Here is a 142955-nt window from a genome sequence, read left to right on the forward strand (position 1 = left end):
ACCTACCATGTAAATAAATAAGAATTGAGTTGTATAACTCAATCCTTGTAATCAGCTAGTTTACTTGTAAATATTTAAGCTTGGAATAAAGGATTTGGAATTCTCGCATTTAGTGTTCTTGTGATTGTTATAAGACTAGGTAGCCTAAGGGTTATAATTCTAAACTTAACCTTACATTGATCCCAGGGTCGTCAGCTTCTTGCTCCCAATGCATTATACTTAGATACACAAGAGAAGAAGCTCCTACTTAAATAAATGTAACCTCCCTCATTCAATGAGGCATGCTCAAAGATTAAAAGGGATACACAAGTTTGGATTGAGGCTATGGACGACTATTCCTCTACCGCCAAAGGGCTAGAAATCAATCCATGCTTGCCAGGTTTCGTCTCACTACAATTCTAAACTCTAGTGGAAACAATGGCGTTGAGACGAGTGGGTCACTGAAGGTTTCCAAACCTAGAGTGACAATAAGCAAGCTGTGAAGGATCGCTACCTTCCCCCATCTCATGAATCCATTATGATGAATGAGTTCTTCAGCCTCAAGCAGCTCATCATAACTCTGGAAGAATACTACTAAAAATTTATCACACTTTGCAAGTATGCTTTGCCTATAGTAACCACCCAACAAGTGGCCCATTTTTGCCAAGGGTTGAATGAGCCCCTAGACTCTCGCCTTGAAGCAATGAGACCGACCACTCTATAAGACGCTCTTACCCCAACCAAGCCATTAGTAAAAGAAGTAAAGAGTGGCCAAGTCAAGAAGAGATTCCATCCTGAGTCTAACCCAAGGGAATGTTTCCAAATAAATTTTCAGCCAAACCCTCACAATAATACTCCTGGATCAACACCCCAACAACTTTTTCCCCTGCACCTATGCTATTTCCATTGAGCTCTTTGGGAACTAAAGGTGTTTTTATTGTAATGAAGCTAGCCACTTTAGAGTTAAATGCCCCAAACTTGTAAGACCCTCTTTCAATCCTAGTGCTATTCCACAAGGTGGCTAAGCAAACCAGGGCCATGGGCCACCCAACTACCAAGTTGGACGAAGTGGTGGGGATGGACATGCCAAAGACCGTGGACATGTTGCTTGCACTTACACCATGATTGGTGAACCGACTTTAGAGATGGAAGAAGAAGAAGAGCAAGCCACTTTCCACGCATATATGTAACATCAACCCTCTTAAAAGATTACCCAGATTTTATGTCAAGATGAGGGCATCTTGATTTTTTTTAAAGGAGGGAAGGATGTAACAAACCCATGATTGTAAATATAGCACATCAAGCACCATATAGCATATTCATTGCAAGTAAAATTTAGGCAATTCATTATGGTTGCATTTAATTGTTATTTTTTATCCCTGAGAAGCTGTTATTTTGAGGTGATTGCAAATTAAGCACTTTTCACTCAGGAAATGAAAAAACTAAATTTAAAATTGAAACCTTAAGCACAACAATACCTCGAGTAAGGCTTTTTTTGAGATTGAAACGAGTAATTGAAGTGGCCATAAGTCGACTCGTAAAGTTTTGAAATTCGACGGCTTCAAACCAAAATTAACAGCATTCCAGTTGTCCAAACGATGGACGGAAAGTGCCCACGGGATCTCGAGACAATCCCAAACAATTTCCCAAAAAATCTCGACGACCTGATGTACGCCTCAGGTGCGCATGTGATGATCCCCGCCCAAGTGACATACGATGCCTATGAACGCCTTTCCCAAACACCCAAGAGCTCATTTCTCACCAAATTATACATGCACATATCCACGGACACTGTTCACTAACACCCTAAATCCATGGGCGTCACCCACCAACCTGCTCGGACAATGCCCGCCATCCTCCCCCCAGGGACACGTCTCCCTACATGTACGCCTTGCCACCTTCACCCCCCCTCTAGACCCTTCCTGGATAGATAGAACACGTATCCCTCCCCTTGCCACCTCTCCCTCTACATATACACCTTCCAGACACCTCTTAGGCAGGTGGTGTCCTCTTTTCCTGACACACCTATTGTCCATGCAGCTAGCCCAAATGGCGTCCCCACCCGAACGCACTTGGCACTCCCTCCATGCGCATGCACGCCCTCCCTGTACTTATATAAACCCCCTTCCCACCCCCTCTGGGAGGTAAGCACTCGCGTAAAGGCTAGGCTGTAGCTCTAGGGGCATGTCCTACACTCTTATATGTTTGCCCTAATTTGGCATTAAGCAAAGAATAAGAGCTCCCTTTGGGGTTGATTTCTATCCCCCATGTGAATAGACTTAAAGTCACCCTCCTAGCCTCTCCTAACCAAGGCTAGACGTACCCAAGTCTCACTTTCTCTTGTGAGCCCTCTGGCTAAGGACACCCTCTCCAAAGATCATCATTGTGTTCAATATTGTTTTCTTATTGCTCAATGAATTATTGAAAAGAAAATAATGTTTTCCTGGTTTCAATGCATATGTTTGTTAGTTTTATTGCTAATTTGCAGGTACATCTTCTCCCCTACTTAGCTAACTCTTCTCTTGCTTGCATATTCTCAGTAGGTCAAGAGTCGGCCCACGGTAGTCCCCTCCTATGCCACTGGGAATTGGATTTTCACCCCGCGAGGGTAGACATGTGATTATGGATGCTGCCTAGTTCTGTAGGCCTAGGCTAGTGCAGCGAATTAGCCCACCTCATGAGTAGATGTCCCCTTTGAGGAACGGGAGGTTTTGGTACAAGCGGCAAGACTTGAGGGGGTGACAGGCTCTGGCTTGGCCCACACGACTGGTCAAGAACAAGGGAGTATGGTCCATGAGGTATGCCTAGTTGGTTTAGGCTAGAGGACCGAATTCTAGATCATCGGTGGTTTGGTTCTGGTTTTGGTCTGGATATGTCTATAGACATGGATATGGAAGCCTAGATTTTGATGCGGTTTAAGGGTCTCTTTTGTGAACATTTGCCTGTAAGAACTGTTTGATGTAAATATTATTGTTTTCAAAGGTGTTTTAAGGAACATTTGCGGAACTTCTTTAATTAAAGAACTTTTTTTTAATATGTTTCATGACCTGATGGCTCCATCTTATGGATGGATGGATGGATCCCATGAGTCAGGTAACTTTTTAACATATTTATTTATTACGGTCCATAGTTGGAATAAGGCCCAAACAAGTTCTATTTTAGGGGAATGAGCCAGTAGCTGTGCCTCGTAAAAAAGAAGAAGAAGAAGACATTGGCTTCTATGAACCAAGTGCAAACTTGTTCCATCCTCAATCACGCACATTGAATGTCATTTGATCGGAGGAATAGATTCCTGTTAGAATGATTATGTTTCCCCTATGAGATAGAGTTAGATTCTTCTATTTACTCATATTCTCATATTTTCGAGAGATCGAGGTGTCATAGATCTCGTGTATGGAAAGGATCCATCAGTTGTGACAAGCACAACGTGGCGAGATGCAGCAAGTAAAGTGACAAGCACCAGCCACTAAGAAGAGGCGCAGAGAGGTGACGACCAGTAAGGAGACTAGCTACAACAACCAAGGCATCGAGCGCAAAGAGCCGACCACAACAAACACCCAAGACTCTGGCAATTGTACAGTTGGGACAACGATCATAAGATATCAATGCACACCAACAAGTGCACAAAAGTAATGAGCCTTGGATCCACAAGATGGTGCAAAGCAGCAAGCCAGTACGGTCTTTAGAAGGCATCTCTTGCCAACAAATAGAGAGAGCCTTCTATCACTCATGTACGCTAGCACGTGCACGGGCAACAATGGTTAGCTAGACGATAGCTACTTCATGGGTAGAAATCAAGTAAAGACGATCACCGACGACAATTGCTTCATGGGTAGAAGATTGAATCTCTCGTGTTTTATTATACTTTTGGACTCGCCTAATTCCAAGAGATAGGTACATAGAGGTGGACATGTGTGTGTGTGTGTGTGTGTGTGTGTGAGTGTGTGTGTGTGTGAGAGAGAGAGAGAGAGAGAGAGAGAGAAGCTTGTGGAACTTGCACCTATATGAGCTTCCTCTCTCCTACAAGGGCCTTTTGCCTGTGAATTGTCACTCTAGACTAGTACATGGGTTATGCCCTTCTTGACCTAGATGCTTTTTCCCTCCTTTTATATGTTGTATAATGACGACTACCTTTTGAAGTGAGTGGGCATTTGTAAAGCCTTGAAGGAGTTAAAAGACGGGATCAGTGCTCATATAACCTGGTTTGTAGTGTAATTTTCCCGATTGAAATTTAGAAATCCCAATTGAAATTCAATGTTACCTTTAATTTTAAGAGTTGAAATTTGCACATTTTAGTTATAAATCCATGTATTTGTACAATTTCTAGTGATTTTCAAGTCTAAATCCCGGTTAAGCCTATGCATTGCCTTTAATTTCAAGGGTAGAAAAAAACATTTTTTTCAAGCAGTGAACGTGATAACTCTAATGAAGGCTCATCTTTTCAATTATGAGACCCTCTTTACTACCATAAATGTTTGCATTGGTGTATTCCATATTGCTTGTCTTATTCCAAGCTAAATTTTACCAATCTAGAGGTTGAGGTTCTTGATCCTACCATCTAGGGAACTTTGAATGTGCTAAAAGCATGTATCGAGATACCAAAATTAAGAGCATAGTCATGGGGTCAACTATATATGCTAATCCTAGTAGGCCCAAAGAAACCATTCTTGATGAGACTTCTTGGAGCAAGCAAAATTCCCTTAGGGAAAACGATCAAGCAATATCGAAATATTCAAGGCAGAAAGGACTTGACTTGGTTGTTGATTTTCCGATCTTGGTTCTAGGTTTTCTATTACAGTCAGCATTTAATGCAAGTACACTTTGCTGACTTTTCACATGATTCTCTTTCCTTGTGGTTTTCAATAAATTTTTAGAATAGTTAATTGAGACCATGTTTGATATTTGACTTCCACATAGCTTGGGTAGTAAAATAATTATTGTCCCTTTACCTCAAGTTCAAATAGACTTTAAAGTATGGAATCCCAACCAGATAATGTAATTTGAAACCTTGATCATGTCTAGAGTTAGATTAATTGACTAAATAGCAATAAAGTTCCATCCCATAGTGGCTAAGACTAATTTAACTATAGCCATTGGTATAAAATGGTATAAAGTTCCATTCCATAGTGGCTAAGACTAATTTAAGTATAGCCACTAGTATAAAATGCAAAAGAAAAAAAAAACTAGGAATTGATTCTAACTATGTTATAGGATCTAAAATTATTTTATTTTGGTAAAAATATTATTAATTTTTTTTTTAATTCTCAACTTTATTGTACCTTCTTTTAAGAGAATTTTTTTTTGGTTTAATTCTCAACTTTATTGTACCTTCTTTTAATAAGAGAGAAAAAATTCTCAACTTTATTGTACCTTCTTTTAATAAGAGAGAAAAAATTCTCAACTTTATTGTACCTTCTTTTAATAAGAGAGAAAAAATTAAAAGAGCTTACTATTAAGCTTCCCATTGAGACCAAACTTATTATTGACACTTTATCCTAAAAATCTAAAAGTTTTTTATTGCAAAAAATTTATACATGAAGCACTATGGACTCGATTGATCCTTATCCACCCTCAGAACTCCTATGACTTTTGTCAGAGTGTACTTGATTAGCTTATTTATTGTCACAGGATCTTAAATACTTGATGAAGAATAGCACAAAATTCAAATAATACAAAGAATATGAGCATTCAATTAAGTACAAATTGACTAAAGTATGCATGAAACAAACTTGCAACAAGAGATAGAGTAGAAGGTACCATACAAGACAAGATTGGGTGCAATCTCCCCCCTCAATAGCTCCCACTTCCACGGCTTGAGTATTTAGAGAATTGTATTCCGTAAAAATAGGCCAAGGAGCTAATAATAGTGGTGCGTACAATTTTGGGCTTTCTTTTCCCACTCATATGGATGGTAGATTGAGCGGTGGTGCAAAGATAAAGATCATGTGCTAATCATTGATCATTTGTAGCCTATCATGTGGCTAGATTTTATGTGCGTATGTGCACAAGATTATTTCATGTGCATGTGTGCACAAGTAGTTATGTGTATAGGCCCATTAGTATTTATCATTGGGCAAAGGTTTTGTCATGTGTAAACCTTAAAAAACTTTGGACAAGGTTATTTATATGTAAAGAAAAAGACTAAACGTGGAAAAGGTGCTATTATTGGCTCTAAGGGCTAAAAATATAAATGTGACATAAACACCATATGTGGGAGGAGGCACCACACATGTCAGGGTGGAGATTGCACCCAATACTTTGTCTTGTGTGATGAAGTATTTTCCATTCGTATCCTTTCAGTTCAAGTGTTTGTGTTCACCTCTTCTATGATTTGTCTAATTTTCTATTCAATTTAACGAGGTATTTGAGAGTATATGGTTTAAGTTTGTACTCGAAGCAATATTCATGTTTCAGATCAAGCCATGGTGTGTGGGAGCATATACGTGGAAGGATGGAAGAGAGAGAGAGAGAGAGAGAGAGAGAGAGAGAGAGAGAGAGAGAGAGAGAGAGAGAGAGAGAGAGAGATGGGACATCACAAGAGAGCAAGATTGCACAACACAATGATGAATGAATTATAAGCATAAGACTTCCATCATGTACAATACTTTTATATGCATTAGGGCCCTATCTTTTGTCCCTTAATAAGAGATGGTTGACACCTAATATGTTCACACCAAAAGACCTAAATAACCTTTCACACAATTGAAACTCCAAACATTCCAACGCCCCTCGTCCCCAGCACAGAGTAAAGGCGGTGAGGCCCAAATGCAAAATAAGCAATCAACCTCTAACTCCATCGCATCGTTGTGCAAAAAAGAGACCTGGCCATGTGCACCTCATGTGCCATGCTATTCCCTCAATCAACTTATGAGACCTAAGTTGAGATTTTTTCTTAGTCACCCCCCCCCCCCCCCCCCCCGCGGGACTCCTAACTAGGATAAGAGTACAACTTTGCCTTTTTATAGCTTCAAGGCTTTACAACATATCCAAAAGACATTAAAAAATATTTTGTGGGACAACCTGAGAACGCTTGACTCATACAAAATGATCAAGGGTAAAAGAGGCTTATAAAGCCTCTTCTCCCCTTAGAGAGAGGCCTTTGACCCAGAAAGCCCAATCATCCTCGACCTTGCTTAGAGTGAGGCCTTTGACCCAGATCATTGTAGCATTAACTTCTTCTTTATCAGCACCATATTCTTCAGAAAAGTCTAGAAAATCTTCTTCAAGGAGATTGGCATGATGTTATGTGTGTTCGTGCTTTTGCTTCTAAAAGCAGTTTGCTTCTTTATGTCTAAATTGCTTACAGAATCTGCATCAAATCTTCTTATTGGTCTTCCAATTCTTGTTTGTTTTGATGAAGGCTTGATCAATACCAATGTTGGTTTGCTCCTCTTGGTTCCTCCTGTCTTTTTCAATTAAAAGTGATACCAGATCATAAAAAATAGTAGCAGAGCAAGATGTAAAGCCTCGAGTTTGTTTAAATTGAGTGATCACTGCATGTTCTTTTGATGAGCACAACTATTTTATCTACATCATTAGGCTCATAATTTAAGCTAGTAAGCTACTCCACTGATGACCCAAGCTTGGCCAAATGATCACTTAACTCTTCATTTTCATTCATCTTCAGATCATAAAACTTGAGCTTGAGTAAAACTTTAGAGTTAGTGATATGACTTACCAAAGACTACTCCTAGCTTCTCCTAGATCTCCTTAGAAAGTCAATATATTGAACGAGAGAATACATCATCACGGGAAACAGTAGGTCCCATTCTCCTTCTTGCATGAAAAGAAGTTGCACCTTGGTTTGCCAAGTTGGAAACCCAATACCAAAAAACTTTTCAATAGATGATGGTGTAGACATCGTGATGAGAAAGAAGGTCTACCCCCTTGAATGAATAGTACCTTTATGCATGCAGGGTAGTTGATACCTCATGATATAAACACTGAGATTTCATGCTGATCAAAACGGGCAACCTAGAGAGGGTGGTAGTAGTAGCAGGACAAAGGCCAAGCGGGCCTACTGAGGAGAGGTGGGCTAAAACTTGGTGCAGGAGGGGCTACCAACAGAGCAAGCAGGGGTAGCCTAAAAAATATAAAACAATTTATTAGGTGGTATCAAAAAACATAGCCCAACTTGGTGGTGGAATGGTGGCTGTTGTGAGTCACTCCAAGAGAAAATGTAGCTCTCATGAGGTGAAGGAGAAAAACATTGACTTCAAGTTTGTTACAGCATGAGCGTAGATGTGTATGTGTAGAAAAAAAAACGCAAGAAGAAAGTTCAAGTATGGCCATGGGCTGCATAGGTAGGATGTTGGTAATGAAAAGAGTGCTATCTTGGCTCTGATACCATATTGGAATTCATGGTGCTAGGCCCAAGAGGAGTGAGAAGTGGAGAGATCAAGCCATGGTGTGTGGGAGCATAGACATGGACAGATGGAAGAGAGAGAGAGAGAGAGAGAGAGAGAGAGAGAGAGAGAGAGAGAGAGAGAGAGAGAGAGAGAGAACAGAGAACACAAGAGAGCAAGATTACATAAATAATGCACAATAAAATGATGAATGAATTATAAGCATAAGACTTCCACCATATACAATGCTTTTCTAGGCACTAGGGCCCTATTTCTTGTCCATTACTAAGAGGTGGCTCACACCTCCCTAAATAACCTTTCACACCATTGAGACTCTGACTATTCCAACAAATTCTTGCTTTATAGTACTATGTTTTCAATGTTCATTAACTTGCTCCATAACATTCTTACCCTAATCTAGTTCTCTTCAACTAGTTACTTATTACATTTCATTGGCAGTGGATTCTCATAGACAACAAGCATAAACTTTTGCAATAGTATTTTCATCAATTAGTTTGTCTAGCCAAATACAAGAAGGAGATTCCATTGCATGTATTCATCATTTTGTGCAGTTTAAGGTCTTTACCACAAGGCCATGCATTTGACATTCCATGAAGAAGGAGCACAACATATTTTTAGGTAAGCTGCTTCATATTTAAAGGTGATGTTCACATTATTTGGTGTCTAGGATGATAGTATATAAATCTCACTAGTGTGTGTGTTAGTCTATTTGGTGTCTAGGATGATAGTCTATAAACCTCTCACTAGAAGAATCCATGTATTTGGTATCTAGGATGATAGTCTATAAACATCACTACTGTGTCAAACCTTTGTATGTGGTTTTTGAATGTATCAATCTTGATTTCCTTGGAAGATTTATAGTGGTCATGCAACATAATGTATCTCGAGTGGTATATATATATAAGTAGACTCCTTGAGACATGTTGATCTTCCATGATACAACTCTAGTTTGGTGCATCAAGATGTTGTGGTTTTGTAAAAGCAAGCTTTGACACAAAGTATGGGGTGATGAGTCAACCTACTCGATGGCCTCATTTCTCAGGATGATTAGGATTTACAAGCATATGAGGACAACCTCTATAGGAGATGTTGGCTTTGATAAATAGGCTTGCAGCAGATATGAGCCTTAGCTTAACAATATTGAGTCATTACAACCCTTATTAAGATGCATCCTTGGGATAAACATCCAGTATTCCCACGGGCTCTATCTTCATTCCATGCTTCAAGAGGTAATGTGATTTTGATAAGTTTGTCATTCCTTGTATGTTTATGTGAGTGGTATAAGATGACATTTCAATGCTCAAACCCTAATCACAAATAAAGCCACTTTGATTATGTATTATTAGAAAGGAATCCAAATCTGTAAAATATCCTAAGCAATGTGTTAAAAATAAAGTGATCATAAAACCCATGTTTTAGACTTAAGTGAACATAAACCTTAGGCCTAAGAGTGGTCATATTTTCCTAAGTAAAAGAACTGCCTTGGATAAGCCTAAAAGGTGTAAAATCTAGAAGGCTAGCATGTGTCATGCATAAAATAGCTAGCAAGTATGTGTCATGTATAAGCCAGTGTACAAGTGTCTATGCAAGTGTCAAAGATGTGGGAAGAGGTACTTTGTGAAAGGTCCATGCATTTTAAAGTTAAATATTGCTTTGTCTTGAAGTTTGTACATTAATCATCATTAATTTTATACATTATATTTATTTGTCTTGAATTTTGTACGTGTGCACTTTATGCTAATGGTATGAGAGCATAGGTCTCTAGGATGGTAGCTTCTACTTAATATCAATGTTGACTTTTGTTCAATTAGAGTTATTATTAGGCTTCATTAAGGATGCAAATTTGTTTCCTTTCCTCCAAATCAATATTATTTATGGAGAAAAAAACATATGCAATCTCAAGCTTGTATTTGTATCCTAGTGTAGAAGTCACAAATTAGCATAAAAGCCCAAGCATAGAATTTTCAAAGGTGTTGTTCATATCGAGGTAGTATTTGCATGTGTACTCTAACAAAGCAACAAAGTAGGAAAAGGTAGGCATAGCTGATGGGCATAACACAAACAAAAGCACATTACTCAATAAGCACAATATCGGGGTAGTATTTGCATGTGTACTCTAACAAAGCAACAAAGTAGGAAAAGGTAGGCATAGCTGATGGGCATAACACAAACAAAAGCACAATACTCAATAAGCACTTATACATCTCTTTAAGCACAACAATGTTTAGCACCATCTAAAGTAGCCAAACCATCACTTCCTTCATTTGAGTGTAGGAGAATCTGTATAGCATCATTTATTGAAGTCTTTGTACCTCAACATAGGTTAAACCTCATATCATACAAATGTTTTGTATCTACGCCTAAGCATTAAGGTTGAAACCACATATTTTTTCTACACTCTAAATCATTGTTTAGGGGCACTTCCCATGTAGCCTTGTGTTTAAGCTTCTTCACACTATTGCTTTACCTAAGGGCCTTAAGTCACTCACGAAAGATTTCTTGAAATTTTCCACATTCTTTCATGTATTAAATTATCAAGCATTGAGCTTTCTAATTTTTCACATTGTTTCATGTATTCTATTAGGAAGAGTACCATATTTAACTACAACAGTGGGATCTTATTTTTGGTGAACTTTGTGATAATAAATGGCAATGCTTATGATGCATTTGCTTATATAATTACTCATGATTTAAACCTTCTCAATCAGCTACAAAGATCACAAAGAGGAATTGCTACTTGGCCACACACAAAAGAATCTCACACAAAATCTGCTAAGAGAGTATTGTTGGTAGTTTGGATGCGCGAACTTGTTAATCTTAGCCACTACCCTTCCCAAATGCTTAAATGCTTGGGCAATGTATCAGATCACCCAGGGATTTTTTATTGCTTTCTATTGCTTAAATATAAGGGTTTTACAAATGGTTAAATCAAAACAAAAAATCAAATTACAAATGAGGCAAGGTAAATTTAACCTAAGCTATAATTAATTAAGATTAATGAAGATCCTAATTGAGGCTGATCCTTTGCTAAACAAGATGTTAAATCTAAGCTAAGATCACCTTGCTTTATACCAACTTGAAATTGGATATCTACCCACCAAGATTAAAGAACTTTGAGTTGAGCTAGACATTGTGTAAGAGATTATGCAAAATTTAACTCATCTTTGGTGCCCATCCACACAAGTTGCAAGCTCTTTATGAGCTCAAATCTCTTTCCACACACATTAATCAGGTCCATTAATCCTTAGTGTCAATGAGAGTTGCTTCCTATGTTGAAGCATGAACCTCATTGTCTCAATCGAAGAATTGAATAGAACTAAGAAAATAGAATAAGCTACAAGAGCCTATGAACCATCTAGAGTTAATCTAGTTTACGTTTTAAAGCTTCTGATGGAAATGGCAACCTAGTACAACACTTAGAAATGTGCCCTTGTTGACTCGATCAAAGCGTTGGACCAAGACTATGACAATAGCATGAGCCACAAGAGCTTATGAGCCATTTAGAGTTAAGCTAGTTCACATTTCAAAGCTTATGATGGAAATAGTAACCTGGTACAACACTTAGAAATGTTTAATCAAGGACCAAGTATATTTACTTAAGGTGTAGTCGAGATAGAGGCTTGAGGATGAGTCCCTCGCATCACAATTTCTTGAGGATGAGTCCCTCGCATCACAATTTCTTGTAAGATATAAGATATTTAATTATAAAAGACTTCATAACCATCTCTATAGGTCTAGGTATACCTCCTTCACATAGAGTAGTAGATAGTAAATTGATCTAGTAGGCAACCTACTAGATATCGATTCTAAAATGCAAACCATTCATGAACCTTCAAAAGCCTCTTTTAAAAAAGGTGCTCAAATTGAGGAGTTGTGTTAACTTGCGTGGTGATAGACTTAGATGTCAATGGTAGGGTAGGACACCTATACTTGTATCTAAAATGTGACTTAGTATAGTGGGCTAAACATTGTCAAAATAAAGCACTAGATCAACAAAGATCTTGAGACATGAACAAGTGGCTTAAGACTTGACCATAAGAAAAATCTCACGCCTTAAATTCAAAAAGAAACCCATCACCAAGTTAACTCCTAAAACAAAGTCTCGAGCCTCTACCTCCAAAGTGGCTTAAATAGAAGAGACCAATGGACCATGCGAAAGGTGGCTGAAACCCCTCCACAAAAAGAGGACACTTTTAAAAACACGTGAAGATGTAACATAAAACATGTTGCCAAGGGAGATGAGATCACACCATTGAAAGCACCTCCAAGGAGGGATCTAATATGTCTTCCTAAGGAGAATCCATTGAATAAGTCATAATTAAACTTGCACTTAATAGAGGAAAGGAGGGATCTGATATGTCTTCCTCCCAAGAAGTTGCACGACACAATTGAAAGCACTTTCAAGGAGGGATCTTACATGTCATCCCAGGAAAATCCATTGAAATCACCTCTAAGGAGGGATCTGATATGTTTTCCTGAAAGAGAATCTGTTGAATAAGTTATAATTAAACTTGCACTTAACAAAGGAAAGGCTCATATCAATCAAATCTATCACCAAATCTTAAGAGAGTACCTTGAATAACAAGTTTAAGAGAGTACCTTGATGAACAAGCATAAGAGTTAGTCTAAAGAGTCTAACTAGAATTAGAGCTAGTGCTTAAACAAGTGGCCAAATATAAACAACTAACGCTACTTGCACCAATTAATGTGCTACTTTTTTTGACATTTACTTGACATCCCTTTTCTTGGCGAGTCAAGATAGTTAGATTGTTGATGCATGGTAGTGAACCTTGCCCATAGTTATGATGGAGCTGGGTGACCTCTGCTGTGACTTAAGGGATTTGGCGTTGAGCACTGGCATTGAGGCAATGTGGATCAATTTGGTGAGGTTTAAGGAGAAGCCACGACTTTCTTCAACACTAATTTATCTCCTTTCTTTGAGTCTTATACATGATTTGGGGTAGGAGATTGAGTGATGTTGATGTGTAACGAGGTAAGGTGGTTGTGAATAAGGTTGGGTTGTCCATAAGAATGGAAGAATTTAGGACACCCAATAGGGCATGTACATTGGTAACCTGTGAGCTATGGATAGGTTGCCAAATGTGGTCAAATGGAACTAGGTGATTTTGATCCTCTTCTTGAAGTGTTGGCTCTTTTACTTGAAGCGTCGCGATGTCGACGGAATGAGTTGAGACATTATAGAACTTACGGGGCTAAGGGGTGAAGTTTTAGATTTTGAGATAAAGCGGACCTAGGGTAAGTTGCTCTACAATGACCTTATGGGCATCTTTACCTCACAAGTTTTGTGCCTTGGAGAGAGATGTGGAGCTTGGTTAAATCACTACATTGTGTGAAGATCTCTATTGTGGTACATGGATCCAAAGTCTCCATAGACTATGATTTAGATGCCCATGTGATTGGAGTAAGATGGGACATCTTTATGAGTTCTTGTATGTCATGAATGGATGGAAGGCTAGTAGCCCTTGTGAGTGAGTAGATGCTGGAATTACAATTTATAGATGGGAAGAGGGCTGGACTTACCAAGAAGAAACACTCAATGAAGAAGATAAGACGACAAGATAACTAGATTGGCAAGCATGCAAAGTGTTGGCATTGCATTGATGCAGCTTGCAAGAATGGGATCCGATGTCAAAGTGCCTAGTCAAAGTGTGGTTAAGACCATTAGGTGTGACTGGTGAGAGGTATGGATGCATGGATTGGTGTCAGATGGATCATAAGATAGAACGGACTATCTGGTTCTATGTACATAAGTGCGAGTGGTAAAATGATGTGTATAAAGAGGTATAAATGCACATTGGTGTTAACCCCATTTTGGGCTTAATAAAGGTACTCCCTCTTATACACACGAGAGTAGCCACACACGAGAGTAGCCAAAGAAGTGTTATATAATGGCACTCCAAAAAAAAATATTATGAGAAAAGCTAGAAAATGACCCAGCTTAGTAGATTAGCATTAAGTTTGGGCACCCAAGTGTAAATAAGGGCCAGTTGTAAATGAATTTCTCACAATGAAAAAAGATAATCCCCCTTTGTCCCAATTGAGTTGTGCATGCTCTACCTTGTTGAGAGAGAGAGAGAGAGAGAGAGAGAGAGAGAGAGAGAGAGAGAGAGAGAGAGAGAGAGTAGAGTGTGTGATTCCTAGTGGCATGTGCCTCTTATTATGTGAGAGTGAGAGAGGTGAGTCCTTGTAGGGAAGTGGAGTATCTCTTTGGTGGTGAGACAATAAGGAGAAAGGCATTGGAGCTTCAAGCTAACAACCACTAGTGGAGCTTAGAGAGGCTATGAATCCCGAGCAAGAAGCAAGGTAAGTCCCCTATGATGGTTGCTTGTTCCACTTTTGCTAGAATGGTAGAGTTTAAGAGAGTCTGTGAATAAGCCATAATATTTTTGGCACTGCTATAAGGGATAGTTGTCTTGCTTCTTCCAACTTCTTTGTATTCATTACTCCTCCTTAACAAGCATTACTTTTGCAATTCTATTGAAGTTTTTGTTGTATGTGGATAAGGTTCCAACAAAGTGGTAGAATGTGTGGTGAAGTAATGGTTTTTTGTTGTTTTTAGTAAAGGAAGTGTTGTATGAGGACTTAGGCAACCTAGAAGGAGACATACCCATTACCTTAATTGTTTTCAATTTTTTGATTTTTTCACTCTTCTTCTTCACATAAAAAATAGGGTGTGAAGTTTTGTTTTTTTTTCTAAAATCATTTTAAAACGTATTATTATTTGCGTTTTTCCAAGAGCATGACTGTCTTAGCCACATTAGGACTGCTTATGACAAGTAAAATTAGAGATCTAAGCATTTTCCTAGTTTTTCATGGGCATGAAAAACCAAGAGTTTTTCATAGTTATGACTGTCTTAGGTTCTTTTATGTGTGACTATCTATTGGTTGTCATAACGTGAATATTTTTTACGATATATTATTTCTTAATGATGCCTAGTCTAGCCAATTAAGGAAACAGTAGTGATGAGAAGGGTAACCTTGAGTTTAAAGGATAAGTGAAAAATTGGGTGTGAAAAACCAAAGTTATTCGTATCTGTTAATAACTCAACCTTTAAAAATCATAGGTCCATAACTCACCAAAGCTTGATATCTGGCCTATAGAAAACCCCTGTGATGCACTTGAGATCATGAAAATTTTTGGGATGCAGAGTTGCTCTAGAGGATCAATCCTTTGGATTTGGCATTGATGATAGTTTATTCAGCACACATCCGAATGTGTTTGTTTGGAGAGGTCTACATTCACACAAGACTAAGAGTGAAGCGTCCATGGATGATGCTAATATTTCTAATGATAGGCATGTGGAAGAGAGAGTTTCCAACTCCTCTATAATATCTGGTGGCTTGTTAAATATTGCTAAGGGATTATTTGAAATACAATCGAATATTGAACAAGAGGCACACTCTACCAAAATGAGGGTCGTGCAATCAGTAATTAAGAGGGTTGTTGAGGGTATTGCTACTACTAGAAAACCTTTTTTCCTAAAAGTTAACAGATAGAGAGATAAAGTTTTGGGAGGTGTGAAAATAGTTACAAATACTAGAGCCTTAAAATAGTTACAAATTTATAAGCAACAAAAACAAGAACTGGATGCTAAGATGGCCCTAGTTCCAGAAGGCCTTAAAATAGCTACAAATCTATAACCAATGGAAACAAGAACTGGATGCTAGGAGCTAGGAGGGCTCTAGTTGAACAAAAATAGAGGGGAAGAGGGTTAATCCTAAAGTTGAATGTTTTGGAGAAGGAAAGACCAGAGGTTGGGGAAAATTCCCAAGCCCTGGCAAAGGGAATGCTCCCTCTAGAGCCAATTTAGGAAGATTCAAAGGTTGAGTGGGCGACAGATGCCCCTTATGGGCTAATAGAATCCAACTCATAAAAAAAGAAAAACCCCCAAAATAGCTACATACTAAGGAAGATATTAACAGATCTTGAATCCAACTCATGGGCTAATAGAATCCAACTCATTAAAAAGGGAAATTCCCCAAAACAGCTCCATACTAAGGAAGAAATTAATGAATTCATGAATTCCTTTCTTATACATTGTGTGGTTTGGGTGATGGCCTCTACTAAACCACCAATAGGCACATAAGAAGAAGACACGATGAGATCAAAACTGGGGGGAGGGGGGCACCCAAATCCGATCTCCAAGGGCACCAACCAACTCAACTGTTGTCCCCAACCCTCCAACTGACTCAAGGGGACACCTCAACACCCTCCAGCTAACTCAAGGGGACACCTTAACACCCTCCAGCTAACTCAAGGGGACACCTTAACACCCTCCCAACCTCCCTATCTGATGCAATTGCCTCCCTTAGCTGTCCTCTCAGGTCAGCCTTCACCTCCAAAACCTCTAATATTTCACCTAGAAGCCTCTCTTGACCTCAGCTGACATCTAGCTAACCATAAAATCTCCCAGCTGACACAGAACTGCTCAATCAAAAATTGATCCTCTAGGTCTTCAAAACATCCTCCAAGGTCATTTGACCTGATTGCCACATCCTTGGGACCTCTTGTTGACCCTTAACTAACGACCTATTGATTGAATTGGCTGAGGCAGGCCTGGCTGACAGAAACAGAGTAAACTGATTCACAAGACTTCACTAAAGTAGAAGACTCCTCGCACTTGTCCTTTGACCTTCCCTGGCACTCAAGCTGCTTCAAACTCAAAGAGATATCACACTCAAGACTCGATAGCTGACTGCAATTGAGAGACTGAATTTTGACTCTTTTAACCATTCTACCTCAATTGACTCAATTGGGTTAGAATTACTCTCCTCTATGTCAGTAGACAACTCTAGACCTTCAAAACACTTTATCCACACAAAGAGCCAACTACATAGACACTAACTTGATAGTAGCTCCTGTTGTCACTCAATTGACACTGGACCACTCGACAACAAGCTCTTCCGACTGCTCATAGTAGCTGACAGTTCTCTGACTATCAGACCTAAGTCAAAAACTCTTCCCTCAAGCCCAGACAAGCTAAAACCAACCCTCTGCTCCTTCAGCTGTGCTACCTGTTTTGATGTTCAGCTGACTCACACAATCGAAGTAAAACTAGTTACACAGTTGTTTGATTGACACACACAGAGGATCTATCACCAAGATCTCAATCAAACAACACACTAGAACCTCAAAGAAAAAGACTTTGTATTCATACACAATAGATACAACCCAAACTCTCACATTCCTTCAAATATACTAAACAACATTATCCCAATAGCCCTAGGACATGGAGCTCAGTCAAGATATGGAACCACCAAGAAAACAATGAGATTCTTCAAGAACCAACGTCAAAAGTCTCTACACAGCCTGATACTACAAGTCTCCTCCTTCAAACAAAGTAAGGAACAGTTAAGCAAAATGTTAATATGGTCCAAGTCTCTAATAGAGATGCATCTCAGGGATCTTACGGAACACACCTCCTACAAGATCCTATGCTATCTGCTCTGGATGACGTCACGCTTCCTCACACTACTGTACTACCTTGCTGTCTACAAAACTTCATCACAACTGTCGTAGGAACTTTAGCTTGCTAACTGCAATCAAACAAAATTGAACTGTAGGAACTCACTTTTATGTAGTCTCCACTCTGGTGGTCTCTCCAATCCACCCCTTTGCATCTATATCCCAAAGAAACCCCAAACTACTCCCCTTCAACCTGTGTCGCCACCTTGATTTGCTTTGAGAACATGCATCACCCATCTTCTTTGTGGTCGCAATCCTCTTTCTATTTTGGTTTTGAGCACTTGTGCTTATCCACTCCCCTTCCCATGCATCGATTTTACCATCATGGCTCGACTACACACCATCACACATACCTTGCATCCATCTATACATCATGTTTGGGAGGGGCTTAGGATTCACCTCACATATAGCCCACCCCCCTAGGTGAAACACATTCATGTGTTTCTTGAATGTGTTTCACTACATTCTTTGTGCTCAAAATTGCTCTTTTTCATAAAACACTCCACGCGACTCTATTAACAGTATCAACAACAGCATCCAACTCTTCAAAACCCTCCTATATCAAAAGGATATAAAAGCACTCTCCAAAACCATGCAGCTGAATCGATTCACCCACCAGGTTCAAAAATTTACAAACAATTTACCAACCCCTTAGTACTTTGCCCCTATCAAAGGACACAATCCAGCCAAATCTCTTGTTAGCTCTCCTTTTAGTTCCTCCATCAAGGGACATCTTGGTGCCATTATATGACTAAGAACTTCTTCCCAATTTGTGCGCCTTCATCAGGCATTCATCCCGCCTCTCAAAAGCATTTGTATCACAAGAACAACATTATTTACTTTCCCAAATACATCCTTCTCATTACAAGGATGCCCACCCAGATTATCACCAAAACCATTCATCCCCCATGGTGGAGTCAGTCACAAACCTTCTTATAACACTACTTTCTTTGTAAAACAACAGTTGCATTAACACCATTATCCTGCTTACTCTCCATTGCACCCAAACCTTGGCTCTTCTTCCAAACAGTCTGCCTTATGTAAGCAACATCTCCCCTTAGACATAATGCCACAATCACCTGACTGCATATCCATATGTCCTACATTCGTAGGCTCAACAACCTCTGCAATATTTTCCTCATCATCCACTTCAAAACAGGTAATGTCAATAGCATTAATGAAAGTACTAACAAAACATAGACGAGCATCTTCTAGCGCAGCATGAAAACTCATATCATATACAATATCCACTGAACCCTCTATCACCTATCGTCAAACACACTCAGGTCCCTGCTCCTCAATGCCATCATCCTCCGTATTTGTGTCAGCTTCCTCGGAAAGCATGCCAACATTCAATTCCTCAACCCCCTGAATTCCATGGCATGGGTCTTCTCCCTCTGCTTCTAACAAGCTTTGATCCAAACCTATTTTATCACCTAAACCAACTGAAGTCCCCATCACACAAGCATCAAGGCTTATCTCCCTTTCACTAATCAAAACACCAACTTGATCCTCTTCTTCATGTACTACTGCTAGCATATTTACATCACCCGCCGACCAACCCTGGAGTTGCATTTGATCCCAATCCTCTCCAAGCATCTCCAACACAGCAAGATTCAAGCTTCCTACTTGATTAGTTAGCTTCTGAACTTCTTGATGCAAACCCTCTTGCCTTCTACATGACTCCACAAACCTGGGAGTTTCCACACAACTTTCCCTCTGTACATGCATAACCATGGGTAAGGCTGACATGCTTGCTTCCCTCTCTTTTCTTGCTAGCTCCTGCTTCCTCAGCTTCTTTCTCCATTGCTTAATTGCTACTCTCAGAGCTTTAACAGAGGTTCTTGGATCTTTCAACTCCACCTTCACTCTCATGCTTTCATGTAACACACTAATGAACCTGTCTTTTTTCAGAAAATCAGGTGGCACCTGATTTGCTTTTAGAAGCTTTCTCTAAACGACTTCAAACCTTTCAATAAAAACAAACAACTCTTCACTCTCTCCTTGATTCAGCCTATGGATCTCTCTCCACAACTCTTCTGGGCTGTCATATCTCCCTTATTTTGTCTTCAAGGCTCCCTTCAAACTATCCCAACTTTCTCTATCAGCATCTGTGGTCTCATATTCAAACCACTCTCGGGCTTCATCTTCTAACAACAAGTCTGCCATCCTCAGCTTATAGGCATCATTATCTCTATTATTTCCCAAAGCCACCAATTCGATCCTCCTAAGAAACTGGGTGACATCCTCACCCTTTGACCTCTAAACACCTCATAACCAAAATCAGCCATTCGTCTTGAGTTGATCAGCAACAAGGACTCCAACCTATTGACCAAAGCCCTTATTAAAAGCCTTCTGATCCTCAATGGGGGCACGAAAAGATGTGTGGTAACTGGGTGATGGCCTCTACTACACCACCAACAGGCACACAAGAAGAAGACACAATGGGATCAAAACTAGGAGACTCCCAACTCCAAGGGCACCAACCAACTCAACTCAGCTATGCTATCCCCAACCCTCCAGTTAACTCAACAGGGGACACCTCAACACCCTCCCAACCTCCCTGTTTAATGCAGCTGCCTCCCTCAACTATCCTCTTAGGTCAACCTTCACCTCCAAAACCTCTTATCTTTCACCTAGAAGCCTCTCCTGACATCTAGCTAACCAGAAACTCTTCCAGCTATGACACAGAACTACTCAGATTCTACCTCAAAAATCCTCCACTAGTCCCCAGTCAAAAATTGGTCCTCCAGGCATTCAAAATGTCCTCTAAGGTCAGTTGACCCAGCTACCACATCCCCGGGACCTCCCTGCACCCTTGCTAACCCTCAGCTTTGACAACCTACTCACTAAACTGGGCTGAGACAAACCCGGTGATAGCAACAGAGTATATTGATTCATAAGACTTCATTGAAGTAGAAGACTCCTCACACTTGTCCTCTAACCTTCCTTGTGGCACTCAAGCTGCGAACTCAAAGAGATATCACACTCAAGACTCACAGCTGACTGATTCATAAGACTTCATTGAAGTAGAAGACTCCTCACACTCGTCCTCTAACCTTCCTTGTGGCACTCAAGCTGCTTCAAACTTAAAGAGATATCACACTCAAGACTCACAGCAGCAGCTGACTGACTGAATTCTGACTCTTCTGACCATTCTGACTCAACTAGGGTAGAATTACTCTCCTCTATGTTAGCAAACAACTCTAGACCTTTAAAACACTCTATCCACACAAAGAGCCAACTGCATAGACACTCATCTGACAGCAGCTGCTATCACTCAACTAACACTCTGGACCACTCACACAACAAGCTCTTTTGACTACTGAGATAGCAACAGAGTATATTGATTCATAAGACTTCATTGAAGTAGAAGACTCCTCACACTTGTCCTCTAACCTTCCTTGTGGCACTCAAGCTGCTTCAAACTCAAAGAGATATCACACTCAAGACTCATAGTTGACTGACTGAATTCTGACTCTTCTGACCATTCTGACTCAACTAGGGTAGAATTACTCTCCTCTATGTTAGCAGACAACTCTAGACCTTTAAAACACTCTATCCACACAAAGAGCCAACTGCATAGACACTCATCTGACAGCAGCTGCTGTCACTCAACTAACACTATGGACCACTCACACAACAAGCTCTTTTGACTACTGAGACAGAAGCTGACAGTTCTCTGACTGTTAGACCTAAGTCAAAACTCTTTCCTCAAGCCCATACAAGCTAAAGCTAAACCCTCTGCTCCTATAGTTGACTGTTTTGATGTTTAACTAACTCACACAACTGAAGAAGAACTAGTTACACCAGTCATCCGACTGACACACACAGAGGATCTACCACCAAGATCCCAATCAAACAACACACTATCCACCAACTAGAACCTCAAAGCAAAAGACTTTATATTCATACACAATAGATACAACCCAAACTCTCAGATTTCTTTAGATATACTAAACAAGAGTGTCCTAATAGCCCTGAAACATGGAGCTCAATCAAGATATGGAACCACTAAGAAAACAGTGAGATTCTTCAAGAACCAACATCAAAAGTTTGTGCACTACAGGTCTCCTCCTTCAAACAAAGCAAGGAATGGTTAAGAAAAAGGTTAGTCTCTAACAGAGCTACATCTCAGGGATCTTAGGGAACACACCTCCTACAAGATCCTCTACTTCCCCTGCACTCTCTGCTCTGGATGACTTCATGCTTCCTCACACTATACTACCTTGCTGTCTATAAAACTTCATTAACCGCCATAGGAACTTTATCTTGCTAACTGCCAAAAAAAAAAAAGAACTGCAAAAGAACTCATTTTTCTATAGTCTCCACTCTGGTGGTCTCTCCAACCCCCACCCCTTTGTAGATTTGTATCCCAAATAAAGCCCGAATTGTTCCCCTTCAACCTGCATCACCGCCTTGATTTCTTTGAGAACTTGCATCGCCCGTCTTGTTTGTGGTTGCAATCCTCTTTCTATTTTGGTTTTACGCACTTGTGTTTATCCACTCGCCTGCCCATGCATCGATTTTACCATCACGGCTCGACTACACACCGTCACACATACCTTGCATCCATCTATACATCATGTTTGGGAGGGGCTTAGGATTCACCTCACAACGTAGACAATTCTTTTTCAAGAGCAAATTAGATTTCCCCAAAGGAAAGGAGCACTGAATATTGAAAACCCAACCTTCCCCATAAACTTGGGTAGTAGAGAGGTATCACAGAGAGATCCACTCATCAGGAAGGGGGAGGGGGAAGAGGGAGAGGGAATGTACAGTTTATTGAACTAACCTATGAGCCAGTCTTGACCTTAACTATACCTATCGCAAGCTAATATGTTAAGGATTACAACTGAAATAGGAAGGGGGTGGTAGCTAGGAAGTTGGGAAGTTCTCACAATCATGTCCCAAGACATAATCCCATGAAGCCAAATCATACAACAGCTAAATTAATGCAAAGCTAGTGGGTTGGGAAGTTCTCACAATCATGTCCCAAGACATAATCCCATGAAGCCAAATCATACAGCTAAATTACTAGTGGGTTGGGAAGTTCTCACAATCATGTCCCAAGACATAATCCCATGAAGCCAAATCATATAGCTAAATTAGTGCAAAGCTAATGGAGATGGGGACCCCATCCAACATGTGGAAGCCTTTGAATCTATTTGTGAAACATGTGGACAAATTGACGAGCTTACAAAGATCCATTCTTTTTTCCTAACGTTAGGTGGGAAAACACACCAATACTATAGGATAATGAAGCCTGAAGATAAAGTTAATTTCACTTGGCTTAAGAATGTTTTCGCCGCCAAGATTTGTGAGAAGCGATGATAAGTGGAGGGCAGTGGCACGGCTCCACAACATCAAGTAGCAAGAGAACAAGTCAATGAGGGAATGTGTCTCTTATCTTAAGCACTTGAACTCTCGGTGTAAGCTTCAAGAGAGACTCACCGATGATCAATTATTGGCATGCTTCTGTAAGAGAGTACGAGATTCTATAATGCATGACTATCTACTCTTATCTAAACTAGCTACATTGGATGCATGCTACAAATTGGCCATTAAATTTAAATACAACATGTTAGATGATCGTAACTTGAGGAAAAAAAGTTTCCATCTTCTGCACCGTCTTGAGTGTCAAGTTATTCTAACTCAAACACATCGGGGACAATAAGCAAGTAAAAAACATGACTATCGATGAACTCATATTGGTAATTCTAGAAAAGGTCAAGCTGAAAGAGATAAGGAAACCTCTTAGCAATGCTCACCTTTATCCAAGAAGGGAGTTAGTTTGGTGTTTAATATGCAAACAAAATCATATGAGCAATCAATGCCCACATCTGTGACCCAAACAAATGACTTGGAATCATGAGACATCAATGTACAGATATGGTGCTTAACCACAGCACAATTGCCAATAGCTAGACCAACTCTAGCTCTACCAGCACCCCCCCCAACAACATGGTAATACGGGATCTACACCTTTGCCAAGATAAGGGTACATATAAGGAATTTATAGAGAGCCCGATGTACCTTACCACCACCTCTTATGCCACCACAACCACCTCCACCAAAGATTACACCGATTAATCAAGTTTTGATCAAAGAACCACTGAAGGAAGTGAATATACGTGCATCTGAACTTCCTCAAGACTATTATAAGGAGCTACATGACATTGTGCTCGACTTCTATGATATGCAAGGAGCAACGCCAGTGCCCATGTTTCAAAGCTCTATCCAATGGAAGGGGAGAGACATGAACACAACAACTCAAAGGCCAACAATAAAATGTTTCCATTATGAGGGACCTCATAGGGCACCATAGTGCTTACACAAAGTGGATACTTCTACTCAATAACAAGGTTTGCCAACAACAAGCTTTCACATTTACATGTACACTGGAAATCTCTAAATCATACATTAGGGGGAGGTTGGGATGTTCTAAGGGCCCCTTAAAGGTGTCATTAGGAATTTTAAGCTTTTTGATTAAGGTATTCTTATACATGTATTTTAATTGGTATAGTAGCATATGATGTGACTTAAAAGATACATACTAATCATTACTATGTATGCACATTTTGGAGACACTTTCGTTCACTTATCCACCCAAATTCAAATTTTAAATTCTAAAGCTTTTACTTCTTAGACCTCCTTTCTTCTCCCTTCTCCTTCTCTGCCTTCTCTCCTCCCCTCCTTTTAAATTCCTCCCCTAGCTGCCCCTCCTCCTCTTCCCCTTAGCCTCCCCTCCTCCACCCCTCTCACTCATACATACTCTCACATACTACTACACCTCTACCCCTTCAGGCTTTTCCTCTCACGGTTCTTCTCTAGAGGAAGTCAAATTTACATAGATACTGACTTGGAAAGCTTTTGGCGAGTAATAGGAAGAGCATTGATCTTTAGATAGATGATAGGATTTACTAAGTGGATCCTTTATCGCCTACACCACACCCATTTTGAAATGTTACTATGTTTTTACCCTTTTTAGGTGATGGACATAATGCCTTCTTGGATAATATAAAAGAATGCTATACTTCTTAGTTCTAAGTGATGGACACAATGGTCTTCTTGGATATTATAGAAGAATGCTACACTTCTTAGCTCTAGGTGATGGACATAATGATCTTCTTGCATATTGTAGAAGAAGGTTACACTTCTTAATTTTAGTTGAAGCACAAAGAAGGTTGCAACCAAGCAGAGAACCTTGTTCTACTGAGTTAGAAAAAAAAGGATTTAAGAAGCTATTTGCTACGTTTAAGGCATTGGAAGGATATCATATTTTCATGGAGAACAACATTAAGGGATTGGAAGCTAATAAAGTTCAGCTATGTGTAACGACTCTTTCAATGCTAAGAGGACAACATGAAATCTTCAAAAACACCTTACAAACATAAAGAGCATGCTCGTTAGATTTGAGAAAGGAAAAGGAAGTGGTAATTTAGCTAAGTGCAATGGTACAAGAAAAGGAAGACTAAGGGCATAAGATCCATCCTTAATTTCTTTTTAAATAATGTCATTAAAAAGGTTACCTAAGGATGTTCTTGTGATTTTTTATAGAATTATTTCTAGTCAAATGATGGGATATGGTATTAAAGTAAAGTAAACAAGGATTGTTCTATTGAATCACGTCATTAAAAATGTAGATATTATCAAGATGTGGATGATCCTAATAACAAATGTTTGCATGACATGTTGCATAATAGGTTTGCATAGAGAGCTAAATAATATTATTAGTCCACTAGATATAATCCATGTGATAGTGTTATAATTATCCATAGGGGATATGAAGCACTATATAGAATCTTATCACAAATGCGCATAGGAAAAAGGGGTTAATAGACCCTTGTTTCCAAGTTCTTACAATTTTAGCATGGCTAGACCACGTATGAATTTTATATGAAGCACTATATAGAATCTTATCTCACAAATGCACATAAGAGAAAGGGGTTAATAAGACCCTTGTTGCCAACTTCATATAGTGTCACCATGGCGAGATAATGCATGAATTATAACCTAGATGTCATGTTGGGAGGCTTTCATTATGTTCAAGATTCCATGCACTTCCATTTATTATGATGAGTTTAACAACCTCTACTTGGACTTGGTTATAGTTTAACAAAGATCAAGTATTATTGTTTGACATGGGATGAGTGCAACAGATCAATTGTATTTTTTCATCAAATTAGACAAATGTCAAGTGGTCAAGGGTTACAAGCCTAAGAGGGTAAGGTTTACACAAGCATATCACTAATGAACCTCTTGCTACGGGGTAAGGAGATGACTACAAAAGAACTTGAGACACCATTAAAGCCAGACCAAGGCAAGTCATTTGCAAGAGACACCAAGTGAAGATGCAAGAACGCATGGTAATGTATCAAAGAAAAACAACAGCAAGACGAGCACCTAGTTATATGTCAAAGAAAAACAACATAAAGAAGAGTTAAGAAAAATGAAATAGGAAGAAGAGCACCTAGTAATGTATCACAAAGAAAAATAACATGAAGAATAGGAAAGAAAATTAATATTTCAATGTGCAATTAAAGAAAAATATTTGGTGGGTTACTGCATTTGAGGTTCCAAAAAAATCACACGACACACTCAAATGGTATGGTATTTTGAAAGAACTTTAATCCCAATTGTGATTAAACAACATTCTATAGGGATGAATATTATAGAGGAAATTGTCTCAAACACAATACCAAGGACCATAGATGATACAAAGGACAAAGTCTCAAAAGGTACCAAGGACCATAGATGATAAAAGGACACAATCTCAGACATGGAAAGGAGGTGGGAGAAGAAGAAGAGCAAAAGTGAAAGGAGGTGGAAGATGCAGAGGAGCATCAAGATCAATGGTGGAAGATGCAGAAGAGCAAAGGTGAAAGGAGGTGGAGTAGAAGAGAAAAGGCTCAAGTAGGAAGAAGTGGCTCATAAAGAAGAAGAAGAGCAAAAGTGAAAGGAGGTGGAGTAGAAGAGCAAAGGTGAAAGGAGGTGGAGTAGAAGAGAAAAGGCTCAAGTAGGAAGAAGTGGCTCGTAAAGAAGAAGAAGAGCAAAAGTGAAAGGAGGTGGAAGATGCAAAGGAGCACCAAGATCAATTGTGTAAGTTTCAAAGTGATCACCCTTTTGGGCAAATCAGCAGCCTTGGCATAAGTTGAAAGGGACCACCCCCTTGGGCTAATCAGCCTTGGCATAAGTTGAAAGGGACCACCCCCTTGGGCTAATCAACCTTGGCCACCTCATCCATCGGTTGCATTCCCGCACCGTCTTGATAAAAAGTAGATTCTAACTAGGGGTGAAAGCTTTAAGAGAGATCTGCAAAACAAGTACCAAAAGCCCATCTTTTCATTCCCAGCTTCTTTATGAGGGCTGTCAAAGAAATTTTAAAGGAGGTTTCTTTAGATTAAGGTTACCACATCCAAGCCGCCTAGTAGTGATGGCACTGCAACTAGAGGTCTCTAAGAAGATTTTAGTCGGGCTCTTCGAAGACTCCATCTTATGTCACATACATGCCAAGCTAGCCACTCTCATGCCTAAGGACTTGTAGCTACCTAGACGGCTTTGGCCATAAAAGTCTTTTGAAAAATCCATGTTTTAGAGTAAGGATGTATTAAGAATTATATTAAGAGACATGGTCTCAATGATGTACAACACTTTAAATCTAATTTAAAACTTTCTTAATTTTACAAATACTTGTCTTATTAAAAAAAGAGAGTAATTTTCTTCTTGCTTTTATCTTATGTCTTATTATAATTCCTAGGCAAACATATTATTGTATACATAAATTTGATGTCAGCAGATATTGTGTGAATGAGTACATGCAAAACAATGTGCAAATGTCAATAGTGGGGAAATTTCTTAAAAATAAAGGTTTTCTTATCCCAATTGAAAAAACATGGATTTTGGCCCCAAAATTGATCAAAATATGAACATTTGCATGTGAAGGGTGGCAAGGTCAAAATATCAAAAGTCATCGACCATAGCTAGCTAGTGCTTGTTTCGATCTCCTATGAGGGCAAACTACCAATAGTCTCACTATGGTGGGCAACTCATTTGGTGCTTGTTTTGACCTCTTATTGCAACCCCAAACATGCATAAACATGCTTGTTTTGGCCTCCTAGAGCCCCAAACATGCAATATTGATCAGTTTTGGAGCCAAAAAACCTTTTTTTATTTTAAAAAAGCTCCCCATAGTTGACGATTACACATCAATTTGCAAGTACTCATTTACATGACATCTATTGACATTAGAACTGTGCATATGCTCTAGGTCTATAGATTTCGACATAAATTGTGTTAACATCAGATGTATGTTATGTAGACACATTATTGATATTGCATGCATGATGCTCCAGCTGCCACGTGGAATTATTTATCCCATATACCTAAGATAAGGGTCCTTGACCATAGAATATAAGGGCAATTAGCCCTTGGCCCCTTCCATCCCTCCACAAACCTTTGTGGTTCACATGGGTTTGGAGCTGGGGGAGGGGGCTAGCCGACAGTGGCCATCCGTTCGCTCTATGCATGGGATCTTCTTTACGACATGGTATGAAAGCAGAAAAAGATTGCGGACTGTGTGTTATGTTTGGTGGTAGCGGCTCCTCTTGATTGTTTCGATGCGTCTGTCCTTGGCGTTTGGTGTGGTTGACTGGCCTTTGTTGTTGTTTGGTCCGCCGGTCTTGTGGTGGTTGGCTGGCCTTTGTTATTTGGTTCAGTCTTGTGTTTGGCCGTGACCAGGTTTGGTCAGTCCCACATGTTTGCCTTGGGTTTTGTCCACATGGGGGTGTTGGAGATGGTGGCCTTCACCCCTCAAATATGTGCAGAAGGTGGTCAAAAATGGCCTAATGTGAGGGAGGGTTGCACGCTACGTTGGAGGTGTTGTTGTTGTTGTTGTCCTCTCCAGCTGCCATGTGGAATTATTTATCCCATATACCTAATCTAAGGGTCCTTGACCATAGAATATAGGGACAATTAGCCCTTGGCCCCTTCCATCCCTCCACAAACCTTTGTGGTTCACATGGGATTGGAGTTGGGGGGGAGGAGGCCGGCCGGCAGTGGCCATCCATTCGCTCTATGCATGGGATCTTCTTCACGATAGTTATTGATATATACAAGAGAAAAAAGAAGTTATTGATATATACATTATAAGTTATTGATATATACAAGAGAAAAAAAGACATAAATAATCAATGATAGACTGAATGGTCTAACAAATAAATAAATTGAGTTAAAGATTATAGTTGTTGATGAAATCTCCCTTGTAGAGAGTTAAATATTTGAAGCTATAAAGCATGTTTAAAATGCACTATTTATAAATATTGATTTAATCATGTTTAGAGATTTATATAAACTATGTATATAAATTAAACTTTTGTTTAAAAAAAATAGTGAACTATAGACTATCATCATGTGACAACATGTTAAATAATTTATTTATTTGTTAAAAAAATTCAAAACTAGTTCACATAATATAAAGAAGTTAAATCAGTATTATCATTTGCAATCCATCACAACTTGACACACGTAACTTGACAACACCCTAAATATTTCTACAATAGAAACACATAATGGCTTCAGTTTTGAAATGGTAGATGGATTTATATATAAATTTCAAGATATTAATAAAAAGGAAGATTATTACCCACCAAAAGTTAATCTTCCAACAATTGATACAAATAAGAATACTGGTTTATCATAATTATTTAAGATTGTTGCTTTTTCTTTTTCGTATGGATTTCTCTTCACGTGAGATCCTCTTCCTACATTGCAAAGCTATTGTTTGTATTTATTTTTCCAGCATGGATTTAAGTGTTTAATTTTTAGAAAGGTGCATACTATATATTGTTTATTATGAAGGCCAAATTTATCTTATGATTATATTTCTCAAATGTGCTCCAAAACCTTGTAGGTTTTGATTTGGTAAAACTTTGCATGTAGGTAGAGTGCTCTAAAATCTTGTAGATATAGAATCTACTTGTTGTTAAACCATTAAGTACCAATAATATGAATTGAATTAGATTAACCATCAAGAAAACATTTTTATATTGTTAAAGAAAAGATTAGATTATTAGGAAAATGAGTGCTTTAAAGTTTTAAGTAGAAAATAATTATAAATGCAATAAATATTTATCAAATTAGATTAGCCAATAAGATAATATTTATGTAACATTAAAGAACAAAACTTGAACCAACATTATTAAACAAAAAATAATGATCCTTGAAAACTATAACTAGTGAATAACTACAAAAGCAAAAAACATAAAGTCTGATTTGTAGTTTTACATATTTAGAATTTTAGACTTCTTAGGTCAAGTATATGTATCTTGACCTCATGGTTTTGTTCAAAAGGGGTAGGAGAAGAAAGTTTGTAGGCTACAAAAAGCTTTGTATGGCCTTAAGTAGACTCTCAGAAGCATAGAATGAGAAGATTGATGCATACTTGGTTACACATGGTTTCTGCAATAGTCCAATTGAAAGTACACTCTAAGTCAAGAAGACTAAAGAGGAAATTTTAGTCATCGTTCTATATGTTGGTGATATGTTCCTCAAAGGCCCTGGTGATGAGAAGGTTTTAGTCATCAAGGTTTCAATTTTGTTAAGGCTCAATTCGTCATTTAAGGTGACACATTTGGGCCCATTAGCTACATTACTATTTGGGGATTCAGTTTCTTTCGTGTGATGATGATATATTTATATTAGAGTCAATGTATATATAGAAGCTACTGAAGAGGCCTAATCACCAGCAGAGAAAGATGCCAAGATTAATCTCCGGGTGGCCCTTTTGATGACATTATGTATCAACAAGTTGTTGGATGTCTGATTTTACTAGGATGGCAACCATTCAATTTGGGGTCTCCCAATTGGTCAGATTTATGCATATCCGAGGTACCATGCATTGGTGGAAGGCTATGCATTAATCTCCCAATTGAGGAAATTTATGCACAACCTAGATATCATGCATTGGCAGTCTAGGGGTCTCCCAGTTGAACATATTTATGCATAACCTAAGTCCCATGCATTGGTAGTTTGTTGTCTCCTAAGCAAATTTTCTACTACTTGCAGGGCACTTAGTACCTTAGATTATTCTATCTCGCAGTGGGGTGGGTCACATAGTGATTTTAATTGGGCTAGATGTTACGATACCATAGTGTCCATCAGTGGCTTTTGCTTCTATCTTGGTGATTCATTTATTTTATGGCTCACCAAGAAGTAGAATAATGTGGCCACTTTAAAAGCTATGAAGCTGAGTACATGCTAGCTTTTATAGCTACAATTGAGTGTGTTTGGCTTTGACAAAGCTAGAGTTGAGTGTGTTTGGCTTTGACAAAGCTAGAGTTGAGTGTGTTTGGCTTTGATACCTTATGGATGATTTGGGTGCTGGCGGATAGTCATCCTCCACTACCATATTCAATGATAGTCAAAGCACATTGGCAATTGCACGAGAAACCTTGTGTTCCATGCTTGCACTAATAAGCAGATTGAGGTGCATTATTATTATGTCGGGGAGAGACTATGCAGGGGAGATCAACTTGGTTTATGTGTATACATTTGACAACATGGCAGATTTGTTCACAAAGGCTCCTTCTTGTGAAAAGTTCTTGATAACATGGGCTCTTTCTTGTGAAAATTTTGAAGCTTTCCATAAAGTTTTGGGCTTATTGCCTTTTGGGGATTGATCGGCCATATTCCTGTGTGAGGGCAAAAGGATGAAAGAACCAAATGTACAAGAGATCATAACAAATCCAACACAACATGAAATGGATGAATGAGTGTATGTATGATGGTGAATGTAATCATGTATAAGAGACCTTTAGATGTGAGGAGACTCTGAGTAGTAGACCGGCGAAGAAGCAAAGACAAGGTTGGAGCTAAAGCACAGTTGGTGGTGGGATGCAGAGGCACTCCAAGGTGGTAGATATCTGTAGTAGGTAGTGAGGTGTAGTGATGAGGCTCTGGTGACAAGGGTACTCCAGTACCTGAGGAGACTCTGAGTAGTAGACCGGCGAAGAAGCAAAGACAAGGTTGGAGCTAAAGCACAGTTGGTGGTGGGATGCAGAGGCACTCCAAGGTGGTAGATATCTGTAGTAGGTAGTGAGGTGTAGTGATGAGGCTCTGGTGACAAGGGTACTCCAGTACCTGAGGGATGCAGACTCCGGTGGACGAGGGTGCTATAGTACCTAGAGGGGTGCAGGGCTGGATATCAAGGGCACACATCCATGTGAGGTGATGGCTTTGTGATGCAAACAAACGCAAACCTGCAGATGAGTGGCCTGCAAGTGAAACACATATCTGAGGAGCAGAGAGGGTTGTTGTCCTAGGTAGATGGTGTGTTGTCGTCACACGAGGTAGGTGGTGAAGAATAGAGAGGCCTACTATCCTGATGTTGTCAGGTGATGATGATGAGCAGAGAGGGCTGCTATCCCAAGTCGATGTCAAATGAGCAGAGATGGCTACAGTCCCTAGTTGATGTGATGAGCAGAGAGGGTTGTTGTCCTAAGTCAGTAGAGGTGATAATGAGTAGAGAGGGTTGTTGTCTTAAGTCAATAGAGGTGATAATGAGCAGAGAGGGTTGTTGTCCCAAGTCAATGGTTGAATGATGAGGAGAGAGGAATGTTGTCCCAAGTCAATGGAGAATGATGAGCAGAGTGGGCTGTTATCTCGAGGTGAGCTACATGAGAAAAACATAGATGTGATGGATGCTGTGAGAGGGTTGTTGTCTCAACGTGTGCTATAGAAAAAAAACACAGATGAGATAGATGCATAGAGGGCTGCTGTCCCGAGGTGTGCTACAGGAGAGAAATGTAGATGAGATAGATGAATAGAGGGCTGTTTTCCCGAGGTGTGCTATGGGAGAAAAATGTAGATGTGATGAAGACCCGCGCTCTATCCTAAGGTGTGATGCAGAGCAATGATGAGGTCCAGGCTGCTGCTGCTGTGCAGAGGTAGGCCAAATGGTGAATTTGATTTATGATGTGGTGTCATTATGCTGAATATGAAATGATGCATATATATGGTGTTGGGATGTTGGTCGGCCCAGATCAGTGGCTCTTGGCCAACAGCACAAGACTAAAATCCTAAATAAAATAAAATAAAAACCCCTTTTTCACACACACCCTCTTAGGCCAAAAGGGGACCATGAGAGAAGTTGAGAGAAGATGAAGGATACAAGGGTCCCATGCTAGCACACTGGCAAAAGGAATGTATCCCCCTCTGAAAGGGAAGTCTAGAAAGTTCCAAGAGGAAGATCATGATAGCAAAGGTGTAGAGGGTGAGTAGGTGTAGACAGGTTGATCGTCTCCCAATGTAAGACCTTGAACGGGGCTCTCCAATGAGTAAGAAGTCCCATCCCATGTGTAGTCCAGATCTGAGTAAGGAGAATCAACTTTTGGTGAGAAAGGTTGGTCCTCTGAAATCGCCGGCAGGTAGACAATCCATGCTGTGTGCTCTCGAGGTCTTCAATCGCTTTGCTCTACGATAGCTCTGATACCATGTGAGGGCAAAAGGACGAAAGAACCAAATGTATGAGAGATCATAGCAAATCAACACAGCATGAATGAGTGTATGTATGATGGTGAATGTAATCCTGTACAAGAGGCCCTCAAATGCGAGGAGACTCTGAGTAGTAGACCAGTAAAGAAGCAAAGACAAGGTCGAAGCTAAAGCACGGTCAGTGACAAAGGCTCAGGTTAATGGATGTGGAGGCACTCCGAGATGGTAGATGTCTGTAGTGGTTGGGCAGTGGAAGGTGTAGTGATGTAGGCTCTGGTGAGACAAGGGTGTTGTGGTACTTGAGGGGTGTAGATTCTAGTGACGAGGGTGCTGCAGTACCTCGAGGGGTGCACGGTCGAATGTCAAAGGCACGAGTTGATGTGAGGCAATGGCTCTCTACAGATGAGGTGATGCAGAGAAATGCAAACTTGTACATGAGTGGCCTACACGAGAAGCATAGATATGAGGAGCAAAGAGGGCTATTGTCCCGAGCAGATGGTGTGCTACTATCGAAGTAGGTATGGTGAAGAATAGAGAGGGTTGTCCCGATGTCGCTAGGTGATGATGAGTAGAGAGGGCTACTCTCCCAAGTTGATGTCAAATGCATAGAGAGGGAGTAGAGAGGTATGTTGTCCCAAGTCGAGAGGTGATGAGAGTAGAGAGGGATGTAGTCCCAAGTTGATAGGTGTTGATGAGTAGAGAGGGCTACTATCCCAAGTCGATGGGTGAATAATGAGCAAAGAGGGCTGTTGTCCCAAGTCGATTGAGAATGATAAGTAGAGAGTGGGCTACAATCCCGAGGTGAGCTACAAGAGAAAAACACAGATGTGATGGATGCAGAGAGGGCCGATGTACCAGTGAAGGGATATTCCATGAAACGGCCTAAACCTGTGAAAGTTATTCCCATGAAATGGTGTTTCCGTGAAATTGCAGGCCGTGAGATGGAATTCCATGAAAAGAAATTCCGTGAGATGGAATTCCATGAAATGGAATTCCGTGAAATGGAATTGCGTGAAATGGAATTGCGTGAGATGGAATTCCGTGAAGTTATAGGTTTTTGTCCCGTGAAGTTACAGGTTTTGACCTCGATGGTTTTTTATTTTAATTTATTTTATGGGTCAGCTAGAACATGACTTGCGAGCAACAGGTTCTTGTGTACTTATTTCTCACATCTAGAGAAGTGACAAGAGCTTTGTTACTTGTCCTTGATGTTCTCATAAGTCTCTGTAGACGTGGCTATTGATTCTTGAATTTGTTGCTTAAATGTTGTCGAGGCAGTAGGTAGGACTGCTCGTTGTTTGCTTGAACACACAAGCTCTTGTGTAGGTGCTAAATGCACGAGAGTGAATGCACGAGAGTGGTTGAGTGATTTGCTTGTTGTTGCTTGGGCCTCCATTCTTGTTAAACTTTAGGTGAAGCTGTTGGGGTTGAAGTCGATGGTGAGGCTTTCTTCATAGTGTTCGATTTTGGTAACCATATGATGGGATTACCATCATAGTATCCTTGTTGTTGAAGCAAATGCACAGGCACCCATCTTTGATGAACATTATAAATAGGTGGGTGGATGTTCTTGGTGATGAGGCTTCCTTCTTTGTGCATGCTTAGGGGACTTTGTGATGCACTTGGGGATCCAAGATTTGGTATTTTGGTAGTACCCTTGTGCTTGCAGTAATCTTTTTGGTACCCACTCTTGTTGACTTAGTGGAGTTCTTTGAGGAACTCACATAGGCTCTTGTGGACGGTTTTGTGGAGTACTTTTCTTTTTCCTTGGCCTTTGAGTAGTGCGTTAAGGAAGAGGCTTTGACTGTCGAGGCACCCAAATTTGATTGGCACCTTCATAGCAACCTTGAGCTATAAGTAGGTGCTTTGCCACCCACATCTTGATACTATTAAGATACCTTAATTGTGGTCGCTTTGGTGGAGTTTTCTTTTGGGTTAATGTGGAAGGTTTGGGGCCCTCCTGGACTTTGGTTGGCACTGAGGCTGTAGGTTTGAGACTCATGGGCATTGTTGACAATGATGAGGCTAGAGTCTCTTGTGGAGTGGCTGTCGATGAGACGAGGCTTTCGAGCATTCGGTTGTCTCCTTTGGTGAGGTTTGTCAATGAAGATGCATAGGCTCCATGTCTTTTCCTTTGAGTTCCTTGTTAGAGAGAGATGGTTGAGTTATGGGAACTTCTTTAGGATAGCTGTTGATGGCAAGGTTTTGGCATTGAACTTCATAGGCGAGGATGGGGTTGAAGGAGTAGATTCTCTAACAGAGTCGGTTGTAGCAGACGCAGATGATATGTCATTGTGTAGAGGGGCTTCTGTGGAAGAAGCTTGTAACTTTTTGCATTTTGCGCCATATAAATCCATTAAAGTTGGATCCTCTTCCTTGCAGTATGGTATTGTCAACTTTTTGTCGTTGACCACCATGATGACTCTATCACTAGAAAAGCATAGTGGTGCTTGGGCAACAATAGTCTAGTTATGTCCCAAGATCAAATCTTCTTCCAACACATACTCAACCACAAAAAACTTGCAAGTAAGGGGGTCAGTTTCAATATACATTGTATGTTCAAATATTCAAAGTACCCCAAACATGGCATGTTCAAGTTTTGTGTAAAGGGAATTCTTTCAATATGTGCCCTAAGTGTTGGTTTACCTAACAAATCCCATAGCTCGAGGGTCATGAGATTGTGTTCTCGTGTTAGATAAAGTGGTACTTGAGCCACAGTGATTTTATTTGAAATTTTTAATCCAACGAGAATCCTAGGGATCTTTTCAGTAAGATATGTTGGAAGCTCCATCTCCTTCAAAGTCTCTTCCTCCCGTAAGTAATAGCAATTGTAATTGCCTACAGGAGTGTTCAATATGACTGTTTGCATGGATTCATCTATTGAATACAATGATTCACCTATCCAAGTTCCACCAAGGAAGACATCATACTCAAGGGAATCTAGGATAACATGGAATGTAAATTCCATATCTCCACCGATTGTTTGAGTAGTGTAGCTAAAGTAACCTAGAACTTCAATGTTTTGTCCATTGGCTCTTTTTGCAAGACTATTGCTTGTAGGGATGAATTTAGGTTGTCCCAATGTCACCCAAGTGTCTATTGTAATGATGTTATGACTAGCTCGAGGGTTAATCAATGCGCGTTTACGCTTAACATCATTGCCTATAGGAAAATCCAACCATACCATGATAGAATCTTCGAAAGGAACCATGGATGTTTCAGTTTTATTTTCAACTTCAGATCCCGTTTCTATTTCATATTCCCATTCACTTTCATCCTTTGTTTGCCTCGTAGCTTTTTCAAGAGTACCCACTGGCACACTTGGCTCTCTGAAAATTCTTAATGAGGAATGTTTGGAAGCTTGTGAATCCTCACAGTCCTATTTTATGGAGTTCTTTATGTCTTGGTATAACTCATGTTGAGCCCTTAAAGGTGCAAGTGCTGATGTTATATTGGCTTCATCCATGAGAGAAGAGCATTCCTCCAAATGAGGTTTTGAGAGATTGTTTTAATATTGTAAGGAAATTATTGAATTCCTCATGTGCTTTCTCAAGCATATAGTTCGTAATACAATCTATCTCAAATGACTCTTCTGTAGTAGAGAGTATGTCTTCCTCTTGAAGGGAAAGCCATACTCCTCTGGGCTTTGTATTTTCGTTGCTTTTTTAGGATTGGCATTATGAGGCTCAATCACAACCGATGACCCTGTAAGACACTCAACCAAGCTAAGCATGCTCTCCTGAGCTTGCTTTTTACGTTCCACATATGTCAATGATCATGATTTTCAATTTGGGGTAGTAGGGAGGGTTCTAGTTTCTTGATTGGTCTATGAGGTGCATTGAGTGAAAAGTTAGAACTTTTTTCATCCTCACTAAGTGACGTACTAGAATTTGTTTCATCTTTCTGACTTTCTTTGGATCGTCAGGTTTTCTTTATGTTTGCCCATGGGACGAGATCGAATTTTCTTTTGGGATTTTGTACCCTGTGTCGCACATATGGGTTTTAAGGTTTGTGTGGTTGTCTTTGAGGTGGATGCTTCTACATCATGTATAGCTTTTGGCTCTTTTGGGTTTATGTCATCTACAGGCTCCTTTTCCTTGTCTTTTAATTCAACTTTGGTTTCATTAGTTTGTTGTCCCTTGTCTTTCTTGGTTTTAGAAGGTTTTACTTTTTCTTTTAGGTTCTGCTTTAAAGCATGTTCTTCTACCCATGTTGAGGTATTATCTTTTGCATTCTTTTTTACTGTTCCTCGTGCCTTGGCTTTTAAGCATGTGAGCACATTCAAGGGCACCGTGGACAATTGCCCGTTTTGTATGCTTAAGATGTTAAGAGTTGTATTTTGTGAGACAAGTTGCATTGAAGCAACTCATCTTGGGCAATCTTGGAACATGTGATCAATGTCACATCGTTCACACATGGGTCGCAAAGTGTAAGTGACTATGGGCATGAAAGTATTCCAAATTGTGTAATCTGCTAACCTTGTGAGGTCCATGACGACAATAGAAATATTGGTGTTCGATTAACTGCTTCCAGAGCAGTTTCTACCCACTTGGACTGTTTCTTTTTGGTGCATGGGAGACGGAGGATTTAAGTCAATTGTGGATGAAGTGGGACACTTTTTAGTATCATGGTCAAAGATTTTACAATATATGCAGTATAGAAAAACAGGTGCCTTATATGTACAATGGGGATTGGGATGGTCATAGTGATTACACTCAACACAAGGCATTTCATTCCTCAATTGTAGAGGCATTAAGGATGTCTGGTTTTGAAGGAGTTCATCCTCTCTTAGAGATGTCGATTGGAAGGTTTTAAGCAAGGCTACATAGAATTTGGGGAATGTCAATTCCGAGATCGATCTTTCTTTTGCCATTGCTTCACTTGGTTTAGATGATGAACACCTCGTAGCATGATCATCTTCCAGCATGTTGTCATCTAAACGTATTGCTTCACTTGGTTTAGATGATGAATACCTCGTAGCATGATCATCTTCCAGCATGTTGTCATCTAAACGTATTGCCTCTTTACAACATTAATCGAATGTTTCCGGATTGGATACAATGATCAAGTTGTGTAAGCTATTATTCTTCAAGCCCATCATGAAACATCTCTTCAATTGAATATCGTTTAATTTTTTCCATGACTCACATTGTGAGTCTAAGAGTTTTATCCGAAGGATAAAATCTCTAATGGATTCATTTGGTTGACACTCAATTGAATAGAGTTCCGTTGCTACACTCCACCAATCACCTTGTTTGGAAAAGCCATGTATAAAGGCTGATTTCAAGGTTTTGAAGTTGGTCTTGATCGCAAGCATCAATGTGATGAACCATCGACTAGCTTTTCCCTCTAAGCATAGGTTTAATGCATGTACCTTGGTGGGACAGTTGGGATTTCCAAAGGCTTCACATCAGTGTTTAAACAGTTGTATGTGAATTGAGCAGGATCTGTTGTTCTGTCGTATTTGCCCATAATTTTAGAAATTTTTATGGCCGTATTTCTATATGTGTCACTGAGGCCATATGTGAGTGCTCTTGTTGGGAGAGACTCACTAAGTCCTTGGGCTACCCCCCTTCCTAGACTAGTCAGTATGTCTAAGGTGTGGGCATCCAGGAAACTTGGGTTGGTACCTATAGGATTCATGCAATGTTAGGTAAGGGACCAAAGCTTGGTGGGAGCGAAGTGACAAGGGGTGTAAAACCCAATGCCACACTTGTTATAGGCATGGCCAATGGCATTGGGAGGTGCATTTGTGCATAGATCTCAATGGCTCGAAGGTGTCAGCAGCCAGTGGGTTCAGTCCTTGTGTGATCCCTGGCAATCCCTCTATCATGGCCATGTTAGAGTGCCTATATTCTCCTTAATGAGAAAACATAGTTTTTTTTTTACTTTTTATATTCTATCACAGCCCGTTACAACCTCAAGAGGCCTGGCGTTCTCTTCGTTGGGTCAAACGGGTATTCTTTCGCCCTAATTAGCTTAGGTGCTACATGGGAGATAATTTTCTGAAAAAAGCATATGCTAGTAACTTCCCAGATGGAAGAGGAGGTCCTAAAACCTATTTTCCATCATTGTCTCAAGATGAAAAAAAGTTCTGAGAATTTTTTTCCTATTTCGCAGCATGTTTTTGAGGGTGTTTCAAAAGGAATTTTGAAAAACTCTATATGAGAGAGTTGTAGTATTTTTGGTGTACTACAACTTTGTTCCCTTGAGTCATTTGTGATTTTGTTGTTTAGACTCTCAAAAAGTAGCTCGAATATGGTTCGTCATCGTTTTCGTGCTGTTTTTTTGTTATTTTTCATGGTTTTTTTGCCTCAATTTTCAGGTCGAATTTTGAGGTTGCTGGTCGGAGGCCAAAATGGTCGATTTTCACTTCAGACGACCGGGTCCAAAGTCAAAGAGCTCGATGTCAGCTTTCCAATGAGCCCTAGACCGCCTTCATCGGATATACGATTTAGGAGATATGGGTCTCCAAAACAGGGGTGTTTTCCAGAGTCATGAAACTAGGAGGGTGCAGTTTGCCATGAAATGGACCACGGATTTTATAAATTTTAAATTTTTTTTGAGTCACGTGAACGAAGGGTCTCACGCCGTGAACCCTTAACGGTTCATGCCGTGAACCGACGGACTTCACGAAAAAGTTAAATGCGATTTTTTTTTGGGTCACGTGAACGAAGGGTCTCATATCGTGTACCCTTAACGATTCACGTGGTGAATCGAACTTCACGAAAAAGTTAAATGCAATTTATTCTTTTTGGGTTGCGCGAACAAAGGGTCTCAAGCCGTGATCCCCTAACGGTTCACGCCGTGATCTCCTAACGGTTCACGCCGTGAATCGAACTTCACGAAAAAGTTAAATGTAATTTTATTTATTTATTTTTTATTTTTTTTGGTCACATGAACAAAGGGTTTCACACTGTGAACCTTATCGGTTCACGCCGTGAACCGAACTTCACGAAAAAATTAAATTTATTTTTTTAATCGCGTGAACGAAGGATCTCATGCCGTGAACCCTTATCGGTTCACACCGTGAACCCTTATCAGTTCACACCATGAACCGGACGGACTTCACGAAAAAATTAAATTTGTTTTTTTTAAAGGCGCTGGCTCCTAGGGCGTGAATCCTTAGGCCGTGAAGTTGCAGAAATGGTTCACAACGTGAACCATTTTTCGATTTTTTTTTGAGTCTAGTAGGAAATACGAATTTCCTTTTTGGGGGGAATATTTTTTAGATTTAAAATTAAGAAGATATGGGCATTTTTCCAAAAAGGTAAGTGGGAATAAAAAAAGTCAACCTTTTTATGACACCTCTTACACCTTTCAATAACCCCCAAAATGGATAATTTGACAACTCATGAGCATCTACTCATTGAATGCTCATTAGCCTTAATGAGTTATGTAAAAAGCTGATTAAGAATTAATCTAAGATTAATCCTTTCACTAATCTTTTTATCTTTTACACTAATCAAAGATTGTAATTAATAACTAATTCTTAATTAATTCACACAATTGAGCACATCATTAGATAGAGCAAGGAAATGCTAATCTTTGTGCATCAACAATTGTGTAAATTAATCTAAAATAGGAGATTAATTAGACTCTTAAATTGGTCTCCTCTTTTAAGGTAAAATTAAGCAGTATTATAGCAGGACATCCAGGTTTCATCAAAACCTACAAAATCATAACCATTTTTAAGTTTGGTTGGCCTAGTGTGAAAAAACTAGTCACTTGTATCTATGTCATACTTTACAGTAAGAAATGCAGAATCATTTTTTAATTTGGTTAGCCTAGTGTGAGAACTAGTCACTTGTATATGTGTCATACTTTAGAGTAAGTAATTCACAATCATTTTTAAGTTTGGTTGGCCTAGTGTGAAAACTAGTCACTTGTATATGTACCATACTTTACAGTCAGAAATGCACAATCATACCCTTGTAATAGAATACTTGGCCTAGTGTGAAAAAACTAGTCACTTGTATCTGTGTCATACTTTACAGTAAGAAATGCACAATCATTTTGAAGTTTGGTTAGCCTAGTGTGAGAACTAGTCACTTGTATATGTGTCATACTTTAGAGTAAGTAATGCACAATCATTTTTAAGTTTGGTTGGCCTAGTGTGAAAACTAGTCACTTGTATATGTACCATACTTTACAGTCAGAAATGCACAATCATACCCTTGTAATAGAATACTTATGAGCTCTTCTCTTCTCCTTCTTGCTTGCTTATATTCTAGATGGATGCTTTCTTGAATATGTTTTCTTGTAGGTTTTCCTCTTCCATTAGTTTCTTCTCCTCTCCTTTTTGGGAGATACAACCATCACAAAATGGCCAATACTTGGCATGCAAGCCAAAATCTTGGGATGAAGTCCATCAATGGATGAAAGAAAAGCTTATACCTATTGGAGAAAGTGAGGAGGCCGACCAAGCTGAAAAGGATAACCCATGCGAGAGACATTCACAGTATGTATTAGTCATCATTGTGGTTGGAAAGTACTATGAAGGAGATGATATGAATGCCACTACTCTAAGAAGATCGGCACATGAATGGTCTTCAAGAATCACGTCGTAATTGGTGGGCCTTCTAAAGTCAACAATATCAAATGTATGCTTGAGGTTAGGCCACACGATGTTACCTCTATGTCCGTTAGGATTCCCATAGGGGTTTCTAAATTTCTATCCGCTAGCCTGAGGACTATTTTGGCTCTTTTAAAGGGGCATACTTCCCCATATTTACCACATGTCTCTTGCTCCCCTTGTGTTAAGGATTGTAGTGGTGCTCACTCCTAATTTGATTGGAATGTGGTATTCATATTGTACACAAGGAGGCTGACCAAGATGAAAAGGATAACCCACCAGACAGACATGCAAGGATGTACCAGTCCATCATTGCAGTTGGAAAGTACTATGGAGATGATATGAATGCCACCATTCCAATCAAATTGGGACGAGTGACCACCCACTGTAATCCTGACAAGGAAGCAAGAGTGAACATTTTGTGACTAAAGACATGTGGCAAAGAAGGTGAATCATTGCAGTTGGAAAGTACTATGGAGATGTAATGAATGCCACTCGTCCCAATCAAATTGGGACGAGTGACCACACCACTATAATCCTTGACAAGGAAGCATGAGTGAGCATTTTGTGACCAAAGACATGTGGCAAAGAAGGGGAATCAGGCCCCTTAAAAGAGCCAAACTAGTCCTCAAGCTAGTAGACATAAATTTGGGAACCCCTATGGGAATCCTGAAGAACATAGAGGTAACATCATGTGGCCTCACCTATGAGCATACATTTGTTGTTTTTGACTTTGGAAGGCCCACCAATTACGATGTGATTCTTGGATGACCATTCATATGCTCACCACCCAAAAGGGGAAAACTTGAGGAACCAAGAGTGTCTTATGATGGACCTGAAGATGCAAAATAAGTGGATTTAGCACTTCTTGGGGGAAGAACCCAAATTAGTGTGGATAGCCACACCGACTTAACCCAAGAAGAGGAGATAAAACTTGTAATAGTTCTCAAGGAATATGGAGATGTGTTCGCTTGGAGCTATGTTGATTTGAAAGGAGTCCCTCTAGAGGTTTGCCATCACATAATTCCTTTAGTGGATGGTGCAAGGCTAGTCCAACAACCGTACACATACAATGAGACCTATGCCAAGGCAACAAGGATGAACTTGCCAAACTTATTAATGTAGCTTTCATTTATGGGATTGAGCACAAAAATTGGGTGTCATGAGTCGTGATTATGCCCAAGAAGAATTGTAAGATCTACGTGTGAGTTAACTTGAAAAAAGTAAATGCATCCATAATAAGAGATTACCACTGCCATACACCCAAGTATCCTTGTGCTTTTGAAAGAGTAACAGAAGAAGCCTACAACTCCTTAGATGGATTTTTCGGGTACAACCAAGTATCCATTGACCCAAAATGACTAGCACAAGATAGCATTCGCTATAGAATGGGAAATATTTACATATAAAGTAATGTTGTTTGCTTTAACCAATGTGCCAGCTACGTTTCAGAGGCATATGCATAGTGTATATGGATTTCCTAAGGAAGTTCTTAGAGATCTTCATGGATGATTTCTATGCAAACTCAAAGTTGAGATGAAAGCCTATGGGGCTAGTGTTGTTGGAAAGCTATTGCCTATACAAACTCTACCTAAACCCTGAAAAGTACAAGTTCATGGTGAGATAAGGTGTAATCCTAGGGCATGTGGTGTCTAGAAATGGAATCTCCACACATGAAGGAAAGATTTGAGTAGTCATAGAACTCAAAAGACCTGAAATACCAAAAGCAATCCAAAGATTCATAGGGTATTATAGACCCTTCATATTCATGTGTGTGGAGATCGCTAGACTACTATATGCCCTATTGGTATGTTTTGTGTGGGGACTATGGAGTGCATAGGGGAATTTTATAAGCTTAATGAGGCCTTGATAACAACTCCAATTCCCAGAGCGCCATAGTGGGATGTCATCTTCCATGTACACATAGATGCATTAGCTTATGCTATAGGATGTATATTACCTCAACCTGGCGAAAAGAACATGGACTTTCCTATTAGTTACACTAGTAGACAACTTAATAATCAATAGAAGAATTATATAACCACAGAGAGAGAGGGCTTAGTGATGGTTTATGCAGTAAAGAAGTTTCACCATTATCTTTTGTGGTGAACAAGTTTATATTTTTTATACACCATCAGGCTTTCCTTTACCTTGTGAACAACCATGCACCACAGAGCGAATTGTAAGGTAGCTATTATATCTATTGGAATTTGCCAAGAAACATCACATATCAGAGTTGATCACACCTATCGAGAATTTCCAATGTGATGGTTATTACTTCTACTAGAGTTTGATTTCACGGTGTCAGTTTGCAAAGGAACGTCACTTGTTGAGATGATCACCTATCAAGAATTTCCAACAGGGGTCCAAGATGATCTTCCAGATGCGTCTCTATCTCAAATAAGCTTAGTGCCAAGGTGGAGTTATGACATTGCTGAATACTTGAGCAATGGACTTCCCTTAGACAAGACCATGTCCTTAAGAAGTTAGTGAAAGCAGCAAGCCTCATACACCCTCATTTTAGAACAACTCTATAGGAGAGGGAAAGATGTGTTTGAAATAATGCCCAAACATGTGTTTATTTTCCCAAAGGATATTTCCTTCATTTACGTAGCCGTAACAGCCTTTTAGGTGAAGCACTTTTGCTCAACATCTAGCCCACCAATTTCTCTTGATTTAGGAGAATCTCATCCACCTTTTTAGGCCCTCTAACTATCTCCACTATTTTAGCCTAGATATTCTCTAACTTTACACCTCATAGGTGATGTGAGTAGAGCTTCGCTCTCTCTCAATGTACTTGCCTATATATTAGGCTTCTCATTTTCAATAAGATATACGCTCTCATTCTCCACTTAACCTCACCCACATTATGCTCATTTGATTAGTGCATTCTTAATCATTTTAAATTAATTTAATTATGCTTAAAAATAAAGTTTAATGTGTGCTTCAATCCGCCTTGAATCTGACATGGTACCAGAGCCAGCTATAGCTTGCACTAGAGCAATTTGCAGACTGTATGACACAGATGGAAAGCTTGGAATCTATAGACATGATTTGACTACTCAAATATCAAATTTAGAGTTCAGGATCTCGAGTTATGAATCAAACAAGAACAAGTGAAGGGTATCCTTGGCAGATTTACAAAGATCGTTTGAGAAGAGCAGAGCGCCATAAGAGGCTGCACAAAAGAGTCATGAACCTACTCCAACTACAAAAGGCGACGTCTCACACTCACAAGTTTCCACGCCCTTGAGGACTGAACCTCCAATAGTTACCGCTCAGCTGTCCTGCCTCCAGCAGTTACACACGGCCCCTCTAGACAATTCTCAGTTTTACTGCTTCTGACTACTTGACCATTTGCTCTGTTGTCGCCCTCCATACCCACAGCCTTCCAGCCACGCTGCTCTAGCCACTACTTGTTTCTTTTTAAAGTTTTTATAAGGCTTAAAGCCTTGGCCTAAGGCTTATTACAAGGCTTTTTAAATTCAGCTGGCCAACTTTGAAAGCATGGCCGCTCAGAGCTGATTGCTCTCAACAATTGTAGAAAACACCCCTCAAGTCTTCTTTGTACCCTTGATCCAACCCAAGTTCTAGTATAAACAATCTCAGGCGTTTATAATGAATATAAAGGGATGTTAAAGCTTAAGTTCTATATCAATTCTTATCCCATGGAAGGTAGTTTTTATGTTATGGGTACAGATATAATGCCAAAAGAGATCATCCTTGGAAAGGGATGGATTCCCAAACACGATTGCAGCATAGATTGGACCATGAGGATAGCCACAACAACGAAGCTAAAACAACAGATAGTGAGCATCCTTCTCGATATAAAGGAGAGCCGAGATAGATCTCTACTGAGATCCAGAAGTTACTGACATTACTACAAGTGGGTCCCATTGAGCCGGTAAGTGCAATAATTCATAAAATCAAGGCCTCACCCAATCGACCCTCTGTCAAAAGTCAAAAGTCAAGGAGGAAAACCTTTGTCAAAAACCGAGGAGGCACTATAAGAAAAACCAAAGGCCAACAACTAATATGTCCAATCTTGCTACCCTAATTAGTTTCTCAGAAAGCTCCAAAAAAATAAATGAAGCAAGTGTGGGTATCGAAGACACCAAAGAAGACCACTTATATGCCCACCAAATAGCCGAAGAGACCAAGAATAAAAAGCCCAAATAGGTGTGGATTCCAAAGGAGAGTATCCCTAAAATGCCAACAAAGGTTGATGACAAGATAGTGTGGATCCCTAAGCTAACAAGAAGTTGAAAGCCAAATAGTGATCCATCAACATAGGGATGGGTGACCACACAATGGGGTCACTACTAAGGAAAAATCCAAATGTGGGTGCCAAAGATATAATCCACATAAAAATGCAACCCTTCTAGAGCAAGGAAAGAAAGGTTAACAAAATCATCATCATGCTCAAGGACCATTCATTTAACAAATCGTACAAAAACTAGTGTGGATGTCCAAGAAGCAAGATAAAGGGAAACCTAAGATAGAGCATGCATGGACTATTGAAGTGAAATAGAAACTTCCAAAACAAATCCAAGGACCACTCGTTTCTTTAGCTTTGCATGAAATCCCAACATCCCTACCCAGTGCCCACTGAACCCTCTAATAAGCACAATTTCAAGACTATCCCATCACAAGGAAGCACAAGAACCATTAAAGCCTTACTCTTAACTTGGGTAGAAGCCAATCTCATCAAGATGATGCAAACCCCCTTAACTTGGGTGGTGTAACAAAGCTAAAGATGTTGCTTAAAGCATAGCAACTTGAAAGAAAAAAAGGAAAGAAATCATTTGACTCTAAGTCAAGTCATCGGAGAACAAAATGTGTCAATGACATAAGAGTTTAAAAGTCCAAGTCATCAATGGCCAAAACGAGTCTAAGGCATAAGAGTTAAGAGGTGGGTTGCAAAAGGCCAAAACACGCCCTAGCGTAATTCTACACACATGAACACCAATTGCTATTTCACAAGTTGAGTAGCTTGTGCTAAAGAGACGAGCAGAAAAATTCAATCAAGTCGCCTATGTGGGAAGCAATACGGATAAGAGTCAAGTGCAAATGAGTCAAGAGGAGCAGGAAACTAAACCTTTAATACTCGCACCACATGTTTTATGCATTTAAATTATACCTAAAAGTGTCTAACGTTAATGACATATGTATTTAGATACTAATGGCATAAGAGTCAAGTCCAAATGAGCCAAGAAGAGCAAATGAGTTAAACCTTTAATACTGGAACCACATGTTTTATGCATTTAAATTATACCTAAAAGTGTCTAAAATTAATGACATATGTATTTAGGTACTAATAAACTGTTAGGACTATGTACTGAAAAAAAAAATCTCACTGAAAAAAGTTATGATCGTCCATCGAACGATCTAACTCACCAATCGGACGAATTGACTCACCAAGTAGTCAAATCCTACTCTTAAATTGCCTCCTGCCAATTGCCAAAGTGGATCGATTGCTTCTCCAATCGTCAAAAAGACCAGTCTTTGTGATCGGCCCACTTCAATCATCAAACCTTCAATCGGTCGATGTCCCTAATAGCCTCAAAGTTTGATCAAGCAGAGAAATCGTGCAATCACTCGTCACCTCGAGCGATCAACGGATCCAACAGAGAAATCGTGCGATCACTCATCACCTCGATCAACCGATTAAACAGAGCAATCGTGGGTGCGATCAAACAGCTTTGTTTGATTGATCAACCGATCAAACAGAGAAATTAAATTGTGCGATCACTCGTACTCACCTCGAGCGATCAATCCAACCCCAATCATACTAATCACTTCAATGCCAGATCGTCCAATCGAGTTGCTATCTCCAATCGCCAAAGGTTCCAATCTTCTGCTGCAATCGCCACAAAGTTACTCGACTAGCTGTAGGATTTGATCGCTCGACTACAAGGTCTAATTGTCTGATTATCTTCCAATCATCTGCTTACACGGCCACATATGCTTGTAGTCGACATTAATTGTCCACTTGCACAAAGTAGCATAGCACTGCTCGTGGTAGTGTACTGTGCAGTTAAAGGATTGCAGGAGAACCTTGATTGGGTGCAGAGATTCAAGGAAAGTGAATTTGCATATGCATCAAAGTGAAAGTGCTATTAGATTTCTTCATTGCAATCACAACGCGGGGAATATTGTATTACATTGCCTTGATTGTATGTCTGGCATTAATTGATTTCTTGCGCACGAGTAAACCTCTTGGATGTAGAATGATCAGTGCACAAGAATTGGAAAAGAGTGTGGATGCGTTGGGCTAGCCAAGTGGCTGTAATTTGCATGCCTTAGATTGTACAGTGGTGCCATTGCTTTGCATGTGTATTGCAACTAAGTGAATTCCCACACTAAGGTGAAAGTGAATAGTGAATGCTCAAGGGCACATCAGGCAAGGTTGCATTTGATAAAGGGTTGCAGATTCCCCTAGAAGTAGAATACTGCTTTTGATAGACACTATGGCCTCCAAGTCTAGCCCATATCCCAAAGGGAAAAAGAAGGCCCAAGAACCCAATTTAAAACCCTACACCATCACAGATCTCAACGAGACAAAAGAGACCTATATCGAAAAGGAGAACTTACAAGTGGGGGGGGGGGTGCAGCATCCTCATATTCCACTTCTGGGATCCCCTCACTCAGCTCAATTATGTATGATGCATGCCGACACCAGAGTGCATGAAATCAGTACTAGAAAATGATCGGACAAAGCAAGCTTTAGACAAGATTGGCATGCTACCCATCATAGAGTTGCCACCATGGAGCCAAAGGTGCTGCAAGAGACCGTTGCCACCTATAACCAACAGACATTATGTGTGACAATCAGCTCATCAAGATCATATCAGACTTAATCTCGTAGTGCTTAATCTACCACTTAATCTGCCAAAACAGTTAAAAAAGGACTAGGAAAAAAATATTAGCACCCTGGCTAAAAATAGCGAGTGCTCAAGACCACTCAATAGAATCCTTACTGAAGTGAAATAATATTGCCACATCTAGTGATGCCTTGCAGAATGTACTATGCATATTTATCATTTTACAAACCATACAGAACAACTCAAGCTATTGTGAGGATATTGACAAGATTCAACAACACACTGAAATGCTAGAACCCTCAACAGCAAGAAAAGGGAAACTTTGCGGTCCTCATTCACTATGAGGTGGTGAGGGTATGCAAGATGAAGAATCCCAATCAAGGAGCCATACCTTCGAATTGCACCTCTCTTGACCAAAATTCTCTATCATGAGGCCGCAAAGAGATTTCCCCCTCCATTGCAAAGGCGACTGCCTCAACTTCAAAGGAAGAGAAAAAGCCTCCACAAACCCCTAGTGATGAGAAGAAGCCAAGCCAGAAGAGAGAATATGAAGGCCAACAATAATCAGAGGGATCCAAGAAAAGGGGGAGAAAACTGTTTGTCACTCCTTATCAATGACCAAGGCCAAGCGGTAGAACAATTGGGCTTAGAGATAGACACTAGACACTGAGGAGGCCAAAACAGGAGGACACAAGGAAAAAAGAAGCTAGACAACAGCCCCATAGAAGCAAGAAGACACACACTCAAGAAGCGGGCAGGGCTATAATAGTCAGGCCACTTTAAGAGGCCCCAAAAGAGGCAAAGAAAGTCTTAACAAAGAAAGCGCAGGAAGCCATAACAGCCCCCTCCACTTTGGAGCAAAAGTTGCTGAGGCCTATGCAAAATCAATTATCTTTAACACCCTCAAATTGTTGCAAGCCCACACCTCCAAAGCTAAGCAATATGAAGTAAAACTCTAGAAAACTCAGACTACCACCATAAGCAAGCTAGAAATAAATAATCATCAAATTTAGGGCTCGAAGGACGCGATGGAGGCAAAATATGAGTAGCTTTTGGACTCTTACACCCAACCAACACTAGGCGGCACTTTCTAACCATGCAACAAAAAAGTGCCCCTCCAATTCAAATTAAAAAATGTGCAGAAATACTGAAAAATCATGTGCAAGTTGTGTCACTTCATCTTAGCTCAAGGGCCTCAAGGCTCATATCTAGCTTTGTTGTTAGCCTAGCCTTTGCACGTCAACGACTAGCTTCACCACAGTTAGTCAGAAGTCTCTACGTTCCTCTAATCGGCTTAGATATCCCAACACCTTGATCTCCTATCTCAAGGTTATTTCTCCAAAGTGTCATCAAACTAAGTTGCTTGCTATTGTGTACCACAGTGTTGAGATAAAGCTTAGAATTATTGTTATAGTTTCTAATGCATGAGATTGATTATTCGTAGGGTAAAATTTAATCTTCATAATTTCAAAATTTGAGACCTTAATCTCAATTAACGTCCTCTAGGGCTAAAGAGTTGCACATCATGAGGGTACTCTGTGAAGAGCAATGTGTGGCTAAGTGTTTATGGTGTTGGCTAGGTTACGGCTCAAGAGATCGTACGTGGCTAAGCCTTTATGTAGGCTGGGTTGCGGGGGCAGGGGCTATTATATTGTCTTTTGGTATATCAATACCTCATCATTAGCACTTTCTCGGCAACACTTGGTCTTCAGCATGGACATCTTTGCTTCATCAACAACATCAATTGTACAAGGAACTTTTGGTGGTTCCCTATATAGTGAACTTTACCATATATAGGAAATTTTGAGAGATTTCCTGGTTATGTTGATGGAAATTTTCTATATATATCTAGACAATCCTATTTCCCATTTACTCAATCCTCTATATGTAAGAAATATGGGCTTATATCTAGGTAATTAAATTTCATATATAAGAAATATGGGCCAGTATCTAGGTAATTAAATTTCCTATATAGAGAGTATGAGCCAATATCTAGATAATTCAATTTACTATATACACAATATGGGCCAATATCTAGGTAATTCAATTTCCTATATAGAGAATGAATAAGAAATATAGGTTATTATCTAGATAATACAATTTTCTATATAGAGAATGGATTGCATATGTGGAGAATTGAATCACAAATGAGTAAATGGTTATTTAAAAAATTACTTATTTATAAAAAATTGGTTACTTTAGAACTTTTATACTTAATTATTCAATCATCAATATTATTACAAATTGAAATACTTAAATTCTTCTCTTTCTCTCTCTCTCTCTCTCTCTCTCTCACACACACACACACACACACACACACACACACACACACACACAAAATAAAATAAAAAATAACTTAATGTAACATATGTTAAAATGTAGGTATGTCCTCTCATCTTATATCAAAAAAGTAAGAGAATTATTTTACCAATACTAGCATGCCCATATTCAAGCTAAACAGCCACCTACCTTAGAAACTAAGGTTTTCTCTCTCCTCATTAAACAAACAGATACTCTCTCTCTCTCTCTCTCTCTCTCTCTCTCTCTCTCTCTCTCTCTCTCTCATACGTAATCCAAAACCTTAGATCAATATTTGTCTCTAATGTGTCGCAACAGTAATTAATGATTATAGTAAGGTTTTACACCTTAGCGAAAATGTCTCCCCCTCTTAGTGTGTTCATGTCCATCTCTTTTTCTCACTTTGTGTCAAACGTCTCTTAGAATGTATATTTTTATTTAAAAAAAACGTATACAATAGCCTTTATCTCTCTTTCACTAGGTCATTGCCCAACAAGAAAATACTACACACAACGTATTTAAAGCCTCCCTCCAAACTCTCTAGAATACGAAAACCTCTAGAGCTTCGAACCTCCAGTCATCCACACGCTAAGATTTCATCTCTAAGGAGCTCTAAGGTTACCTCTCACCACTTCAAATTGATTAATCGAAAAAAAATTAGGAAACCATATTAAGCTTGCACTAAGTTAAAATATATACAATTGGACAAAAGATTTGTGTTGATATTTGAAACAATGGGAAAGAACATTTTGCATGGGAATGGTGAGTGGACACAAGATTGCTTTATGCTCATAAGAATTCTTTAAACTTAATATACATTTGCCACTGTGCTTCTTCCTTTCCATATTAAGGCGGTAATTATAAACATGATTTTTCTTGCATGACTAGGAATCGTTTGAGAAGTAAAAGTGAACACAAGAGTTGCTTTATGCTCATAAGAGTTCTTTAAACTTAATATACATTTGCCACTATGCTTCTTCCTTTCCATATTGAGGTGGTAATCTTTAACATGGATTTTCCTGCATGTATACAATTTAGATTAATGTGATCACCTTGTAATGTCTAAGCTCAGATTTTATGACCACATAGTGTATGGTAGAAGCTCTTAAGATCTCATAAGACCGTATATGAGGTCATGAAATTTCCTAGATCAATGTGATCACCCTTTAATGTCTAAGATTAGCTTTTATGACCACATAGTGTATGGTAGAAGCTCTCGAGATCTCATAAGACCATACATGAGCTCACAATCTTTCTTAAGATCTCATAATTAATGTAAGATCTCATAATTTATGTAAGAGCTCATATAATTCATGTAAGAGCTAATATGATTTCTTAAAATCTTGTTAGAGATTAAATGAGATCCTAAGACCCATAAGACTTCTTACGAGCACATAAGATCACATAAGGGTTGAGAAGGACTCATAGAACTTATCTTGGTCCTTTCACTTATAGAATCTTGAGATGATAAAAGATAAGGTCACTAGAAATGACTAGATTTCTTCTTTAACATCTTGCTATCATAGTCTTTCATGATTTCTAATCTGTTGGAAACACTTCATTGTTTTTTCTAAAAGCTTTGTTCTTATGATTCCTCAGGATCTCCCTTATCTGATTTAAATCAAGACTTAGGGCATGGTTGTCAAATATGGATAGAACTTGTGAATATTTCTCTATGGCTTTGGCACTTTCTAGTGGTCTAGCTAAGGGTTTGATTCACTCCATGTTCTATATCCATTCATGCTCTCCACTCACTCTCAAAACTAGGAATCTTTGGCACTGACACAGGAGATGCCAAGATAGGTCCACAAATAATTATAATAGTTCAAAATAAAAGTGGACACAATAGTTGCTTTATGCTCATAAGCGAAGTAAAAGTGGACACAAGAGTTGCTTTATGCTCATAAGAGTTCTTTAAACTTAATATACATTCGCCACTGTGCTTCTTCCTTTCCATATTAAGGCGGTAGTCATAAACATGATTTTTCTTGCATGACCACAGTGTGTATGGTAGAAGCTCTTAAGATCTCATAAGACCATATATAAGGTCATGAAATGTTTTTCTAAAAGCTTTGTTCTTATGATTCCTTGGGATCTCTCTTATCTGATTTAAATCAAGACTTAGGGCATGGCTCCCAAATATGGATAGAACTTGTGAATATTTATCTATGGCTTTGGCACTTTCTAGTGGTCTAGCTAAGGGTTTGATTCACTCCATGTTCTATGTCCATTCATGCTCTCCAATCACCAACCCACTCTCAAAACTAGGAATCTTTGGCACTGACATAGGAGATGCCAGTATAGGCCCACAAATAATTATAATAGTTCAAAATAAAAGTGGACACAATAGCTGCTTTATGCTCATAAGCGAAGTAAAAGTGGACACAAGAGTTGCTTTATGCTCATAAGAGTTCTTTAAACTTAATATACATTTGCCACTGTGCTTCTTCCTTTCCATATTAAGGCGGTAGTCATAAACATGATTTTTCTTGCATGACCACATAGTGTATGGTAGAAGCTCTTAATATCTCATAAGACCATAAATGATGTCATTAAATTTCCTAGATCAATGTGATCATCGTTTTATGTCAAAGATTACCTTTTATTACCATGTAGTGTATGGTAGAAGCTCTCAAGAGGTCATAAGACCATACATGACCTCACAATCTTTCGTACGAGCTCACATATGTATATAATATATATGTATACACACACACACACATATATATATACATATATATATATATATAGATACAATACATATATATTATACATATATTATATATATGTATATACATATATATACGTATATATAATATATACATATGTATATATATGTATATTATAATATAATATATATATGTTAGACCATACATGAGCTCGTAAGATCTCATAATCAATATATATATACACATATTATATACACACACACGTATATATATGTATATAATATATATATATATTATATTTCGTGATTTTGCAAACGCCAATCGTTACACCTACCCGTTACATTTCCCGCTCTCTCTTTAAAACAGTGAGCATGCCTTCCGGATCCTCCTCGTCGCGCCCAGCTTCCTTCAACGCTTCATCTGCCCTAATTATCCTGCAGGCTCACGTACAGCCCCACCTGCAGCACGTTAGCTAGGCGCATCTCCATTTCAGCTCACGTACAGCCCCGGCCACGACGTCGTCGACCTGCACGTTAATGTTTTGCCGCATCAGCTCCATTTCAGCTGCGCCTCGCTCCTGTCTGCTGAATATATCCGGCCAAGGGCCCAAGTGGCAGCAGAGAAGGCCCAAGGGCCGGTCGGGTCCAGGGCGTATGTACTATGCACAAGGTTCGACGCCACCTCCAACGCCCAGCTTCGACGCGCCCAACTCCAACGCCCCCCTGCGCGCCCTTTCGCCCTCTGTAGCAGCTCCGGCCGTCCGTCCCAGGTACGTACGTCTTAGCTGTACATTAATTTTTTTAATCTAATTAATTTTTTAAATATATTATAATATATATAATATTAAATTATATATATATATATATATTATGTACATATGTATATACATATATATATGTATATACATATGTACATATGTATATATATTATCACCATGAGGAGGAGGAGGACATTGTCTTTGGTTGATAAAATCATATAGAGGGTGATTGAAATGTAAGCACTTTGGGATGAACATCAGGTTTCAGTGGAATTTCAAGATAGTATGCTTAGGATTCTATTTGGAGACATGGGTGGTTCTAGGAATAGAGCAGATAAAGATAAAATCAGTACACCAAGCCTGAGTATACGATTAGTGCAGTTGCCAGAAACATGGGATGGAGATCTAGATGGCATAAGTGTTCCCACATGGGAGGAGCAGTTAAATACCATGTTTTCGACACTTGGTGTATGGTTCATGCAAATCGATATAGAATATGCCAAGAATTAGACAATTCTATACATGATGCTAAGCTCTATCCACCACCAAGTAAAGAAGACAACTACATTGGCGACACTCTTGAATGTCAATGCAATAACAATGAAAGAGGTAAGAAAAAATTAAAGTGTGATTGCTTAACATGCAGTGAGAAAAGTGTTCAAAGTGTGCCAAGCTTAGAAAGGATATGTTATGTTTCGATTATGTTCCCATTGGTGAACAATTGAAGCTTCTTGCAAAAAGCAGATCTTTGTGCCATAACTTGTTGGAAATGTGGCGAAATAAAGAGAGATGGATGGTATCTAATAGCTCTAATTATTCGAATAGAATTTATGATTTTTGGGATGGTACAAAGTGTAATAGTGTTAAAGAGTTTTGGGATCCACAATCATATTTTGAGTTGCCCTTGATATGTGATAATGTCCAAGGTAAACAAGCTTATTGAGCATGGCCTTCTTCACTAAAATCAGAAGCACTTCTAGAGGGTTGGAATGAAAGTGAGCAAATGTATAAGTTTATTTGTAAGGGTTGTAACCAAAGATTCCAAGCTCGTGCTATGCTAATGATGGTGACTGGAGACCATCCAGCTCAATGTAAGATTGGATCATATAAAGAAGGTGGTCAAGCTAGAGACAAAGTAATAGCCACTTTGGACAGTGCAGGCTCGGGGCGGTACTTGTATGATCAAAACAGGTATCAATTTAGATATGCTCCAATGAAAAGATCTACCAAAGAGATGTCCAAACATTTAATTCTTGCAGAATGAGCAAGCACCCAAGCTCAATGTAAAGAGATACTAAAAGAGGCAGGTCTTTCAAGTAGATCAAGTTTGTGGAGACTATATGATCTATATGGCTTTGACGTGTCTCTTGATTTGGTATATGATTGCATGCATGTATTAGCATTGAACTTGTTTTCAAAGTATAACGGTTGTCTAATGAGAGACGTGGACAATAAAGTGAGGAGAGAAATAGATGATGCAACTCACAAAATGACAAAAGTTACACCTTATTCGACTCGATATGTCGATGGCCGAGGTTTCCTAGCAAGAATTTTGAGAGTTATAAGGCAGAAGAAAATCAAAAATTTGTGCAATGGTGTTTGCCATATATATTGTGTGTAATCCTAAGAAATTCTATGACTTGGGTCTCTTGCTCATAGATATTGCCCAAGCATTTTATAACTACACTCGTGATAATGGATGGTCACAAAAAGAAATTGACATTATAAGAGTCATGCTCGCTTCTTGAAGAGTAAGGTTAGAGGAGCTCATCGGGCCAAATTCAGCCCCATTAGAGCATGTTGTAGGTATGATGACTGTTTCTATTCACTTATTATTCTTTCACTAACATTTATGATAGTAATTCCTTTTACATTCATACCTATAGTAATTTTGCTTTACTTTGTGATGTATGAATATAGGTTCCGGAGAACTGTTGGATGATATTTTACGCCATGGTAACCATGATGGATTTTGGTGTTATATATATGAGCGTACGGTCTCAATCTATGCAAACATCAAAATCAACAACAAGGACAATGAAATCTCTTATGCAAACTATCACTGAAGAAGATTGTTTACATGGGTATTTATGTATATTCAAAAAGATGTTGATAGACTTTTGCCTCACCAAAGAATGTTCAGAGAGTTTCATCAAGCTCTTTCTACTCCAAATGGATACTTAGTAGATAAAGATGGCTATTATGAATGTCTTGAGTGGCATGCATTGGGTATTCTGCATGTATCATCCATTATTGTAAAGGCCAAAGACCTATGGACCTTATCTACTATATGAATGTCATAGCAAGTGGATGCCAAAGAGCAATTCATGAAAAAGGTATTGTCATTGCAAGGAAGAAGCTAAAATATAGGGATGCAACCGTTGAAGAAAGAAGGTATGCTGAGCAGTATTTAAATTGGGGGATTGAGAGAGTAATAGAATATAAGAAAGTCCTATTTAAGGGAGAGGTCTATAATATTGGGGATCAAGTTGTGGTGAAATGTGATGAAGATGTAACATTAGTCTCCATGGTGGGATATTGGAAAGCATGCATAACATCTCTTTTCTCATTTCAGTGTAATGATTTAAGGCTATTTTTTGGAGCTAACTACTACTACAAACAATGTATTGTGGTTGAGGGAGGATTTGAAAGGCTAGATGTTGATTATACCACTGGCATGAGTGTGTTACAAAATGTGTATTTGCCATACACATGGGATTGCATAAGGCCTATTAGTTCTTTACTTCATAAGTTTATTCCCTTTCAACATGGCAAAAAAGTCATCGTATATGAGATAAAAGACCTAAGATTGAGAACACGCTTGATTCAGCTAGCAAGCTATGTTGGATTCATTCCACCTTGGCTAGAGGTGAATGATATTGTTCAGTTGAAGCCGAATTTTGATGTATTATGCTCCTCAACTGATCTAAAATATGAAGTTATTAGAGTAGTGAGTTACCCAACAAAACAAGTGAAAGTAGCATGGTTAAAAATGATGCATAATCAAGAAAAGAGATGGAAGGTAGAAATGGAGGACAATGATTGGAAGGATTGTGGTTATGTGTATTGATTTTAATGATAAATGGAAAGTTATCAAAACAAGGAGCATGATAATAGAGGGAGAAGCAAAGGTAGTTCCAATCATATGGCAATCGTAGCTCAGTTTCTCATCAAGGGTACTTTTGGAACTTAAGCAACTCTATGAATCGTTGGTATGTTAATAAGTACAATGGGTGTTTTTTATCTTATGTCATTTTATTCGTTACAGTTTTCATTTGATGTGCTTACATGTAATATGTTCTCCTTGGATTGAATTTATGTAGGTTGGAGATGGCAACTATGAATGTGGACATGCAAGCAATGCTAAAGAAAATGATGTGTGAAGATAAAAATTTCTTGGGTCTCATGAGCACAATCATAAAGGATATTCAAAGTTCTCCAACCTCAAAGGAAGGTACACACGTTTTAACGATCTTAAATGTTGTAATCTTAAATATGTAATCTTAAAGGTATACACGCTTTAACGATCTTAAATGTTGTAATCTTTTATATATAAAGATATACTAGTGTGTTTGTAATTGGTTTATGCATGTTATGCAAATTGTTTTCTATGTCATATGGTTATGCAGGCAATGGGGAGATTAAAGATAAGGAACCTCCTTATTCACATGCTCTTGGCCAACAAGTCTTAGTAGGTGTTAGTCCTACACCTACATATGATGAGGTGTTTCGAGCACCTAGATTGGTGAGTAGTGACCAAAACAAGCTCTATGGGAAAGAATTATTAGAGAAATGCTTCAAGGATCAACATGCCATTTTGCTTGGCAACTACCGCCTTGTACGAAGGTGGTTTAATGGAGTTGAGACTCCTAAAGATCTTCGCCATAACAAAGAGGCACAAGAAAAGATCAAGAGAATTATTTGTGAGCATAATCAGATGAGATTGCAACTCTAAAGTTCATTGGAGCTGAATATGTTTGGTTGGAGGAAGATATCTATAGATGGTGGGTCTCAGGTAGACAAGCAAATAGAAAGTACAATAAGAAGAAGAGTATCAAGGACAATGTAAGTGTTAATGTTTATGCTTATGAATGCTCTTTTAGAAACTAATAATTGGATTGATAATTTTAAAACTAATCTAATGCATTTAACATTTTGTGTTTGATAGAAGGATACATTAAAAGCACAAGAGATGACTCAATCCATAGATGAAGCAAGTAATGACATGGATGCTAGCTCTCATCACTTCATGTAAGTATATTTTATAGTTTTTTTGACCATAAATTGTATGCTTCAACTCTATGTGTGTGTGTGTGTATAAATATTATATGCATTATGATTTAAGAAGCTTAATACATAGTTCATAACTAAACTTGATATTTTCTTTTCCTACGTAAGCATCTTTTTTACATGGGTATGTTTATATTATATATTTATGTGGTTCTAGTTTTAACTTTATGTTATTTTACATGTCATGGGGTCTTAAAGCCAATACTCAATCTTCAAGCATATAATCAATCATTCTTATGAAGAGGTAAGAGCTAGAAAGATGTATCATAAGGAGAATGTATAATGGTTTTTTCTTTGAATCATGCATAGTAAGTTATGCAATGTTTTACATGTTTTGAACGTTTTGTTTAAAAGATTTTGTTACTAATGTGAACTTTATAGACAAACTTTGAGCTTCAAGCTAGCTCTCCTTACATTGATGTGATAAAAAATGATCAACCTATAGAGAATGAAAGTGTATTATATAATTGATTTTATTCTAAGTAGGATTTCTTTTGGTTTTGTATTAAACGTATGCTCTTCTATATAGATGGATAACTTTATATTTGGGACAAAGAGGTTTGGAGAGTTGCAGGATTATATATCCGTCGATGAGGTGTATTTCTATTAGTCCACATAATGATTTAATTTTAAGATTACTATTTTTTGAATTCTATGTGATTTTAATAACATCTTATAAACCAGGATTCTTATAATACAACAATGGAGGAGAATAATTATTCCTTTACTGAGCTACTACATCATGATACATCAAAAAGAGTGAGAGCCATAAGAAATCAAGAAGCGAGAGTATATATGACAAGTGAAGACATGGTTTGGTTAAGTTTTTCTTTGTATATGTGATAAGTTGTCAATATTTCTTCTAATATTTTGTTGTACTTGTAGGATCCAATGTTGAATTTGGCTAAGTATACGAATGAGGTTTCAAGAAAAAGTCAAAGAAAGAGAAAGGTAATGCAAAACTTACAAAACTTTACTACTATCTCTTTGTACTCCTAATTTTTTTCTCTTTCTCTTTTTACTGTTGTGATTATTAATGCTAGTTTTTGGCTTGTTCTAAAGGTAAGTGAGAAGAAAAAAACTCACTTGGAAGAAAGAAGTCACCAAAAGGGTGAAAATATTATACCAAGAACCATTTTAAAGGTATTGTTAGATAGATGTATAATGTTATGATTCTCCTATATTTAACGTAATGGATTTGATTTTTCTATTTTTAACATGATAGGTTTGATTTTGTTATTTCAAATAGGATTTAGAACACATTGAAAAATCAAATGTAGAGGCATCATGTGAACCTTTACAAGTAAGTGATATTATATTAGAGAAATTTATCATTTATAAGTTTATTATTTTGAATCTTTTTATTTAGGTAAATTGAACATGCTTTAAAATTTTATATATTTTATTATCATGAATGTAGGTGAGCCACATTTCAGAGGAGGATATGGAGACAGTCTTATTAAAGTACATGAGAGTGCATACAATCGAAGACATGTAGTTTTCTCTCAAGAGTACATATGTCAATCTAAAGAAGGAGAATATTAGTTTCAAAAACTACTCAAAGGATACGAAAAAGCTTGGGAGTGACATTATGATTCGTGACATTGTGCATTAAGAAAGTCAAATTCAATGCACAATCCACACCTATTAGTTTAGAAGATGTAGGCATAATCCTATGACATTTAGATAATCTTGAAGTACTATTTATTTTGAACATGATGTATGTTGACTACTTTTGGCTCTCTTTTTAAATATGCAAGACTTTTTTGCTTAATCTTTGATAAATAAAGAGATTTATACTTTATAATGCTTTATAGAACTACTTAATCTATTATGTTGTAAGTATATTAGCACGATTCATAGAACTATCTAGAGATTAAGCTACTAAGCATTCTCTATATAGAGATACAATGGATTCACTATATAATTTCCTAGATACAAATAAGGATATCTAGGAAAAGTGCAAACTAGGAAAAATGAAACAGTTTCCTAGATAGGCTACCTAAAAAATACAATGCATGGATTTCTCTACATAGATAAATTTACATATATAAGAAAAGATTTCCTATGTAAGCAAATTTTTCTATATAGAGAAAATCTTCCTACATAGGAAATTTTTTTCCTTTGTAGGAAAATTTTTTATATAGGAAATTTTGTACTATATAGATAAATTTTCCTATATAGAAAAATCCATGCATTGTATTTCCTAGTTAGCTATCTAGGAAAGTGTTTCATTTTCTCTAGTTTGCACTTTTCCTAGATATGCTCATTTATATCTAGTGAATGGTTTTTTTAAACTATATAGAGAGAGAATGAACAAAAGTGCCTTGTAGGTGCCCACTTTACTAACATAAAAAAAATGTAGGTGCTCAGCTCATTACATCAAAAAATTATAGGTGCTCACTTTATTAACAACATCAATTGCAAGTGCTCACTTAACATTAAAAAGAACTCACAACTACTCGTAATAGGATTTCAATTTCACAAGCCAAGAATTATTATGTTTAGCCAGCAATGAGACATGCGAGGAGTTTTACACCAAATGTCAGTGCTCAAAATCAAAAATGGTATGTGCACCTTGATAGCAGCAGCAGCTATCGTCACCAGTGGTGGCACATTTTTCATTATTACATTCAAATACATATATTCATACTCATCAGCATCCAATACTCATGAGAAGAGGCTAATCACGAATTTCATTCGTGGCATCCTTAGACGAGGGCTAGATGTGAACCCTCATTTTTTTCCGCCCGCCACAATTTTCTAACCTCTGGGCATTGATACACCAAGTTGGGAATGCCCTAGCTAAGTAGCCCTATCACTTCTTCTTGTGGCTATTGGTTTTGTTGCACCATCAAGGGTAGGCAAGCAAGCATGAGTACCACCTTGGACATTTCCTTCACTGTGGAACAAAGTCTTAGTTTCTCCCTCTATTCGGATGAGGAGCAAGGAATGCAGGGAAAAGTCTTCCAACCCTATCGTAAGAGAAAGCACCTACTGTATCCTCAATCACTACCCCTTGCATCCTTAAAGCCGTGAAGTTGTAAGATCCATGAAATTGTAAGATCGGTGTCATTGGAAATTGCACAGCTCAACCCTATGGGGGCATGAAAGTTGAAACTCCAAACCTAGGGACAAAAGTTTATGAGGCCATTTGCTGAAATGCAAAAGGGGGTTGCGGTTGCCATGAATGTAGCACCTAGAGACCTAAATCAAGCCAAACCAAGCCAATTGACATCTCAAGGTTGATGACTACTTAGAGAAGTTTGACCAAGTTTGGAATCTGACCTCGATATGTAAAAAAACAAACGAAACAATGTTCACAGAAAAACATTTTTCTCAATAAATCATTTTTCTTGAGAGTTTGCAAAGTTTTGAGCTAAAATATAACTAACATGCTTCAATTTTGCAGTTTTTTCAAAATTGAGGAAATAAAATTTACAAGTGAAAATGGAGATGTTACATGTCCATATTTTATATGCTTTGCAAGTTTTGAATGTATACCTCGTATTGTGAATATATATTCGAATGGCCCTAGGAGTGAAATAAAATATACACTGGAAACTTAAGTAACCCTTGCTGGCGGTTCCAAGGTAAAGGCTTCAACTCGCAAGTGTGATATCTTGCTTATTGAGAAATTCAGTTCAGGAAGGTGGTGTTGCGCAAAACTTTTGAAGTAGCTTCGTTTTATGCTATGACTACACGTATGTTACAAATCGATTTCTCCAGGTTCAATGCATATACTCCACAAACTTGCTATTTAACTGATGATGCCCTCGGAAGCTCGGAACCGTTTGCAGCCCTGTGGTTTCTTGCTACATGCTTTTTTTTAATAAAGCAGGCCGCCTCCAATTTATGAGAATTCACACGGCTACATTGATTGACGGAGACCTGAGAAACGCTCTTTCCTGGTGGATTTTCCATTTTAGCTTCCACATATTCCGGTGGCGGATACTTTTTTCCGCCCATCTCGTGCTTGTGTCCAGATTGACCTCTCATTTGCAAATCTTTTCTAGAGAGGGTCTGCTTGCCGTTCGCTTCAACCTATTCACAACCGAGATTCAAAAAGAATTAAGTACCTGTTTTGGACTGTAAACAATGGTTTTTTATATGGGTTTACAGTTTATAGTGAACTATCATTGGATTTACTTGAGCTCAATCAGAATCTATCGCTTTTCGTTGAGAAGATGAACCACATACCTTTATCTGAAGCTCTTGTATCTGACTTGTCAACTCGATTATCATTTTCTCAAGGTTTCCGATCTGCAGTATCACATGCATTCATTTCAGCTCATCGATAATTTATACCTGCATATTATAGATAAAATTGATATACCTGCATTTTATAGACAAAGTTTATAGGCGCCCCCCAAGCCTCCCGCGGTTGTATGTGACATGTATCCAAGAGTCTGGTGCAAATGCAATAAATTGAATCATCACTTACCGCAGAGTGGGTTCTAGGGTTAGCTAGGTTAACTCAGAAGAGGATGGAGTTGGGCTCTTGAAATTGGAGGTCGAAGTTTAAAGCTCGTATTGCCTGTGTATTTAGTCATCACCATGCCACCAAAATGGCAGAAGTAAATTGTGTGAAGTCGTATTCATGTTGCCTGTGTATTTAGTCATCACCATGCCACCAAAATGGCAGAAGTAAATTGTGTGATAATGGAGACACTAAGCCACTAGAATAGCAGCCAGAAAAGCTCAAGAGTTGATAACCACCATGGGAAAGGTTGATTGCCTAGACTAGCCAACAAAAGCATTTCGCACTGTCACATCACTGCCATTTGTTGTTTATCCACCAGTTGTATTTTGGTGATAAAGGTATAGCAATTATGTTAGCGAAAAGTGAAGTTGCCATGCTAAGGATTTATGCTTCCTGTACACCTCCGTACAAACCATAAGGCCGAGCTGATGAATGAACGTTCTTTAGACCTGACTGGAAAAGATCTTTGCCAGGTAGGCTACTGTAAAACATTGGTACATAAATAAGATCTCAGTGAGCTAGAGCTGAAAGGCAGAGAAGACTCAGCTAATTCCATGCAAGCTTCCATTTCAAGGAAATATGCCATGTGCTATTTCATGCAGCCCCAATACTTCTCTTCTCCTCAAAGAGGAAACCCAGATTCTTGTAAGGATGTACTAGAAAAGCTTTGCTCCTGGTCGTTGCCTAACCGAAGTAAGCTGCACGATGCTCTGCACAACCTGAGAACCACCTTGGAAGGTACTCCTATCGGTGTCAGAGGTACGAATGGTTTCTGTCTAGATAAATCAGATGGTCTGCCGGGAGGGAAAGGAAAGGGGAAGAGGGACGGAGGGAGGGAGGGAGGGGGGAGCGGGGGGTGTTGGTGTTACCATGCCCTCCATAGCCGCATTGCAGCATGCTCACCAAATATACCAGGCTGTGATGCTCCAACGAGCTTCCAACTCTGGTCCATGGGGATCAACAAGGTCTCTAGAGTTGCTAGAACCTCAGCCGAAAGGATGGCAGTGACATGGTTGTGTGACAGCCCCCAAGCACCCAAGCCGTGCCATCCTCCTACAAAATCATCGGCTTCACCTCCATGGACCAAGCAACTCGTAACAAACTGGATCTCCACAAATATGTTCATTGCGAAGAGGCAAAGAACCTGTTACCTCCTGTGCCTTTGGGAAATCCCAAGGACAATGCGCTGGGACGGAAGTCCTTCCAGGGCTGCCCACCCAGAACTATCAACTTGCCCCTCCTGTTTCGCTACCAGCCCAAAGAAAGTTGCAGATCAACCGCTCAACCTAACCAATGCAAAGCCGTGATAAGGCCCAGCAAGAGGTGATGTACCACATGGTGGCGAGAAGAACCTAGTCTGCCACCACGACCCGAGAAGCTAAGGAAAGCCTGGTTGAACGCCAGTATAACAACTTCTTTGGAATGCTCACAAGAAGAGGGGCTAGCTGTTGCTCTAGGGAGATGTCGATACCAACATGACATCCAAGATAGCGAATTGGAATGCCAGTCCGGATCCATTGAAAAGCCTCAATTGGCCTTGAAGTTGGGGCAGGCAATGAGCCAAGTCAGAATCCACACGACTTGTATCAAGTTATCTGCACTCCGGATGCACGCCATAAGATCTCTATCGCCTCAGGGAATCTCTGGAGATTCTCCTCATCTCTGGATAGGTATGTTACTGTGTCATTGGCAAACTCTAAATCAAGCAACAACTTCTGCACATGGAAGACGTAGCCCCTGGAGCCCTGCTCATGGTCTGGGCAACAAACAAAAATAGATAAGGTGCCAGTGGATAGCCCTACAAAAATCTATCGCCTCTGGCTCCCTAAATGAGGACATGACTGTGTGAAGCCAAATAGAGCCCACAAACACCTTGCACCCACTCCTCGGGAAATCCCATCAGGCACATCGCCCCTCAAGAAAGCCCCAGTCTACCCTATCATAGGCTTTCTCAAAATGGAGAAGGAGAACAAAAAGATTCTGCTACCTCAACTTGGCTGAAGTGGTCGCCTTCCAAAAGTGAAGATATTGTCTAATGATCCCGGACGAAACCCGTCTGTGTGGCATGAATCCGATCAGGGAGGAAAGGTTAATGGGCCTCCACTACCGAATCTCCAATATGTCGTCACCCTCCTTGGGAAGCAAATGGATCAATCCCTCTGACAGCCTCTTCGACATGGATCCCGTGGTCATAATCTCATTGAAGGAAGCTTTGAAGCCACCTTCCATGAGATCCAATGCTGAAGAAATAAGGAAACCGGAAACCCATCTTCTCCCAGGCATTTTCCCCTGGGGAGTGCCGTGCCTTTGCAAGCTCCTCTGTAGTAAAGGGTGTCAACAGGAAAGTTTAGAGTGCCGCCAAACATGCTCACATGTGTCCAGCACCTGAGAGGACAGGGGGACACTCATGCGAAGAGAGCGGAAGAAACACTCGTGCAAGCTCCTCTGTAGTAAAGGGCGTCAACAGGAAAGTTTAGAGTGCCGCCAAACATGCTCACATGTGTCCAGCACCTGAGAGGACAGGGGGACACTCGTGCGAAGAGAGCGGAAGAAATATGTGGCAATGGCTCGCACGTGTTGTTGTTGTTTGGGGGGGTCGTAATAACTATGGATCCATCCTGGCCTCACAACTTTGCAGATATCATCCCTCCACCTGTGTGGGCCTAAAATCTCAAAGATCCATGGCCTTAACACGTCCTACTCTAGGAATCTCCTTTCCCTTCTACTGCTGGACTTTCAGAGGTGAGTCCCAAGCATGGGACTCTTTTCTCTTGTGTTTCAAGGGTCGTACAGGACAAACTGTGTTTGAGAGATCACGGGGCCAATGTGCACGAATGTTTGTGTGCGAGGACAGTTTCAAGCCATCCACAAAACACTCAACCTGCTTAGACCATCGGGCGGTCCTAGCAGAACCTCCAGAAACATGCCAAGTGGTCGGTTACTTGCTCACCTTGCTTTTGGGCAAAGCGCTCCCATTGCCGCCTAGCTCCCTACTTCAAGACCGCCTTGTGGGCAATCATTCCAGCAAGTAACGGAGTGGTGCCTTAGGTGACCTTCCCACCACAAGAGGGTGGTATCTATCAAAGTACTTGAGTTGGAAAACATTGCAACCACTTGCTGCCATTACATCTCGTAGATCAGGCCGTTGAACTTGGGAGGCTTCAAAGCTACAATAATTGAGTTCTTTCCTCACGAGGCATGGAGGAAGAACTCGGCAAACCTGTAGTCCCTCGGCGTCAGGCCGGTGAAGGTGAAAGGAAACTATTCCCAGAGCATTGAAGTTGCAAGACTACAGAGGGTAGAGCTCCATAGTGGAGTGTGCAGAGATAGAAAAAGAAGAGAAAACAATGTGTTTGCACAACTCAATGAGTATTGGATTACTTGATATGATTTGAAGTACACCAAGTACATACTTTCTTAGGTTGCAAACCTTATCTTTTGACTCACACAAATCACACTCACATATGGGGACATGACACGTGGCACACACTTATCTTATCTAGATAGGTGGGCGTTTTTACACATATAGGCACACTAACACATACATGGGGTGTTCACACCTAAATAGGCATCCACACCTATATAAAAACATATAGATGGTTACACACATACTGACAGGTATATTGTTGACAATCCTAATATGGGATTAATCATGGTGATAGACACAAGATTAAGGATAAGAATTAAGGTGGATTAAACCACACAAGAAACTCCATGACTAGAGAGAGAGAGAAAGATTGCACACTCAATACAAGATCTCTATTGCATATCACAATGAACCATTCAATGATAGGCCTTCTAGCCTTACCTTTTCCACATTCTTTTATGTGGCTCTAGGGTGCGATAACATACTCAAATATAAGATTCACTCTCACACATTTTACATTGCATATTTCAACACCCCTCCTCAATGTAAACTTGGGTGTGTGCATACAATCTCTCCAATCAATTTGATCAACTTACCTCTCACTCCCAACAATTTAGCATTACCAATCTCAACACTCCCCCTCAATGCAAATTGGAGTGTTCAACAAGTGTGTGTGCATGTGCCTAGCCAACCTAGACACGAAGTCATTTTGAGCCCACTTGCTCATAGCGGAACCACTCAGTCCAATTTCAACATAAATGTTCAAGTGAGAACAAACCCATGTAGTGCGACGCCTATGCATGCACAACTCAACGCACACAATATTTACAAACCATTTCAAGCACCCATGGTCTCAGGCAGGGGACCCTCATAAATCTGGGTGAGAGAAAATACAATCCTTTTTATGCGTGCAAGCAAGGCCAGGGTACCCACAAAATCCAAGACTTGGTTAAAACAATTTCCACGGCTTCATTTTTACAAGCCGATATTTGCCCGCTATTTTAGGCACTCAAGAGAGAAAATATAACAAACATTTTGGCCAAAGCCAAGCAGAGAACCCATATGAAAACTCATTGGTAAAGGACATTACCAAAAAAATATACAAAGATACTCTCATAGCATGTGAACAAGGTTTTAAGTGTTTAAAAGAGCGTGTGTGAACGCGTTATCCTTGTTTTTTTTTTAATTAAAGAAATTTGTGAACCTCTGCTCGCATCCAGCTGCTCTGCTGTCATTCGCTTGTTGTTGCGCTCTGCCATTCTTCCCAATGCTTTCTCTTGCTTCTAATGGCTTCGTTACTTTGTTGTCTCATGGGAGCACCATTTCCTCTACATATTGAACCGCCACTTGTGACGGGCTCTCCTTCAACTCCATCATCTACCTCAACGACCTTTTCAGTGCCAATATTTACTCTCTACCTGCATAGCAGCCTAAGCCGCTTGCTTTATCACACGCTTACAGTGCAACTGTTGATTCAGCATTTAAATAATAATAAAAACTTTCTTCGTGGCCTTCTGGGATTCCTTGCTCACCATCGGCTACCTTGTACTGACGATTGCTTTTGTGTATCATCGCATGTGCACTGGAGGGGTTGCTGACTCTCTTTGCTTTAGATTTCTATGAGTCATTGTGCCTCGTTGTTGCTGTGTGAAGTCCGCCTGCTCCACACTACGCACACTGTTTTCCGTCTGCTGCCTGCTACTGCAGTTTCTCACCGCCATAACTGCTCCAACAGCCATTTCTTTCGAGCCCTCTTGCTAGAGCGACTACCATCTGTCGTCTTCTAGCCTGGTGTTGATTGTGTTCGAGTACCATGACATCATATATGGCTACATTGTCTTTAATAGCTGCTATATTTGCTTTTAGCTCTCACTGAAGAACTTTCCTTTGTGTTATAGCTTTGCTTGAAGAAGATAATCACTCAACCTTCTTGTAGGTTTGTTTACCACTACAACTTGTAGTAGATCAGAGCCTCCACAACCTCCTCCTTGAGGGTCTTGTAGTCAACTCATGACTACCATGAACTCTCAAATGAGCTCAAAAACACAGCTCTCTTTGCTGCGAGATTTTTTGCCTCTTCAAGACCTCCAAGTCGAGGTCTTCCATGACCATTGACATGGCCTTCATGAGCTCCAAATCTACATCTTTTCCTTCAATGCATGCATCCATTCAAGGGTGCTTTTCACATGGTCTCTCAAATAAAACCATAGTTGCATAAGTCAGAAAAATGAATGCTCCACTAGCATCCACAACCAACTCATCTTTCATAAGCAAATTAGTGAGCACAATCAACTCCACTTGGACTCCATCCAGCCCATAATTGCTTGTTTTCACATGAACAAACATGCACCTCACATCCTTGATAAATTGCAAGGTACTAAGGGATTCACACATCCCAAAATAGCAACCCTTTTCCAAAATTTCATGAGGAAACAAAACTCACAAAACCAACCTTCTTGATACACCTTTGTCTCCTTGGCAGCTTCCTTGTTGACACCGAAGACTCCAGTCTTCATACTTGCTCTGAAAGTCCTTATATGAGCGGGCTCTCCATGTTCCAAAACTCCCATTTGCAACTCTCTTGAGCAGGTTCAAGAGTCTCTCGAAATGCAATACTAATGACAATAACTGAACTAAATTTTTTCATCATAGAATGAAAAATATGCTTAATCAAATAAACTCATAAACAAGAAAACTATACATAGATATGTACCATGACCAAGAGTCCATCCTAGCTCTGATACCATGTTGATAATCCTAATATGGGATTGATCATGGTGATAGACACAAGATTAAGCATAACAATTAAGGTGGATTAAACCACACAAGAAACTCCATGACTCTAGATAGAGAGAGAGAGAGATTGCACACTCAACACGAGCTCTATTGCATATCACAATGAACCATACAATGATATAAGCCTTCTAGCCTTATCCCACTTTACACATCATCATGCCATTTGTCACTCTTTTTTTCACATTCTTTTATGTGGCTCTCAACACTCACACATCTTATGTGGCATCCACACACTCAAGATAATATCTAGCACATCTAGGGTGCATTCACGTACTCAAGCCTAAGATTCATTGATTCACTCTCACACATTTTACATTGCACATTTCAACATATATGGGGTGGACATACATGACACAAGAGACTCTGAAATACCCAACAAATTTCCCTTCAAAGCAAAGGTGGTATCTTATGAATCGGCCTTCGTGATTTGGACTCAATGGCACCATATGACGCAAAAGATCACAATGGCCATACCTAACGTGATATAACAAATCACAATCAAGCCTGCAAATAGAGCTTGACCACACATAAGATTCCTCAGCCCTTCTAGACTACCCCTTTGAGAGTCCAGCAGACCCCTTTCATCCTCGTAAATGTCCAAGTTGGTGACAACAGCCCATATCACTGCCAATTGGCACACCTATGCACATAGTGAAACTCGAGCAAGGAGATTACACACTTAACTCATACTGCAAAGTAAACACTTATGGATAGCCACAACCACATTCACAATAAAAACTGTAAAAGAAACTGATATGAGAAAGCGACACCACACTATGGCTAGAATGAACTGACCTCTCCCTTATTACCAAGGAGTATTTCACCGTGGGGACCTCCATATTATCCAGAAATATAATAACCTATGTTACAACATCCGGACCTTTGACACATGCTCAAAACAAATGTTCCAACACCTGTGTGGGTAATGATCTTCCCGATAATCACAGTAAGAAGCATAGAACGCAGCTGAATTGACAAAGCCAAAATATTCCGTAAAAACTCGTAATTTTTTATATGTGAATACGACCAAAGATCTGCAAGTGAATCCTATAACTGAATCCAAGCAATTGAACCAGTAAAAACAGCAAATCAGCAATTCAATCAGCTGTACGGGGCAGAAAATGGGACGTACAGCATTGATTCGGGACTATAAAGGGGTGTAGTATGGACTATACGGGTGATGTACGGGACGTGCACCCATTGTACAGACCTGTACGGCCAGGTGTAGCAACAGGTGAACAGTTAGAGACCATGAGAGTAGTAGTCACATCCGACACATTGTACCATGGGCTATACCAGCTTGATAGGTTCGAAAGGAGAGAGCATGATGTGCTTGTGGTTTCCACCCTAGCACCTGCCATGCAAGAGGCAGAATTGTGGCATGCTAAGTTTGGAGATTTGGGCATGTGAATTATGGTAGTCTGACAATTGCAAAAGCATCAAATGGTGCAAGACATGCCGCAGGTAGAGCTGCCACCAAAACATATATGTGAAGGGTGCATATTCGGTAAAATGCACAGAAATGCATTCCCAAAAGCAGGATCAACAAGGGCTGTCCGGAAATAATAGCTTGTGCACAACGATGTGTGTGGTCCTATGCGGACACCATCGATTGGAAGCATGTATACTTTGTAATCTTTATCAATGAGACTACTCTAGATTTGCTTGGGTATATCCCCTGAAGGCAAAATCTGATTTATTTGTATGTTTTCAACATTATATGGCACAGGCTGAAAATCAAGTGCAAACCCTTTGTACGGATCGAGGGGGGGAACACATGTCTATTGCTTTCAAAGCTTTTTTCGCAGAAAAGGGCATAAAGCATCAACGCACAATGCCATACTCTTCTCAGCAATGTCTATTGCTTTCAAAGCTTTTTTCGCAGAAAAGGGCATAAAGCATCAACGCACAATGCCATACTCTTCTCAGCAAAATCGTATTGCTGAGAGAAATAACAATACTCTTTGTGATGTAGATGAGTCAGATTCATTTGAAGAGGCTCATGAGGATGAGCATTGGGTGTAAAAGCCATGCAAAATGACATGGATTCTATCCATAAAAATAACACATGCGACTTGGTGGCAAGAAGTCAATTGGCACAAAGCGGGTATACAAGTTGAAAAGAAAGTCTGACGGTACCATTGACAAGTACAAGGCCAGGCTTGTCGCCAAAGGGTATGCCTAGAAAAAGAGCATTGATTATGATGAGACTTTTGCACCTACTTCTCGTATGGCCACAATTAGATGTGTTGTTGCATTGGCTACCCATCATGGATGGAAAGTACATCAGTTGGACATTAAATCAACTTTTCTCAATGGGGATTTGCAAGAAGAGGTTTATGTAAATCAGCCCATTGGTTTTGAGATGCCTAGTCATGAAAGCAAAGTATGTAAGCTTCAAAAAGCACTTTATGATCTCAAACAAGCTCCCAAGCTTGGTATGAGAAGATACGTACTTATTTGACCAGCCAGGGATTTCGGAATAGTCATAGAGAGCACCCTCTATGTGAAAGAGGATCATGGCACTTTGATAATGCTCATTCTATATGCGGATGACATGTTGCTAACTCGGAATGATGAAAAACAAATTTCGGCCTTTAAAGCTGAATTGAAAACCTCATTTGAGATGACAGATTGGGGATGTTGCATTACTATTTGGGCATACAATTTGTACAGATAGATGCCGGGATATATATACAACAATCATAACCCCATTTTTACTCCAATGGAACCAGGGCTCAAATTAAGCATGTATGATATTGGAGAGCCTTTTGATATGAGTGTTTACTACTAAGTTGTAGGCTGCCTCATATACTTATGCAACACATGCCCATATATTCAGTTTGGCATTTCCCAGTGTAGCAAATTTTTGCAGAGCCCAAGCAAGTACAAGCATTGGCAAGCAATGAAGAGGATCTTTTGCTATCTTTAGGGCACCCTGGATTTTGGTTTGGTATATCCCAGGGGAGGTAGCTTGGAGTCACACGCTTACAGTGATTCAGACTAGGCTAGTGACTATGACACAAGGTACTCCACCAATGGGAATTGTTTCTTTTTGGAGAATTCATGCATATCATGGTTGAGCAGAAAGCAACCCACGTTTGCCACATCTACTTGTGAGGCGGCTGAGTACAGGGCAGCCTTTACAGCCCACACAGTAGATTGTGTATGACTGAGGAGATTAATGACTGATCTTTGTGAGAGTCAACAGACACCCACTACCATACTCACTGACAGTCATAGTGCTATAGCCATGGTACGAAACCCAATGTTTCATGCATGCACTAAGCACATCGAGATTCATTACCGTTATGTCGGGGAGAGGATACATAAAGGGAGATCACATTATCTTATTGATCTACACAGGATAATGTTGCAGATACATTCACAACAAAGGCATTGTCTCGAGAGAAGTTTGAAGCTTTCCCCGCAAAGCTTTAGGCCTACTCTCTTACAGGAAGTGATCTGCTACCGACCTTGTACAAGTTCACATTATCTTATTGATCTACACAGGATAATGTTGCAGATACATTCACAACAAAGGCATTGTCTCGAGAGAAGTTTGAAGCTTTCCCCGCAAAGCTTTAGGCCTACTCTCTTACAAGAAGTGATCTGCTACCGACCTTGTACAAGTTCACATTGCCATGACGGGGGGGATTTATTGGCATTTATTACATGGTTACAGTGCCACATGTGAACAGGGCATAACTAGGGGGCACTTTTGTTGGCAGTCATCTCATGTCTGTACAGTACACCAAGGCCTCTACTGTGGCTATGCCTGCCCAGTTTTGGTGTTTCCCCATTTTTCCTCACTCTCCATGTATTTTTCCCATTTTTTCTGAGGTGTGGAGGGATGTTGGCTAATTCTGTTGCTCGCCGACTTGTCTGTTTGCTACCCGACCTGAATTGTTGTCCTGGCCGACTGCAGGCACCTGGTCGACCAGGGCTTTTCTAGTCATGAGAACCCCTGGTGCTGGTCGTGAGCATGTGCTGATGTCAGCCTGTTTTAGACTGGCCGACCAGCAGCCTGGGGCCATATTATATGGCCCCTTGCCCCCTCACACTCTCCGTTTGCGTATTGTACCAGATCTACTGTATATAGTGCAGAGTTCAGACAGCCACACTCTCTCTCATCTGTGTTTTCTCTTCCACACACACTTCAGCATTTTTCCTGCTCGTTGGAAGTTCTCTTGCGTTTGCTCATCTTCATGCTCGCTGGAAGTTCTCTTGCGTTTGGTGTCTTGCTACGTTGTGCTCTCAGCAGTTTGTCTCATATCCGTTGCATATTCCGACATGGTATCAGAGCTCCAGGTGGCTTGAAGGTTGGAGACATTGGAGAGCTTGCGAGACTGTTTCTTGAAGACTTTGGAGCTTACGTGAGATTTGAACAGCTTGCGAGACGGCTGGTTTTTTGGTACTAATTGCAGATCTCTTGGGGTGTTCGGGACTTGGAGATTGGGTAGAAGGCGGCCATCACTGTTGGACAGCCACCTTGCATATTAGTTGCAACCTCTTCTTCATCATTTTTCCCACCCACCCTCCCTTCACAAGACCAAAGTAACCCCCCCGATGGGGCAGACTTGCTTGAGATGGCTCAGAAACACGTGAAGATCCCTACTCTCCCCACGTTCCCCATGGATCGACAATTGGACGGGACCAACCATGGCATATGGAAGGTAATGATGGAGTCTGTATTGAAGTCTAATGACTTGGCTGATTTTATTATTGTTGATGTTCCACGGTCGGAGTTGTTACCATACGTATGCCTCTTTTGCAGAAAACTGCACTATCGAAATTTCTACAGAAAATGACGAAAACACTGTGCAGAACTTGAAATGCAAAAACGGAGCTTGAAACGACCTCAGATGCAAATTCTGAGAACGCGAAACCTATGGGCTAATTTGCAGAGTATAGGGACCTGCAAGCGCTCGTGAAAGCTCACCTCAATCGGAGAACGTGAGTCGGAGGGTGCCGGCGGCGTAGCCCTGGGAGCCGATGCCTGCTCTGATACCAATTGTTGGAATTAGGGTTGCAAGAAAGCACACAAAGCTTGGAGAAGAAGAAGCAAGAATGCACACAACACTAAGTGTATTAGATTGTGTCAATGTACAAAGATAAGTTAGCCCTAGAATAATGGGCGTATATACAAGCCGGGGGAAAAAACCTCCTAAAGAGGGAAAAAGTGCCCTGGCGGTCCTAAGTGTGTTCACACACATCACTGCCTATATATATATGGCAACAGTTACTGTGTAGTGATCTTGTAATAATTCTAGAAGTAATACAATAAACAAAGAGTAAATGTTGCCATTCATTATGTCTCTGTGCTACTCTCTGCAATGTGTTGAATAAGAGTGATGTGTCTCTGTTTTAATAAACATGTTGTGCATGTGAAAGAGAGTGAGAGAGTTATGTAGCAGAGTGAGTATAGAGTGAGAGTGTGTGAAGTTCTAAAGCGGAGCGGTGTTCTGAGTGTCCCCATGACCACTCTAGAAGCTCTAGCGGGTGGCTACACGCCTCCCACGGCATTGTCGAACTAGTTTGTTCCCTTAGACCGTTGTCTTGCCATTCCGCTGAGAGGGAGATCAGCGAGAAACACCTGGTAATCTTGCTGGAAAAAACTCTACCGCATATCCGCTAGAAAAATTTCGACCAGAGGAAAACTCTACAACATCTCCCCAGGAAAACTTCCTTCTAGAGAAAAACTTTACCATATCTCCGCCGGAAAGCTTCCTATTGGAGGAAACTCTACCGCAACTCCGCTGAAAAACTTCCTGCTGAGGGAAACCTCTACCGCAACTAAGCCGGAAATCTCTCCTTTTTGGAAAATTGTGACGGAGCGGAAAAGTCTCCGCTGAGTAGCATTCTGCAACTTTAGGCAAAGGAAACTCTGAAAGAGAAAGTTCTAGTTCCGCTCAAATTGATCTTGCTAGAATTAGATTCCTAAAAAAGTCTGCGGAGAAGCCATAGCATGGAGGGGCTTTTCTCGGCAAGTCAGTGCAGGGAACCTTCCACCACACAACCCAACTAGTACAAATGGATTCAGGCATGCCTTCCGCATGATTGTGAACCTGAGGATGGAGAGAAGTAATGTCTTCCAAGAAACCCTCTAGGAAGCTCACAACAGCTGGGAGTGTCTCGCACCGTTCCAGCCAAGAAGATAGTGCCAAAACTTCTACAAACCCACACGAGCAAGAGGGAGTGTCAAATTTCAAGCACAATCTGGACTAAGAAAAGGAGCGCCAAGAGCTAGAAGCTGTGCACAGTCCACATTCAGGAAGCCCAAGAAGGGTGGAGCAACAATACCAAGAAGAACAACCACAACAAAAAAACTCCCAAAAAAAGGTCAAGGGAGCCATGGCATCATTAGCCAAAAATTTCTCGATGTTCTCAGGAGAGAAAGGGAAAGATGTATATCTGCATGTAAGGAGGTTTGATCAATACTAGTATGTGGCCAGACCTTGGAAATGTGGAAGAATCAGAGCTGAGTGAAATCCGCAGAGATGCTTTTATGAACACCTTCAAAGATAGAGCCACGGAATGGGTTTCAATATATCAAGACAATCATTTCAAGACTTATGAAGCGGTCATGACTGCTTTTCTCGGGAGATTCCACAAGATAAAATCTACAACTCAACTCTGTGATCAAATGAGAGAACTCCCACAAGAAGACATGGATATAGAGGCCTTTGCAACAAAATTGTCGAGCTTGAGGCAGAGAGTGGCGGAACAAACCCGACCCTCACCAGGTGTTATTGGGAAGGCCCTGGTTGAGACATGGCAAAGTAAAACAAAACTGGGGCAAAAATAGAATCTCTATCAGAAGAAAGGGGAAGCAGAAAGTCCATGTTGATCTTTCCGATGTAAGGGGATCAGTAACACCTGCTCAAAGGCCAGTTCATGCAGAGACATTTAATATGTCTGAAGGCTTACAGACTACTAAGAGTAGGTTTCATTGTGCCAGTAGAGAAAGCTGCTTGGATATCCCCAATTGTGGTAGTTCCCAAAAAGAACATGAAGATCAGAATCTGTGTGGACTGTCGTAAGCTAAATGCCGCAACTACCTCGGATCCCTTTCCACTTCCGTTTATGGACGCTTTGCTGGATGAGGTAGCTGGAAAAGAAATGTACTCATTTTTGGATGGATTCAATGGATACAACCAGGTAAAAATGGTGCCAATAGACAGGGAGAAAATGGCCTTCATCAGTGAATGGGGTGTCTTTGTGGCGACTATCATGATGTTCTTGGTAAGGTTAAGTGGCATGCGAGATTTTTAAAATATTTAGCACATGTGGCTAACCTATTTTATGCACTTACCAAGAAAGATGCAAAGTATGAATGGAATCCGCAATGTCAAAAAGCATTGCAATGGCTAAAGAGAATGGTGTCAACTGCACCTGTAGTAACCACCCCAGACTAGAATGAAATGTTCCATGTGTATGTTGATGCTTCAGACAAAGCAGTGGATAGTGCACTGATGCAGGAGAAGCAAGAGGGGTATATATGCAACCCATTCATAGTCACAAGGGACGGGGGACGGTAACGGAGGACGGGGACGGAACGGGGGACGGCCATAAGTAGGGAACGGGGACGGGGGAGGGAACGACACTCAAAAAATACTTTTTTTAAAGTTTTTCTACTCTACACTTATTCTACTTTGGAAGTACATCAAAATGAGCACAAATTTACACTAAAATGGTAAGCTTTTGAGTCATATAAACAAAATACGCCAATCAAAGAGTGCAAACGCTAACGGTTGATTGTATTAATAATTAAGTAGATACAAAATGAGTCATGACTCAAGAGTCGGGACTAAGCCTTAAGGAGACAGAATACATGGACGGACTCAAATGAGTCAATGACAAAAAGTGCTAAAGCCTAGAGGCTAGAGACTAGAGCTAAGTAGTAAGGCCCATGAATCATGATTGATGAATGATCATCCACGTGAAGTGCTCGCCTCATGGTCATGGATAGCTTGTGCCGCCAAAGGAACATCAAGCTCATCCTCACTCTCATCAAAGAGTGCAAGCGCTAACGGTTGATTGTATTAATAATTAAGTAGATACAAAATGAGTCATGACTCAAGAGTCGGGACTAAGCCTTAAGGAGACAGAATACATGGACGGACTCAAATGAGTCAATGACAAAAAGTGCTAAAGCCTAGAGGCTAGAGGCTAGAGGCTAGAGGCTAGAGCTAAGTAGTAAGGCCCATGAATCATGATTGATGAATGATCATCCACGTGAAGTGCTCGCCTCATGGTCATGGATAGCTTGTGCCGCCAAAGGAGCATCAAGCTCATCCTCACTCTCATCCTCGTTGGCATGCTGCTCCTGCACCTCATCCTCTTATTGCTCTTCTTGTTGATTCATCTCGCACTCGGTGAAGGGATCTGCCTTCTTGGTCACGCTCTTGCAAAGCATTCGCAAGTTCGAGCGCTAACGAAGACAAGGTCATTGGCACGCTCTACCCCGAGTCGGTTCCTCTTCCTAGAGGCAATGTGGCTGTAGGTACTCCAAAGTTGCTCTAAGCAAGAGGAACTGATGGCCTGGCTAAGTATGTGGATGGCAAGCTACTGTAGCTCCGGTCCATCTGAACCAAAGTCCTCCCGCCATAGAGCAGCACCAACTTTGGAGTGGTCAATCTATGCATCATGACAGCCATAGGAGCCATGAAATGACCTATACATGGAAAGCTGGTCCCAGATCTTGCGCCTAACCAACGCATCAAGCACAAGACAATCCAAGATGATCCTCCATCCACCAGCGCTCACCTCTCGGTCGCTCTCTTGCTTGTTGCCTTGGAATTCTGGGTCCACCACATAAGCTGCTGCATGCAATGGAGAGTAGTAGGAATTCCACCTTCCTAGACACAAGGCATGGATCTCCTCGTATCTGTCTTCGTCAAGCACGAAGTCTTTCAATTTCTCTATCATGCAATCCATGGCCTCGTAGACCTTGCCTATGGTTGCATAGCGTCTACAATCCTCAATAGGTGGACTATGGGCCTCACCATAGCATCCGTGGTCTTCACACGCTCCCACCAAGAGGCGTCATCCACCCGTAACTTGGCCAGTGTTTGTACGGGACTCTTGCATGTCGACAAACTCGTCGCTAAGAAAAAGCCCCCTCAAAGCACCGCTACAATCCTTCATCCGGCCCAACATGAGAAAGTTGTAGGCAAACCGGGTGTCGGAATATTTCACAAGAGAGAGATAGAGAGAGAGAGAGAGAGAGAGAGAGAGAGAGAGAGAGAGAGAGAGAGGACCTCTTGTTGAACTCATGCCAAAGTCTTTGGTGGTTGAGGACAAAGGAGACCATGGTGTTAGCCTCGTCAATGAGCGGGCTGATCCATGGCAATGCCCCTACGTCCTTGAGGAGGCTGTTTAGGCAATGAGCCATACAAAAGGACACCGTGACATGTCCATACATAGCTTGGACAATAGCTCCCACCGCCCTATTGGAAGGCTCCTCATCCGCAACAAAGCCCACTACATGCTCGGGCCAATGATCTCCATGGTGGTAGCCCATTCTGCACATCCGCGCTCTTCCCGATGCCGGATGCATCATGAGATGAGATGAAGTACATCTCTCCGCGGGAATATGCAACCATGCCATGAATACACCTCTTGCGAGTGTCACTCCGTCCATCCACAATGAGGGAGACTCTGTTCCTCTCCCACTGTCGCTTTGTGTTGTCAGCCGCTTGCTCTACAATGCGCTTCTCCTTCTCAAGCAATGTAGTGCGCAAGCTCTCGGATGAGGGGGGCATATAGGTTGAGCCATACTCCCCAATCTTCTTAACCATGACCTTGAAGTATTCCGACCTATTCAAGAAAGCAATTTACTAATAAGAAGGGGACTAGGATGATGAAAACATGAATGATGAATTGGCAATGATCGATTGCACTTACCTAGCCGCTCTTGAAAGGCAATGTGGTCGTGGAAGAAGAAGCGGGCCACCGCCATATCCACCTCCTCCTTCAACTTGGGGTTCTAATTCTCCCCAAGTGTAGATTGTCGCCGTGGGCCACGTGATGGTTGAGAGGCTGTTGGAGATGGAGGGTGCCAGCGTCATGGATGGAGCAACATTCCGACTCGATGGTGAAGTGATGGCGTGCATGATCGCGATCCACCACATGACTCTATTGTAGAGGTTTGAGTTCCTCTCCCCATCGTCGCGGGATCCACGACCACTCGTGGTGTCCTTCTTGCCGCTTCGAACGCCTCGACACCAAGCTTGTCAAGAAGTTCCCGTCTCTTCTCAGGCGTGACATTCGTGCAAAACCTCACCTTATGCCCACCCTCCTCATGCAAGAGGTGGGCTCGCACTTTATCGGCGCCACCCGTTCGCCATAGTACGGGCAAAGCTTGCATGCCCATGGCCGAGAACCACCTTCATGAGCGGATGGGGTGTAGTTAACCTCCTCCCACCGTGTCCATCCCGCTGTCCTTCTACGGGAAGCCCCGAAACGTGAGGAGGATGCCATGGTTGAAGATGGCTTGAGCCTTGAGCAAGGAGAAAGGGAGAGAGAGAGAGAGAGAGAGAGCCTAGAGGCCTAGAGACTTGGAAGTTGGAAGACTCAGGAGGCTTGAGGGAGAGGTGAGAGAGAGAGAGAGAGAGAGAGAGAGAGAGAGAGAGAGAGTCTAGATAGTAGAGAGTAGGGCCTTGTGTGAGAGGCTTGGAAGTTGGAAGTTAGTAAGTTAGAAGAAGCTTGAGGGAGAGAGACTAGAGAGAGTAGATACACTCATAGAATGTAGCTTGAGGCTTGAGGCTTGAAAGTTGAGAGAGAGTTGCTTGAACTTTGAAAACTTGAAGGGGTGTGTGTGTGCTTGCTGTAGCCTTGTAGCCTTGTTCTTATATAGATATTATATAGGCAAGAGAAAGAGAGAAGCAAGGGCCAAGCCTCAATCAAGGGCCAAGGCCCAAGGCCCCAAGGCTCAAGCCTCAAGGCAAGAGAGAAGCAAGGGCCAAGGCCCAAGGCCCAAGCCTCAAAGGCTCAAGGCCTCCCCAAACGGCTAGAAACGGCCCCGCAAACGGCTAGAAACGGGCAAAAAATACCAGTCTGACTGCGCGCAACGGCTCCCTGCCATCCCCCACAGTTGTCTCCTTCACCGTTCCTTGTGAGGGACGCCTCTAGGGGGACGTCTGACCATCCCCTACCATCCCCGTTGTTGCTGAACCGTCTCCCGACTCAGCGTGCCTCCGTTCCAACAGTCCGTCCCTTCCGTCCGCTGTGACTATGAACCCATTCATTATGCTAGCAAAGCCCTCACAAGGTTGGAAAGGAACTACAAGACAACAGAGCAGGAAACTCTCTCAATGATTTATGTTCGGACACTACCTCTTGGTTGGGAAACAAGTTTGTTTTCCATGTGGACCATTAAGCCCTGATTTATCTAGTAGGGAAGATGGCAAGATGGATGATTTTACTACAAGAGTTTAAGTTCACCATCCAGCACACGACTGGCAAAGAAAATGTGGTGGCAGACTTTCTATCCAGACATCCTCAAACAGATGGGCAAGTGAGATTGCCAACCTCACTATATTGGATATGCTAAAGTGTACCATTGGTTTGAGTTTGCCTATAACCGTCACATGCACTCTGCACTATAGTGCATGGTGACAAGCTGGCTCATCATCAGCAGTGCAACATTTGTACAGTATTAGTTCCATTTAGGATGATATTGTCGTACGCCGTGACCCCATTGTATATCCTCAGTCCAGGATAAGTCAGGCACGAGCTACGTAGGTCATTCTCAGCCATAGTCAGTCAGCCAATCAATCTAAGACTTAAGTCCCTTAACCCACTTAAAGAGACGCATTCATGCATATATAGTCAGTAGAAACCTTAGGGTTTGCATTAGAAAGCATCTTGCATATTGCGCAGCATTCATGCATAGCATCTAGACCATTGTAAGAACCCCATATATCATCCAAGATTTATCTAGGATTTTTATGGTATTTTTTCCATCATTTTTAGCATTTATACATCATTATTAAGCATTTAATATTTATGCAGCAGTCGGCCAGCATCTAGTGCCAACCGACTGGCTATATAGCTAGTATAAATCTGCGGAAGTGGGGGAAAATTGGTATTATGATATGATGGAGTTTCTAGAGGATGGAACTTTCCCCAAAGGTTACACTGCTGACAGAAAGAAAAGGATTGCCTTAAGGAGCAGGAACTTCACTATGATTGCAAAGCAACTCTACCAAAGAGGCATAAATCAGATCCTACGCAGGTGTGTCCCAGACCATAAGTAGCAAGCAGTATTAAGAGAAGCACACTGTGGCATTACCGGAGGATACATGGACAAAGAAATCACAGCCCGAAAATTTTTGCAAGCATGCCTATGGTGGCCAACGGTCATGAGGGATGCCAACAGCGAAGCAAAGCAATGTGATGTCTGTCAGCGGATGGGTCAACCCGGTGATTTTGATAGATTGCCCATCTCGCCCATACTGCCGATGTTTCCATTCATGAAGTGAGGATTAGATTTTGTTGGACCAAAATCAAGCCGCCCAGAAGTGTGAATGAATACATCATTGTGGCAACTAATTATTTCACCAAATGGTCGGAAGCTAAAGCAGTGAAGAGCAATTCCGCAAAATAGGTATTAGGTCAAAAAAATCTGAACTTACAAATTGAGAGATTTGAGAAAGAAATAATAGTGAAGAAGGACAAAGACAAAGACAAAGCATTTGAAAGATAAAAAATAAATAAACTAACAAACCTAGCTACTAAGGAGATGAAATCAAAAGATAATATCAAATGAACACTTTTAATTAAGACATTAACAAAAAAAAAACAAAAAATTAAAAAAACAAGAAACAAGAAAATAAGAAACTTTAAAAAATTAAAAATTAAAAAACACACACAAAAGTATACACATACTTCTTCTTAATAAGAACTTAAACCTTTTGAGTTGAGATACTAAACAACAGCACAAAATAACAAAACAGAGAACCGTAAACTCTAGACCTAAAGCACTAAGAGCCAGAACCAAACATTAAGCTAAACTTTAAAAAAGACTTCAACTCAAAAGAGCAATTCAGCAGAAGAGGTGGTGAAGTTCCTCTTCAAGGATATTATTGATTGCCTCTGGAAACAGTCAAAGATCAGGGCACCCATTTCATGAACAAGGTAATGAAAGGATTGATGGAAAAGTACCTAATCAATCACACGAAGTCCTCAACCTATTACCCGCAGTGTAATGGCCGAGCGGAATCTACCAACAAGGTTCTGACCAAAATCCTAAAGGAAATTATAAATGCCAACAAAAATGATTGGGACCAGAAGCTAGATGCAGCCCTATGGGCATTCTCCACATCTTACAAAGTCTCAACAGAGCAAACACCATTCAAACTAGTCTATGGACTGGAGGCAGTAGTGCCCATGAAATTTGTGGTGCCCAGTTTGAGAGTGACAATCCAAGAAAAGCTACCAATGGAAAAATCCCGGGAGCACAGAATACAGGAGCTCCTAGTCTTAGAAGAAGAAAGACAGCTTAGCTCTCTACAGGCAGAGATAGTGCAACCGAGAAGAAAAGCTTGGATTGACAGGCATCTCAAGCACAAAATTTTGAAGCAAGGAGACCTGGTATTGGTCTACAACTCCAAGTTGGGATCGCACCCCGGAAAATTCAAAATCCGGTGGATAGGACCATTCATGGTGAAAAACTCGATCAATCAGAATAATGCCTTCACATTAGAAAGCTTGGATGGTATACCTTTTCCCAAAATAGTGAATGGCTTCAGGATGAGGAAATACATCGGCTAGTCGTTGGTAGTTACACAAGAAGAGGAACAAGCAAAGGACGGAGCATCCGTTGTGGCATGATCTCACTAGCAGATAACGACGCAAAAAATCCAAAAGGCAACAAAGCCACGGAAGAATTCCGCAAGGGTAGCCAATCTGCAGAAGAACACAATTCCGCAACAAATTAAGGCCACAATAGCAAAGAAGCAAGCGACCAAGTGTACGCTAGCCAGATCCATGTAAGCAATGCTAGTTGCCACAATGTCAGTAATCGCATGAAGGACAACTGTTTCACAACATCATTAAAATTCCACATGCAACAATAAGATGGGGAGGCGGCGAGCAAACTTTAATGCCTTTACGCCAAGACGACGGGGATGATACAAATAAGGAGTCAAATCACATCAAGAAGTGGAAAGTCGAAAATGACAATGTCCCAAGACAGGAAGGAAAAAGGAAAAAGCATCGCAAAAAAAGAACACAAGGAGCCAAAACACGCACACTCTCAACCCGCCAATTCACAACACTCACTCAGAAGACAAAGCCATGCCGAAGCTTAGCCAAGGTTGTTTCTCATACCGATACGAACCTATTCATACCATATGGTTCGTACAATACGATACCGTACAATATCGTACGGTTTCGTACGTGTGATCCCCCCCCCACCTTGAGATAAAAATTCCAAATGCTCAAAAAAAATTATAGAAATCCTGCTCAACGAAGATCCCAACTGCCCACAATACTTCGCAACTTTTGTGTCCACTCAATATTCCATATGGGGTTACTGAGAGACTTAAAAAATTTTGGCAAGGTAGATTGGTAGTGTGCACTTTATTGGTAGGATGAGAGAGTCTTGCTACATCACTTGGAGATCCCTGGTATAGGTAGGCGTCTATAGACAATCAATCCTCAAGGTATTTACGAGGGAGAAGATTTGGACAGGGCCATTTTGATCTACAAAGGAGTCCCTAAACCTATCACCCTAGATGCACTCCCCGTATTTGTGCAAGGACGGTCCCTTAGTCATAAACACTACAATGGGAGACCTTTGGTATTGCATTACCCATGCAGGCTCTTTTTTGGAGACAATTGAGAGATCCAACAGGAAGAAACACATCTCCATGCTCTGGTTTCTCAAGCACTGTAGACTCCTTCTCCCCCAACCTTCCCTCACATTCAAGCTTGAAGATCCATAGTTTGTAAGTGTTTTTAAAAAAACCGTAGTTTATCGTATGGTATCCCAAAATTTCATATCGTACCAAAAATTCCCATATGGTATCGTATTTCGTACTGTGACAACTATGAGGTCAGTAAGACTCTAAGGCCAAACAAGAGGCCAGAGAAAAGCCTCTGCATGTGCCTATAATGATTCTCAACATAAGGAAGAAAGAACACCAGAAGTGGGCGAGAAAGTGCAGCTTCGAAAAGCTGCTTGATCGCCAGTGGGAGGATCTTCAGGACCCCGAGGAAACAAATACTATACATGTGGAGGGGAAGGAACCCATCAAGATCTCAGAGCTCGCAGTGCACCACACACTAGGGTTGTCGATGGATGGAGCACTGGACACAAGCATTAGGCCCAGAGTGGAGGAGGATATTCCGAAAACATGCAAAATGCACCAAGGATGTGGCAGATGAGACCCGACAAGAGCAGTTTATCTTCTTCTTACAATGTTTTTCATGGGGAAGCGAAAAGATATGTCAAACAAAAACTACACGTTGCCCAAAGCAGTAGAAGCAGGAGAAAAGATCAATTGGGCTACCATCTACAAGGAGAATTTAGCAAAGAAAGCGGCCACATGGACCAAAGAAAAACAGCCAACGGTGGTGCATGCACACCTAAGGGCCATCGCACACGCTGCCAGGTCCGGAGAATCTTACGTGAAACGACCACACCGCAAAGCTGGAGTATCCTCGAAACCCACCAGAGTGACCTTTGGCTACTTTGAAGAGAAAGACAACTAGAAGACAAACAAAAATAGGAAGCCACCCCACAGAAGCAGAAACGAAGAAAATATTGGAAGAAGAGAAAAGGAAAAAGGAGGAAGAAGAAAAGAGAAGGAAGGAGGAGGGAGAGAGAAAGAGGAAAGAAGAGGAACAACAAAAAAAGAGAGAAGAAGAAGTGCAAAAGGGGAAGCTGTCTGCAAGGGCTGATCTGCCCATACCACCAGAATTGCAGCCTTGGGTGGCAACTTTGGCACAAAAGATGCAAGAAGGACCAAGCCACAGTCCCAAGCTACCCAGAGAACTGGAGGCACAACTCCCCACCTAGCAACTGCACATGAACAAAGGGTTAATGACCATGGCCCAGAACATTCTCTCTCATGCCCTCGCTTCTTTGGAGAAATATGAGTCAAAGGCCTGGAGCACCATCAATCAGATATACACTTTGAATCAGCAACAACATGGACTGCTCAAAAATGATGCAGCTAAAGCTAGGGACCTGGAGAGCAAAGCAAACATAATAGCTTAGCATAACGCAAAAATGCAGAACAAGCTCGCTTTGGCAGAGAAGGCCTTAGTCCAACAAAAAGAGCTGAGTGAAGGGGAGATCAGAACCCTCACCAATGAGAAAAACTTGCTCAACGCTTAGGTGGACAATCTCAGAGCAGAGTTAGCGGAAGCACAAAAGCCAGCCAAGGTCTGGGGCGACACCATCCAAGGGCTAAAAGAAGAAGTGCTGGAGAGCACAACAGCATTGGTGGTCACCTAGACAGAGGTCCAAGCCCTGAAGACCCAGGAAGAAGAAGAGATCTTGTGCCTTCCGCTTGATGCTAAAGCGGCAATCATTAAAACAGCGAAGGCCAAACCCAGCAAGGTCTGGAACCAAGTCCTAGATGCCTTACTACAAATTCAGGAACAGATGGCTTGCAAGGCTCAAAAGGTCAATCATGACCCAGACGAAGATGATGATACAGACAAGAAGCAGCAGCAACAACAACAACAACAGTAGCCTAAAGGCCAGGGGTCCCCCCACCCAAGAACTTCCAGACAAGCAAGCAAGCAATAGATGAGTATGCAGAGATTTTGAGAGAGGCCATGGAAGACAGAGACGAGGCCAAGACATAGGGCAGAAGAATACAAAGAAAGGCTCGAGAGGAGCACAAAGTTTGAAATTGACACAATCAATGAGCCTTACTACAAATTCAGGAACAGATGGCTTGCAAGGCTCAAAAGGTCAATCATGACCTAGATGAAGATGATGACACAGACAAGGAGCAGCAGTAGCCTGAAGGCCAAGGGTCCCCCCACCCAAGAACTTCCGAAAAGGACAAGCAAGCAACAGATGAGGACCAGAACCTGGTTCTAGCCTTGAACCAGGTTTAGGGGTCTCCCCACCCAAGCACTTCCGAAGAGGACAAGCAAACAGCAAATGAGGCCACTGCTTGGAAGGCAGCTCACTAGGAGGAGAAGGCTAAAAAGCTAGCAGAAAGAAATAAGGAATTACACTAGGAATCACAGGACACCACACACTCCCAGGAGTATGCAGAGATTTTGAGAGAGGCCATGGAAGACAGAGACAAGGCCAAGACATAGGGCAAAAGAATACAAAGAAAGGCTCAAGAGGAGCACAAAGTTTGAAATTGACACAATCAATGAGCTGAACGCGCTAGAATTAGAGAGGCAGCACTATCTAGAAAATGAAGCTCAAACTCAAAAGAGAAAGGCCCAGAGATTGGGCAGAGTAGAAGATAGCATTCCAGAAGCAGATAGAGGAGGCACGTCTAGTGGCAGAAAGGGTATAGCAAACCTAGAAGACCAGACCGCAGTGGAAGCTGGAGCTGCGTAAAGCAAAAGAAGAGGTTGCAAGGCTACAAGCAGAACTCCAGCGTGAAGGTTGATGCTGAATTAGCCACAGACAACCCAAAAATGTTGCCAGCCGGTGTGCCAGACTCCGGAGGGAAGGAAGATACTACCACCAAGGATGCAACCACCAACCAGCGCCGATGTCTTGAAGTGAGGCACCGAAGATCCAGATGCAGAAAAGACACAAAGTCCACTTTTAGAAGGTCCGACAAAATACAAAGAGGCCGCACAAGTCGAGTGGAGGCCTATTCCCAAGGCAAAAAAGGAAATTCTAATGATAAGAGTTTTTGCCCTGCAGACTCCACAGACCGACAACAGAGGTCTTGGGTGCACATAAGAGCAGGCAACAAAGCAAAAGTATGCCACCTACTCAAATAATGTATACATTCCGGACTTCACTCCTCCAGAAATGTTCATAAAATTTAAAGATAAATTTGTCAAGGGAACGGATTCCGGAGCAGATGCTCGAGCACCGGGCATGCCAAATGTTACGCCCAGTGGCTCAGTGGTGACAGGGCGCTCAATCGGACCACCTTCTAGGTCGTGAGCACCACCTTGGTACTGCACGTGTGAAGGTGGCGAGCTGTAACCACTAGGATAGCCATTGCCAAGAACAAGAAGACAAAGCTTAAAAGGATGGCTTATCCCTGCTTGCCACAAGGTCACATGATGTACGAGTTTGAAGGTTGCAGAGGTTGCATGCTGCAATTAGCTCACAGCTAGTAGTTGACAGCCAGTAATGTGAAGCCTAACATGGTTATAGTCCTTAGGAAGTAGTAGCCTTTGTGTCAAGCAGTTGCTTTGTAGTGATCTTGTAATGATTTTGGAAGTAATACAGCAAACAAAGAGCAATGTTGCCATTCATTATGTCTCCGTGTTACTCTCTGCAATGTGTTGAATAAGAGTGATGTGTCTCTGTTTTAATAAACATGTTGTGCACATGAAAGAGAGTGAGAGAGTTATGTAGCGGAGTGAGTGCAGAGTGAGAGTGTGTGAAGTTCTAAAGTGGAGCGGTGTTCTGAGTGTCCCCATGACCACTCTAGAGTTGGTTTTCGAATCTAGAAGCTCTGGCGGGTGGCTACACGTCTCCCACGGCATTGCCGGACTGGCCTGTTACTCAGACCGCTGACTTGTCATTCCGCTGAGAGAGAGATCAGTGAGAAACAGTATCAGAGCATTTATAGACACCCTTTTGTAAAGCTTTTGGCTCAAGCTTTGTTCATATCTCATCTGGCACATGTGGATAATATAAGTATGCAAAGATCTTCAAGTTTGCCACATTAGGCTTTTGTCCTGTGAACTTTTCTCCCAAAGTTTTATTTGGATCAATTGATGTTGGAGATCCATTAATCAAGAAAACCGCATGATTACATGCCTCTGCCCAATAGTAGTATGGCATGTTTTTCTCATATAACATGGCTCTTGCCATCTCTTCAATGTGCAAATTCTTCCTTTCTACCACTCCATTCCTTTGTTGTGAGTGTCCCGGAGTCAACTACTTTTTGATACCTTGTTGCTTTAAGTATTTTAAAATTTCCCATGACATATACTCTCCTCCACCATCACTTCTGAAGATTTCGATCTTGAGACCATTTTGCTTTTCCACTTCTTCTTTTAAATGTTGAAACTTATCAAAAGCTTCGCTTTTAGCTTTCAAAAAATAAGTCATCAATGAAGGTTATATAATATCTTGCTCCTCCAATGCTTTGTGTTTGTATTGGACTCCATAGATCAGTGTGTATAAGCTCTACAGGCTTTTGATGAATATATCCTTCTTTGTTTTAAGTCTTTTTTGATGACTTCGCTTTTCACATAGTCCAGACAATGCTTGTCCTTAGAGAGTTGGCAATCCCTTTACCAAACCTTAGTAAGATATCTTTTTTAATCAAGAGATACTTATGTGACCACGTCTTTTGTGCCAAAGCTCAACCTCTCACATAGATGAGCTTCTCAACCTCTCACATAGATGAGCTTCTCGTATACGCACATGCCTCTGACGTACGCATCGCATCCAAAATAAACATCCTTCCAACCTTTTCACCTCTTGCTAGAACCTTGAGTGTGTTATAATCTTGCACAACACACCCATCTAGATTCATGATCACTTGCATAACTCCACAATCTGTCCAACTGACACCTCCAAGTTCTTTGTAATGACTGGAACATAAACTACCATAGCAAACAACTTATGTTTGTGTTCTTCTTTTCTCACTCCTTCTGTTGAGGCATAATTCGCTTGCTTCAAAGTGTCATTTCTAAAATCTCTTTGCTTCGAATAACAATCTCGAGCTCCATGTCCTTACCTTGCTACAATAGTTGCAAGCATCTTTGTTGTTTTGTCCTCTTCTGCCATTATAGCCTCCTCGATTTGAGGATTATTTCCACCTTGTCCTCTTTGAGTGTTCCTTTGACTCCCCCAATTTGAGGATTATTTCCACCTTGTCCTCTTTGAGTGTTCCTTTGACTCCCCCTACCTATGGAGTCCTCATGGCTATTGTTTCCTCTCAACCTCTTCTGAAGTTGCCACCTCTTTGGCCTTGATATCCTCGTCCTTAGCCTCTTCTTTTGGCTTTCTTCACTCCAATCTCCCTTTGATGAGCTTCCGAGTTTTGGGCTAGAGAGTAACTGCCCTACCCTCTCACATAGCCTTTTTAAAAACTTAAACCACTTACTAGCACTTTGTTCTTTTTCTCTCACTTCTACTCCTCTCTTTTCTCTCTCGATAGAGCAAACCCTCTCTATGCTTTCTCCAGACCTTTTTTTTTAATATAGGAATAGGAAGATCTATTCCATCACCAGTATATAGAGCACTTTCATCACTCCAATCCTCTCACATAGCCTTTTTAAAAACTGTTCAAAACCGCTTACTACCACTTTGTTCTTTCTCTCTCACTTCTACTCGTCTCTTTTCTCTCTCGATCGTGCAAACCCTCTCTATGCTTTCTGCAGACCTTTTTTTTTAAATAGAAATAGCAAGATCTATTCCATCACCAGTATATAGAGCACTTTTATCACTCCAATCTGCCTTTGATGAGCTTCCAATTCTGCCATGGCCTCTCACATAGCCTTTTTAAGAACTTTTCAAAACCGTTGTCTAGCACTTTGTTCTCTCTCTCTCTCTCACTTCTCTAGGGCTCCTGCTCTCTTTTCTCCCTCTATAGTGTAAACCCTCTCTAGGCTTTCTATAGAGCTAAAAGAATTCGCCCTTTCTTTTTTTTAAGAAATACCAAGATCTATTCGAAGGTAAGGGTTAGCGCGCTTGGGTGTGAGGGCAAAAAGATGAAAGGACCAGATGTACAAGAGATCAGAGCAAAACAACACAACATGAAATGGGTGAGTTAGCGTATATGATGGTAAGTGAAAATATGTACAAGAGGCCCTCTGATGTGAGAAGACTCTGTCTGAGTAGAAGACCGGTGCAGAAGCAAAGATGATGTCAGAGCTGAAGCACAGTCGATGACGAAGGCTCGCGTCGATGTGAGGCAAAGGCACTCCGTGACGTGGTCGGTGTCAAAGGCTCGCGTCGGTGGATGCAAAGGCAGTCCGCGGTGGTAGCAGGATAGGCCAATTATGGGTGTAGCATCCTCTCAAATAGGTGGAGTAATAGAAAGAAGAGGGGAATCATCAATATACTTGTGTCTTCCTCTCTAGGCACATGCTTTGTACAAGCGGTGGATTCCAGGAAGAAGGGGACGAAGACAACGGGCCACTTCATCTATCGCCATATCAAGCAAGCCATCATTGAGGTGAGAATCATGAAGTGTGCCTTGCTTTTTTTCTCTTGAAAGTATGATTACATTACTTATTTGAATGTTTTGGCCCAGAAAATGTGGTGCAAGTCATCACCAACAATGCGTCGAATTGCCGACAAATGGATCACTTGTTGGAGAGGGATTATCCCTCCATAGTGTGGATGCCATCTACATCTCATTGTGTGGACTTGCTCATGGAGGACATGGGCAAGTTGGAGTGGATGAAGACCATCATGCGGCAAGCCACCTCCATCGTCACCTTTTTCACCTCAAAGGTGAGGGTGCTTGCCATGTTCCGTGCACATAGCACCCTTGAGCTAAAGAAGCCTTCCACCACACGCTTCCATACATATGGCTTCTCTTGGAGAGGCTATATGATGTGCCCTTCACCAAACAGTGGTCGGCCCATGGAATGGGATGAGAGAGAGACAAGTGAGGCAAAAGACATGCAAAAATTATGCTTGCATAAGGATTTTTGGGCCAAGGTGCGGAGCATTGTCATTGCCATAACCCCCTTCTATAGGGTTTTGCGCATGACCGACATGGAGGGAGCTACCTTGGTCATGCAAGAGGCCACTCCCGAGTTGCGCACTTGTTATTCCCTCAATGAGGACAAGTGTAAAGATCTTTTGCACATTGTGGATAGGAGATGGAGGTGGATGCGGTGACCTATCCATGGTCTTGCCACCTTGCTACATCCGGCCTACAAATCACCCGCCCTCTTCACCACATTGAGTTGCTAGAGAACTGCAATGCCTTCATGCCAAAGGCATTGCTAGAGGAGTTTCATGGGAAGTTGCTGGAGAAGCTCATTAGCTACAACGACCAGAGGGGGAGAGCTGCATGTTGCATTACCGCATACCATAGTTGTCTGCGGGACGCGTACCGCAAAACAGGTACGTAAAGTACGGGACGGGGCGAAACGTAACCGAAACGTTTTACAAGCCGGCGGACGTTTCGGTCCAACGAAACAGTACCATCATACCGTACCGTACCGCGGACATATGTGAAACGGGCCTCGAAAAACACCGTTTTTACCCGTTTTTCACCTTTTTTTTGCCCGTACAGGATTTGTCAGATTTGTTGGATAGAGCCAGAGACGGAGGAGCACTACATCCGTCGCTGTACAGCATATTATGAGATTCGAGGGCGCTACCATTGCCTTTTCAGAGAGGGATTTGGACCACTAGCTAGAAGTCATGGACTATTGTGATCAGAGATGCTTGGGTTTTTATCTCTTGGAGATCCGCAGGCTTAGAGAGTCCATTATCAGGAGCAGATGCCCGACTAGCAGGGAGTCCACACAGAGACAGATTACTGACTTATTTAGAGGAACTACCTAGGAGGACACACAGCCGACAGCCCAGCAGCAAGCACCCCGTGGGACTCTAGTTGAGAGAGCTATCCAGTTGGGCAGATCCAGACGCCCGAGGGTTCGCGGATCCTCACATCAGAGACGGTGCCTACACCGGAGGATTCAGAGCATCATTGCGAGGCATTGGGCTCGTCTGACCAGGCATCTCACTATGGCAGATATCCAGGCCATCCGGCAGAGACCCATGCTAGAGCTCCTAGGATGATTACCACTCCAGCCATATACTATTGTACTTACTGTCACTTTTGTCATTTTGACTAGTAGCATTAGCTGCCCACTCTCCCTAGTTGATGCTTCCGGATGCTCCCTACTGATGTATTGTAGGGCTAGATACTTACCTTCAATTCTTTCTTTTCTTTTCCAGACAGTGTATCAGATGTCACATGGTTGTAACTTTGGTTTCATAGGTCACTTTGGCCTTTTGAAAACGTTAATGTAACATTTCATTTCATTTCTCTCTCTCTCTCTCTCTCTCTCTCTCTCTCTCTCTCTCTGTGCTCAAGCTCTCTCTCTTTCAAGCTCTCTTTCCCTCTCTCAAGCTCTCTCTCTCTCTTTCGACCAGAGATTGAGCAGTCACGCGAGCAGGCATTGCCGCTAGCCCCATAGCATAGCCGCACTAGAGGTACACTGATTGATCGGGCTATAGAGTTGGGGCGGTCCAGGCGCCCCAAGATGAGAGGCCCATCTCGACACCGGCGGAGACTACAACAGAGGATCAGGACCATACTAGCACGGCATGGGAGACGTCCAGTCAGAGTACTCACCATGGAGGACATTGAGGATATCTGCCATCGACCGATGAGAGACTTCTTTGGATAGTGATGTGTATGATGCTTACCTTTGTTGCTGGAGTTTTCCTCCCAGATGTTATCCATTAGGAGCTCCTAATACCGTACTTTTCCTCATAGTTATTTCAGTTTCAGTTAGTTGTTTTTAGCTTTTCTTACACAGACATTGTATCAGATCCACCAATTGTTGTAACCTTTTTGGTCTCATAGGTCATTTTGGCCTTTTGAAGACGTTAATATATCATTTCATTTCATTTCATTTCTTTAGACTTTGGCAATGAGGTCCGGAGGAAAGGACAAGCATGAGGCATTTTCCTTATATACCCACCACCGATGAGAAACCTACCGGTAATTCGGGGTCATGGAAATGGACGTGTAACTTTTGCGGGAAGGGTTACACAAGTAGCGTTCACAAGGCTCCTTGCACATGTGTCCAAGCTTGGTGGGGAAGTGGCGCCGTGCAAGGAGATTCCCCAAGAAATTACAGATGGTATCGTGAAGAAGTTCTGGCTCATCTACAACCAAGGCAAAGGTGGACGTGGGGGAGCTTCCATGTCCAGTACCTCCGCAACCCAGGACTCCTTCGCTCGTCCCATCCGGCTCCGGCTCCGCCTCAGGCAGTTCCAACTTCCAATCAAAGAGGCGCCAAGAGAGGAGAGCTCTCTAGTAATGAGGCAAACCGCCATTAGTGCAAACATTAACAACCTCACCTATGTGAAGGCGAAGATGAAAGCCGCGAATGAGGAGATTGCACGCACGGTGATAGACTGCAATCTCTCCTTCAATGTGCTCAAGGTTCCACAATGGCACAAAATGGTGAAGCCATTGCGGAGGTGGTGCCATCCCATGGTGAATGGCATGGTATCACCTACCATGAGATGCGCACCACCGCGCTTGATGACGAGAGACAAAGGATCAACGACAAACTCACACACGTGCGGGAAGGATGGGCGAAGTATGGTTCCTCTATCTCTCCGAGTGGAGTGATCAGAAGAAGAGAGGTATCATGAACATCCTTGTTTCATGCGCTCTCGGCACATACTTCTTACGCGCCGTGGATACCGGAAAGGCGGGGCAAAAAACATCGGGGGACTATCTATTGTCACATCCGGCAAGCCATCATAGAGGTATGTACTATGTACTTATCATTGCATTTGCCAAATTGCCATTGTGTTACTTGCAGATCGGACATGAAAATGTCATTCAAGTCATCACGGATATTGCATCCAATTGCCGCAAAATGGGGCACTTGGTAGAGGCGGAGTTCCCATCCATTGTATGAACTCCTTGTGCCTTCCATTGTCTAGACCTACTCATGGAGGATGTGGGGAAGCTAAAGTGGGTGAAGAGGGTGGTTGCACAAGGCCTATCCATTGTGAATTTCTTCACAAAGAAGGTAAAGGTGCTCGCTGTGTTTCACGAGCAAAGCGACTTGGAGCTTAAGAAGCCCTCTTCCACGCGGTTTTCCTACATGTGACTTCTCTTGGAGCAACTATATGACCGTGGTCTCCCCGGATTTCATTGCGTGGCTAAGAGAGGAGTTGGTGACTAGTGCGGACGAGGCCCGAGCCGTTCAACGGCTATGCATGAGAGAGTCTTTTTGGCGCGAGGTGCGTGCCATTGTCATTGCCGCGGTGACTCCCTTGTAAAGGGTTTTGTGCGTGGCCGACATGGAGGGCTCCACATTGGGGCTACTCACCTACTAACGAGAGGCTCTGGCGGAGATTCGTGCGACCACTGTGCTTGATGAGGAGGACCCCGACACTCCTATGGAGGGGATTAGGTAAACCCATGTCCCATGTTTTCAAATCTCGTTTTCACATCTCTTTCTCGTTCCTTAAAGACTTAACCTTAAAGTGAAATTTTTGCATTCTAGGGATCCCACTGAGCCTCCACCCACCCCGCGACGTGATTCGATCGTGGCGCTTGTGGAGAGGTGGCGGCGATGGATGCATAGACCTATCCATGGTCTTGCTTGCGGCCTTGTTGCATCCCACCTACAAATCCCACCTACAAAGTACCAAGGCTCTTCGCGGTGGATGAGGAGCTACTTTTCGATTGGGATGCCTACTTGCCAAGGATACTTCTCGTCCACGAGCAAAAAGACTTCCTCCAACAGCTCATTCGGTATAATGATCAGAGGGGAGCCGCTTTCACGAACCCACTTTGCTTGAGTAGGGAGTCAATGGTCCGGCCACTTTTTTGGTGGGAGTCATTTGGTTATCAAATGGCTCACGTACAAAAAGTGGCTTTGAGAGTCTTGTCATCACAGGTGACTATTGAATATATAGTGTATACTCTAGAGTCATAACTACTAACTCGTTCTTACATTCTAATTTCTAACTCTCTTATTTTTCATAGGATTGCTCTTCGGGGGCATGTGAGAGGAACTAGAGTTCCTACTCACTCATACACACAAAGATATGAAACCGTCTCAGCACCATGCAGTTAGAGCGGCTTGTATATTGCCGTGCTAACATGCGCATGGTGGAGAAGATGCATGACATGGAGATCTCCAGACAGGTAGAGATCTCTAAAGTTCAAAGTTTGACTTATTAATAGTGATTTATAAATGCATGACTAAAGTCTAATAATTTATAAATGTTTGAACTTTGCTTTCAGATGAATGTCGACGAGTTCAAGTTGACAGTGGTGGACACTCTTAAGAGTGTCCACAAGGAGCGAGATCTAGATGAGGAGGCCATATATGCCGATCTCTACAGGGAGCTAGAGGAGATTGACCGTCGAGTTTCTCGTACTCGTAGAGGTCGTGTAGCTAGAGGTAGCACACGAGTAGGAGGTAACGGATGCACTGTTTGGCGCCCTGCTTCGACCCTAGTGGCTAGATATGTGAGGTGTGGCTCTGGCTCGACTTCGAGGAGCACTTTAGCACTTGTTGCTGAAGAAGAGGATGCTCCTATTGTAGGCATCAGAGAGCCCGAGTACGATGACGAGGGCAATGTCCTTAGCGAGGGCAGTTTTGGGTTGGCCCTCTGATGATGGAAGCACCTCTAGAGCGAGGGCATTCCTTCCCCTAGTGATTTCTCTGAGGAGGAGGACTAGAGTCTAGACTTTATACATTTTTGTACTTAATGTTGTGACTAGTCAATGGTCACAACACACTTTTTTGTATTTCCTATTGTAGGCCGTGGGCCACGACTCTTATTTATGGCATGTTCAGTGTTCATTGTTCATGTTTTTGTACTAGTTTTTGAGTTTTATTTGATAATAACTGTGTCAATGTGCATTATCACTTGTAGGTCAATGTGGACGAGTTCAAGCTCACAAGTGACTCTCTCAAGAGTGTCCACAAGGAGGTAGATGAGGAGGAGGAGAGACTCTATGCAAAGCTCAAGGAGATTGATCGACAAGTTTCTCGTACTTGTTGTGGGCATGCAACAACTCGGCCTAGTAGCAAAGGAGTGCAAGTAGGCACTCACGACGGTGGATGCCCCTTTCATCCTGGCTCGAATGGCAGAGTGTAAACCTACACACGACAAGGTGTCGGTAGTTCTTCCTCAACTCCTGCAAATGAGGACGCTCCGATTGCCTTGTCACATGACATTAGAGCGCCCGAGGGAAACATCCTTAGCGAGGGTGACTTCTGCGAGGGCTCCGATGGGCACTCTTCTGATGGAGATGATCCTAGCGAGAGCTCTGATTTTGATAGTGATCACTTCTCCATCTAGATTCTAGCCCCAACCCTCTAGCCTCTCTTTTTTGTGCACCATTTTTTGTCCTTTACTACTATGGCTACCTGCGCCTAGAGTGCCTCGCATTGTATGACTTAGGCTTTAGCCTAACATCTATGTATGTTTTCAACTTGGTTTTAATGGAATTTTGGTTTGTCATGTGACAACTTGTCTTCTCTTTGAAATCGAAAATACTGAAGTTTGTAAGTATTTTTTAAAAGACCGTACGATAAGAAATTTTTTATATCATACTGTATTTTCTCGTACAGTATCGTACCTGACAACTATGGATAGCATCATGCCCTCTATTAGTTCATGGCAATCCAACGATTCATGGGTATAATCTCCCATTCATTCTTGGGATCTTTGGAGAAATGATGCTCCTCCATCCCTAAAATCAGATCTACTATATCCTTGGATATCTTGTTGGAGGAGTAAAGCACACTAATCTCACACATCTCTCTTGTGCTTCTGCATTTGCTCTTCTACACTCAGTTCTGCATTCAGATTCAGGCTAGTGGTTCTCTCTTGCATGTGCTCGTCTTCAGCGTAGAGTCCTGCTCTGTGTGCTCTCAGTCTTCTGTCTCATATCCGCTGTGTTCCGACAGCCCACTCCCCCCACCTTGTATCCCCTGCACCCACATAAAATGTGGGGGGCCAACCATGGCGTTTCCACTCAGCACACCAACGCACAACTGCAGCCCATTTTCTAGGGGAGCACAATGGCTAACAGCGTCACCAGTAACGCTCCCATATTGGGCATGACAAGAAATTAAGGGCAACAGACGAGGCTAACACACATGAGCAACAGCGACGAACCCACCGGACAACTTAAAGCCCGCTCCCCCGACCTTGTATCCCCTGCGTCCACCAAAATGTGGAGGTATGATTCAATGGTATGAGCCTTAGACCCTGATGTACTCTAATACCTAAGCTTCTTCATTCACATATGGGATATCTTGCTTATGTGGTAGCTCGTCAAGTGTTGACCGCCAACAGTGACAACACCCTCCGCTGACCAATGGCAATTCTCATGGCATGGGACATGTGTCTATGGGAGATAACTGAGCCTCTCAATGAAATCATCGCCAATGACCCTCATGCATGGCACTCTCTGTGTAGGACTAATAAAACTAGTATTCTATTCCACAAAGATCAACCTTCAAAATAAGAATCACTCTACAACCCATCTCTAAAAATAATTCATATGGGAAGGGATATATAGTTTCCTTCGCTAGTCTTGTGCTTCAAAAAGCACCTTCGTCCATCATGAGATTACTGTTACCCACCCTGAGATATTCCAATACATCTGACCTAACTGAATCCTTACAACTAGTGTCAGACAAAATAGAACAACGCTCAAAGTTTAACGAAGTTCACTAAAGCATGGATGGAATAACAAAATCACCTGCTCTGGACAAAAGACAACCTACAATAATAGTGACTAAGATACATGCCAAATACACATAATCATTCAGCTACATCCTCACTCGTAGCTTCCTTTAGCTCAATCAAATGGGCTCCCTTCGACTTTACTTGCCCCTTAGCTTGTGGGCAGTTCGTCCTCATGTGCCCTTGTTGACCGCATGTGAAGCACCCACCCTCATTAATGGACTGGAGTGGCTGTTCTTCTTCTTCGCCTTCTTTGAATTGGGGTCTCCCAAAGTCTGCATTTTGACTTTGGGTTTTTGTTGGAGTGTGAGAATCCTTCCCATGCTTAAACTTTCGTTTATGTTGGGATCCTGACTCTATTGAAGAGGGTTGTTGGGATTTCTTTAATTGTTTCTTAGCTATGGTCACCCATCCAATGTTTTGCTTCAATTATTCCTTATCTAGAGCTAATATTCATCAAGCAACCATCCACAAAAGAATCCAAGAATAGTGATGGGGTCCATGTGAGTTGCCCGAGCTTGTAACTCTCGAAACTTTTGCAAAAACGTGTCGAAAGGCATATTCTTCATTTCCAATTCAACATCGTACTCATACTCGGCCTACAAGAACTCTTCCCGAAAAACCCCTCAAAATCTACCTTCGTCATGGGTTTCACATGTAACTCTTTCCACCAAGTCAGGGCCTTTCGTGTCAAGAACCCTATACCATCTGTATCCTTTCATCCTCAGGGTGGGTGGAACTCAAAATGTGTATCCCACCTGTGGACCCAGGAGTCAATTGTCTCCTGAGTCCTTTGCTTTTTGTCCACTGTGTGGGGCTCTGTAGTAAAAGAGGGTGCAACCAAAGCTGTCCCAGCTCCCCCTATTATCATCAGACCTGCCAAAGTTGCTTGCATAACAACCATGGTGTTAGTCATGGTTCATAATCTGTTGCTCTAACAAGGTCATCCTTGCCTCGAAGTCAACCTTAGTGACCATGTCATCAATGGCCGTCACATCGTCATCCTGATGGCCACCATCAGATTGAACATTCTCATCCATCCCACGATTGTTCTGTACTTCATAAGCCATGACCCAAAGATAATTTGTTGCTACACAAGTAAAACTCGCGTGTCGAGACTCGAGATGAAGTGTCGCCCGAAATCCCACTCATCTACGATCACAAGTGCCAATCCCGGAAGCTGGCCATGTATTCTTAGCCCAGCCCACTTGACCAAAGAGATGGTTTGTTGAGTGTGGAGAACTTCTAAGCAAACCTCCTTTTCATACTAAAAAGTTTGGAAGTTAACTTGCTTTTAAGTTTTTCTCCAAAAACTAAAGTGCTTTTCAATTTTATTGAAAAAAATCTCATGTGCTTTTTTTTATTGACTTAAGCTTTCTCCCCTTTTTTTAGAAAAAAAAAAAGAAGTCATCGCTTATAGAGAACTTTTTTTACTTCCAAAAAAATAATACTGTTTTTTTTCTAAAAGTGTCGGCCTGCTGTTTTTTTTTAATGTGCGCCAGCTTTTCCTGGCTTTTGCCTGCCCTTTCGACTCTGGTCGCCCTCCTTCGTGCGCCTTCTCCTGGCTGCACGACTGGACACCTGCAGCGCGTGCTAAATGCTGCACAAACTACGCAGGCTGGCCGCCGCCTGGCTGGCTGGCTGGCTCCCCACGCTATGCTGCCCTGGCTGCTGCCCCAGCACAGTCGCCTAAGGTAGCCAGTCTTGGCTACCTTACGGCTGCCATCATAAGCCTCATGGCTGGCTACAGCCCATAACAAATGTATCAATCAGCAGCGAATCAACTCCTTGCATCCCCTCTGACACACGACTATTGTTGCAACCTTGACGCCAACAGAAAACCTTGTACAACTCTGTAGAGCATTGATTTGATAGAAAGAGAAACAATGAGAGGAATACCTAAGAAATCCGACATCTATGATGCAAATACCTCTTCAGGCTCTACATTAGGGTTGCTCCAACACAATCCCACAGGTCCATGTCTAACTCCGACATCCTATACCATAGGTGGTTGTGTAACTCCGACGTCCCACACCACCTCCCATACCATAGGTGGTTGTGTCGAAGGCCTTCATCGAAGGCCTTCAACACAGCAACCTATGTACTTGCCATGTGCACAGCGTGAGCATGTGTGCTTTCCTAGTCCACGCCAGACCACCAATGGTGCATCCGCATAATTACGTCCCAATAATAACCCAAGCTAACTTGCTATCAAAGGCCATTAAGCTTGTTTTATCACATCCAGCCAAATATCAGTCTATTACTCGCTAGTCCTCGCTCCCCTAACCCCACCAGATTAATCCCAAGCCTCACTTATATAGTGATAACTACGTCATAAATAGCTAGCTTGCTATCAAAGGCCATTAAGCTTGTTTTATCAAATCCAGCCAAGTATCAGTCTATTACTCGCTAGTCCTCGCCCCCCTAATCCCACCAGATTAATCCCTAACGCATAGATTAGTATCTAGGTACATAACACTTCCTCAGTCTGGCTTTCTCGATTTCAACAATACCCAATCATTTTCTTTAATATCCAATTGCCTTCTATGCTTATCTACAGCCTTTTTATGTTTTTCTTGAGAATGCTCAATGGCTGTCTACACCTGTGCAAAGGCAATATCAAGGTCCCTAACATATTCATCAACGACAAAAATTCCTCAGTGTGGCTTTCTCGATTTCAATAATATCCAATCATTTTCTTTAATATCCAATTGCCTTCTATGCTTATCCAGCCTTTTTATGTTTTTCTTGAGAATGCTCAATGGCTGTCTACACCTGTGCAGAGGCAATATCAAGGTCCCTAACATATTCATCAAACGACAAAAATCTCATCCTTTGTACGAAGGATGGGTGGCAATACCACTTTGCTATACATGATCTCAAATAGAGCCTTTCCTGTAGAAGCATGCATCGTGTTGTATGCAAATTTCACAGCAGAAAAAACTTCTCCCAAGAAGTTTTTGATCAACCACATACCATTTAAGCAAATCCAATATGGTTGAATTTGCAGCTTCACTTTACCCATCCATTTGAGAATGATAAGTTGATGAAAGATTCAGTCTAGTGCCCATATTGTCAAAAAGAGCTCTCCAAAAGAGACTCGTCGTCTTGGACTCTCTGTCCCCCACAATTGACTTGGGCATACCATGATGCTTAAACATCTTTGACATAAACATTCTGACCACATGCTCAGCTTTTAAAGTCTTTTTGATAAGCAAGAAGTACGCTTGCTTACTGTACCTATCCACAATAGTCCATATTGCATCATTGCCATTCTATATATGAGAAAAATCCATAATAAAATCCATGACAATGCTTTCCCATGGCTAGTTCAAAACTAGCAAAGGCTGAAGCAAACCGAGAGCAATTTGCCTATCAAATTTCACCTTTTGACACGTGATACATGCACGTGACTGATCCTTTTCACTCCATAGAGCGGCCATATTTATACCATGTTCACATGTGGCTAGGCCCGTGTCCCATGTGAAAGGGTCAGTCATCTTGTGTCACACGGACGGGAACCAGTTTCAGTGATGGTGTCAAGTGTTCTTTGTAATTGTCAGTTTTAATGTTGCTAGTAATGTCCATTGTTTGTTGCTAGTAATGGTGTCAAGTGTTCTTTGTCATTGTCAGTTTTAATGTTGCTAGTAATGTCCATTGTTTGTTTTAGTTAAGTGATCTAAAAATGTGTATTTTATCTTCCGATTTGTAGGCCTTCTATAGGGAGCGGTTACACAAGCCCATGTTGAAAGATGGATTGAAGTCTTGACTCAAACTTTCTCTTCTTTTCCTCTTCATCTATTTTCATAAAGAGGATTTTCTTCGATAGTACTTTCCAAAACTTTGATACATATGAATTGATTGATTCCCTCTCTTTTTGATCCAACCAATCCCGCTTTTTGTGTATGTTTTTGGCAACAGTTTTGGGAGCCAAAAAAATGTGCATAAAACTTACTCTTAAATTTAACCCATATGGCAATGATTCTCGGCAAACCACCAATGTGAAGCAGTACCCTTTATATACAATCCCACATGCCTAAGTTTTGACTTTTCTGAAAATTCTCCCTCATGAAATGCAATCTCAAGCCGGGAGATAAAGTCCAAAGCCTTGCTTGAATCAAGCTCTCCGTGATCACAATGTTAGGTATCCTTGGCTCACATTTTATGATCATGGGAGCCTTGGACACATTTCGGGTAATCCGAAATGTGTGCTACTCCCAATCAATATCTGGGATAAACTTGTGAAACCACTAGATCCCTAAGATAATGTCTACACCTACAAGAGAGGCAACCATAAAATCTTGCCCTGGATGACTAACTTAGCACGACGAGCTTCAAACTTGATGCTCATGGTCATGCTTGTGCTGAATTTCTCCACTTGCTTATCCACTGAAGTCAACAGGAAACAAGCTCGCCGAGCAGCCTGTTTTGTAACCACGTCCTTCGTACTGTCGCTATCAAATAGGACAACTCTCAGGCCGCCTATGTAGCCAAATGTCTTGAGCAACTCATTTCGCTCATACTCCTAGGCATGGTTGCCCTTCTACTTATCTTCGAGCTACCGGCTGACAATGACGCCAATCATAGGATTGGAAGCTGGAGAACTAGCGACAACCTAGGGAGTCGGTGTGGGAGGTTGGCTCACCACACAACCTGTCGAGGCACGGGGATAGTGGTCTGTGCAAGGGTCTTCTTAGGGCATGCCCTAGAAGTATGTCCTTTTGTATGACAAAAGAAACATCGCCCCTCCTCCTTATACTAGTCTTGCTCCTCGGAGCTGAGCTTACCACCTATCTTGCCGGTCTGAGCCTTCTAGTCTGGAGTAAGGCAAGGTGCATTGTTCAAGTTCTTGGAGCCAGGGGACCATGAGAGAAGATGAAGGATACTAGGGTCCCACACTGACACATTGGCAGAAGGAATGGATCCCCCTCTGGAAGCAAAGTCAGAGAGGGAGATCATGATGGCAAAGGTGGTGAAGGTGAGTTGATGTAGATGGGTTGATCATCTTGCAACGTAAGATCTTGAACGGGGCTCTCCTCTGAGGAAGAAGTCCCATTCCCTGTGTGGTCTAGATCAGGGTTTGGAGAATCAACTTTTGGTGAGAAAAGTTGGTCCTCCGAGAGTGCGGGTAGATGATTCATGCTATGTGCTCTCGAGGTCTTCAATCCCTTTGCTCACGATAGCTCTGATACCATGTGAGGGTGTCACATGCACTCTACATTGTAGTGCATGGTGACAAGATGGCTCATCATCATAAGTGCAACATTGTACATATTAGTACCCTTTAGGATGATAATTGTCGTACGTCATGACCCCATTGTAATCCTCAGTCTAGGATGGCACAAGCTACGTAGGTCATTCCTTAGCCATAGCGAGTCAGTCAGTTAGTCACGTCCCTTAACCCACTTGAAGAGATTCATTCATTCATGTAGAGTCAATAGAAACCTTAGGGTTTACATTAGCAAGCACTCTACATATTGCATATCATTCATCCATTGCATATAGATCATTGTAGAAGCCTTCAAATAACATCTGGCATTTTTTTCATAATTTCCAGCATTTAATACCATTTATCCATCATATGCAAGTCGGCCAACATTAAGTGCCAACCGACGAGCCCTCAGATTAGTATAAATAGGCTTTCTTTGCACCATTCATTCCATCATCTCATAATCAGCCATCAAGCGTTGGAGCCTTCAGCAGCACAAGGAGCATAAGCGATTGATCATTCAGCCCTAGACCACCTCAGCATTCAGCATTTTTGATCCACAACACAAGGAGCATTAACGCATGAAGCATTCAGCCATTCTTCATCAAAACGCAGCATCTACAGCATTCAACCCTTCAAGTCACCTTGCATTTTCTACATAGGAGCAGCTTTCAACATCCTTATCTTCATCGTTTTGCTACAGTACTTTAGTGAAGGTAAAACTCAGCATTCATACATAGCCTAGAAACAGTCCCAATCAGCCCCTACCTTAGCCTCAAATTTGCAGCCTTCCCTCATTCCATTGGGAAGAGTGCATAGGCTAGAGATTGGTCATCATTGGTGCTTCTACAGTCGTGTATAGTTCAGCCCGGCTCTTGGTCCTCAAAGATCTTGCGTTTCGCTTATCGCAGTCAGTCTCTTCAAAGTTATAAAGCAAATACTATTCCGGTAACGGGATAGGGGGCCCTTCAATGGGTAATTCGGGACCCCATACGGTGTACAGTTTCTATCTCTCTCTCTCTAAATCTCTTAAAGTTTGAAGTCATAAAAGTGGATTGCTAAACTCACGAAACTCAGGATACAGAAGGTGGTGTGAGAATTTGTGTGACAAGATCCTTAATTACAAATACTTCCGCTGCGTGTTACATTGGTATTAGATTCAGCTTGTCCACACACACCGCATCCTAGCGTGAGGGCCTCCTTTGATGGTCAGATTGCGTTCCGGTAGGACCACCGACTTCAGCATCATGTCTACAGAGGAGAGAACCCATCAACCGGAAGAAGTCTCCCCCGAAGGAGACCTTGCTCTTCCGACTACCGCAGACACCATAGCTCTACTCAGAGCTCAGAACCAGCTTCTCATGGAGTGTCTCCAACTCTTGGAGGCAACAGCAGCATGACCTCCTCCTCCTCCAGCAACCCCTGACTACATCTTCCTCTTCTTTCAGATGGAACAACAAAGAAGAGAAGACGAGGTTCGACGGAGAGAAGAAAAAGCTGAAGCAAGAAGCAACAAGAAAAAGTAGATAGACTGGACTATGAGGAAGCCCAACGCAGGATCGAAGAAGATCGGGGCCAGGCTAAACTCGCCGCTCAGGAGCACCAATGAGAGCTCGATCGAGAACGTGTGTTAATCGAGCACCAAAGGAGAAAGGAGGCCATGCATCTTAGATATCAGCACCTCTCTTCAACTTCCCCTACCTTGGGTGCCAGCAGCCTGCGACATCGACTACCGCCATTCGAAGTCAACTAAATTTTAGTAAGTATGATGGTAAGTGTGATCATTTAGCAGTTAATCAGTTTATTTATCAATTTACTGTTCATTTTCCATTAGCTAGGATTTTCCTCAAGATAGAGTCCACGTAGCGGCTCCCCACCTTATGGGTGAGGCAGTCACTTGGTGTGGCAGCATTGTCTAGTCTTCATATACACCAGACCATAGATGTCACATCGTTTAGCTGGGATCATAGTCACATGAAAACGCGTTTTTGGAGTGAGAAACCCCGAAACGTTTCGAAACGTTTCAGAAACTCCTAATTTTTTTGGTTTCTCAAAAAAAAAAAGGTTCTCAAAATGTTAAAAGTTCCTATTGTTTGAAACTTTAGCAATGCAAAATTATATAGAAAAAAAACCGAAACCTTGGCGTTTCTTAGCCGAAGGCCGAAACGTTTTGCCCCGAAACCCCAAAAACCCCAAAACGTTTCTGGTGACTATGGCTGGGATACATTTGTTCATGACCTAAAGACCAAATTTCTTCCGCCCCAATATATAACCAGCCTGGCAGATGATTTCTATGGACTCAGACAAAACGGGTCACTTGTGCTTCAATTTTCTGGTAAGATTATAACTTTAGCACAATAGTTAGGGTTATCTGAGCACGCCAAGATGAATCAATTCATTCGTGGATTAGATCCTAATATCCGGTTCATAGTTCGTAATTTTGAACCCAGTACCTATGATGACCGGTCTTTGACTCTAGCTCAATGAAGAAATGAAGATTAACGGAAGCAAGCCCAAGTAGTCATCACAGTCCAGTACCAAACCCCATCAGCAGCAGTCTGCTGCGTAGCCAGGGAAAAGGAATGCATCTTCTAAAGATGCTAAGAAGGCCGGCAATAATAGCTCTAGTTCAAGGGGTAAGAAGGATAAGGAATCCAAGCCTAAGAAAACCCGAGGAAAAGGCTAAAGCAGGCATCATTGGAGGTTATCTTTCTCCAAAGGAGCAACGGAAATACCAGTCAGAAAACATATGTTTTTTCTGTCATACCATCGGGCATGGTAAGAAGGATTGCCACAAATGGCAAGTGCAACAAGCCTCCAACGCTTCTTCTGCCACAATTGCCATAGCATCTCCAACTCCCCCAGCCCCGCCTACTACCACAAATGCAGTTCAGCTTTTACCTTCTATGCATCCTATGCCATCCGTGGTATTTGATGCTAAGCAGGAGGGTCAGTTATAGTTGTCTAGTGCATTCCATCCACAGACAGAAATCTATAACCAGTTAGCCTTTGATGTTCTCAAGTCATATTGTCATGACCAGCAGTCTAAATGGAAACATTATCTTCCATTGGTCCAAGCCATCTTGAATGATACTCATTCATCCAGTGTCGAAAGACTCCGTATATAAAGCAGCCTTTGGTTGCGGTTTCTCTTCTCTTTTGACGTGATCTCCATCTCTTGAGGCCAATAAAATGACGGAAGCATTTTTCGAAATCATCAAGTCAGTTAAAGACCGCTTGACAAAAGCACAGAAAGCTTAAGGCAGACAGGCAAATAAGTCTAGACGAGATGTCCACTTGAAGGAAGGGGATTGGGTCTATTTGCGCATCATGAAACAAAGATTAAAACACGTGGGCAAACGTTGTCCCAAGCTTTCTTTCCGTAGTTTTGGACGTTTTCCAATAGCTAAAAAGATAAGTGATGTCTCCATGAAGTTGAAGTTGCCTAACAGTTGGACAATGCATGATGTTTTCCATGTTTCTTAGCTAAAACCATATGTGGGACCAGAAGTTTTTGATGTTTCAGATGAATAACAACCATACGTGGTAGACGAAGCAGAAGTCATCGAGCCTGAGCAAATCCTTCTTCATTGTTGGAAGCATGGTTCCGGACGACAGATACGTCAGTTCTATATGAAGTTCCAAGATCGAGGTACCCACGAAGCCGTTTGGCTAGACGAGGAGTTCTTTCAAGATTACTCCCAGTTGTTGGGGCAGACTACTTGGAAGCCATGCACCAACCACCAAGCTAAGCAGGAGGGAATGTCACATGCACTCTGCACTATAGTGCATGGTGACAAGATGGCTCATCATCATCAGTGCAACATTGTACATTATTAGTACCCTTTAGGATGATAATTGTCGTATGCTGTGACCCCATTGTAATCCTTGGTCCAAGATAAGTCATGCACGAGCTACGTAGGTCATTCCTCAGCCATAGCGAGTTAGTCATTCCTCAACCATAGCGAGTTAGTCATTCAGTCAAGTCCCTTAACCCACTTGAAGAGATTCATTCATGCATGTAGAGTCAGTAGAAACCTTAGGGTTTACATTAGAAAGCACTCTGCATATTGCATATCATTCGTCCACTGCATATAGATCATTGCAGAAGTCTTCAAATAACATCTAGTATTTTTAGGATATTTATTAGTATTGATCTCGCATTTTTTTCATAATTTCCAACATTTAATACCGTTTATTCATTGTATGCAAGTCGTGTAGTATTTAATACCATTTATCCATCATATGCAAGTCGTGTAGCATTTAGTGTCCAGTCGGCCAGCATGAAGTGCCAACCGACCAGCCCTCAAATTAGTATAAATAGGCTTGCTTTGCACCATTCATTCCATCATCTCATAATCAGCCATCAAGCGTTGGAGCCTTTAGCACAAGGAGCATAAGCGATTGATCATTCAGCCCTAGACCACATCAGCATTCAACGTTTTCAGTCCACAGCACAAGGAGCATTAACACATGAAGCATTCAGCCATTCTTCATCAAAATGCAGCATCTACAGCATTCAACCCTTCAAGTCACCTTGCGTTTTCTCCATAGGAGCAGTTTTGAGTATCCTTATCTTCATCGTTTTGCTACAGCACTTTGGTAAAGGTAAAACTCAGCATTCATACATAACCTAGAAACAATCCCAATCAGCCCCTACCTCAGCCTCCGATTTGCAACCTTCCCTTATTCCATTGGGAAGAGTGCATAGGCTCGAGTTTGGTCATCATTGGTACTTCTACAATTGTGTACAGTTCGTTGTGTACAGTTCAGCCCGACTCTTGGTCCTCAGAGATCTTGCGTTTGGTTTATCTTCAGTCCACAATCAGTCTCTTCAAAGTAATAAAGCAAATACTATTCCAGTAACGAGATAGGGGGCCCTTCAGTGGGTAATTCAGGACCCCATAAGGTGTACAGTTTCTCTATCTCTCTCTCTCTAAATCTCTTAAAGTTTGATGTCATAAAAGTGAATTGCTAAACTTGCAAAACTCGAGATACAGAAGGCGGTGTTAGAATTTGTGTGACAAGATCCTTAATTACGAATACTTCCGCTACATGTTACAGAGGGCAAAAGGAAAAAAGAATCCGACATACGAGATATCATAGCAAAACAACACAACATGAAATGGGTGAGTGAGTGTATATATGATGGTGTCTGTACAAGAGACCCTCTGATGTGAGGAGACTCTAAGTAGAAGACCAGTGCAGAAGCAAAGATGATGTCGGAGCTGAAGCTTGATCGATGACAAAGGCTCACGTCGATGTGAGGCAAAGGCACTCCGTGAGGTGGTCGATGTCGAAGGCTCACGTCGGTGGATGCTGACGCACTCCGAGGTGGTAGTGGGTGGCAGAAGGTGAAGTGATGCAGACTCTGGTGACAAGGGTGTTGCGGTACCTGAGGGTGATGAAGAGCAGAGAGGGACGCCGTCCCCACTGGTGCAAGCTCTGGTGACAAGGGTGTTGAGGGTGCTGCAATACCTGAGTGGTGGTGAGGCGTAGAGAGCGATGCCGTCCCAAGTGGTGGAAGTGGTGCAAGCTTTGGTGACAAGGGTGCTGCAATAGAGGGCTACTGTCCCGAGTGGTGTCGATGGTGAAGATAAGTAGAGAGGGCTGCCGTCCCGATGATGTGAGATGGTGAGTAGAGAGGGCTGTTGTCCCAAGGTAAACTGTAGAAAAACGATGATGTATTGTATTGTAGCAGAGAGTGGGCTGTTGTCCCAAGATGTGAACTGAAGAGAAAATGCTGATGTGCTCTATGTAGCAGAGAGAGGGCTGCTGTCCCATGAGCTGATGTAAAATGCAGGTGTGCTCTGTGTAGTAGAGAGGACTGTTGTCCCATGAGCAGATGTAAAACACTGGTGTGCTCTATGTAGTGTAGCAGAGAGGGTTGTTGTCCCATGAGCAGATGTAAAACGTTGGTGTGCTAGGCGCCGGTAGAGGAGTGTAGCAGATGTAAAACGCTGGTGTGTTCTGTGTAGCAGAGGAGTGTAGGCGTCAGCGGCAGCAGCAACAGCACATATGGTACCTGATAGGGTCAATGAAGTGGTACAAGGTGCTGAATGCAGAGGCTATGCATATATAGTAAGGGGGGTTGCTGGTCGGCCCAGTAAATGGGCAGTCGGCCAGCAGCAAGACCCAAAAAACAAGAATAAAAACTAATAAATCCAGTAAAATCCCCTTTTTAGGGCTGGATCGGAGCGGTCATCATTGTCAAAAGACCGGACACATGAAAAGATTTTGTAAGAAGCTTGAATGCTTCAATTGTCATGAGACAAGACACTTTCAATATTAGTATATTAGTGTTCAAAAGGGAACACTACAGATGCAGAAAGATGAGACACACAGCCCAAAATTGTCCTCAAAAGAATCTAGTACACACATGACACAAGATATGGCGAAAGAAGCTAGTGTCCACCATCATTGATGAAAAACAAGAGTCCAACATCATTGATGAGAAAGGAGACTTGATGAAGAATGTGGTCAGGAAGGAGAACGTTAAGAATGTGCAGTTGAATGATGAGATTCGACATTAGACAAAAGATGCCGAGATAGCATCAAAGACATAACTCGAAGAATGTATCCTTGAAGAAGAATGCCAAATTTAGAAAGATGCATGAGACATGTGATACTCATGATTCAGGGTCTTTATGGAAAGAGATCAAGACCGACCAAGAATGATTAGGACTTGTGCAGGAAGCATATGCATGAGACATGTGATACTCATGATTCGGGGTCTCTATGGAAAGAGATCAAGACTGATCAAGAATGATTAAGACTGCAGGAGCAAAGACTTATCCATGATGTACACAGAAGCAGCTTCATCATAGCTTAGATAGGATTATTTCTTCTAGAGAACAATGATGCAGATGTATGTGGGACAGGGAGATCGCACATACTTATATTGGTCACATGCTCCCAAACTTGGTTACAGGGTGTGCTTCATATGAACATATACACACATAGATATGTTCAAACTCTCGAGCAAGGGGGAGTTGATTGATTGCTGATAGATTGTCCTAGTGACATGGCCTTTGCGTCGTTTATGAGAAGATGGAAAGTCACATAGAGAAAAGCCCGTAAGTAGTTTTATGCAAGTGCAAGTACAGGATGAGTGGATCAGAATTCCACAAATAGAGATGATGTGATATAATTCCCTTGTGGTGTTCACATATTATGGATGTAGGCATTGAGGTCTTTATACCTCATGGATACTTCGGTTCTTTAAGAGACATGCATGGGAAGCATGTCATGGCAGGTTTTGGATGTTGTCACTAGAAGAATGACATGGAGACGTGCACACATGATGGATACACCTGGTGGTACCTTATAGATGGTACTTTGGTTACAAGCAAGTGAATGAAGGCAATATGGATCACTATAGAGAGTGACTTTCCAGACATTGATTGGATACAGCATAAATTTGCCTCCCCCCCTTCTTCCTTTAGGTTATACTACCGAGAGGAGTTTTCTTCCAAGTACAAGACCACAGAAGCTCGAGGATTCATCACTGGCCTACACCTGATTGCTCCAAGTGAATACACAGGAAACAATAGTATCCTAGTGTCCAGGCCAACACGTACATGTACTCCTGACAATCAATGGTTCTCACAGGTACTTCCGCCCTGCACAAGAGTCTCTACAGCTACTTCCGCCGTGCACAAATCTCTTCAGAGGTACTTCCACCCTTCACAAGTCTAAACAGGTTCTTCCGCCCTGTTTTCAGCCCAAGTTCACACCCTTAGGATGAGAACACGGCTGACTGTCTTCTCTCCTGAAGCTTTGCTCCGACGTTGCCTAGAACACCACCAGAAACACACACCTGTGTGCAGTGCGACCAGTCCAAAACAGTTTCTCGTGCTTGTATCTCACATGTGTGAGGCCCAGGTGCCAAGCAGAAGTCCCTGGTGCTGTATGGCCAGGTCAAAACAACCCTCTGGCACTCACTTCTTGCCCAAACTGAACAGAATTTCTGGGTTAGAGCAAAGGTCATTAGTACGATCGAGGTCAAGCACAGATGTCCTCTCCCCAACATTGTTTGGGATCTACATCGATGAGATAATTGACTTTATTTACAGATTCGGTGACTTGGTCTCCTACACTAGTCCCGATCCTTCTCTATGCAACCTTCTCTGTGCAAATGACATAGTGCTCATTTCAGATTCAGCAGAGGGATTGCAGAGACATTTCAGAGCCTTCTATGAGCAGGGGGATTTGATATTGAACCTTGGCAAGAACTCGTTTTAGCACCTCCTGTCTGCCATGACTTTTAATACCTCAGCACCAAGATGTGGAGTCCTAGATGCGTGTAACACTAAAGTCCTTTCACCTAAGAAATTATGCAGATCCCTTTCTATGGAGAGCTCTTGTCCCTACTCGGTTATTGGTTGAGCTCTTAGACATGGAAAACTTTGTGACTTAATATTCTAATCTTTTTGGTTGATTATTCTTTTGTGAAGAAGATAGTGTTCTCTGGTACATACATGAGTATAAGGAATAGTGTTATGATAACAAGTATATTCTTTGATGTATCTATGTTTATTTTGACTTTTTGAACATTATCCTTGCCGGCCTTAGAGTGAGTGTTTTGTTTTAGCTTGATGGAGTTATAGGATTTAAGAGTCCATTTTGTATTGATGTGTTCTTTTTGGCCACTAAAAGCCTGCTAATTAGGAGCCTATGGAACATGGTAATACTGATAACTATTTATATAGCTTTTTTGAGGTCAATCTGTACTCTTGTTAGCCTCCAAGATGCAGTTCTACCGGGACCTTCTAAGGTGAGTCATTAAGGATAGCTTCATTCATCTTACCCATCAAGAAGTGAACTGCCTGCACATCCACGTATGGCTTGCACTTTTGGAGTTACCCTAAGTTCTACCAGGACCTTCTAAGCTGAGTCATTGAGCCGGATGGTTTCATTCAGAGACCTGGATACCTACATAGACCCATCTCATATGCCATGCATTGTGGTTGGGCAGATCTGAGTCTCAACTCGACGCCTCAGAGTAGAGACACGGAGGGCACGGGGCATTGCCAGGGAGGACAAGGTATGTGGTCTCTGGACTCTAGAGGTCAAGATGGAGGAGCATTTCATCTGCACATGCCCGGTGTATTATGAGATTCAGGGCCCGGGGGAGACTTCAGTGCCTCTTCTGGGAACACTATCCAGAATTATCAACTTACCCGACCAGCAATGTCTAGGGCTCTTCCTAGTAGAGCTATGCAGACTCTGTACAGAGATCTTCTCAGAATGGGCAGACCCCAGACTCAGGATACCTCACAGCCCCCCATCATGAGCTTCTTCTTGGTAATACAAGTAAGGAGCACCAAGCGAGGGCCCCACAGCCCAGATCGCCCCCTCCACACAACTCTCGCCAGTGTAAAAGTTAAGGGGGAAATACAAGGGAGGCATTCATGATAAAAAAGGATATGATTGCATTGATTCAAATGAGCTTGTACATAGTGCTTATATAGCCATGAGAGGTACACTCAATGTGACTTGATACATTTCTGGGATGATATCATCAATAATAAAGTAGCATAATCACAAGTGACTAGCAAGGAGGTGATTCTAATACATTTTATCCTATGTGATATAGCTTAGGCGAAATGATTGGATTATTTCTAACAACCAGCCCGTCATGGCTCCCGCCCCACAGACGGCCATTGATTCCTTGATCAACCCCACACGACAGCTCGACATCATGACCTTAACAGGACGGCAGGAGGTTCATGACGTCTGGGGAAAGGTGGGGGCCTTTGCCATGCGGCGTTTACGGACTGGCCGAGGCCACCCCCGTCCTGCACGCGAGGAGGTAGGAGGCCTCTGGTGCTCAAACGGGCAGCTGTGGAGTGGTGCAACCCGTTGGGCCACTGGTGCCCAAAATCCCCTCAGCAGGCTCGCCACATGTGACCTCGATGGCTAGCCACCAATGCCCGCCAGTGCACCCGAGGTCCCGTGGGAACAGCTCCATAGAGAACACCTGTATGAGATCAATTTCGCACAGTGATCATACCATAGGTGGTACCTATATCCATGATACAGGTGGCTATTTTTGTATTTGGATGATTACTTCTCTTTCACATGATCACTATTATACACGTAGCTAGTTGTTTCAGTGTCTTTCTCCATGATATAGTTACCTTATGGAATTATTGTAACACATTTTTGGTCTCACGCACCCTTTGGGTCTTTTGCGGACGTTTATTATAACTCTCTCTCTCTTTTGCGGACGTTTATTATAACTCTCTCTCTCTCTCTCTCTCTCTCTCTCTCTCTCTCTCACTCTCAAGCAGGAAAGCTGCAAGCAATGGTACCTGTTGCTCTTTATATGAACTGAAAATATGCATGTCATGAACCCTCTGCTGCTCCCATGCCTTTTTCTCACTCGTAAGCCATGATGCAATTGCTTTATTTTCCTGATCAAACACTGGCATGTTACACTCGGTTGGTATACATTTGAGGATGGTCTTACCCAAAAGCAGACTTTGCTATGCTGCTCATTCTTTAGCGCAAGATATTCTGGAACATGCATCTTATACATTACCTTCACCAGCTTCTGTAAATTCTTGTTCTCCTCCTTAAACTTGTCAATCTCTGCCTCCAAAGCTTCAACCTTTTTTCCTATTATGTTCAAATCTGTTTGATCCTCCTGTGTCTTTTTTGGCATGGGTAGATGCTTTTGTTCTTTCCTCCTGCAATTGCCTCTGACCTTCATTGCACATGAGAAGAAAGACAAGACCCAAGTGGACAGCAAGTCCATGGGAACTTCGGGCGATGAATTTTCAACAGCTTGTATGTCCTGTGGCTCCTTGGAATCAGAAAATATAAATGTCACCTTCTTTACTTCCTCTCCAACTTCCATGCCATCGTTTGTATGCATAACAGGGACTTCCTTGAAAAGTTCTTCTTTAAGAGAATTTCCCTTCACCTACAATACAATTCACATAACTTGAGTATGCCAACACAATGGTTAGCTTCTTTGACACAATGTGTGTTATAAAATACCCAGCAGATTCTAGTGAACACAAAGCTATCTTTTTTGATGACTCAACAAACACAAAACAATACAATTGCACAAACTATTTCAAATCCGGATCCTTTACTTTTTTAAAAGAACCTTCAATTATATTCATGCTCAACCACTTACAAGGTCATAGGGGACCAGGACCAATTCAGTATCCGATGGTTGAGAATGTTCTGTGTCATAGTGTCTAGGAAACTGATCAGTTTGTTTTGTATCGGAATGTTGAGAAGCTGGATAAGGAGCATCAATACACGACAGTCAGTATTTTGTTAGCCCAACAACCAACAGAAACTCAATAATGCACAGTTTGTATGGTTGGCTGTTGCACTGTAATTATCAATACAGTGATAGATGTAGTAGATGGTTAGGCTACATTGTAAATGTTCAGTTCAAAAAAAAAAAGTTTCAGAAGATAAAAAACATTGTTCTTCATTGAATGCATCTATGGAAAGCTGAACTAACAAAATATTCTCACAGCTCTGAAGCAAAATTCAATGTAGCTCCACCTGTTGTGCCATTATGATCAGCTTTATCATCAGATGTCTCTATGCCGGCTTTGGCCTGATCAATTTGGCAAGCCACTTTGTCTTTTTCAGATTTGTCTAATTGTGGCACCAGCTTTTCACAGTTATTCCCTAAGCTATATGTACTTTCTGATAAGGCGTCTCCTATGCTGAATTTTGCTGCTGTAATGGGTACATAATCACATACAGCACCCTCTTTCGCCACATAAGTTGCCTTTTGAGGTGCAATACTGCCATCTAGGAGCTCGTTAGAAGGAAGTGAGTTCGTTGGAAAAGGGCCATGAGGCCAAGCACTTACCTCCCCCAATACTTTTTCAACCAAGCCTCCTGAAGCAAATTTATTTTCCAAGCCGTCGGGTTTCACAGCAACATTTGAAAGAGAGACCTCTTTTATCTGTGTTGTCAGGTTTACCTTCAGCTGAGAAATAACCTCCAACCTTGCAGAATGCGATAGAGCAAGCGCTGAGTTGATAGGAATAGTGTCACAATGTTCATCAGAAGTGCCAGTAATGGCTTCCTTGATTTTGACTGGACATGAATGTGAAGCATCATGATTGGTTGTTTGAAACTTCATTTCCATCATACTTTGAGCTGACTGTTGCTGCTGATCATCCTGGCTGCCAGACGCATTGTCTTGAGGGTCCACTGGCTTTTCCTTGGCACCTAATTGAGGTTCTTCATAGATATCTGAGTCTTTGATTAAGAGGCAGCTTTCAAATGGCAGGGGTTTCCAGACAGAAATGCTTCCATCTTCGATCTCCTCACCTATCTTTCTAAACTTCTTCAATGCACTACTCTCAACATCCCAAAAAGAACCAAGCGCAATACCCTTTGAATCACTAGAATCAACCAAGGTGTCAAAACCAATCAAAATGTGACCAGCATCAGACACCCCACCAATGGTACGGGAAGGAGAATTAGTGACCGGGGTAAGAAATCCAGCCACGCCTTCATATGTATTCCACACATTATCCAGAGATCTTTTGGAAAACCCAATCCTGTTATCTATTTCCAAAAGACTGCTATCTTCTCTATCAATATATGATAAGTCCAGCATTTCCTGATCCTGAGAGGCCTTCTGCGCTCTGTCAAAATCCACACCAAGTTCATCCAGCCACAAAGGATTCTTGTAAATTGACAGCAAAGATTCTGGGGCTTTCCCTCTTCCACTATTTTTTGGCCCAGATGATCCAGCAACTTTTACTAGCCCTGTCTGGCCCTTGAATTTATCTTCTAACAAACTTGAATAGTGGACCTCATTATGCAATCTGTCTTTGTCTACTGCCAGTAGTTCCTGCTCAATCAGCATTGATTTATTGCTGTCTGGCCATCCACACAAGACAACAATCTCACTGTTGTTCGCATGTTGTTCTGGCATGGTCGATTTGCCAAGAACTAGATTAGGTTTAGATTCTGCTACTCTGAGGTTGTATGTTTGCAGCATCTTAGTGTCCAGAAGAACTCCATTATCTACAGTCATGCTTTCCACTTCATTCTCAGAAAACTCCTCTCCAGCAACTGGTCCACTGGGATTAAACCTAGTGCATGGAATTGGTGGCACTTCCTCATCAACTGGAGCATATCTAGTTTCAATCCGATTGAAAGAAAGGCTTTTGTCACCTCCCAATAAAGACTCTTTGTTTGGATAAGAGATGACAGAGTACTGAGCCTCGGGCACATTCAAGGCTTGTCCATTGTTCCAACTGCACCCCTTGTTATCAACTGCTGTTCCTCCACCATTCTGTAGTCCTGTAAAATCTGGTGCCCGCTGCCAGCTAACATAGTCTGCTAGAGCCTCTTCGGTTGAAGGACATTCTTTGACCTTGGAACGCATCTCAAGGGGAATAAATGACGGCTTGACTGAATTATCCAATATAAGATCATGTGCTATTACGACTTTGTTGCCTTCCATGATTCTGCCACACTCACTTTCACTTTCACCAGATGTCAACACAGTCTGCACCATACCACCCAGAACCACAGAATGTTCCTCGGTTTCTAAAATATCACAACCTGCTTTCTTTGAAGCAGCATTGCATGAATCGTGCAAAGCAAAGTCATCTAGTGCTATCAACCTGGCCTCACTGCATCTGCCATGTTTGTAGCCCATGTCTAAAGCTTCATTCCTATCAATTAGTGATGGCATCTGCTTCAGGATCCCCTTTTCCACCAGAGCACTGGTCTTATGCAGTTCGAAACCATCCAAAACCTCTGCAAATTTCAGATTTTTCTCCTTACATGTTGTCTGAACATCCTTTCCTCGACTATTTTGATAGTTCTGACCTTTTGGAAGATAGCTGCTATTAGTACTGCAATAATGTGAAAAGCTTGCACTTAATGATCTACCAAGGTGTTTCTTTGACCATGTTTTTGATTTCTGTTTGCTTGCTTTTGATACACTCTTCTCTTCTTCACTGAACGACAAGGAGCGGACAACTCCTGCAGATACTTCATGCTCTGGATATCCTTCCTCAAAAAGGCCTTGTGAATGAATTTTGCTTGTCTCAATTACATTTTCATCTCCATTGGCTGGTGGCAACCACTGTTGATCTCCACAAAAAACCAAACTAGCTTCATGGTTCTTAGATGGTAATGAGAAGTCAGCAGACCAAGAATCATTGCATCGTTCAGTGTCAGTTGAAACTGTGTCATGGAAAGTACATCTCTCAGTGTGGAACCGCCCATCATGAACGTCTTCTGGCTTTTGTTGGGCCTCCACAGAAGCACGATGTGCTTCTAGCTTCAATTTATTTTCTGTTAGCTCCTCAACTACTTCACCAAACTCTTCTAAGGCAGCAGTTTTATACCTAACAGGACTCTCCTCTGGCGATGTCTGCTCTTTAGATTCAGCATCCTGGTGAAAATAGTTTGAAGGTTTTGAGCAGAACTTATCCTCAGAGCATTCAATTGAATCATAATTGAGGTAAGCATCTCCCAGATGTGAACTCAGGTTGTATATTGACTCGTAAGAAATTTGTTCTTTGGATAATCCTTTTGGAATCAATGTCGAATCTACAAAGGAGCCTGCTTGTGACAACCCAGGAAGAGTATCTGTTTTGGCAGTGGGAGTTGAACCATTTTGAGAAGACAGGAACGATCTATCAAATTCTGGCATACCAACCAAGCTTTCTATGCTGCCATTGGTAAGTTCATCATTAAAGCAAACACTTCCAGCATGAGCGGTATACAATATGCCTCTTCCATTACTTTGCCCTTGTAAAACTTCAAAGCTTTCGTCCCTTGAGGTTTTCTCATTAGAAAGTAAGGTCGATATCTTGGCACTGCTGTGAATGAGGTTTGCATTATGGACAGGATCTGGCCGTTCATTAGTGGAGCTCAATGCATCAACCTCATCAACAACAAAGGAACGACTGCTTAAAAAGCCCTCCACATTTTCTTCAGAAATCCAACTGCTTTCACCATCATATTCTTCTTTGTTTTCCAAATCATCTTTTGTGTCCCCTATCTGGCCATGCATTTCCATTGCGGATGCTTTTAGGTCAAGGGACTGGGTAACACTGTTGTTCTTCTCCTTGACCTGTCGGACTGGAATAGGACTGCGTGATGTTCTTGGCTCCTTAGAAACGGTTCTTCTTGCTACATCCGGAGAGGCTACAGGTGAAGAAGGGCGAATTAGGTGAGGACTAGACCTACGGCGGCCCTTAACCGATCCATACACTGAATCCATGGAGCTTTCCAAAGATCTTCTGCTCTTAGGAATCGGGGATACTTGCTTGTAATTGCTCACTCTATCAGGCCTGCTAGACTTGATTTCCTCTTGTCGCTGGCGGAAATTAGGATGTTGGCGCAAAGGCGATAATGCTCCCCGTGGTATTAACCTTTTGACGTTGTCCTCTCTCTCCGCTTCTGGTCCTGCTTTGGGAGATGGAAAGATATGATCTGCAGCTTCGTGCACAGGCTCCTCTTCTCTAGACAACGGCAAGTAGTACTCGGGCCTGATGGTTCTGGTAGAAGAATGAAACCGGGGGCTTAAGTAAGGTTCTGCTTCAACCTCGTCATTGGCAGATTTCAACCAGCAAGTCGAATCAATGGACGTTTCCAGTTGCTCAGGCCAGGATACAGACTCAACCCTTAAATTAGAATGAGCAGCTGCTGCATTGCTTTGCTTAACAGATGTCCCTCGCTTCTGAACTGAGAGCAGCGAGTCTTGGTCCACTTGTGAAGCTTGTTCATTCCAAAGACTTGCATACTGATTGTCCCAATTAAGCAACGCACCACCAAAGTGAGAGTTTTCTTCTTTCGCTGCAAGCTCTGCGCGGTACTGCAAAGCTTCAAGCCTGAGCATCAAATCACCTCGCCTTTCACGAAACAGATTACTGCCGTTCGACGAAGTGCATTCAGAAGAAGCTGGTGAATTCAGTTGATCAAGACTGGCGGAATAGCTCATATTACTTTCATGTGCATAATCATGGAAATTGTTGCCGTTGCTAGGTGCTGGAGAAGCTGTTTGAAAGATCTCCGACGCTTGCTGGCCAAGATTCCGGCCAGATTGCACTGAAAGCGGAGTGGACTTGCTTGTAGAAAGCTCCGTCGATGAAGATATGTCCGTCAGTAAATCCTCCTCGCTTAGAGTGACTTCCGACAGTCTGAAGGCGGACAAAGGCTCGTCCATCCGGGTAGCATCTGGCATCCACATTTTTAAAATTAAAGCGCTGCCAAAAAGGGCCAAAACCATGCTTCGCATGCAAATTCGAGCTGGCTCACCTGTAGTCTGACTGTGTCTGAGAGTTGCGCCGAAAGCTTGATCGAAGTCGCTTGCCGAGGCGGAAGACAAGAAAGACATTTCTTCATCGTTTTCAAGACTGACAGGCAGCGAATCAATAGAGGAGCGAACTTCACCTGAATAACGCAGCTTGGAAACGGCAGGGTAGCGAAGGAATCCCGTTTTCTGAAGGTTGTAGAGTTTCTCCGACATCCAAGCAGCATCGTCTAGAACCGTTTGATTTCTCGAGCTTTCCGACTGCATTGTGGAGCTGTTCTGATTCCGAAAAGGTGAACGTACAGACGGGCTTGGTGCACAGCGGGAGCTTCCTGTAGAAAAAGGCTTCTTGGACGAAGCCTGTGAGGGCTTGTGTTCTCCTTCTGGCGAATCATAAGACTTGGAAAGGCTCTGCCTGGTAGGCATTCTCTGCGGGGAAAGCCCGAGCTTGGAGCTGGTGCTGGCGATGAACGTGGTCGAATACCGGCGGGGTGAATCGTTTCTTCTTGAAGCAGAGCTTGTTCTGAAAGGCGAGTCGTTGCGCCGTGGTGCATTGGAAGCCATTGCGGGAAACGCAGATGCAGGAGAAAAAAAAAGACTCGAATGGTAAAGACGGAGTGGATTGAGGGAGCAAAAGGCAGCTATAAAGGAAGCTTGGCTATGGCGAAGTGCAGGTTTCGAGGGATAAAAGAGGAAAAGTAAGGGTTATAGAGGTGAAGGTTGGCTGCTGCGAATGCAAGGAGCAGAGATGTTGTGAGTGTTACAGAATTCTGGTAGGGGAAGGAGGTGCAGAAACGAGGGGGATCACCGGCACAGTCAAAATCAGCAGAAGCGGAGCGATGGCAAAGTGCAATAGTGCCGTTAAAGGGGCCGTTGTCCGGGCGAAAAGTCGGGCCCGAGGCCGGTCAGCACTTTGGGTTTGTGTCTGTACCCGCGGTAGCAGGTTGCAGAGTACAGTGTCACATGCATTTTCGAGCTGCGCCACGTAGACTGGCCAGACAGTCTCCATTGTGCCAGCGTGGAAGGGCCCAGGGGTCGTGAGCACCGCCACCTACAGTTTGAAGCTTGGCCGTTCCGCTATCAAGTCAGCTTTCCCGCTATCAAGTTGTCAACTTCCGACAACTCCGTTGCGTCGGCTTTTTCACGTGTATGGCCAAAGTTCTCCCCCAATTCACCAACCACCCACGTTGTCACTACTAGTCACTACTAGATTAAAGACGGTTTTAACTCCATCTGCACCGTCCAACCTCAACGTTACCTCATCTCGGCCGTGCATCGCTCTCGATATCTTAGTCCCCAAAATCTCAAGCCATGTGCCCGTGTCTGTCGCCTTTCACTCTCATCATCGTCTACCAAACAAACACTTTGGGCCCTCAAGATTGGCAATGGGCATCTTGAACTTTGTATAAATATGTTTCGTTGTGGCCGTATCAACATGCCTCTCTCTTCGCATGATGTGTAAGGCTGTAAGCTTTCTGTACATCAAACATTCATCTACGAGGTTGTTCCCACGTTGCCCCAAGTTCCAACCGGACTGTGAAATACATCATCCAAGGTGCCTATATGCATCCCCCTTAGTTGCCTTCTCGACTATGACAATTCAATTTCTTCGCATGAACACCTCTAGATGCAAAGAGATTCAAGCGTACGGAAGGGATTGGCATGCCTACAACACTTTCAACTTTCAAGCACACCAAGGGGTTTGTGTGACCCACCACATTATGAGGGGTAATCCTAGTCAACACTAAAACACAATGGACCCTCCTCATATGTATGTCCAAGTCACAAGCTTAATGTATTGAAAATGGACATGTTCACGGTGCACGCAACAGTGCATCGCTAATGTGCAAATCCATCATCCACAAGTGCTTGAACTGAACATATGAAATTTGTTCACTTTGCATATTAGCTTAAGAAGCACGCAAAACTACAAGTACCTTGTGAAACTTGCCTATAGATTGTAAACCCACTTGGCAAAGCTGAAGTGTGTGAAAAAATAGAGATATAGTGTATTTTACACCTCTTAAATTTGAAAAATACCTATAGGTCTTCATTTTTAGAGGTTTTAGTTCTAAATACCTTTAACTTATTCAAAAATATCAAGAAATACCTTAAAATTATTTAGTTATAAATAATTCTTACATTTTGAGTTAGTTATAAATACCTTTAATTTTTTGAGAGGAATTTATTTGATTTTTAGAGGTTTTTAGTTATAACTAATTCTTAGATTTTAGAGTAGTCAATAAAAATGTAAGAAATACCTTTAATTTTTAGAGAGGAAGGTTTTTCACCAATTGGGGAAAAACCTTTAAGCCTCAGCTCATCCAACACCTTTGGAGAGTTGAGAAATATCCTAGTAAACTACATGTTGTGTTTTACTATTGCCATACCAAATTTTTAATGGGTCATAATGAATTTTGACTTGGGAACTTAATTCATTACAACTTTATGTCAAAGGATTGTCCCTAACATAAATAAGCCTAACAAAAATGAAATAGGTGCATTATAGCACTACTCACAAAAACATTCTTCTCAACAAGTTATGCAAACTTATAACTTGAAATTTTTGTAGATTCTTTCGTTTATAATTTTTGTTACTTAAATATAACAAAAAATTTGTGTGAACATTGAAGTTTACTAGAACAATCTCTAAATGGCATAGATGCACGACATTCTTATTACCTAAAGAGAGAACATTACACCATATTTTGTGACTATTACATGCTCTCCCTCTAGTGCTATGATGATTTCACCTACCCATTTCGAAGGTGCATCTTCTCTCCCCCTTATAAAGCCTATTCACATGTGCAATAAAATGCTGCATTCTCAACCACTAGTCACACAAACTAGCATAACTAGATTGTCTTAGAATATGTATGACCAATCTTAAGGGGATTGTGATGGTAAGTATAACAATTTAGTTTGCATTCCAAAACTGTTATGTCGCCCCCAAGTCATACACCTTAAAACGAAACTTAGGGGTTGTTCATGCATTGGTGAAAATGTGCACATTTTAATAGCTAGGGAGACGAAGCCTTACTACCAACTACTTAGTCCTCCCCCAATTGATTTCAAAATGAATGGCCTTGGGGAGTAAATGTGTATCAAAAAGAGAGCATGCAAGTCAAACCAATATTGGTGTGCATATTATATCCACTTATGAGGTCAAATTTAACATTCAAGATGGGATGTTTTTTTGTGTTAACGAGCAATTTTACATTCAAGATGGGATGTTTTGTGTATTAACGAAAAATGAACCTCTTTCACATAACACTATGTGGTTTCTATGTAGCTAATGGGCACCTTTATGTTCCTTTAGGTAGCCACGTAAATGGCACCACCCACCGGCCACTTTGGAGCACTTGGCCCAATTCGCCTCTTGAAATTGGCCATTTGAGGATCGATGCCCTTAGAAATTTCCTATGAGAAAAGTGTAATTGTGTCATCCCTCGAGTTTGAAGCACACTTCTACATGCACATGCTTATATGAGGCATGTAGCATTGCTACTCAAGACTCGAAAGTGCCTTGACATTAAGCTTGCACACAACAATTCACATTCATGAGTCCATATTTCACATTTGTCTTGAAGGCACTTTAGGGTTTTGAAAATTAGTGGAGTTCTTGAAAACCTAAGAATTCAATTTGCCATAAAAACATTAACCGAATTTCACTTTAGGGTTTTGAAAACTCAAAGAAGACACTTCACAACTTGAAACCATATGAATTAAATATGCCATAAAATCATTAACTAAATTTTCCTCTCAATAAATGTGACCCTTTTCAATCTAAGGACTTCATGATTTCAAACTACATTATACCAATGATAATTTTTCCTTCCTTCTCTTTGGAAGGAAAGTTTGATTTTGATGCCACATTAACTCTGTGTGTGTGTGTGTGTGTGTGTGTGTGTGTGTGTGTGTGTGTGTGTGAGAGAGAGAGAGAGAGAGAGAGAGAGAGAGAGGGGGGGGGGGGCATAAGACAAATGAAATAAATAGCTACCAATAGGTTAAGAATTAATTGTACAAACTCCACACAAAGTATCACAAATGTGAAAGAGAACCTTAATGGAAGCTCCCTTATTTATTGAACCTAAACACAAGATTTGTAGATGCTATGGGGAGGATTTCTTCTAGTTAATAAGTTTTCGTACAAGTAAGTTTAAATTTTGGCAAGCATCAACTCTCTCAATCTCCCCCCCCCCCTCTCTCTCGCTCTCTCTCAACATTGTCACTCAATTCAAGTTTTAGAAGGAACATTTCAACTAGTGGAGTTTTGAAACCCTGTTGGTTCAGTCTCCCATAAAATCATTGTCACACTCAAGCCTCTCTCTAGCACAAATAGTTCAAGAAGTTTTAGCTTTGGAGTAGGCATATAACAACTAGTGCATCACAATTTACACCATTATAGCTTGGAGCAAGGAGCTTTGGAGGACTTCACCCAAGAGTAGGAGGCTCTGGAGAAAGATACATCCCATGGAAAGCCTATTATCCATAATATGATCCTAACATTCACGAGCATTACCACAGTAGTAACTTTAGCACCCCAGCTAGAGATACATTATTTCCAACCCCCTATTCAGCACCCATACCCATATCCCTACACTTACTCACCTTAACCTACACTTATCCTCATGCCAACCCCATATATGTTTAGAGGGGGTGGGTACCAACAAACAAGACAACGTGACAAGGTCAAACTAGTTAATTGTTAAGCTAATGTCAAGATTCAATGGGATAGGAGGTCCCATTGCTCATCTCAAAATGTTTGACTTAATGTGTTAAACAATGTGGTTAGCCAAACAACCCAAGTAAAGGCAAGTGCCTTTGGCCTCACCATGGAAGACCATGGAAGGGAAGGGAAAGGCCATTAATGGTTCACTAAAGCCCAAGGGATAAGGCATACTTTAACACCTTAAAAATAGCCTTCAGTGATTGGGTATTCACCTGCTATGGAATCCCTAGAATCGACTTTACCATGTGAAATAGCTTTAGAAGAAGTCAATTCGTGATGATTACATGAATCAGGTGTGTGATACTTGCACTTACATTATGTGCAAATAAGGATAAGCTTGAGAAGAAGGCAATCCACAATTACATGCATTGGGCACATTGGCACTCACATTGCACAGATAAGGATAATTTCTCCACTAAGTTGACTGAAAGATTCTTAGAAGGGCTCCAAGGTCCAACATTACATAACACCTTATACTCAAAGAATCATGTCCCTCGAACCATACTATTTGACTTTGATGAAAACTTCATACGGACTTCCTCATGAGAGCTAACCCCATCAGTACCATCAAAGGTATGCACCAAAGGAAAAGAGCACTACAAAAGGGATCACTCTACAAGACTCATGTAGCAAATGACCCATAAGTGGAGGGCTCCGACCACACCTATACTCTATGTGTGAGTTGTTCTAGTGTCTAATCTATAACTACAACAACATAGAATGCCCAAACTTGTTACTAAAACACAAGGAGAGTTCTAGTGCGCTCATTGATGAGAGTTTAAAATCATGACACATCCCATTGCTATAAGAACCACCTCGCAAGGTTGCCTTCCTCTCCTAGGCAGGGTATCCCTTGGCCTTGCTAGCTCCACACTAGTAAGAATGTTAGAACTTTGAGAGTGATGGACATGTCTTTATTAGCCACCTATTCCAAGAATAGCACCAATGAATCAACTGACATTAACCAAGATATTCTAGAGGGGAATGAGGAGGGAGAATGTCAAGAAAATGTGTATATTGAGCCCTTGGAGGTTGAGATTAGTCCATTGGCTTAGTTCTTAAGCCACCATGTCACCGCCAATGGTGACAGTGTATAGATAGTACCTACTAGTGTAGTTACACAAATGTAAAAACCTTAAGAAAATCAGTTGTTCATGCTGTTAAGGAGGCTTCCACCTCTCTCAATCACGAGGGGCTTAAGGGCAAGCACGAGTCTCGCCAGCTGATGAAATCTTGGAATAAGAAAGAGTCACCCCAAAGACGCAAAAGCGTAGAGCCAAGAAGATAGGGAAATGGGAAGACCACATGTGACAATTCAAGATGGCTACTGAGAGGACACCTCCTCTAATGCTTCATCATTATCCTTGAGGAGGATATGATTCTACAACAAACCTTTGAGCTAGAAGAAGTCATTATTAACCAACTTATGTGCCAAATAAAGCATCATTGATTGACCAATGTGCCAAAGATGCTAGCAACATCCCAACCCCATTTAGGAAAAGAGCAGTCCAGAAGCCAACCAAGAGAGTTGGTCAGGCTTGCCAAGAGAAACTTAGAGGGTGCGTTCTCGACTGTGCCACCCAGCTATAAGAACTAGTGGACACCAAATTTACATTGCTTAAGAGAAGACCTCAAGAAGAAACCCATCCTTTTCACAATAGAGGAAGAAGCCCTCGCAAAGGAGAACCCATCCTTTACATGTTAAAGAAACGTGCCTCAAATCCTTTGGATATGAGTTTTGACACCATTGTCTCTAGGGTTGTCTCAAGATTATACGTGATGATTTGACATTTCCACTCTCAAAAGCACCTATGCAAATCCCATCTATATTGTAGGTACAGATAGTTACAAAAGTGTGAGTGCTCACACTCCAAGGAACATCATTCATCTCCACTTTCCTCTCATCTCAAGTCAAATTTCTTTGCTTCAAGGAAATTTGAAAGGATTTGAAGGATTAGATTGGATGGATGGGAGACTGAGAGGAGAAAACATGGGAGACTAAATAGAAGAGCAACTGGGGGAGGTAAGGAAATCTAAGACACTCTCTAATGTCTAAACAATTTGGGTCACTACTTTGAGAGTAATGACATAAATGCAGCACACTATCAATGAAGTACAAACTCGATCACTACCACAAGAACTAGAAAGTGAACATGTGCCTGACATGCCACATTGGATGAAGAATGTGAAAGTCAGAGTTTGCTCCACTTCTAGAGCCAAAAGACTCTAAGAATTGGATACATATCCTTGTAACCAAGTGAAGACCCTAAGCATTTTTATATTGGTGAATGCATATCCTTGCAACCAAGTGAAGACCCTAAGCATGTTTACATTGGATGCATATCCTTGTAACCAAATGAAGACCCTTACATATCCTTGCAACCAAGTGAAGACTCTAAGAAATTTTATATTTGGAAGGGCTTGGCTCCAAAGGAATAACTACCAAAGTGAACATGTGCCTCACATACCACTAGACATTGGATGAAGAATGTGAAAGGCACATCAGGCAAAATTTTAAACAATAAAAGAGGCATCCAAGCACTTTCTCTCTTTTCCACATCGATAAGAGAGAGGCAAAAGATAATATTAAGATATTGCCTCTCTCTATCCTTTATACACTCCCTGGAACTATGTTTTACTATAATAGATTCATTGAATATTTTATTATTATTATATACCCTGACCAAGTCTAGGGAGAGGAGAAATCTACCTTCTAATGCTACTGACATTCTAACTACCTTAACTGTATCAAATTTGAATAATTTATATAATCTAGCTTATAGTATTGTTAGTTTGAGCAATTCTATGTGTATTCTTTGATTGCAAGGTTTATTTCTAATAATCCAATGTTTTTGTTTAGAAAGACTATTGACTTCATAGTATGATTTTTTAGTTTCCCTCCTTTCTCTATGGATAGCTCTCTCTCTTTTTCATCCAATCTCATATTAAAGGTGATAGGAATTCCCATTTGCGGTAAAAATTAGGGAGAGAAAAAAATGATTAAAGAGGAAGAGTGTTGGTTTTCTAGTGCCACAAAGTTGGAACCAAAAAACCATCTAATTCCTTATTAATCTTTCCTATCACACTACAAGTTTAGAGAAGAACAAAGCTATGGAGGTTAGTATTCTATATTTTTTTAATCTTGTAGATTCAAATGCTATGTTTATTTGAAGGATTTAGTAAAATATTTTATTTAATGATATATAATATTAATGCTTTTATTAACGTTTTAAGATAAACATTATATTTTAAAAGCTTAATGGTTTTTGATTATTGTACATTATTTTGAGGTAATGTTGTTATGAATTACTTATGTATATTAATGATTTTAATGGAGTTACAGGTAGTATACACAAAGTAAGGAAAGAGACATTCACCTTTAACTTGATGATGAGTATGCACCTATGTAAAAGAGAATTGAGGTTATCCAATGCAATAATCAATAATGCAAGAGAATAGAGATCTACATGGAAAAGGCATGTAGATTTTTGGGTAGAGTGTTCCATATATCTTATTGATTCTCTATCAAAATAGCCCCCTCTATTTTCAGGATTAACCTCCTTTATCAAGTATGCATGTGATGGTCATACAAATCTCTTAGGCTATATAAGAAAGCTTTAAGGATTAACCTCCTTTATCAAGTATGTATGTGATGGTCATACGTTATATAGGAAGAAGGCTTTCCAAGCACATTATGTTTACAAATCAGCTTGACGCGAGTAAGGAAGTAATGATAACCTAACTCTCAAAAGAAAGAGAAGGAATATGAAAATTTACAGGGTGCAATGCATATTGTGGAAGTACAACATGGAAGAATAGAAGGCCAACATAAGTGAGAAATTTCATGTTCCCATTATAGAAACTGTATTTATGACCTGTTCTTAAATGACTGTTTTATCCAGTAAATCAGGGCTTATAAGGATATCCAAAACCTGCTTTTTACAAGAGAAAATGATGAGCTGAATAGCTCAACTACTAGAGTGCTATAAGAGGACATGGTAAGGTCTTCACTCCAAGACAAGAAGTTTAAAGCAATATTAGAAGATATAATAAGAGATAAGATGCATGAAGTAACCAAGACATTCATAGGCAACGAATGATGCCCAAGGCATATGTGATAAAGCTTGAATTGCCTCAAGAGCATATGTTGTTATTTGCAAGCAATTAGACAAAAGATTTACGAGGGTTATGAAGAAAAAAGGGCCTCTTCCAAAACCATATCACATAGGACAAGCACAAAAATTATTAAATGCTAAATTTAACTCTTCATCATCTTGTGACTACATCGTGTGTGAAGTAGCACCATAAACTTGCATTTAAACAAATGTTATATTTTTTTAATATTTCTCTGGTTGAAGGAGGTGTCTCATCCTCCAAAAAGAAGAATTCCAAAGAGCCCATGGGGCTTCTCTTTGCACAGTAGAGTACACATAATATCTTTAGGACTAGATGACCCACAATGCGAAGAGTATGATTCTCTTTGATGTTCTCTTTGCATGATAGGATACCCATGAGTTAAGTGCATGAAGCACAAGGATTAAATTACGCCATATTCAAATAATACTTCAAAATGAAAAATGAAAAAACCTTATCTAACAACAAGAAATGAATATTTGTGATTTTACCTCCCATAGACAGTACATGTGTTCGTAGTCTGAGCTTTCGTGAAGCGAAGTTCAGTCAAATCATACAAGGACTCCTAAAATGCTCTTAGAGCGTACTGTAAATAAAATCAATATTCTCATAGTCGTATTATATATATTTACAAAGAATTTTTTTAAAAGAGACATGAGTATAAAACGATTTCTTGGTTTAGTCTCCAAAAATACATATCTTGATTTAAATAGCAATGAAGGTCTTTTTCTTTTTCAAGAGATATTTTCTTTTTCAAGATGATTTTCTTTTTCAAGATAGATTTTCTTTTTTCGAGCAATGAAACTCTTTCTTGAAAACACATGGGATCTTTTTTCAAAGTAAGTGTCTTTTCCAAAAAAAGAAAGTGACTTTTTCCAAAGTAACTATCTTTTCCAAAAAGCACGAGGGCTCATTTCCCAACGGCATCCATTAGCATTAAACTTTTTCAATTTTAAATTACAAAGGAATTTGGACAACATGGCTATTTTTTTGAACATCGAGGATAATTATCTCTTATCTCTTAGTGTCGAATTATCCAACCTATTGAAACACCACTAGATTTGGATTTATGCTTCTTCTTTTTTGGCATTCTCTACATTCCCAACAATGACACCATCAACATAATAGCAACATCAACACCATCGAAAACAAATAGATTAGCTCCATATGCAACATCAACACCATTGGCAACAAACAGATCAGCTCCAGCATCATCGATAACATCTAAGAGCAACAATGTTCCATTAATTAATTTTTTCATTTTTCCACATCTACGTCATAAATCTTGTGTTTCTTCATATTTTAGTAAATTATACGCCTAATATTTTTATAAATCACTTAAGCTAACCCACAGTTCAATAGTAGGAGGGGCTGTAAGGGCCCTAACTGTATCCTTATCACACGGTGGGGTACCTACATTGCAATTTACTTATATTCTTTGTTTTGTTTCTCACATAGTAAGAATAAAGAAGACATAAAGAAAAGTGGGGGCAAGAATCGGCCTTTTTGCAAGGTAGAGCATGTAGCTAATGAAGGGAAAATCGATAGGTCTTCTGAAGAAGCATGGAAAGGCCTGATGGTTCTCACAAAAAGTGTTAGTGGGGATAGAAAAGCACAAAAACACTTTTTACGAATGTTATCCCCAAGCTTCCTTTCTAGAGATTATGTAGGGGCATATGTGAAAACATCAAACCTTACAAGTTTAGGATCAATACAATCAATGAATATAGAACAAACAAATATGTCGATGTAGGATATCCAAGTCAATGTCAATGTTGAGCACGAGATCTTTGATGTCGAGCACACCATAGGGATGACCCAAGTCCCACAAGTATCTCTCACCGGGCTAGTACCAGATCTAATATCCAAGTCCAATGAATCCAAATCCAAGTCCAAGTCCAGATCCAAGTCTAGATCCAAGTCCAAGTCCAAATCCAAATCCAAGCTATATGTCCAAGTTATGCTCCATGTCCAAGCTCTATATATATACCTAGATGAATCCAGGAACATGCCCAAATTCATGTCCAAGTTTTCCATGTCCAAGCTTCATGCCCAAGCTATATGTCCAAGTTCCATTTTCAAGTTCCATGCTTCATGCCCAAGCTATATGTCCAAGTTCCATGTTCAAGTTCCATATTTTGAAGTACACAAGTGGTACGTGTAGATGTCGAAGAGCATAAGATGACCAACTGCGATCTTGTTGTCCAAACCTGAGAAGGGACAACCCGCACAAGACCATATAAGAGCTTATGAACCGGATTAATCTTACGGGCAACATAATAGAATCTGCTAGTGCCCAAAACAGCCAGTGGTGGCGTTGTTTGGGCAGCACACGAGTGTTTGGGAAGCGGTAGAACTGGCAGTAGGTGTGAGAGCTATCAACGAATGGCAGCCAAGTAGGTGGTTGGATGGCGCACAAAAAACAGGAGTGGACTGATGGTGTCAATATCAATCGGTTGTTGACAGTACCAGTGGAGGATTTCAAAGGTAGAATCCGATCAGTTCTGTGTCAGTTGGAAGAGTTTTTGGTTAGCTAGATGTTAGGAGAGGCTTCTAGATGAAAGATCAGAGGTGTTGGAGGTGAAGGTTAACCTAAGAGGACAGCTGAGGGAGGCAGCTGCATCAAACAGGGAGGTTGGGAGGGTGTTGAGGTGTCCCCTTGAGTTAACTGGAGGGTTAGGGATAGCACAGCTGAGCTAAGTTGGTTGGTGCCCTTGGAGCTAGGATTTGGGTGTCCCCTACTTTTGATCCCATTGTGTGTTCTTCTTGTGTGCCTGCTGGTGGTGTAGTAGAGGCCATCACATCGTTTGGTGCCCCAACTGAGGATCAGAAGGCTTTTGTTAAGGGCTTTGGTCAAGACCAATGGTGGCTGATTTTGGTTTATGAGGTGTTTAGAGGTCAAAAGGGTGAGGATGTCACCTAGTTTCTTAGGAGGATTGAATTGGTGGCTTTGGGAAATAATAGAGATAATGATGCCTATAAGCTGAGGATGGCAGACTTGTTGTTAGAAGATGAAGCCTGGGAGTGGTTTGAATATGAGACCACAGATGCTGATAGAGAAAGTTGGGATAGTTTGAAGAGGGAGCCTCGAAGAGAAAATATGGGAGATCTAACAGCCTAGAAGAGTTGTGGAGAGAGATCCGTAGGCTGAATCAGGGAGAGATTGAAGAGTTGTTTGTTTTTATTGAAAGGTTTGAAGTTGTTTAGAGAAAGCTTCTAAAAGATTTGGGTGAGGATCAGGTGCCACTTGATTTTTTGAAAAAAGATAGGTTCATTAGTGTGTTACATGAAAGCATGAGAGTGAAGGTGGAGTTGAAAGATCCAAGAACCTTTGTTAAAGTTGTGAGAGTAGCAACTAAGGAATGGAGAAAGAAGCTGACGAAGTAGGAGCTGACAAGAAAGGAGAGGGAAGCAAGCAAGTCAGCCTTACCCATGGTTATGCATGTACAAAGGGAAAGTTGTGTGGAAACTTCCAGGTTTGTGGAGTCATGTAGAAGGCAGGAGGGTTTGCATCAAGAAGTTCAGAAGCTAACTAATCAAGTAAGAAGCCTGAATCTTGTTGTGTTGGAGATGCTTGGAGAGGATTGGGATTAAATGCAACTCTAGGGTTGGTCGGGTGCTGTAAATATGTTGGCAGCAATACATGAAGAAGAGGATCAAGTTGGTGTTTTGATTAGTGAAGGGAGATAAGCCTTGATTCTTGTGTGATGGAGACTTCAATTGGTTTAGGTGGTGAAATAGGTTTGGATCAAAGCTTGTTAAAAGCAGAGGGAGAAGACCCATGCCATGGAGTTCAGGGGGTTGAGGAATTGAATGTTAGCATGCTTTCCGAAGAGGAAGTTGACACAAATACAGAGGATGATGGCATTGAGGAGCAGGTACGTGAGTGTGTGTTATAGGTGACAGAGGGTTCAGTGGATATTGTATATGATGTGAGTGTTCATGCTGTGCTCGAAGATGCTCCTCTATGTTTTGTTAGTACTTTCATTAATGCTATTGACATTACCTGTTTTGAAGTGGATGATGAGGAAATTGTTGCAGAGGTTGTTGATCTTATGGATGTAGGACATATGGATATGCAATTAGGTGATTGTGGCGTTATGTCTAAGGGGAGCTGCTACTTACATAAGGCAGACTGTTTGAAGAAGAGCCAAGGTTTGGGTGCAATGGAGAGTAAGTAGGATAATGATGTTAATGCAACTGTTGTTTAACAGAGAAAGTAGTGTTGTAAGAAGGTTTGTGACTCCACGGTGGGGGATGATCATTTTGTTCATGAGAATGATTTTGGTGATAATCTGGGAGGGCAGCCTTGTAAATGAGAAGGATGTATTTGGGAAAGTAAAGAATGTTGTTCTTGTAGATACAAATGCTTTCGAGAGGCGAGATGAATGCTTGAGTCCATTCGTTTCTAGATGGAAAGCTGTGGAAAAATCTACCTTAGTGTCTAAGTGAGAGAAAAGAGTGATCCAAAAGTTACTGTAGAATCTTGAGTCTCTGTCAGAAAAACAATGACTTTTGGCAATCTACAATGTACAAAGATTTGTTTGTTGATAAACATAAGCATGGCTTGCTGAGAAGTCAAAGTTTTCTTACAATGTAAGAAATATGCTTGATTACTTAAACAGTCAACTATAGTCCAAATCATATCATTATGACTTGATGTAGTAGGCAAACCTGTAATGAAATCCATAGATATTTGCTACCAAGTATCATTGGGGATTGGTAGAGGAGTAAGAAGTCCTTGGGTCTTATCTTTGTAGTTTTTAATTTTCTGACAACAAATAGAACATTCAGCAGCAAATTTTGCTACATTTTGTTTAACACTAGTTTGGTACCAAAAAAGGAAACTTAAGTGTCCTTTTTCGAACGATACAAATAAAATGCTACTTGCGCTAGGAAAGACATATTCAAAATCCCTCTTGAGGAGTTTGAATATGTGACCTAGTGTGTCTTTAAAAAATGTAACCTTGCAATTTGGATGTTGGCATGATAAGGAATTACACCCATAAATAGGACTTGCATGAGACTGCAACTTAGGTTTGAGGAAACCGCCTTATAAGCTTAGAGAAAAAAATCACTAAGCCCCGTGAAAAATTACAAATAATTATTTCATATTTGTGTCAAAGATTTTGCCAAGTTTCAGATGAATTAAAATTCAATTGAGAGTGTCTAAAATAGTAGGAAGTTGTGTGTGTTTGATACACCACTTTTTAGCATCCATTTGTATCCAAACCAATACATGGTTTTAATGTGTTTGCAAGTTTTTTTAAGGTAATACAATGCTTACTCTATCCATTGAGATCTTAAAGTTATATGTAAAAGCCCCTTAGTAAGCTACAAATATTAATTGTTTCAAAATGTCAAAACTGCACACAACAAAAATTCTGGATTTAGATTCTTGAGTCATACGCATTACATTCCTTAGTAAACTTGCAACATTTTGTCTGTATAGAATAATTCTGCTAAGGTACATTGTACAAACATAATTTGGGCACCTAAAACCTTTGTTTCATGGTTGTTGAGAGAGAATTTAGAAATTTTAAAAAATGTAGCACGATTGAAAAACTAAGATAGCACTCAAGTAGCAAGATTTACTTGAGCTTGGGACCCCAAAAAATATGTATTAACTTGATTTTGAACTATATAATCATTTCCGATTGCCAATTTGCACTAACATCCCTAGTTTTATGGAAGTACCTTTGGAAGGCCAAAATTTTTCTCTTTTTCAGCATCTTGGTAATTTTGAGATTTTTGTTATAGTTCACAAGTAGCTTAGAAACTAGGACCTGAAGGAGATTGTGTTGTTTTGAAACCCCAAGTTCTACCAATTGACTTTTACAAACATGAAAAACATGATTTATTCAAGAAGCTATAGGCATTTTATGGGATTTTTTATAAAACAGCTTCAAATTTCAATGAAAATTTCAAGTTAGAGTTTTTTGTCAAATTTCTAATATAGCTTGTGTTTTGACATCATGAAAAATCCCCTTTATTTTTTGACTTTTAACTGACCTATGATTGAAACAAGGTGTAGAAATGTTGTTTCTAGGTTCCCCAAAAAATTTCAAAGTTTTGGTAAGAAATAGGATACTAAAGAACTAGTGTTAAGATAAGGCTAAAAGAATTCTCTAGAAACTAATTGTAGAGTAGCTGAAATACCTTGATGACCCATATATGGTGGTTGATGCATTTCCTCCAATATAAATTTTTTGAAAGGTTGTGTAATACACAATCTCTTTTGGAAGAAAAGATAACTATCATGGCATGAATAATCACCAATAGGGTTCCAATTATTGTCTAAGTTTAGTCCAAACATCAGCAAAATTTGGGTCCAGATCATAAGGACTCAATGGTTCACTTTGAATAACAAAAATGTTGTGAACACTAGGACGTCTACTTAAAGCATCTGTCCTCATAACATTTTCTTTGCATGGTTGATATTGAATCATGGGTTGAAAATTTTGGATAAATGAATCCCATTTGATATGTCGATCAGAGATCAAAGGCTAAGTTAACAAATGATGAATGCTTTGTTGGTCCGTCTTGCTTAAGAATTTAGATCCCATTAAATTATGTTTCCAAAGTCTTAAAGCATGAACAACAACAACTAATTCCTTGTCATATGTACTATAATTTCTTTTTGCTGGTTTAAGCTTATGACTTTTATAAGCAATGGAATGTCCATCTTGCATAAGAACAACGCCAAAGCCTTGTCCACTTGCATTAGTAACTACAACAAAGTATGGTTGTTGAAAATCTGATAGTGTAAGAACCGATGCATGAGTCAATGCTTTCTTAAGTTCAGAGAAGGAATGATCCTGTCTACTAGTCCAATCAAAATGTCTAGCTTTTTTAAGGAGTTCGGTTAAAGGATGTGCAATATATGCAAAATTTTTAACTAACTTCCTATAGTAGCTACATAATCTAAGAAAAGGTCAGATCTCATGAATATCACCCGATCTAGGCTAATTAGCAATGCTTTCAATCTTCTTGGGGTATACTTGAATACCATCAATAGAAACAATGTGTCCTAGATATTCAATTTCCTCTTAAAAGAATTTTCTCTTTTCAGAATTGACATAGAGTTGAATCTCTTGAAGAAGTGAGAACACTTTTTCTAAATGTTGTTTGTGCTCTTGACGATTCTTACTAAAAACTAAGATATTTTCAAAAAACTCTACATTTTTTTTTGATATTTCAAGAATATTCTATTCATCGTCATGTTGAAAGTAGCTGGAGCATTAGTCAAACCGAATGGCATAACTAAAAACTCATAAAATGACTAGTTTGGGTTCTAAAGGCAATCTTGAATATATCCCCTTCGTCCATTTGAACCTGATGATAGCAAAACTTTAGGTCAATCTTACTGAAGACTTGGGCTCCCTTGAGCTTATCTAGCAAGTTATCCACTCGAGGTATCGGATATCGATTCTTGATAGTCATCTTATTTAGTGTACGATAATCGATATACAATTGATATGTTTCATTCTTCTTTTTAACGAGAAGAACTGGAGCACCAAATGGAGAACTATTGGGTATAATCAATTCTTTCTCTTATAGTTCTTTAACTTGACATTAGATCTCTTTATACTTAAGCCAGTTGACTCGATATAAGGAGCTTTACATGAGGGTGAGCTACCAAGAATTATTTCAATTCTATGGTCTTTTGGACGAGGTTTGGGTAGGCCAAGAGGTAAGTTATCCATGAAGTAGTTAGAGAACTTAGAGATGGAAGGATCATGAGACACATTTGATTTGGAGTCATCGTCGTGAGCACTAATCTAGTTGACAAGAATCAAAAATGTCTTCTCCTTTTTTTGTACAAACCTTTTTGCTTGGGTATGAGTCAAAAGTGGACCTAAGTCACCCTTGGTCTAACATTGGAGACAAATTTCTTTGTCACCTTTTATTAACCACATGGTATGGGTTTCATAGTCAATCTGGGGTTTATGCTCATGTCTCCATGGCATACAAAGGAGCCACTAGGAATGTTCTCTTTCTTTTAATGAATCTATTTTTAATTTTAAATCCTTAATCTCTTTTATGTAGTTGTAGTTTGTACCTTGAAATGTAGCTTTTACTTTTACGATGCATCTAGGTTAAGTTCTTTCAATGCTTTTTCAGAAATGAAATCATGCGAGCTACCGTCATCATGCAATATAGAAATTGATTTTCCTTTTATTTTGCCTTGAATTTTCAATACTAAGAAGGTATAAAGTGCTTCTTTAAGAGTTCCTAGAACTCTTTCCATGTTGAAGGTCCATGTTTACCGTGCTTGATCACATTCTACCGTAAGGCAGCACTTTCAATCAAGTGGTAACAAGCACATTTAATCTTGTCTTTTTTTGAGAACTTTTCACCTAAAAATGGTTATCAATTGACTAAGACATGCAATAAGTACTTGTGCATCTTTCTTATTACCATCATGGTTATGGAAAGTGAACACCTTTTGGCTAATCTTTCCAAGAAATCTGAGCACGCAAGGTAGCTTTGACAGTGCATCTAACATGATCACTTTCCTCCTCGTTAGAGTCGAAAGAGTCACGCTTACGCATGGAACGCTTCACTTAACGCTCTAATTTGCATTGAAGTTCACGCTCACTTGTGCAATTTGCTCTTGAAGTGCTAAAATTTACTCTTACATAGTGGGTTGTGCAGGTAGAGTGGCCATTGCAAATAAATAGATAAAGAAAGTGTAATTTAATCATGCAGATAAATAAATAAAGACGAGAAACTTAGCTCTTGAATTGTGTTGAATTTGGGTTTGAAGTCGTTAAAAACGATTTATCTTGACACCGTCCTTTTACTCCAATTCTGAATAAAATCCCAACGTGGTTAAGAAGCTTGAGTTTCGGTTGACTTTAGCAAAATTTCTAAGCTACTTCAAAAACTCGCCATTGAAGCTTGATGTGATGAAGAAATTGGAACCTTCCAAAAAAAAAATCCAATTTTTGATGCCCTTCGATGCCCAAAATTTTTGTTGCAAGAGACTTCCAATTTTTCAAAAAAAAGAGATAAAATCTTTTCTATAATTTTTCTACAGATTTTCTGTAACCTAAAAATCTGAAGTTTTCCCCTTATAAATCTAAATTTTTATGATACTTGAGCTCGCTTTTTTCTTTAAAATCTTTGAGAGCTTTTGAGGGCTTATGTAAGCTTTTAGTATAAAGCTTTGCCTTTTTTTTTAAGCTTATAATATTAAGCTTTGTTTTTTTAAAAGCTTATAATATTAAGGTTTATAAAGCTTACAAGCTTTTAAAGAAACAAAGTGAATCGTTGTCTCTGCAAAACTCGCTACGTGAAGAAGAAAAGAAAGAAATCCGCCCTGTTAACGTACGATTTAAAGAAATTCGCTTATTAACGCTGCTGTTGCCACCGCCCGTAGAGAAGAGAAAAAGCGAATATTAAGCTCTCTATTTTTTTCTTTTGAATTTTCCAAAAGTAATTCACCCTGTAGGCGTTTTCAACGCTTTTCAAAAGAATTAAACGCCTACAACGCTCAAAAGAATTAATTTGTAGATGATCATTGTCTTCCATTATGATTTCATCATCTTGGAGTGGTTTTAGCAATCCCATTATAGGGCTTAAAGCTCTTTCAAGAACCTAATTTCATCCATAAGGTTAGATTATAGAACCTAATTTCATCCATAAGGTTAGATTATAGAGAGGCTATGAATTTGGAAAAACCATTTTTCAAGAGAAAGGTGGTTTGATGGACTTTTGGACTTTTCCCTTTGCATAATAGACTTCAACTCTTCAACCCTTTAAATTAAGCCTTCAAGCTTTCCAATCTCGTCTCCATCTTCCTAGACCCAAGCTCTTAAATTAAGCCTTCAAGCTTTCCAATCTTGCCTCCATCTTCCTAGACCCAAGCTCTGACACTGATCCAATTCTAGGAAAATAGAGTAAATGGAACTTGCAAGGAATTGATTAAATCAAACTAAATATTTCATCAAAAGACCACAAATTCAACATATTCAATATTTGAGTGAATGACAAATACTACTTAGCTCAAAAATCACGACTCCAACATTGAGTGCAATCATCCCCCCTCATGTGTGTGGCCTCTCCCCCCACATGAGTATTTATGCCATACTTTATCCCAAAATAGGCATAGCCTCCAAAATTACAAAAAGGTGCTTTTCTTGCCGACACTCTCTTAAGCTTAAACTAGATTGTTGAGGCTAGGGTTAAAGCATCTCATGCTTTATAAAATATCAAAGTTCAAGTCTAAGATTAATAAATCAAGGCTTTTCAAAATAAATCAAAATGTGCACAAGCTAGCATATGTATATATAAAGCTTGTTTACAAAAATGTGTGCCAAGTAATAATAATGTGTGAATTCTTTGGAATCCTCTTCGCCTATAAAATAACCAACAATAAATTGGTAAACAAATATTTCATAAGTGTGTTATGGCTCACCCTAATCCCCCTTGCCAACAAGAGATTATCTGGTGAACCATAACTGTTGAGAATCTTTCCAATGGACGAGCTCGTAACCCTTGAGGTCCCGAAGCTCTACAACTCCTTGAGAAGCAATTCCACTGCACCACCCTCAAGCGTTGTCACACCGCTCTATGGGTACTCATCTCTCCTCTCACCTCACATCATCACCACACACTCACTAGCGTGCATTATAGAGAGAGAGAGAGAGAGAGAGAGAGAGAGAGAGATTAGCAAGAGGATTAGCAAGAGCAAGACTCAATTGCACAATGGGAGAGAGTGTTGTATTATGAGAGAAATTCACTTATATACATGACCATAAATGTTCACACTTAGTTAAATTGTGGCCAACCAGGCACTTTAGGCTCATAAGAGACCTAATGCTATTACAATGACTACTCTCATAATATATCCATGAAGTAAATCACTTATAGGACTTCATCCTAACTTGCTACCTCATGCTCTTGAAGTGGGAATCACCATAAATACTCCATCACACCATTACGGGCACCCGTCCAAGTTGTAGCTTCGGACACCATTGCTTCATATCTTGAATGTATGACCCTTCGGTGTATCTACCTTGACTCCTTGGTGTAAGGTAATGGTGATAGTTCTTGTTAACCCTAGGAATGGGTTAACAAAGTGTACAAACCATAACCACACACATGTGTGTCAAGCGTAAGTAAACCAGGGATCACCCTTCCATACAAACCAAACTGTAACAAACATTGGAGGCCCTAACCATATATCAATATACACTAAATGTATTAATATTTATAATGGCATCACCCATGATATTAACATGATTTGGCGAGGGCTTAAAATATATTCCCATACCAAGATAATTATGCATTGGGTGATCTATACATGTACTTTTGAGGGCCTGGGCTATATTAGGCCCCATACACATACACATGGAGAGATGGGGCGTAGACACTTGGGCTTAGAGTCATTTACATATGTACTTTTCAGGGCCTTGGGCTATATTAGGCATAGGGCTCATAAGCATTGTACCTTTTTTATCATATTTTACTCTAAAGATATCTTAGCTTTCCAGTAAAAACTCTGAGCAATAGCTTTATAAAAACACCAAGTAATAGTTTTTCATTATGGAGAAAATCCTATCGTAATAACACCTAATCAAGACTATATATTATCCTATTGATGTTGTTTGAGATAGGTGCTTTTATTTTTTGTGAGACTTTGTTACTACTAGAGACTTCATGCACCTATTCAATTATCCATTGATTCCAAGTTTTAATGTTTTCTACATAGCATTTTTCCCTTCTCCTTTATCAGCTCTCTTGGATTGTTCATGTCTCTTGAGGAGTGTCAAAATTTTGGTCTATTCTTTCCTCAAAACTGTATAAGAATTGTCAAGTTTTAGTAAATTTTTAAATAATTAGCATGGTATTATGATAATTTATTACAGTACTAACCAAGAAAAGGAATGCATATCTAACCAAGATATGGGTTTGTATGTCTAAACTGATAGAATTCATCCTCTCATATTTTTGTTCCAATCTTTCTCTTCACTTCTTCTTTGTAGGTGTTAATCTCTGCACCTCTTCTATTAGTCAATTCAAGGAGTCATAAACCTGAGAGGTATCTACTACCATATTACACAATGTAAGTGGTGTCAGAAGCAAGTAGTCTAATTAAACCAGTATACACTATTTATAGTTTAAGCAGTGAGAGTACACTATTTATAGTTTAAGTAGTGAGAGCTCACTTTCCCCATGCTAATTTTTTACTTTCCCCATATAAAGTTTTGTGTGATATCTTCTTTGTATACTTTTCTTTTATCGGTACGAATATTATATTATTCTCTTCCTTTTGCTAGCACACTAAAGCTACTTTTGCATTTATAATACAAACATTAATTCTATTTATACAAACTTTTTTCTTTCCTAATTAAAAATGTTCTTTTTGACTTTACATTATAATGTTTGAGATTTCATGACCTATGCTTTTTTAAAATTATAAATTGTCAGCGTATTTGAAATTCATGGTAGATTAGATGTAATAGTTGTCTTACAAAGCTTTATTGCATTTGAAAGTTTATTATAGATCACATGGTTTGATGATCTTTTTTATTGCAAAGTAAATAAAATTAAAAAAATTATTTACTTTGAAAGTTTATTTAGATCACATGGTTTGATGATCTTTTTTATTGCAAAGTAAATAAAATTAAAAATTTAAGAAAGACTAAAATAGTTAGCATTAGTAAAATATCAATTACATAAGTCCACAATCTCTAAGATGTGGGAGGTAATACACTATGTGGTGCAAGTGAAGGAGTGCTTAAATCTTCTCCTCAACTTCTTATCATCTAACTTGAAATAATAATTAGTAGGAGGGTCACTCAAAATCAAGGAAATCTCTTGTCTAAGGAAGGCTGATGGGGCAATAGCCTTCCACATCTGTAATTATTTCATGCTCTCCCCAAAGAATGTTTAGTTCTACTATTACAGAAACACTGCATATATCTTAGTCCATGCTCAACCATTCGCCTTTCACAAGTCTCCATCTCCTATAGACAAATTGCATACATAATGTTTATCAAGTAATAAATTACCTATTCATCATAGAATAAAAAGTTTAAAAAATATACTTACTTAAAAATAGAGGTTACAATCACACTAACCAAGTTAATACTGGAATGTAACATAAGATTTTGAAACTCAACAATCAACTATGTTGCCTTGATAGGTTTTATTTGTATCCCATTACTCACCTAAGAATTCTCATCTAAGAAATATTTCATCCAGTATTGAGTTGGACTCTTACAACTATATTTAATCTTCATTTTCTTCAATGCCTTACAAGTTGCAAATAAGTGAACAAAATAGCCAAAGGGAATAAACCAACCAAGGGGAATGTCTTTTGAGCCTCTGTTTGGTATCATTAAGCTTGCACATGATTTGTAAGTTTTATCTTATAAGATACAATCATATCTATAGTAGTAGGTTATGGCCATTGAAGACTTGATAATAATGGGAGTAACCTGGGTTGCAAGGAACCATACTTAATATTTCTTAATGGCACAATGTATAAGGAATCATAGAAAAAAATACATTGTGATGCTAATAAGCTATCATTCTCTCTCTCATATAACAAAGTTCCAATTTCAACATGAAAAAAAATCAGCTTTCCACTTAAGGACTTTATTGTAAGAAAGGTACATCTAGATTAGCCTAGGATTATCCTAATTAGCTTGGATTAGGAAAAGCTAGAGAGATTAGCACTAAGCAATATGGAAAGTAAAGTGTAATGAGTATCCTAATTAGCTTGGATTAGGGAAAGCTAGAGAGATTAGCACTAAGCAATATGGAAAGTAAAGTGTAATGAGTATCACAAAATGTCAAAGGTCAAAAGGTTCAAAAAGGGTACAATACTCCTAGAGCACATGCCTTTTCTAGTCCCAAGGCCCATGTGCCCTAGTCCCACATGTAAATGACCCTAAGCCTATTTGCCTAGGCCCATCCCATGTGCATGTGCATCCTAAGAACACTTTGTTACAAACCCTCCCCTCCTAACATGATTTTTTCCTCGAAATCAAAGGGCGGTCGTGCACAAAACAAATACAAACGCTATATACAATGAACCAAATACGTGACCAAGTGTCACCATGGCAAAAAGAACCAATACCAATACATGAATCTCATGTCCCCCGGGATCAAATGGAAAATATAAAGGGCTCCTGTCGATCATGAGGCTATCTGTGCAACTACCTAGATCGAAAGGAAATCCAAGGCATGCAAAATCCAAGCAACGGTCTCATGATAATCTGGTGCAAGTGGAAAGGATAAGGAACCACTGTCGATGAGACGAAGCTGGTCAAGTATCCTCCAGGATCAAATGGAAAAGACACTAGTGTCACCCCGAAGATGAGGTAATCCACACAAGTGTGACCACATAGATGGAGTGTAAATCCAAACCATGTAGGCTGCAAAGCAATGGCTCTTGAATCGTCTGGATCGAATGGAAAATGTAGAGAGCCAATGTTAGTGTCGTGGCTACCTAATCCTCCTGGATCAAATGGATAGACACCCATGTCGACGACATAAGATGAAGATATAACTCTGCCTAGGTCAAATGGATAGCCAAAGTGTAGACAATCTAACCATGGAACAAATGTGTGACCTCTTGGATCGAGAAGGAAGTATCCAAGATCCTCGTCTAAAGTGAAATGACCACCAAAAATATCATCAAATCC

The 142955-nt window shown here is 40.8% G+C and overlaps 1 protein-coding gene and 2 long non-coding RNA genes across 4 annotated transcripts; 2 read left to right on the top strand and 1 right to left on the bottom strand.

Annotated features, from left to right (window-relative positions):
- Positions 1 to 57770: 57770 nt before the first annotated feature.
- Positions 57771 to 59334, top strand: LOC147617569 (uncharacterized). Its single transcript, XR_015262192.1, has 3 exons — positions 57771 to 57901; positions 58077 to 58512; positions 58616 to 59334. It is a non-coding gene; the product is annotated as an uncharacterized LOC147617569 (long non-coding RNA).
- Positions 59335 to 59603: 269 nt separating this feature from the next.
- Positions 59604 to 60397, top strand: LOC147617570 (uncharacterized). Its single transcript, XR_015262193.1, has 4 exons — positions 59604 to 59688; positions 59800 to 59880; positions 59987 to 60040; positions 60158 to 60397. It is a non-coding gene; the product is annotated as an uncharacterized LOC147617570 (long non-coding RNA).
- Positions 60398 to 62136: 1739 nt separating this feature from the next.
- LOC147617571 (uncharacterized) lies at positions 62137 to 120228 on the bottom strand. 2 transcript variants are annotated; one of them, XM_086775854.1, is made up of 7 exons: positions 119432 to 120228; positions 114689 to 119350; positions 114306 to 114412; positions 113703 to 114086; positions 113473 to 113574; positions 62938 to 63000; positions 62137 to 62781 (listed from the first exon to the last, which is right to left on the bottom strand). In XM_086775854.1, the coding sequence occupies exons 1-7, from the start codon at positions 119988 to 119990 to the stop codon at positions 62494 to 62496; spliced, it is 6165 nt and encodes a 2054-aa protein (XP_086631980.1). In that variant the 5' UTR covers positions 119991 to 120228; the 3' UTR covers positions 62137 to 62493. The 2 variants fall into 2 exon arrangements, with proteins under 2 accessions (XP_086631980.1, XP_086631981.1); XM_086775855.1 differs by having other exon boundaries at positions 113473 to 113585.
- Positions 120229 to 142955: the final 22727 nt, after the last annotated feature.

The sequence above is a fragment of the Cibotium barometz genome, chromosome 36, assembly GCF_041138505.1.
Source record: "Cibotium barometz isolate CiBa-2024 chromosome 36, ASM4113850v1, whole genome shotgun sequence".
In the NCBI taxonomy this organism is placed as follows: Eukaryota; Viridiplantae; Streptophyta; class Polypodiopsida; order Cyatheales; family Cibotiaceae; genus Cibotium; species Cibotium barometz.

Coding starts and splice junctions, on each gene's coding strand:
- LOC147617571 (XM_086775854.1), bottom strand. CDS start 119,990: ATGGCTTCCAATGCACCACGGCGCAACGACTCGCCTTTCAGAACAAGC. Junction 119,351..119,431: donor CAGACACAGTCAGACTACAG/GTGAGCCAGCTC, acceptor TGTGGATGCCAG/ATGCTACCCGGATGGACGAG. Junction 114,087..114,305: donor TCCTGGTCCCCTATGACCTT/GTAAGTGGTTGA, acceptor ATTGTATTGTAG/GTGAAGGGAAATTCTCTTAA.